We start from the raw sequence: 133,812 nt of genomic DNA on the forward strand, positions 1-133,812 counted from the left end.
CTCCCTCTGTTTTATCCCCCTCTCTCCCTCTGTTCTATACCCCCTCTCTCCCTCTGTTCTACCCCTCTCTCTCCCTCTCTTCTACCCCCTCTCTCCTTCTGTTCTATCCCCCCTCTCTCTCCCTCTGTTCTATCCCCCTCTCTCTCCCTCTGTTCTACCCCTCTCTCTCCCCCACTCTTCTATCCCCCCTCTCTCCCTCTGTTCTATCCCCCCTCTATCTCCCTCTGTTCTATCCGCCCTCTCTCTCCCTCTGTCCTATCCCCCCTCTCTCTCCCACTGTTATATCCCCTCTCTCTCACCCCCTGTTCTATCCCCTCTCTCTCACCCTCTGTTTAATCCCCCTCTCCCTCTGCTCTGTCCCACTCTTTGCCTCTGTTCTTTCCCCTCTCTCTCCCTTTGTTGTCTCCCCTCTCTCTCTCTCTTTGTTGTCTCCCCCCTCTCTCTCCCTTTGTTGTTTCCTCCCTTCTCTCTCTTTATTATCTTCCCTTTCTCTGTCTATCCCTTTTTTTATCTCCATCTGTTTTTGCCCCTTCTCTCTGCCTCTGGTGTTTGTGTGTGTGCGAGAGAGAGAATTTAAAAGAATTAGAGGGAACATTGCTTACTGATATGTTAAGCTAGCTCCCAGTAGTGAATTTCTGTTCCTTCAATAAAGGATACCAAGATAATTAAGCAAAATTGATAATAGAAATAAAATGGAAAGTTGTCTAAAATTATATGGTCTATCTAAATCATGAAATAATTTTTTTCAATTTCAAGTCCCCTTTAAGGAAGATCACATCAGATTAATTTAAATGGCTTTGAGTATGTAATTACAGCAGTGGTCTCAAAGTACCGGCCCCAGAGCCAAAGGCAGCCCTCAATATGGTTTAATCTGGCCCAGGAATCAGACTGAGACAAGAAGTGCAAAAATAATCACACCTTTATTAATAGCAAAAAATAATAAAAAGTCCACAAGTCAAATAACAAGCCAGGAATCAAAACCATAACTGGTAGTCAGACGAGCCGAGTCAGGAGCCAAAGCAAATAGTGAGACGAGCCGGAATAAGGAACAAGGAGAACAGCAGAGTCAGGAACAAGCCAGGGATCAGGAACAAGGAGGGACGTCAAACAGCCAGGTAATAAGAGGGCACTTACTCCAATCTCAGACGCATCGACCTCAAGAACGAAAGGCAGGACAGGGTTAGGATGAGCCAGAACTGGAGCGGAAGCAAAGGCAATCTTAAGACTATCAAAGGCCTTAATGTCAAAGGCCTCTTATTTATTAATAGCAAAATATAATAAAAAGTCCACAAGTCAAATAACAAGCCAGGAATCAAAACCAGAAATGGTAGTCAGACGAGCCGAGTCAGGAGCCAAAGCGAATAGTCAGATGAGCCGGCATCAGGAACAAGGAGAACAGCAGAGTCAGGAACAAGCCAGGGATCAGGAACCAGGAGGGACGTCAGACAGCCAGGTAATTCACAGGAGCTCTCATAAACAGGTCTGAGACAACGCAAGGGCAAAGCATACTGAACAAAGGTCCTTTAAATAATGAGTGATGACAACACAATTCTGAGACTGCATCCTGTCTCACACGAATTATGTACACCAGTCTGGCCATAAAAGGAAGTGCAGGAAATGAGCAGCATCACACAGTATGCACCAGAGTCAGCAAGAGAGGTGAGTAAAATGGCTGCCAGCAGCACATGGCAAACAGATCAGGAAAAAAAACTCTGACAATGACTTGGCTAAATGTCACTTTCATTTCCTAGTATATCCAGTTCCGGAGCACTTACTTAGTTCAAGTGGCCCCCATGGGAGAAGAAAACTTGGCCAGTGGCCCCCAGATACTTTGAGTTTGATACCCCTGATAGACCAGGATGTAGCAGTAGATATAGCTTATCTAGATTTTAGCAAAGCATTTGACACTGTCTCACCCATCAAAATAATGAATAAACTTTATTACCTTGGTCTAGATTAAAAAATTGTGAAGAGTCTGTTGAACATATCAGGGATATCAGCAAATTGCTGCAGGTGAAGGTAAGTTTTTTTGCAGCTGATACAGACATTTGTAATAGAGTTGATGCTCCAAGGGGTTGATGGATCAATTGGGAAGTGATATAAACAAATAGGGGATTAGAGAAATTGCAGGCATCTAAAGGTCAACTTCACAAAGTGCAAAATTAGGTATTTACAAAAGAAACATCCAAACATTAATTTCAGTGACACTTTACTGACTTTTACAAAAGAGGAACAGGACTTGAGAATTATTATTTCAAATTTTGTAAACAATGTAGTATTGCAGCGAGTAAGGCCAGAAGAATGCTTGGTTGTATTGGTAGAGGTATTTTCAGCAGAAGTAGTAAGTTTCTTGTGCCCCTTTTGTGTACAGTTCTGGAGGCCATGGGTTAAATTTAACAAGAGGCGAGCGTACATGATTCGCTGTAGTGAATAATGTCTGTTCGACCTTGCTAAATGCCGACAGCATACGTTGTCGGCATTTAACATTGCACAAGCTTTTCTGGTGAAATGCTTGTTCAAAGCCACCCTCTGCACATTTGCCGCTAGCAGGGGCCGTCAATCATCCCGATCAGATGGGATGATTTCCGTCCGCCACCTAACTTCCATTTTTGGCGGACCAGAAACGATTGGGCTCCGAAGCAGCATCCGCTGCTTAATAAATGTTTTCAGAAGAATATGAATAAACTAGAATTTGATCAAAGAAGGACTGCTAAATTGGTACATGTTTTGAAAAAAAAGTAATCCGAAGAAAGACTTAATAACTTAAATATGTATAGCTTAGAGGAGACAAAGGAGAGAAGGGACATGGCAGAAACTTTCAAGCATTTTAAGGCACTTAAATGACCATTAATTACAGAATAATTGCATAATCAACAACTGCATAATAAAAAAAAAAGAATTTTGAATGAACAGTAGATTCTTTTTCTCATAAATATTACATTTCTTCAATTTGTCGCCACCCTGTATCATGTGATAGCCATCAGCCAATCACAGACTCATATACATATGTATAATTAAAAAGAGAAAAGTGCTCAATCTGGGAACGAACAATAGCATAATAGCTTGTTCTATGGCTAGTTAACACCCAAGAAGCAGCTTCTTTTTGCTCAACATGTGCCTTTCACAGAGAACTTTCCTGTAGCATATCAGTCTGATCCTGACTTAACAGTACAGTGCAGTTCAGTCCCTAAATATCAGGTAATCCCTCTCTGAACGAGAGAAATGTCAAAACCCCAGATGTACATTTTGGCCTATTGTGGGCCTCATCAGTGAGGTGCAGCCATATCCCTCTAGGCACACTAAGCAAGGGGTCCACGTCTGGCTTCCCACATCACCCTTAGGGAGACTTCCCTCAGGGTCATATTTTGCATAAAAAAAAGAGAGAAGCGCTCAACCTGATAACGAACAATAGCATAATAGCTTGTTCTATGGCTAGTTACCACCCAAGAAGCAGCCTCTTTTTGCTCAACATGTGCCTTTCACAGAGAAGAACTTTCCTGTAGCATATTAGTCTGATTTGACTTAACAGTGCAGTCCAGTCCCGAAATACCAGGCAATCCCTCTCTGAACGAGAGAAAGGGCAAAACCCCAGACAGGTTGTTCATTCCCAGGTTGAGCACTTCTCTGTTTTTATTTATGCACATTATGACCCTGAGGGAAGTCTCCCTTGGGGGGATGTGAAAGCAAGACGTGGACCCATTACTCAGTATGCCTAGAGGGCCAAAATGCACGTCTGGGGTTTTGCTGTTTCTCTCGTTCAGAGAGGGATAGCCTAGTATTTTGGGGCTGGACTTTACTGTTAAGTCAGGATCAGACTGATATACTATAGGAAAGTTCTTATCTGCGAAATGCACATATTGAGCAAAAAGAGGATGCTTAAAGGGTGATAACTAGCCATAGAACAAGCTATTATGCTATTGTTCATTCCCAGGTTGAGCACTTCTCTGTTTTTATTCATATACATATGTACTGTGAATTCTTGTACATACTCAGTAGGAGCAGGTGCCTCAGGAGTTGTGCATATAAAAATAATGTGCAATTTGATACTATGGGGTATTTTTATCATAGTGCAAGCGTATCATGTCCGCTGCACATTAGCTGTCGGCATTTATCATTGCACCAGAAGTTCTTGTGAACTGCTGTTGCAATGCCGCCCCCAGCAGATTTGCGGCCAGTCGGCCGCTAGCAGGGTGTGTCAATCAACCCGATCGTATTCGATCGGGTCGATTTCTGTCTGCGGCCTCAGAGCAGGCGGACAAATTATTTCACTTGAAATGCTTGTGAAATATTAAATGCTGACAGCATTTCACCAGCGATGCAGCAAATCATGTCTGCCCGGCATTTGATAAATCTACCCCTTATACTTTATAGGAAATATGGGCAAACTTGTTGGGCCTATGGTTCGTATCTGCCATCAAAATCTATGAATCTATGTCATTTGTGTGCTTTCCACTGCCCATTGAAACTGGTGATTTGCTGCCTGATGAACTGTAGCATATGCACAACTGCTCATGAAAATGCTCACAATATATAAGTTATCATTTTATACATGCACAGTTCCAAGGATAAGCAGAACAGGTGGATGTATTGTAGGCAATTTCTCTGAATATTTACAAGATGACACAATCTGTATATGCAGCCCATATCCTTGCAGACTTGCCAGCAATAGATTTTTGTCTTCTGACTGCAGCACTTTTTGATTTTTTTCCTTTTTTCAAAACAAATTTAAAGCAGCTGCTGTGCAAAGCCGAAACAATTACTAAACAAAGGATCATGTGCAATTTTGCAGACACATTTAATCCTCTTTGCAGATGTTTACATAGGCAAGCATAACGTTAATAAAAAAATAAAATGCAGCACTCAGAAGAAGCTGTCTGAAAAGATATAAGTTGCAGCTACACCTTGCTTCTTACAAACACAGGGTGAAGGTTTGCGCTGTGGAATTATGAGATCCTTAGTTAATACACAAGTTTAGAGTTTGGCAGCTGCATGTATAACATACCAGGGTCACTTGTAATCTGACTAATATGCGCATGGTAAGCTCACTGCCAAAGAACCAGCAGGAATTTAACCCCCCCACCCCACCCCCAATATTAGAGGCGGTTTGTCCTGATGACGAATTGGACTATTTTTTTATTACAGAATTCATGTATTTATATATTTTGAATGGTTTTTTTTACAAATAAAATTTATTCTCATACTTTATGTGCTGATAAATAAACGTATGTTTAAATAAACACTTTATTATGTCCCTTTAATAATAATAATGAATTGATGATAAACGATAACACTGAAATAAGGTCTCACCCCTAGGTGGTGACCAAACTAAAAAAATCATTTCTGCACAAAGTGATGCAAGATGCAGACAATACGGATTATAGTAATTTTACTCTTAAATTTCCTCGCTGCAAACTTTGGTTTAGAAGATGGCCCAATTCCATCTGATCTCTCGAAGCAAAATGGGAACCAGGTATGATTTAGGAAATGTAATGTTGGTACTTATATTATTGATTTATTCACACTTTTTGAGACAATAAATGTGGATTACAGTAAAATGTCCAAAAATTATATCTGTGTAACTATTTTGTCCTAAATTAGTAAGTCAGCATGTGTTTGTTAAAGGGATAGTAAAGTCCAAATTAAGCTTGATTCAGATAGGGCATGTCATTTTAAACAACTTTCTAATTTACTTTTATCATCATATTTGCTTTATTCTCTTGGCATTTTTAGTTGAAAGCTAAACCTAGGTAGGCTCATATGCTAATTTCTAAGCCCTTGAAGGCTGCCTCTATCTGAATGCATTTGACAGTTTTTCACAGCTAAAGGGTGTTAAATCACATGTTTCATATACCTAACATTGTGCTCATACACATTGAGTTATTTAAGAGTCAGCACAAATTGCCTGAAATAAAAGTCTGTCAAAAGATCTGAGATAAGGAGGCAGTCTGCAGAAGCTTAGATACAAGGTAATCACAGAGGTAAAAAGTATATTTCTATAACAGTGTTGGTTATGCAAAACTGGGGAATGCTAAATAAAGGGATTATCTATCATTTTAAACATTATTTTTGGGGTTTACTATCCCTTTTAAATGTAACAAATTGCATTGTTTATTTCAGATTTTCATGGGTTGGTGGTTGATAAAAGCAATTTTAGAATATAGTTTCTCTTCTCATAATGGGGCTGATTTTAAAAATTAGTTTGTCTAGACATGGTTTTCCACTCCAACACTTGCAGGGGCAGCACTCATGGAATTCGTACCCTGCAAGTGGCACTATATCTCCCATAGAAATAATGAGAACTCTCTGCTATGTAAAAGTTTGCAATGCAGGACGAAGTACACAGGGAGAACACAGCGTATGTTTAAACATGAATATCACACATAATACAGATCAAATTATGCTGTTTTCAGTGCACTGTACCTTAAAATCACTGTTATTTCCATATGCATAGGTTTTTAATTCTGAGTATTATATTTTGATAAAAGCTTGCCACCTTTTAATATGCAAGAAAAAACTGTGAGATCGGTAGGGTGAAGATGTTTAGATAATTACCCTGTAATTTGAGAGAGAATTTCATATACACCCATGGAAGGTTCATTTCAGCCTATTTTGTACTTATAAGAGCAAAGTTTTGTGTTTTTGCACATACAGTGCACTTAAATTACAATTTATGCTGTGCATATTTAATACAATTATTCCTGTGTAATTTGCTTACAAATTTTAGTTTTTGATAAAATACAATTTTTGGTGAACAATTTTATTATATTTTCTGATGCACCTTAACAGTACATTTTTTCCTGAGTATTTTTGTGTGAATGGTTTAATTATTTTTTTTTATGATTTTTAAATTATATAGTTGCCACCAGTCCCTGATTTCCAGAGACAGTTCCTGGATTTTTTTGTCCCTGGAAATGTCCCCTCCAAACAATTTGGAGGCTGAAGCTGAGCTGGGGCATGTGTGACACAAATTAATGGGGAGCAGCTGCCGGTGAGGTTGTGCGTGCAGCAAGTACTCTGCTTGATCACTCAGATGAGGTCTAGGCAGGGACTCCTTGGTCACCTTCTGCCAAAAATCAAAAGAAAACACACTTACAAAACACACTTACAAACAGCTACTTCCCTCAAGATAAGGAGCTGTGCTGTGATAATTTATTTGTAACATGTTTGCATTATTTTGTCAGACAGTAATCTTCATATTTTAGCACTCTGTATCATCTGCAGCTTACTGATTTTAGCATGAGTTTTAAACATACACCACGTCCTACACAAAGTGCAAAATAGCTGTCCGACTAAATAATATAAAAATCAATTTGCCCCCAACAGCTCACCCAGTCCGGTGCTGTGCATAATCACACAGTAAGATCAGCTACACTGATTGTGTGTTGTGTCTCTCCTCCTGTTTATAGTAATTTGACACAGTGCAGCCTAGCCCCTACCCTGCACCTCTGCCCTCAGTGTGTCAATAGGGGTTCTGGGTAACTTTGTTATGCATTGCTGCTGTCATTTCAGTTTTGTGTGTCATACTGCGCCCTGTAATAGTGTAATATATAGGGAAGTATATAAGAGCTGAATAATTGATTATGAGATTGTTTGTGTTTCATTATAACTTTACTGCAATAGTTCAAGAATGCTTTTATTTTTATGGTCTTTTAGAAGAATTATTGACTGTTAAAAGTAAAAGTTTTGTAAATATATGTGCACATGTATAATTTATTTAAATTAGATACTTTAATTCACTTCGACTAGTGATAAAGACTGTTTTCCATTTACTGGTAGATATTCTAAAGTAATGGAATTACTTTTATTCTTTAGCATATATATATATATATATATATATATATATATATATATATATATATATATATATATATATATATATATATATACAGTGCCCTCCACTAATATTGGCACCCCTGGTAAATATGTGAAAAATTATCTTTATTGTTTATCCTTTTGATCTTTAGTTAAAAAAATACCCCAAAATGCTCTGCTCTCTTGGATACCAAACAATTGCAAACACAACACAGGTTTACCCCCCCAAAAAAATCTTTGTTAAAAATAAATGTGTGGTACAATTATTTACACCCTTTTAGTCAATAATTTGTGCTGCCTCCCTTTGCCAGGATAACAGCTCTGAGTTGTCTCCGATAATGCCTGATGAGGTTGGAGAATACATGGCAAGGGATCTGAGACCATTCCATATAGAATCTCTCCAGATCCTTCAAATTCTGAGGATGATGCTGGTGGACTCTCCTCTTTAGTTCACCCTGTAGGTTTTCTATGGGGTTCAAATCAGGGGAATGAGATGTCCATGGCAGGACCTTGATTTTGTGGTCAGTAAATCATTTGTGTGTTGATTTTGATGTATATTTTGGATCATTGTCCTGCTGGAAGATCCAAACATGGCCCATTTTAAGCTTTCTGAAAGAGGCAGTCAGGTGTTGATTTAATATCTGTTGGTATGGCTTTATGGTTAGAATCCATAAAGCCATGTATCCTAACAAAATGTCCAGGTCCTCTGGCAGAAAAACAGCCCCAAACATTAAAGAGCCACCACCATATTTAACCGTGGGTATGAGGTACTTTTCCATATGGCTACCTCTCTGTGTGTACCAAACCCACCTCTGGTGTTTATTGCCAAAAAAATCTATTCTGGTTTCATCTGACCATAGAACCCGATCCCATTTGAAGTTTCAATAGTGTCTGGCAAACTGAAGTTTCTCTAGTTTGTTTTTGGATGTGAGTAGAGGCTTTTTTCTTGATATTTTGGCCACTCTAACCATCCTCTTCACAGTGCGTTCAGACAATATAGACACACGTCCTCTTCCAGGTTGAGTCATAACATTTCCAGTTGACTGGTATTTCCTAATTATTGCCCTGATAGTGGAAATGGACATTTTCAATGCTTTTGCTATTTTATTATATCCACTTCCCATTTTGTGAAGCTCAACGACCTTTTGCCGCACATCATAGCTATATTCCTTGGTCTTACCCATTGTGAAAAGACTAAGGGAATTTAGGCCTGTTTGTTACCCCATACTTATACCTCTGTTCCTAGTCTCCCAGGTGTACTACAAAATGTAAATATCAATGGGAATATATATTTTTTTTCTTTTTCCAAAAGGTTTATTAATAGATAAAAGGGAAAAAAAAGCGATACAGACAAAAGGAAAAAAAGTGATACATAATGGGAATATACTTTAAATATATTTTTCACATATAAATTCATAGGGGTGCCAATAATTTTGCCACACATATATTTAACAAAGATTTTTTTTTTTTAAAGAAACCTGTGTTATGTTTGCAACTATCTATCTATCTATCTATCTATCTATCTATCTATCTAAAATTTGTTATTATTATTGAATGGGTTTACATATTATTTGTCTGCCTAATTTTGATGCTGTGTTGTAACAATAACCATAATACCAGAGGCTGGTATTGTCAATATTATGGGGTAGGTGGAAGAGTTTTGTGCTGCAATCTGTATAATTAACTATGGATAAATCTAAATTATACTATTGCTATCAAATGGGTGTGTTTTGATTGCAGAACTGAGTGGTCGGAGCAGTTGAACAGTAGCTTACCAGTAACCTGCTCGCTTGCTCTGATGCAAAGTGTCTGGAATTTTTTTTTTGTAATGTCGGCAAATATGAATTTATGATTTTCATCTCCTTCCTATACGAAAATGTAGTACACGTTTTATAGAATTCCACCAGGGAAATAGAATACTGGAGACCACTCTTAAATAATCTATCTAGCCCTGAGACCTATATAGAAAAGGGCCCATTGTGTTTGGTTAAAAACTAGTATTTTTCCAGATTTCACTCAGGGCTTTTTGATTAAGGAGGACTTTTTGTGCTGGGATAGAAAAATATAATTTATGATGCAGTGGGATTTATATTGTTTTGGGGGTGATGCGATTAAAGGGACAGTCAACACCAGATTTTTTGTTGTTTAAAAAGAAAGATAATCCCTAGGGGAGGTTCCGGTGGAGGAGGAGCTGTACAGGTGCTGCACAGGTGCTGCACAGGCCGCACAGGTGCTGCTCAGCTCACATCTCCAGCCCTTGGATTTTGGCGGTGGACTCCTGCGTCAGCCTCAGACTTGGGGCTATCTCCCTGGTAGCTAACACAGAACTGCTCCGGAACCCTACAGTGGCATGTCAGCCCACTGTTGTGACCCTGGATACTAACTCCCTATTCCTGGGAAGTATAAACCTGAAGGCACCGCTTATTAAAGTTCGGAACTTTATTCAAACGCTGTCTCTACCTCATCTCACCATCTTAATTCTACTCCGAGCTTTGCTACCCCAGAGGAAAGGAATTCTTCCCCCCTCCTGGCGTCTCACACCTTCGCACAGACCATCTCCAACTTTGGGCTGCAGCACTCCAAAACTTACCTCCCGTCTGCTTGCCGACCTGCACACGGACCTTGCTGGCCGGACCTCGCCCCCCCCCTCCCCCACCGGTGCTGCGTGGGAGGGAGCTGGGCTGGAGGAGCTGGTCGAGTCGGGTGTGCGCTCTTCCTGTGACGCCTCGGTCGCCGGTGCAGCGTTGCCCTCTCCCCCCCCACCGGTGCTGCGTGGGGGGAGCCGGTTGTGGACCTTGGCTGGGACACATCTCTAAAAGCACATGCAGCAGCTCTAATGAACAAAATCAGCCCATAACAACTGGAGCCAGACGGTCAGACTCTGCAGACGACAAACGCCTGAAAAACGCAGGAGGGGGTGAGTGAATTTTCTCAGAGATTACCTTATTGTCTGCCATAACCACAGTCAAGCCCTGGCCAGACAATAGGGGAACCTATAGACCTAGACCTGTCATTGCAAAGCTTTTAAATTTCCAGGATAAAATTTTACTATTGCAATTCTTTCGCAAGAACCAGCCTATTCTCCTGGGGGATATTAAAATCCTCTTATTTCAAGACTTCTCAGTGGAGACTTCATCCAAGAGAAGGGCTCTTGCCCCAATTTGCACCAAATTAATTCAGCTAGGACATCAGGCCACCATCATTTATCCTGCAAAATTGAAAATTATAGATGGTGAAAGAACCCGGGTCTTTAATTCTATGTCAGAGGTAGAACTCTTCCTAAAAGACTCTAATATTTCAATTAAATAACTTTTAAGTTAAAAATAGGCTGTTAGTATCTTCTTTCTTCTTTCTCTCTTTCTTCCTATGCTACCCAAATTTTCTTATTTTATGTCTGTGGACACAAGCTATTTTCCCCCCTTCTTTCCCACCTTCTTCCCTCCCCCTTCCCCCCCCCCCCCCTTTTTTTTTTCTCCCGCCCACCCTTCCCCTCCCCTCCCTCTCCCCTCCTCCCCCCTCTCTTGCCCTTCCCTGGAAAGTGGATTCCCCTCTCTTCTAGATGGCAAATCTTAAAATAGTTTCGTGGAACGTGGGGGGAATCTCCACTCCTATCAAAAGAAAATCCATTCTTACTCATCTAAGGAAACTCGGCACTAACATAGCATTTATTCAAGAGACTCATCTGACAGCAGAAGAGTCTTTAAAACTTAAATTTACTTGGGTGAAGGAAATCTTTTTCTCTCCAGGGTTGGGTAGGAAGAGAGGGGTAGCCATATTACTAGGAAAAAAAAACAATGTAGAGGTTATCCATAGCGAAGCAGACCCTGAAGGCAGATTTGTCCTGGTAAAAATAAAAACATTTAAAGAAATGTTCACCCTATGTAACATCTATGCTCCCAACAGGTTGGACCCAGGTTTCTGGAGTAAGATAGAGGCTAAGATTCTCTTGGTTCAGGAGGGTCATCTGGTTCTTGGGGGTGACTTTAACATGTCCCCCCATTGCCCATTGGATAGACTTAGACAATCAACAAAAATGGCCAAACAAAAAAGAGACAACCTAGAAGAAAAATTAATGAAGTCAATTATGCAGAATCTCGCAATTAAGGACATATGGAGACTTCAGAACCCAGACGTTAGGGATTTTACCTGCCTATCTAGGGCTCATAAATCCTTGTCCAGGATCGATCTATTTCTTATTAAAAATAATATTTCCAACTCTCTTGTAAAATCAGACATTCTTCCCATCTTCCTATCAGATCATGCCCCGATCTATGTTGATTTCCAACTGAATCATTTTAAAAATAAATCATTACGTTTTATTTTTCCGTCATTTCTTGCCTCTGACCTCAAATTCAAAAATTGGCTGAAGCTAAAATTTGTTGATTACCTCCAACATAATCATCAACATATAAATTCTCCTCTGATTTTTTGGGAGACTGCAAAGGCAGTTCTCCGAGGTGAAATAATAGCTTACACTGCCCTGAGACTTAGGAAAATAAGGTTAAGAGAAAAAGAAATTACCAAATCAATAATTAACGCTTATAACTCTTTTCTCTTAGAAAAATCGCCCAGCAATTGGGCGAAATATATCAGAGCCAAGAATGCCAGAGATGCCTTTGCGATATATCAAGAAACCCAAAGAGATTTAAAGCTTCAAGCCAGATTATACAGATTTGGGAACAAATCTGGTAAACTCCTGGCTTACCTGGCTAAAAAGGAGAAAAACTCGTCTTTAATAGAGAACATCCAGCGGGACGGTATCTTCCTTAAGAAATCTGAGGAGATTGCGGAAACATTTGTAACCTATTATCAGAACCTCTACTCTTATAAGATCTCGGACCTTGATCAAGCGAGGCAATTCTGGAGCGAAATCTCCTACCCTAAAATTTCATCCGATATGATTGATACGCTTAACGCCCCAATAAGGGAAACGGAGATTGTAAAGCTCATCACGAATCTCCCCTCGAACAAAACACCCGGTCCAGATTCATTACCGAACGAATTTTATAAAATTATGTCGGCTGAGATTGTTCCTTATCTCACCAATCTCTACAATAGTATGTATATCAAGGGAGACCCAGTAGCTACCTCTTTCTCTGCCTCTAATACTGTCTTGATCCTGAAGCCTGGGAAGGATCCCTCCCTTAAAGAATCTTACAGACCCATAGCCCTATTAAACGTAGATTATAAAATTTTAACCTCCATAATTGCTCAGCGCTTACAGTTATCATTGGCCCACATAATCCACCCAGATCAGGCAGGGTTTTTACACAAAAGAAACTCCTCTGCAAAAATCAGAGAGGCACTCACCATAACCGAATATTTCAGGACTGCTGGGACGTCGGAGAGCCGGGGGGAGGAGGATGCCCCTGACCTTGCCATTGTCTCAATAGATGCAGAAAAAGCATTCGACTCAATCCATTTTGACCATCTCTTCGATACATTAACTAAATTTGGCTTTAAGGGAGAGTTCCTGAGATTTGTCATCAATCTATATAAAGAACCATATACAAGATTGATTGTAAACAATATTCTTTCTCCGCAGATAACCCTTGGGAGGGGAACTCGACAGGGATGCCCTCTTTCCCCCCTGCTCTTCGACGTATCAATTGAACCCCTGGCAATTATGGTCAGACATCAGTTAGCGGGAATCAAAATAGGTAATCTAACTATAAAAATTGCTTTATACGCAGACGACGTATTACTCTATCTTTCTGATATTCAAACTAGCATACCAAAATTTCTGGACATAGCTGCCCGTTTTGGATCATTCTCAGGTTATAAGATCAACGAAGCAAAATCAGAGCTGTTATGGCTCAGGAAGAACAATAATTCTCCCCCCAACATTCCTTTCAATGCGGTGAAGGATTCTCTTAAATACTTAGGAATCTTTATTCCTTATATACCAGGTGAACTATACGACCGTAACATCACTCCAATCCTAACAAGTGTAAGGGAGAAAATGAAATCCTGGCAGTCCCTCCCATTGTCTATTTCTGGACGGATAGCTCTGTTTAAAATGGTTTTACTGCCTAAGCTTTTATATATACTTCAGAACACCCCATTAACACTTATGGAAAAGGATGTTAGATCACTTAACAGCGCAATTAGCAAATTTATATGGCAGGGGAAAAGACCAAGGATATCCCTGAACAGGCTATCCCTCCCGAAAGAGAAAGGTGGCCTTGCACTTCCCAATATTCGCTTCTATAACTATGCCTTCCTAGTGCGAGTAGTGGCGGATTGGATTTTTCATAGCAACTATGTAGCAAACAATTTACTAGAAGAATCCATATGTTTCCCGTATCTCCCTTTAGCACTAATCCACTGCCCACCAAAAGAACTACCAAGAGAAATCAAACTACTCAAAACAATTTCCAACCCACTTAAGGCTTGGTGGAAGACGGGAAATCTCTTGTCTTTAAACTGTAAAGTTTCACAGCATTTAACACTACTTGGAAACCCGAAATTCCCAGCTGCCCTGAACTCCACTTTGTTTAAGACATGGCATAATCAAGGCCTTAATAGGATCTCATATTTTATAGATACAGAGAGAAAATGTGTCAAATCTTTTGAAGAATTAAAAAGAGAATATAAGATTAATAATAAGGAATTTTATGCATACTTACAAATTAGACATTTTCTAATAGACCTCATGAACGAATCAGATTGGCCCTGGTCCTTCGGTACATTAGAAAACTGGTTAGCACTTTTCAAAAATGGACACAGATCTATCTCTCTGTGCTACCAACTGATCAATATCAGTAAATCCGAATTAGAATTAGAAAAAGTTATCTCTTTTTGGAACCAGATGACACCCCAGCTGAACATTAATACTGAATCTATCCAACTATCAATCCAGAAAGTGGCCCAGGTCACTCTATCAGCAACCTGGCGGGAGATGCATGTTAGACTTATTCATAACTCATATTTCACCCCCAAAAAGGGTTCTAGAATTTACAATCTTGATTTCAAAAACTGCCCAAAATGCTCGCTTCCAGCAGCTGACTTAATGCATATGATCTGGGATTGCCCTAAGATAAGGCGTCTTTGGCTGAGGTTGGAATTCTGGCTCAGCAGAACGTTGAAAATTCCGCTTGAAAGCCTAACACAGTTACAAATTATATTTGGTCTAATACAACATACAGATGAAAAACTAATTCTCCTGTCCATACTTGCAACCAGATACCTTATTCTCAAAAAATGGAAGTTGAAAGCAACACCATCTATCCCAGAGATCAAAAACTGCTTAAAAAAACAATGTTTACTAGAACAAAGAGACACCAATTTAGATAATGAATTAGACATTAGACAATTCTTTGGTAAATGGTCAACATTTATTAAGTCATTTCCCGATACGGAGATATCTGACCTAATTTTTCCATTTAGAAATTCTGAGCTGGTACTCCTGGGAGTCTGGTAATAAAAGGATGAGCAATGTTGGGATGACCACGCCTTCTTGAGCATAATTCACGACTTTCTGCTGGGCATGAATTCAGGGGGAGTGGACGGGAGGGGGGGAGATTTCCCCTCCCCCCCCCCTTTTTTTTTTTTTTTTTTTTTTTTCTTTTCCTCTTTCTCCCCTACCTCTTTTTTCTTTTTTTCTTTTCCTTTTTCTTCTTCCTTCTCCAGCTTGCCTGGGGCTCTCTATAAAGTAAAAATTCAGCCGAATGTAATCATATACTCCGTTTGTCCCCCCTAATCCTACGTTGCATGCCTTTCCTACACTAGAACTAAATAATTTGGACAGGGGAACTCAGAAATCTCAAAGAAATAAATAGGTCCATATTCGATAACCATTGTACCTGGTATAGCCAGGACTTATTTTTTTTTTTCTTTTATTCTTTTGCCAACTGATCTTTATATAACCATCTGTCAATTAAATTGTGACTAACTTAGGTAAAATTATGAGGTCAGTCAAGTCCTGGCTTAATTCTTTGTTGATGTTAAAACGGGGCCTTGCACGGTCTAAATAAAATGTTGGAAATTATCTTGCTGAACAATAAAAAATTAAAATAAAAAAAAAAAAAGAAAGATAATCCCTTTACTATCCATTCTCCAGTTTTGCATAACCAATACAGTTATAGAAATACACTTTTTACCTCTGTGATTACATTGTATCTATTTCAGTTTTTTTTGACAAACTTGCATTTTAGCCAATCAGTTCTCACTCAGGGTAACTTCACATTCATGAGCTCAATATTATCTATATGAAACACATGAACTAATGCCCTCTAGTGGTCAAAATGCATTCAGATTAGAGGCAGTATTCAAGGTCTAAGAAATTAGCATATGAACCTCTTAGAATTAGCTTTCAACTAAGAATATGAAGAGAATAAAGCAAAATTGGTGATAAAAGTAAATTGGAAAGTTGTTTAAAATTACATTCTCTTTTTAAATCATGAAAGGTGTCTTTGGACTTGACTGTCCCTTTAACTCATTATCAGACACGCAATAGTTAGACTCCTTACTACACAAGGATAAGGTAGGAAGTTCTGGGTCCAAATTTTATTTTCAGATTTTTTTTCTTATTTTAAGTTTGCAGTATGAATTACATTATTATTACAAACATAATTTTGTGGTGTGCTTTGTAATCGTTATGCAACTTTACTTAAGTCAATGTATAATAACACATAATCTATGTGCACTTCCTGCTTTAGACACAACCCACAACCCAAGGTCCAGAAGCAGATGATGATAACAAGACTCTGGGGCTCCAAGGTCACCTTGAAAAAAATCTCCACCATGAGCTCTCCGTCTCCAGACCCGCAGAGTCTATGGCTTCCCGGAGGCCTGCGGTGCTGATCATTGGCTCAGGAATATCCGGCCTCGGGGCAGCCCAGAAACTACACAAACACGGCTTCAGGAATCTGATAGTATTAGAGGCGACAGGAAGAACTGGAGGTCGGATACGCAGCGAGAAATTCGGTAACAGTCTTGGATTGTATAATGAAGCAGACTGTGGAAAAGAAATATGTAGCTGACCAAACAACTAAAATTAGTGATCTTCTTTAGAAAATGATTGCCTCTCCGTATTCAGCATTGCACCAGCAGCTCTGGTGCAACGCTGCCCCCTGCAGACTCGTGGCCAATAGGCCGCCAGCAGGGGGTGTCAATGAACCCGATCGTACTCGATCGGGTTGAATTGTGGTGATTCCTGTCCGCCTGCTCAGAGCAGGCGGACAGGGTTATGAAGCAGCGGTCTTTGTGACCGTTGCTCCATAACTTGTGTTTCTGGCGAGCCTGAAGACTCGCCAGAAACACGGGCTGTCAAGCTCCATACGGAGCTTGATAGATAGGCCCCATAGTCTCCACAACTTAACACAATGGGGCCGATTTATCAAAGACTTCGGCAGGCTTCGCCCCCCTATGACTGCAGATTCCCTTGTGAGAACCTGCAGTCTGTATTTTAACAAGCAGCGGTTATCAGGCTGCTGCTTTCCTAACCTTTCACCACCTCTTAGGTGGTGAACTTCATTCTCCCCGGTCTCGTCCGCGCACAGCCAATCATGGGCGGGCAGGGGGAAGGATTGCACACGAGTGCAAAATATTGCTCATGTGCAATGCTGAACTCTGGCAGCGGAATTCAGCAGACCAGAGGCGAGCTGCGGCAGACAGGGGTGCATATGTGCGACCCTGTCCACCGCAGCTTGATAAATTGACCCCAGTATTAAAGATGAAACTAATACCCTATAAAGAAAGATAAGACTCTCAGTTTTTCTGCTGCAAATACCTCTTTCTACACAACCAAGCAATCTACCCATCCATATTTGGAATTACTGGATAAATATTGGATATGACAACAATGAATAATAATGTGTTTCAAATTAAAATAGAAAGCATGCATGCACAAGTCAAGAAGCAGTGGTCTGTTTGTTTGTTTTTAGTTTGTTCGCCACATCAGAGCTGGCAAGATTAAATCATCCCTCCCTCTTGTGTGACTCATCCGGATGATTGACAAGCCCAGAATAAGCTCAAGAGTAAAGGTATCACAAATAAACTTAAAGATCAGAGCAGGATGCAGATGCCACCTTGCTAACCATAAATACTGGTAAAAAGGTTTCCCTTTCTAGCAACCTTGATTTCCATCATAACGCTTAATGTAGCCTATTGAATAGATTTTCAGTATAGGGGGTAAAGACATAGGGCCCCATTTATCATATGACAAATGGACTAGTTTCCTAACTAGGGAACCTGTCCACCCATCTTCGAACAGTGTCTACAGCCCACATATATCTTTGCACAAGGAGATCATTTACAGTGCCGCCCTGCTCTTGCACAACCAATCACACAAGAGAAGAGCTGTCAGTCACTAGTTCAGGGTGATTTCACTATGCCACTTCTGAGGTTTTGGGGAGCCGTACGATCACTGCTTCTTAAGTTGCAGTAAACAGGAGTGTTTCAGTCAGTCTCTACTGCATGGGTAGCCTTCTGCTGCTTTATAAGTGGAGTCCATTATAAGATTATAAAAATGTATTAATCCTACAAAAAAATATAGACAGACTTTTGGTTTTATATTATTATAGATGGTATTAAAGCTATTGGGGCATGGGGAAATAGGTAGAGAGACTGAAGGGAAAGTAAGTGAGAAGTGAAAAGGGGATCATATATTCAAAACATGCCCTATGTAGACTGAGAAACATGAGGCAGAGATGGGGTGGGGCAAGGGTTGCCACCTCAGCCATGTTTTCCTGGACACTTATGAGTTATGCATGGTGCAGGGTGTGCAGGGAGGAACATGTATAGTGTTGTCACTATTTGTGTGCTGTCCAGGGTTGATATTCCTCTTCCTTCCTGCAAACCCTGCTGCATGCATAACATATAAGTGTCCAGGAAGACATGGCTGAGGAAAAAGGGTTAAGAAAAAAGAAGGGAGGATAGGGAGAGAAATAAAAGATGGGAATACAGACAGTTAGAGAGTTAGAATGGGAGAGGGTTGATAGAATTTAAGATCATATAATAAGGGGGAGAGATGAACATGAAATTAAACAACAGTGCAGCTCTGTGTCATATATTTCAGAAGTAGAGTGCGCTAGAAGTACACTTTTTGCGCGCTTCAGGTTACTATATTACTAGTTGAAAGTAAACTGTTTTCGCTTGCACACTAACTTGACAAGCATACAAAGACGAACTTACAATATTGCATGCGATATTCCCCCATAGAACTCGACATATAAATATTTCAGATTCCAATGTTCTTCACATAGAAGAATATGTTTTTTTATTCAAAAATAAATATTTCTACATATATCTTATGTTTTTTCTGCACAAATATATATTTATACCTATATATATATATATATACATGATTATATATAGATATAAATATATACAGATATATATATATATATATATATATATATATATGAATATCTCTAGATAAATACATAGAACATATTCTGCTATGTGCAGAACATTGAAATGTGAAATATTTAAAGTTTATAAACCTTTATTAAATATGAATATTGCATAAATATGCTTTAACATGTTTTCATCTACTTAACTGCAAAGGGTTTCAGTACTGTTGTAAAATGTCCGTTGATACTGAAAAAAGAGCATCTAGACCGGAGTGTGACGTGCAAAGAAACAGACACTGGCTACCGATGACAGAACTAGAGGACCCTCCTACTTCTGGGACAGAAACGGTACACTGGAATGGAGTTCGCTCACAGTTTTAAACTTTATACGCTCAAAATGCATTTTTATCTTGTGAGTGTCTGCCTATTATAGGTGCTATTTAATAAAGTTTACACTGATAATGTGAGTCGTAGGTGCACTTCTGTTTTTAGATATTTTAGTGGTTTTACAAGTCTGTCGTGCTTTTCTGAAGAAGAAGCTCACCTACTTTTTAAAAAAAAATAAACATAATAATCGTTACAGAATCGAAAAGGTTCACAATCACAAATAATCAATACAGAATCAAAAAAAGTTTACAATCTTATACACAAAGACTTCACATTGTTTGAACTATATAAACATTTCTTTACAAAATATAAAAAGGCAATCCAACTTTATCTCTTATACAGATTCTACCACAACTTTCTTCATCACAGATTAATCCAAATACTATAAAAAAGAAAGAAATACCCCTGCCTTAAAAACTCAGTAAGCTGAATTTTGCATCAGCTAGGTTAACTAATACTATCCAAATCTGAGCTGTGGACGCTACCAGCTCACGAGCAGAGCAAGCCCATGCTAAACCTCCTTACAACACCCCAGACAAACAAACAGACAGAACAAACAAACAAACGAGAAGAAAACAAAAAAGAATTATACTATTATAATATTATAAATTGCCCCCTTCTCTCTCCCAATCCTCAAAACATCCCAGCTCTCATTCTTCCTCACTAACAAGATCTACTACAGGGATAATTTGATTAATTCTTAACTGGAAGTCCTTCCCTAAATACTCAATACAATTCCCCCAAACCCTCTTGTAATTCTTATTCCCGGTGGGTTTATAAAATTTAGTATCAAGTGCCTCCATTAAGGCCTGTCTAGCTAACCGATCTTTTATTAAGTTGATTGATGGGATATCCTTCTTTATCCACTTCTTAAAGATCAAAGATCTAATTAATACTATTACCCATTGAATAAATTTATACTTAGGCTACATTCCGGTATTCTATTTACTAATAATATACTTTCTACTGTTATTTTAATTCTTTCCTTTAAAGTTAAAGCGAGAAGATATTCAACCTTTCTCCACAGTTGTCGTCATTTTGGACATGTCGCTAATAAATGCACAATATTCGGGTCTGGTTCTCTACATTTCCTACATACATTCTCGATTTGCCGATTCCATTTTTGTTCTCTTCTCGGAGTAATATAATCGAATTGTATCAATCTGAAATTAAACTCTCTAATGTTAGCCGAACCTGTAAGACCCTGTATAACCCCAAAACTCTTTTCAATCTTGGCTCCCAAACTAAATGAGGGAGAGATTTTATCCCATCCATTCTTATATGTTTAAATTAATTTATCCTCCACCTTACTTTGTAGCATAACATATATATATATATATATATATATATATATATATATATACACGCTATTAGGCCTTTTTTAGTTATAGGACAGTCTAGTAATTGGTGACTGTATCCTAACTCCGGTACGATTCTAATCATCAGGCATAAATAATGATTTGCCTGTTTAAAATGTAACCAATCCTTTTTATGAATCTTATATATCCTTTGGAAGTCACTAAAATTATATGGTCTCATTGTTAAAGGATCAATTATATGTTTAAGTAAGGCAATACCCTTATTTTTCCAGACCTGAAATACCCCACTTTGTATCCCAGGTTTAAATCTCGAATTCTCCACAAAAGCCTACTTCTTTAATTGCATACTATCGGTTGAACATTTTGAAGATACAAAGTAACTTTTTCATTTTCCATTTATCACTGACCTATTCAACTTTTACACCACTGGTGCCCTTATAAAACTATAGCACTTTGGGACTTTTAAGGACATCTAGGGCTGGTGTGTATTTTCTTCTACATATGTATACATATGTATTTATGTGTTTATATGTGTATATATGTTTTTAAATACATATATACACATATAAATACATGTGTACACACACACACACACACATATATATATATATATATATATATATATATTCATAAATACATACAGTCATGGCCACTAATATGGGCACCCCTGCATTTCTGTCAGATAATGCACCACTTCGCCCAGAAAATTATTGTGATTACAAACGTTTAGGCATTTTCATGTTTATTTATTTTGTTTGTATTGGTATGACATTGGTATTCTCCGAAAAAGTGGACCCCCCCCCCCAAATCTGACACATTCCATGCAAAACTCCAAAAATGGACTGGACAAAATTATTGGCACCCTCAATTTAATATTTGGTAGCACACCCCTTGGAAGAAATAACTGTAATCAATTGCTTCCTGTAAACATCAATGAGTTGCTTGCACCTCTCTACTGGAATTGTGGACCTCTCTTCTTTCGCCACCTGCTCCAGGTCTCTCAGATTGGAAGGGTTTCTTTTCCCAACTGCTGTTTTGAGATGTCTACACAGGTGCTCTATGGGATTGAGATCTGGACTCATTGCTGGACAGTTCAGCCCTACATTGCACCACATAATTATTTGGTAGTCTTCAGATTTTATAATGCCATGCACACAGTCAAGACATCCAGTGCCTGAGGCAGCAAAGCAACCCCACAACATCAGTGGACCTCTGCAATGTTTGACTGTAGGGACAGTATTCTTTTCTTTAAAAGCCTCATTTCTTTTTCTGAAAACAGTAGAATGATGGGCTTTACCAAAAAGCTGTAATTTTGTTTTGTCTGTCAACAACACATTCTCCCAAAAGGATTTTGGCTTTCTCAGGTAGGTTTTGGCAACTCCCATCTGGCTTTTTTATGTTTCCGTGTCAACAGTGGGGTCCTCCTGGGCCTCCTACCATAGCGTCCCTTTTCATTCAGATGGCGACATATAGTGCAAGCTGACACATTTGTACCCTGTGCTTGAAGGTCAGCTTGAATTTGTCTGGAAGTTGATTGAGGTTCTTTATCCACCATTCAAAGAATCCTTTGCTGCAATCTTTGATCAATTTTTCTTTTTCGTCCATGTCCAGGGAGATTAGCTACAGTGCCATGGGCTGTACATTTCTTGACATTGTTGCTCACAGTGGCCACAGGAACATTAAGCTCTCTGGAGATGGACTTGTAACCTTGAGATTGTCCATGCTTTTCCACAATGTTTGTTCTCAAATCCTCGGACAATTCTTTGCTGCTCTTTCTCTTCTCCATGCTCAGTGTGGCACATAGAGACACACAACAGAAAGGTTGAGAAATTTATTTACCATTTTAACTGGTTGCCGGTGTGATTACTATATTGACAGCACCTGTTAATTGATACAGGTGAGTTTAATAACAAATTACAGGAGGATCACAAACTTGGGATGCAATTATTTCTTGCCAATAATTTTGTCTAGCCCATTTTTGGAGTTTTGCGGGGAATGGGTCAGATTTGGCTTTTTTTTCTCCATATTTTTATGTCATACCAATACAAAAAAAAGAAATAAAAATGTGAATGCCTAAAAATTTAAAATAGCAACAATTTTTAGGGCAAAGTGGTGCATTATCTGACAGAAATGCAGGGGTGTCAATATTTTTGGCCATGACTGTATACATCTTTAGATATATGTATATGTGTCTATGTTAAAGGCCTTTACCTGCCTTTTTTGTTACACCTGAGACCTCATATATTTGAGCCCATTTTTGTGCAATATTTTGTTTTTTAATAATTTTCATTAGGTGGTGTTATTATGAGTGTAACCCCCGATAAACCCCTTTTGCTTGCAAGTAACTGTTAGCGCTTCAATCGTAATCTAGCCCTAAACAAATGCTAGATAGAATGATGTATTCAGAGCAAAAATTTGCCTGATGATAATACTTAGATATATGTTTGAAATTATATCAGTAGCTTAAATATTGAACAAAAGAAGTGTAAAGTTTTAGGGGCACATTTATCAAGCAGTGAATGCTGCTGTTTCAGCGCAAGCCTTTAGACTCTCTGGAAACATAAGGTGCTTCTTAACTCGTCCGCCAATGCGAGAAATGCTTGTGCAATGATAAATGCCAACAGTGTATGCTATCGGCATTTATCAATGTCGGAAAGACATGATCCACTACAGCGGATTATGTTCATCCGACAAATGATAAATTGGCCCCTTAGGGGCCGAATTCTCAAGCTCCAAATGGAGCTTGATGCCCCTTGTTTCTGGCGAGCCTTCAGGCTCACCAGAAACACAAGTTATGAAGCAGCGGTCTAAAGAACGCTGCTCCATAACCTGCCCATCTGCTCTGAGGCGGCGGACAGACATAGCCGGAAATCAACCCAATCGAATATGATCAGGTTGATTGACACCCCCTGCTAGATAGAGCATGCAATGTTAAGCAACTTTCTAATTTATCCTTATTATTATGTTTTTCTTTGTTCTCTTTATTTCCTTTTTCAAATAAACATACCAAGAGAACAAAGAAAAATGAATAGGAGTAAATTTGAAAGTTTGTAAGAAAAATAAATTGGGTTCAGTATCCCTTTAAGCAACTTTCTAATTTTCATCCTATTATTAATTTTCTTTGTTCTCTTGGTATCTTTATTTGAAAAGCAAGAATGAAAGCTTAGGAGCTGGCCCATATTAGATTTAGCACTTGTGTACCGCTTGCTGATTGGTGTCTAAATGTAGCCACCAATCTGGAAGCGCTATCCAGAGTGCTGAACCAAAAATGGGCAGGCTCCTATTCTTTTATTCCTGCTTTTTCATATAAAGATACCAAGAGACACTGATCCCATTTTTTTTCTTTCATGATTCAGATAGAACATGCAATCCTAAACAACTTATAAAGTTGCTTAATATTGCACGCTCTATCCGAATTATAAAAGAAAACAAATGAGTTTAGTATCTGTTTATTAATAAAAATAATTGGAAAGTTGTTTAAAATTCTATGTTCTGTCTGAAATGTGACAGAAAAATGTTGGGTTTAATGTCCCTTTAAGGGCAGCCTGCACTTTCACTTTAAACATGAACTGAAAAGCACTCAGTACTCATATTGGACTCCACCATCTTGAATTCCTGACCCTATGACAGAACAGACATTCACTACTGTATTATGCATGTTGGTTTGGCACAACCAATACTGAGTAGGAGATTTACATTTTTGCAGTTTTATACACAGTTTAAAAGTTACGTAGGAAATATAAAAAGGCCACATGAATAATATAGATAAAAATATAAAGCTTCTGCTCTGTTTCACAAATGCTAACCCGAGTGTCAAAATGTCAGTAACGTTACGTCGCTGATCTATGAATACACGCCACTTCTGTCACAGCATACAAGAATTCCTAAGCTCTAAGATGGATGTGTTCAGTATTAAGATGGGGTGCTTGAACAAAAACAATAACATGGTGAGTAGTTATAAATGTAGCTTTTTTCTTGATGTTCATATAATGTCTTCAATGTTTTACATCATTTTAATTAAAACTGTTATTAGATAAAAAAATGTAAAGAAGTTGACTGGCTATTGTTTCTTCCACACTTATACCATATATATGTGTTAATACAAATGTTATGTTTCTGTTGCAGCAAAAGGTCTGGTTGAGATTGGTGCTCAGTGGATTCATGGACCATCTCCTGAAAATCCTGTGTTCCAGCTCTCCGCCCAATACAACTTACTTGAACCAGAAGCTCTCCTTGAAGAGAATCAGAAAATGGAGGCAGGGGGTAACCACAGTGGCATTATTTTCTACAGCAGCTCTGGCAAACAGATCAGCCCAGAGCTGGCTGTAAGTGTTGAGGAGATGTATACATCTTTTTTAAACAGGAGCAGAAACCACCTGACGCCAGACGTATCTCATGCAAATTCCAGTGTAGGAGGCTTCATAAAACAGGAGATTGCTCTGAGTTCTAAGGAATGGGATGGAGACTCAGTTGATTTGAAGATGGCTTTATTAAAAACACTATTTAAACATGAGTGCCTTGTTATTGGGACACACAGTATGGACAATGTGGCACTTGAATCCTTTGGAGAATATAAATTGCTACCAGGGAGTGACTGCACCTTCCCGGGGTAAGTAGAATAATGGTAAGGCTAATGCTTACTGTGTCTATCTATTTTTCTATCTATCATCTATGTATCTGTATATCTATCTGTCTATCTATATATTATCTATGTATCTGTCTTTCTGTCTACCTATCATCTATCTATCTATCTATCTATCTATCTATCTATCTATCTATCTATCTATCATCTATGTATCTGTCTATCAATCTATATATCATCTTTGTATCTATCTATCTATCTATCTATCTATCTATATATCTTTCTATCTATCTATCTATCTATCTATCTATCTATCTATCTATTTATAGCAATCCCTTGAATTCATGTTTACTGTTGCTCCTTTCATTACTAGTATCGGGGAGTACAATGAGCCAGATTGCATATTGCTCATCTCATGGACGATAGGCATTAGGCAGAGATGACATTTCAAAAGTCTGCATTTGTTAATTTGTGTGTTGTACTAATTTCTGATATACAGGTATACCTCACTTTACAACGATCCACTACAGTGCTTTGCTAATACAGCGCTTTGTGGAGCTGAAGTTCAACCTCCAAGAATTTTGAAACAGTGCTGTACTCATTGTGAGATTGTGAGAAAAGTGATTGGCACCATTTTATTGAATACTAATTGAATAATGTAATCTGCTAGTATTAAACTAACCATAGCACTATTGTACCCCTAATATATGTTAGTTCAAACATGTTTTCAAGTTTTTAAACACACTCGCAAGTGAAAAGAAAGCTTAAACGGCCTTATTTCACTTTAAGGCGGTTTAAACTTTACAGCGGGACTTCGGTCCCTAACCCGCTGTATATAGCGCAGAAATTAGCGGAATTCCACTGTCTACTGCCATATGCGGCATTCGTTTGCTATGCATAATATGTCTCCACTGTTTTGAATTAGGTTATGTAAAAAAGGTAAATAAACTCTTCTGCTGGTGCTAAAATGTACAGAGTTCTCAACTCTGTACAGACAAGCAATAGTATGAATTAACAACAAAATACATGGCAGAAATATTTGCACTTAGCTGTTCCTTTAAGGGCCTCTTTAAAAAAAAAAAGAAAGTAAATAAATGTTTTGGTTTTTTTTAAGCATTAGATTAGCCTCTTATTTCACTACAAAGTTATAGCAGATCATAAAAGCCTAGATTACAAGTGGAGCGCAAAAATATAGTGCTATTGTGTATTAACATTGCTCAAGTGAAATCTATAGCACTTATATTTCCTGAGTTCATATTGCAAATGTAAAGTTATTTTTTTTATCATTCAAGCGATAGTCTAGTCTAGAAGGTGTTGCTATCTTTGAATGTTGCATAGCTTAGATGCGCTAAATCGCTCATGTAGTAGATTTCTATAGGGGGCATAGAGTAAAATTCATGTAAGATATAAAGTTTGAGTGTTAAAGGGACATTGTACACTAGATTTGTCTTCATAAATGTTTTGTAGGTGATCTATTTATATAGCCCATCTGGCAGTGTCTTAAGACCGCTGCTTCATAACTGCTGTTTCCGGCAAGCCTGAAGGTTCGCACAGAAACAGGGGCATCAAGCTCCATTCAGAGCTTGATAATTCAGCCCCAAGATACTCACAAAGGTAAAAAGTGTATTACTATAACTGTATTGGTAATGCATAATTTGGGAATGGGTTATAATTGGATTATCTATCTTTTTAAACAATACCATTTCTGGAGTAGACTGTCCCTTTAAGTTTCAAGCAGTGCCTGCAATAATATGCTTGGGCACATTAGTAGATTATACTCATAATAGCTAAGGGCACATTAGATAATACTCATAATAGCTAAGGGCACATTAGTAGATTATACTCATAATAGAAAAGGGCACATTAGTAAATTATACTCATAATAGCTAAGGGCACATTAGTAGATTATACTCATAATAGCTAAGGGCACATTAGTAGATTATACTCATAATAGCTAAGGGCACATTAGTAGATTATACTCATAATAGCTATGGGCACATTAGATAATACTCATAATAGCTAAGGGCACATTAGTGTGTTATACTCATAATAGCTAAGGACACATTAGTAGATTATACTCATAATAGCTAAGGGCACATTAGTGTGTTATACTCATAATAGCTAAGGACACATTAGTAGATTATACTCATAATAGCTAAGGACACATTAGTAGATTATACTCATAATAGCTAAGGACACATTAGTAGATTATACTCATTATAGCTAAGGGCACATTAGTAGATTATACTCATTATAGCTAAGGGCACATTAGTAGATTATACTCATTATAGCTAAGGGCACATTAGTAGATTATACTCATAATAGCTAAGGGCACATTAGTAGATTATACTCATAATAGCTAAGGGCACATTAGTAGATTATACTCATAATAGCTAAGGGCACATTAGTAGATTATACTCATTATATCTAAGGGCACATTAGTAGATTATACTCATAATAGCTAAAGGCACATTAGTGGGTTATACTCATTATAGCTAAGGGCACATTAGAGGGTTATACTGATAATAGCTAAGGGCACATTAGTGGGTTATACTCATAATAGCTAAAGACACATTAGTAGATTATACTCATTATAGCTAAGGGCACATTAGTAGATTATACTCATTATAGCTAAGGGTGCATTAGTGTGTTATACTCATAGCTAAGGGCACATTAGTGGGTTATACTAATAATAGCTACGGGTAAATTAGTGGGTTATACTAATAATATCTACGGGTAAATTAGTGTGTTATACTCATAGCTAAGGGCACATTAGTGTGTTATTCTCATAATAGCTAAGGGCACATTAGTGTGTTATACTCATAATAGCTAAAGGCACATTAGTGGGTTATACTCATAATAGCTAAGGGCACATTAGTGGGTTATACTCATAATAGCTAAGGGCACATTAGTGTGTTATACTCATAGCTAAGTGCACATTAGTGTGTTATACTCATAATAGCTAAGTGCACATTAGTGTGTTATACTCATAATAGCTAAGGGTACATTAGTGTGTTATACTCATTATAGCTAAGGGCACATTAGTGTGTTATACTCATAATAGCTAAGGGCACATTAGTGTGTTATACTCATAATAGCTAAGGGCACATTAGTGTGTTATACTCATTATAGCTAAGGGTACATTAGTGTGTTATACTCATAATAGCTAAGGGCACATTAGTGTGTTATACTCATAATAGCTAAGGGCACATTAGTGGGTTATACTCATAATAGCTAAGGGCACATTAGTGTGTTATACTCATAATAGCTAAGGGCACATTAGTGTGTTATACTCATAATAGCTAAGGGCACATTAGTGGGTTATACTCATAATAGCTAAGGGCACATTAGTGTGTTATACTCATAGCTAAGGGCACATTAGTGTGTTATACTCATAGCTAAGGGCACATTAGTGTGTTATACTCATAGCTAAGGGCACATTAGTGTGTTATACTCATAATAGCTAAGGGCACATTAGTGTGTTATACTCATAATAGCTACGGGCACATTAGTGTGTTATACTCATAGCTAAGGGCACATTAGTGTGTTATACTCATAGCTAAGGGCACATTAGTGTGTTATACTCATAATAGCTAAAGGCACATTAGTGTGTTATACTCATTATAGCTAAAGGCACATTAGTGTGTTATACTCATAATAGCTAAGGGCACATTAGTGTGTTATACTCATAATAGCTAAAGGCACATTAGTGTGTTATACTCATTATAGCTAAGGGTACATTAGTGTGTTATACTCATAATAGCTAAGGGCACATTAGTGTGTTATACTCATTATAGCTAAGGGTACATTAGTGTGTTATACTCATAATAGCTAAGGACACATTAGTGGGTTATACTCATTATAGCTAAGGGCACATTAGTGTGTTATACTCATTATAGCTAAGGGCACATTAGTGGGTAATACTCATAGCTAAGTGCACATTAGTGGGTAATACTCATAGCTAAAGGCACATTAGTGTGTTATACTCATAGCTAAGGGCACATTAGTGTGTTATACTCATAGCTAAGGGCACATTAGTGTGTTATACTCATAGCTAAAGGCACATTAGTGTGTTATACTCATAGCTAAGGGCACATTAGTGTGTTATACTCATAGCTAAAGGCACATTAGTGGGTTATACTCATAGCTAAAGGCACATTAGTGTGTTATACTCATAGCTAAGGGCACATTAGTGTGTTATACTCATAATCGCTAAGGGCACATTAGTGAGTTATACTCATTATAGCTAAGGGCACATTAGTGTGTTATACTCATAATCGCTAAGGGCACATTAGTGAGTTATACTCATTATAGCTAAGGGCACATTAGTGGGTTATACTCATAATAGCTAAGGGCACATTAGTGGGTTATACTCATAATAGCTAAAGGCACATTAGTGTGTTATACTCATAATAGCTAAGGGCACATTAGTGTGTTATACTCATAATAGCTAAGTGCACATTAGTGTGTTATACTCATAATAGCTAAAGGCACATTAGTGTGTTATACTCATAATAGCTAAGTGCACATTAGTGTGTTATACTCATAATAGCTAAAGGCACATTAGTGTGTTATACTCATAATAGCTAAGGACACATTAGTGGGTTATACTCATAATAGCTAAGGGCACATTAGTGTGTTATACTCATAATAGCTAAGGGCACATTAGTGTGTTATACTCATTATAGCTAAGGGCACATTAGTGGGTTATACTCATTATAGCTAAGGGCACATTAGTGTGTTATACTCATAATCGCTAAGGGCACATTAGTGTGTTATACTCATAATAGCTAAGGGCACATTAGTGGGTTATACTCATAGCTAAGTGCACATTAGTGTGTTATACTCATAATAGCTAAGGGCACATTAGTGTGTTATACTCATAATCGCTAAGGGCACATTAGTGTGTTATACTCATAATCGCTAAGGGCACATTAGTAGATTATACTAATAATAGCTAAGGGCACATTAGTGTGTTATACTCATAGCTAAAGGCACATTAGTGTGTTATACTCATAATAGCTAAGGGCACATTAGTGGGTTATACTCATAGCTAAGGGCACATTAGTGTGTTATACTCATAATCGCTAAGGGCACATTAGTGTGTTATACTCATAATCGCTAAGGGCACATTAGTGTGTTATACTCATAGCTAAGGGCACATTAGTGTGTTATACTCATAGCTAAGGGCACATTAGTGTGTTATACTCATAATCGCTAAGGGCACATTAGTGTGTTATACTCATAGCTAAGGGCACATTAGTGTGTTATACTCATAATCGCTAAGGGCACATTAGTGTGTTATACTCATAGCTAAGGGCACATTAGTGTGTTATACTCATAATCGCTAAGGGCACATTAGTGTGTTATACTCATAATCGCTAAGGGCACATTAGTAGATTATACTAATAATAGCTAAGGGCACATTAGTAGATTATACTCATTATAGCTAAGGGTACATTAGTGGGTTATACTCATTATAGCTAAGGGTACATTAGTGTGTTATACTCATAGCTAAGGGCACATTAGTGTGTTATACTCATAGCTAAGGGCACATTAGTGTGTTATACTCATAGTAGCTAAGGGTACATTAGTGGGTTATACTCATAGCTAAGGGCACATTAGTGTGTTATACTCATAGCTAAGGGCACATTAGTGGGTTATACTCATAATAGCTAAGGGCACATTAGTGTGTTATACTCATAATAGCTAAGGGCACATTTGTGTGTTATACTCATAATAGCTAAGGGCACATTAGTGTGTTATACTCATAATAGCTAAGGGCACATTAGTGTGTTATACTCATTATAGCTAAGGGCACATTAGTGGGTTATACTCATAGCTAAAGGCACATTAGTGTGTTATACTCATAATAGCTAAGGGTACATTAGTGTGTTATACTCATTATAGCTAAGGGCACATTAGTGTGTTATACTCATTATAGCTAAGGGCACATTAGTGGGTTATACTCATAGCTAAAGGCACATTAGTGTGTTATACTCATAATAGCTAAGGGTACATTAGTGTGTTATACTCATTATAGCTAAGGGCACATTAGTGTGTTATACTCATAGCTAAGTGCGCATTAGTGTGTTATACTCATAGCTAAGGGCACATTAGTGTGTTATACTCATAATAGCTAAGGGCACATTAGTGTGTTATACTCATAATAGCTAAGGGTACATTAGTGTGTTATACTCATAATAGCTAAGGACACATTAGTGGGTTATACTCATAATAGCTAAGGGCACATTAGTGGGTTATACTCATAATAGCTAAGGGCACATTAGTAGATTATACTCATAATAGCTAAGGGCACATTAGTGGGTTATACTCATAATAGCTAAGGGCACATTAGTGGGTTATACTCATTATAGCTAAGGACACATTAGTGGGTTATACTCATTATAGCTAAGGACACATTAGTGGGTTATACTCATAATAGCTAAGGGCACATTAGTGGGTTATACTCATAATAGCTAAGGGCACATTAGTGTGTTATACTCATAATAGCTAAGGGCACATTAGTGGGTTATACTCATAATAGCTAAGGGCACATTAGTGGGTTATACTCATAATAGCTAAGGGCACATTAGTGGGTTATACTCATAATAGCTAAGGGCACATTAGTGTGTTATACTCATAATAGCTAATGGCACATTAGTGTGTTATACTCATAGCTAAGGGCACATTAGTGTGTTATACTCATAGCTAAGGGCACATTAGTGTGTTATACTCATAATAGCTAAAGGCACATTAGTGTGTTATACTCATAATAGCTAAGGGCACATTAGTGTGTTATACTCATAGCTAAGGGCACATTAGTGTGTTATACTCATAGCTAAGGGCACATTAGTGTGTTATACTCATAGTAGCTAAGGGCACATTAGTGGGTTATACTCATAATAGCTAAGGGCACATTATTGGGTTATACTCATAATAGCTAAGAGCACATTAGTGGGTTATACTCATAGTAGCTAAGGGCACATTAGTGGGTTATGCTCATAATAGCTAAGGGCGCATTAGTGGGTTATGCTCATAATAGCTAAGGGCACATTATTGGGTTATACTCATAATAGCTAAGGGCAAATTATTGGGTTATACTCATAATAGCTAAGGGCACATTAGTGGGTTATACTCATAATAGCTAAGGGCACATTATTGGGTTATACTCATAATAGCTAAGGGCAAATTATTGGGTTATACTCATAATAGCTAAGGGCACATTAGTGAGTTATACTCATAATAGCTAAGGGCACATTAGTGTGTTATACTCATAGTAGCTAAGGGCACATTAGTGGGTTATGCTCATAATAGCTAAGGGCGCATTAGTGGGTTATGCTCATAGCTATGTGCACATTAGTGGGTTATACTCATAATAGCTAAGTGCACATTAGTGTGTTATACTCATAATAGCTAAGGGTACATTAGTGTGTTATACTCATAATAGCTAAGGGCACATTAGTGTGTTATACTCATAATAGCTAAGGGCACATTAGTGTGTTATACTCATAATAGCTAAGGGCACATTAGTGGGTTATACTCATAATAGCTAAGGGCACATTAGTAGATTATACTCATAATAGCTAAGGGCACATTAGTGGGTTATACTCATAATAGCTAAGGGCACATTAGTGGGTTATACTCATAATAGCTAAGGGCACATTAGTGGGTTCTACTCATAATAGCTAAGGGCACATTAGTGGGTTATACTCATAATAGCTAAGGGCACATTAGTGTGTTATACTCATAATAGCTAAAGGCACATTAGTGTGTTATACTCATAATAGCTAAGGGCACATTAGTGGGTTATACTCATAATAGCTAAAGGCACATTAGTGTGTTATACTCATAATAGCTAAGGGCTCATTAGTGTGTTATACTCATAATAGCTAAGGGCACATTAGTGTGTTATACTCATAATAGCTAAGGGCACATTAGTGTGTTATACTCATTATAGCTAAGGGCACATTAGTGGGTTATACTCATTATAGCTAAGGGCACATTAGTGGGTTATACTCATTATAGCTAAGGGCACATTAGTGTGTTATACTCATAATCGCTAAGGGCACATTAGTGTGTTATACTCATAATAGCTAAGGGCACATTAGTGGGTTATACTCATAGCTAAGTGCACATTAGTGTGTTATACTCATAATAGCTAAGGGCACATTAGTGTGTTATACTCATAATCGCTAAGGGCACATTAGTGTGTTATACTCATAATCGCTAAGGGCACATTAGTAGATTATACTAATAATAGCTAAGGGCACATTAGTGTGTTATACTCATAGCTAAAGGCACATTAGTGTGTTATACTCATAATAGCTAAGGGCACATTAGTGGGTTATACTCATAGCTAAGGGCACATTAGTGTGTTATACTCATAATCGCTAAGGGCACATTAGTGTGTTATACTCATAATCGCTAAGGGCACATTAGTGTGTTATACTCATAGCTAAGGGCACATTAGTGTGTTATACTCATAGCTAAGGGCACATTAGTGTGTTATACTCATAATCGCTAAGGGCACATTAGTGTGTTATACTCATAGCTAAGGGCACATTAGTGTGTTATACTCATAATCGCTAAGGGCACATTAGTGTGTTATACTCATAGCTAAGGGCACATTAGTGTGTTATACTCATAATCGCTAAGGGCACATTAGTGTGTTATACTCATAATCGCTAAGGGCACATTAGTAGATTATACTAATAATAGCTAAGGGCACATTAGTAGATTATACTCATTATAGCTAAGGGTACATTAGTGGGTTATACTCATTATAGCTAAGGGTACATTAGTGTGTTATACTCATAGCTAAGGGCACATTAGTGTGTTATACTCATAGCTAAGGGCACATTAGTGTGTTATACTCATAGTAGCTAAGGGTACATTAGTGGGTTATACTCATAGCTAAGGGCACATTAGTGTGTTATACTCATAGCTAAGGGCACATTAGTGGGTTATACTCATAATAGCTAAGGGCACATTAGTGTGTTATACTCATTATAGCTAAGGGCACATTAGTGGGTTATACTCATAATAGCTAAGGGCACATTAGTGTGTTATACTCATAATAGCTAAGGGCACATTAGTGTGTTATACTCATTATAGCTAAGGGCACATTAGTGGGTTATACTCATAGCTAAAGGCACATTAGTGTGTTATACTCATAATAGCTAAGGGTACATTAGTGTGTTATACTCATTATAGCTAAGGGCACATTAGTGTGTTATACTCATTATAGCTAAGGGCACATTAGTGGGTTATACTCATAGCTAAAGGCACATTAGTGTGTTATACTCATAATAGCTAAGGGTACATTAGTGTGTTATACTCATTATAGCTAAGGGCACATTAGTGTGTTATACTCATAGCTAAGTGCGCATTAGTGTGTTATACTCATAGCTAAGGGCACATTAGTGTGTTATACTCATAATAGCTAAGGGCACATTAGTGTGTTATACTCATAATAGCTAAGGGTACATTAGTGTGTTATACTCATTATAGCTAAGGACACATTAGTGGGTTATACTCATAATAGCTAAGGGCACATTAGTGGGTTATACTCATAATAGCTAAGGGCACATTAGTAGATTATACTCATAATAGCTAAGGGCACATTAGTGGGTTATACTCATAATAGCTAAGGGCACATTAGTGGGTTATACTCATTATAGCTAAGGACACATTAGTGGGTTATACTCATTATAGCTAAGGACACATTAGTGGGTTATACTCATAATAGCTAAGGGCACATTAGTGGGTTATACTCATAATAGCTAAGGGCACATTAGTGGGTTATACTCATAATAGCTAAGGGCACATTAGTGGGTTATACTCATAATAGCTAAGGGCACATTAGTGGGTTATACTCATAATAGCTAAGGGCACATTAGTGGGTTATACTCATAATAGCTAAGGGCACATTAGTGTGTTATACTCATAATAGCTAATGGCACATTAGTGTGTTATACTCATAGCTAAGGGCACATTAGTGTGTTATACTCATAGCTAAGGGCACATTAGTGTGTTATACTCATAATAGCTAAAGGCACATTAGTGTGTTATACTCATAATAGCTAAGGGCACATTAGTGTGTTATACTCATAGCTAAGGGCACATTAGTGTGTTATACTCATAGCTAAGGGCACATTAGTGTGTTATACTCATAGTAGCTAAGGGCACATTAGTGGGTTATACTCATAATAGCTAAGGGCACATTATTGGGTTATACTCATAATAGCTAAGAGCACATTAGTGGGTTATACTCATAGTAGCTAAGGGCACATTAGTGGGTTATGCTCATAATAGCTAAGGGCGCATTAGTGGGTTATGCTCATAATAGCTAAGGGCACATTATTGGGTTATACTCATAATAGCTAAGGGCAAATTATTGGGTTATACTCATAATAGCTAAGGGCACATTAGTGGGTTATACTCATAATAGCTAAGGGCACATTATTGGGTTATACTCATAATAGCTAAGGGCAAATTATTGGGTTATACTCATAATAGCTAAGGGCACATTAGTGAGTTATACTCATAATAGCTAAGGGCACATTAGTGTGTTATACTCATAGTAGCTAAGGGCACATTAGTGGGTTATGCTCATAATAGCTAAGGGCGCATTAGTGGGTTATGCTCATAGCTATGTGCACATTAGTGGGTTATACTCATAATAGCTAAGTGCACATTAGTGTGTTATACTCATAATAGCTAAGGGTACATTAGTGTGTTATACTCATAATAGCTAAGGGCACATTAGTGTGTTATACTCATAATAGCTAAGGGCACATTAGTGTGTTATACTCATAATAGCTAAGGGCACATTAGTGGGTTATACTCATAATAGCTAAGGGCACATTAGTAGATTATACTCATAATAGCTAAGGGCACATTAGTGGGTTATACTCATAATAGCTAAGGGCACATTAGTGGGTTATACTCATAATAGCTAAGGGCACATTAGTGGGTTCTACTCATAATAGCTAAGGGCACATTAGTGGGTTATACTCATAATAGCTAAGGGCACATTAGTGTGTTATACTCATAATAGCTAAGGGCACATTAGTGGGTTATACTCATAATAGCTAAGGGCACATTAGTGTGTTATACTCATAATAGCTAAGGGCACATTAGTGGGTTATACTCATAATAGCTAAGGGCACATTAGTGGGTTATACTCATAATAGCTAAGGGCACATTAGTGTGTTATACTCATAATAGCTAATGGCACATTAGTGGGTTATACTCATAGCTAAGGGCACATTAGTGTGTTATACTCATAGCTAAGGGCACATTAGTGTGTTATACTCATAGCTAAGGGCACATTAGTGTGTTATACTCATAGCTAAGGGCACATTAGTGGGTTATACTCATAATAGCTAAGTGCACATTAGTGTGTTATACTCATAGCTAAGGGCACATTAGTGTGTTATACTCATAGCTAAGGGCACATTAGTGTGTTATACTCATAGCTAAGGGCACATTAGTGTGTTATACTCATAGCTAAGGGCACATTAGTGTGTTATACTCATAGCTAAGGGCACATTAGTGTGTTATACTCATAGCTAAGGGCACATTAGTGTGTTATACTCATAGCTAATGGCACATTAGTGTGTTATACTCATAGCTAAGGGCACATTAGTGGGTTATACTCATAGCTAATGGCACATTAGTGTGTTATACTCATAGCTAAGGGCACATTAGTGTGTTATACTCATAGCTAAGGGCACATTAGTGTGTTATACTCATAATAGCTAAGGGCACATTAGTGTGTTATACTCATAATAGCTAAGGGCACATTAGTGTGTTATACTCATAATAGCTAAGGGCACATTAGTGTGTTATACTCATAATAGCTAAGGGCACATTAGTGTGTTATACTCATAATAGCTAAGGGCACATTAGTGTGTTATACTCATAATAGCTAAGGGTACATTAATGTGTTATACTCATAATAGCTAAGGGTACATTAGTGTGTTATACTCATAATAGCTAAGGGCACATTAGTGTGTTATACTCATAATAGCTAAGGGTACATTAGTGTGTTATACTCATAATAGCTAAGGGCACATTAGTGTGTTATACTCATAATAGCTAAGGGTACATTAGTGTGTTATACTCATAATAGCTAAGGGCACATTAGTGGGTTATACTCATAATAGCTAAGGGCACATTAGTAGATTATACTCATAATAGCTAAGGGCACATTATTGGGTTATACTCATAATAGCTAAGGGCACATTAGTGGGTTATACTCATAATAGCTAAGGGCACATTAGTGGGTTATACTCATAATAGCTAAGGGCACATTAGTGGGTTATACTCATAATAGCTAAGGGCACATTAGTGGGTTATACTCATAATAGCTAATGGCACATTAGTGTGTTATACTCATAGCTAAGGGCACATTAGTGTGTTATACTCATAGCTAAGGGCACATTAGTGTGTTATACTCATAGCTAAGGGCACATTAGTGGGTTATACTCATAATAGCTAAGTGCACATTAGTGTGTTATACTCATAGCTAAGGGCACATTAGTGTGTTATACTCATAGCTAAGGGCACATTAGTGTGTTATACTCATAGCTAAGGGCACATTAGTGTGTTATACTCATAGCTAAGGGCACATTAGTGTGTTATACTCATAATCGCTAAGGGCACATTAGTGAGTTATACTCATTATAGCTAAGGGCACATTAGTGTGTTATACTCATAATCGCTAAGGGCACATTAGTGTGTTATACTCATAATCGCTAAGGGCACATTAGTGAGTTATACTCATTATAGCTAAGGGCACATTAGTGTATTATACTCATAATAGCTAAGGGCACATTAGTGTGTTATACTCATAATAGCTAAGGGCACATTAGTGTGTTATACTCATAATAGCTAAGGGCACATTAGTGTGTTATACTCATAATCGCTAAGGGCACATTAGTGTGTTATACTCATTATAGCTAAGGGCTCATTAGTGTGTTATACTCATAATCGCTAAGGGCACATTAGTGTGTTATACTCATAGCTAAGGGCACATTAGTGTGTTATACTCATAATCGCTAAGGGCACATTAGTAGATTATACTAATAATAGCTAAGGGCACATTAGTGTGTTATACTCATAATCGCTAAGGGCACATTAGTAGATTATACTAATAATCGCTAAGGGCACATTAGTGGGTTATACTCATTATAGCTAAGGGTACATTAGTGGGTTGTACTCATAATAGCTAAGGGCACATTAGTGGGTTATACTCATAGCTAAAGGCACATTAGTGTGTTATACTCATAGCTAAGGGCACATTAGTGTGTTATACTCATAATCGCTAAGGGCACATTAGTGTGTTATACTCATAATCGCTAAGGGCACATTAGTGTGTTATACTCATAATCGCTAAGGGCACATTAGTGTGTTATACTCATAGCTAAGGGCACATTAGTGTGTTATACTCATAATCGCTAAGGGCACATTAGTAGATTATACTAATAATAGCTAAGGGCACATTAGTGTGTTATACTCATTATAGCTAAGGGTACATTAGTGGGTTATACTCATTATAGCTAAGGGTGCATTAGTGTGTTATACTCATAGTAGCTAAGGGCACATTAGTGGGTTATGCTCATAATAGCTAAGGGCGCATTAGTGGGTTATACTCATAATAGCTAAGGGCACATTATTGGGTTATACTCATAATAGCTAAGGGCACATTAGTGTGTTATACTCATAGTAGCTAAGGGCACATTAGTGGGTTATGCTCATAATAGCTAAGGGCGCATTAGTGGGTTATGCTCATAATAGCTAAGGGCGCATTAGTGGGTTATGCTCATAATAGCTAAGTGCACATTAGTGGGTTATACTCATAATAGCTAAGGGCACATTAGTGTGTTATACTCATGATAGCTAAGGGCACATTAGTGTGTAATACTCATAATAGCTAAGGGCACATTAGTGTGTTATACTCATAATAGCTATGGGCACATTAGTGTGTTATACTCATAATAGCTAAGGGCACATTAGTGTGTAATACTCATAGCTAAGTGCACATTAGTGTGTTATACTCATAATAGCTAAGGGCACATTAGTGTGTTATACTCATAATAGCTAAGGGCACATTAGTGGGTTATACTCATAATAGCTAAGGGCACATTAGTGGGTTATACTCATAATAGCTAAGGGCACATTAGTGGGTTATACTCATAATAGCTAAGGGCACATTAGTGTGTTATACTCATAATAGCTAAGGGCACATTAGTGGGTTATACTCATAATAGCTAAGGGCACATTAGTGGGTTATACTCATAATAGCTAAGGGCACATTAGTGGGTTATACTCATAATAGCTAAGGGCACATTAGTGGGTTATACTCATAATAGCTAAGGGCACATTAGTAAATTATACTCATAATAGCTAAGGGCACATTAGTGTGTTATACTCATAATAGCTAAGGGCACATTAGTGGGTTATACTCATAATAGCTAAGGGCACATTAGTGGGTTATACTCATAATAGCTAAGGGCACATTAGTGGGTTATACTCATAATAGCTAAGGGCACATTAGTAAATTATACTCATAATAGCTAAGGGCACATTAGTGTGTTATACTCATAATAGCTAAGGGCACATTAGTGTGTTATACTCATTATTGCTAAGGGCACATTAGTGTGTTATACTCATAATAGCTAAGGGCACATTAGTGGGTTATACTCATAATAGCTAAGGGCACATTAGTGGGTTATACTCATAATAGCTAAGGGCACATTAGTGGGTTATACTCATAATAGCTAAGGGCACATTAGTGTGTTAAACTCATAATAGCTAATGGCACATTAGTGTGTTATACTCATAGCTAAGGGCACATTAGTGTGTTATACTCATAGCTAAGGGCACATTAGTGTGTTATACTCATAGCTAAGGGCACATTAGTGGGTTATACTCATAATAGTTAAGTGCACATTAGTGTGTTATACTCATAGCTAAGGGCAAATTAGTGTGTTATACTCATAGCTAAGGGCACATTAGTGTGTTATACTCATAGCTAAGGGCACATTAGTGTGTTATACTCATAGCTAAGGGCACATTAGTGTGTTATACTCATAGCTAAGGGCACATTAGTGTGTTATACTCATAATAGCTAAGGGCACATTAGTGTGTTATACTCATAGCTAAGGGCACATTAGTGTGTTATACTCATAGCTAAGGGCACATTAGTGTGTTATACTCATAATAGCTAAGGGTACATTAGAGGGTTATACTCATTATAGCTAAGGGCACATTAGTGTGTTATACTCATTATAGCTAAGGGTACATTAGAGGGTTATACTCATTATAGCTAAGGGCACATTAGTGTGTTATACTCATAGCTAAGGGCACATTAGTGTGTTATACTCATAGCTAAGGGCACATTAGTGTGTTATACTCATAATAGCTAAGGGCACATTAGTGTGTTATACTCATAGCTAAGGGCACATTAGTGGGTTATACTCATAGCTAATGGCACATTAGTGTGTTATACTCATAGCTAAGGGCACATTAGTGTGTTATACTCATAGCTAAGGGCACATTAGTGTGTTATACTCATAATAGCTAAGGGCACATTAGTGTGTTATACTCATAATAGCTAAGGGCACATTAGTGTGTTATACTCATAATAGCTAAGGGCACATTAGTGGGTTATACTCATAATAGCTAAGGGCACATTAGTGTGTTATACTCATAATAGCTAAGGGCACATTAGTGTGTTATACTCATAATAGCTAAGGGCACATTAGTGGGTTATACTCATAGCTAAAGGCACATTAGTGTGTTATACTCATAATAGCTAAGGGTACATTAGTGTGTTATACTCATAATAGCTAAGGGCACATTAGTGTGTTATACTCATAATAGCTAAGGGTACATTAGTGTGTTATACTCATAATAGCTAAGGGCACATTAGTGTGTTATACTCATAATAGCTAAGGGCACATTAGTGGGTTATACTCATAATAGCTAAGGGCACATTAGTAGATTATACTCATAATAGCTAAGGGCACATTATTGGGTTATACTCATAATAGCTAAGGGCACATTAGTGGGTTATACTCATAATAGCTAAGGGCACATTAGTGGGTTATACTCATAATAGCTAAGGGCACATTAGTGGGTTATACTCATAATAGCTAAGGGCACATTAGTGGGTTATACTCATAATAGCTAATGGCACATTAGTGTGTTATACTCATAGCTAAGGGCACATTAGTGTGTTATACTCATAGCTAAGGGCACATTAGTGTGTTATACTCATAGTAGCTAAGGGCACATTAGTGGGTTATACTCATAATAGCTAAGGGCACATTATTGGGTTATACTCATAATAGCTAAGAGCACATTAGTGGGTTATACTCATAATAGCTAAGGGCACATTAGTGGGTTATACTCATAGTAGCTAAGGGCACATTAGTGGGTTATGCTCATAATAGCTAAGGGCGCATTAGTGGGTTATGCTCATAGCTATGTGCACATTAGTGGGTTATACTCATAATAGCTAAGGGCACATTATTGGGTTATACTCATAATAGCTAAGGGCAAATTATTGGGTTATACTCATAATAGCTAAGGGCACATTAGTGAGTTATAGTCATAATAGCTAAGGGCACATTATTGGGTTATACTCATAATAGCTAAGGGCACATTAGTGAGTTATACTCATAATAGCTAAGGGCACATTAGTGTGTTATACTCATAGTAGCTAAGGGCACATTAGTGGGTTATGCTCATAATAGCTAAGGGCGCATTAGTGGGTTATGCTCATAGCTATGTGCACATTAGTGGGTTATACTCATAATAGCTAAGTGCACATTAGTGTGTTATACTCATAATAGCTAAGGGTACATTAGTGTGTTATACTCATAATAGCTAAGGGCACATTAGTGTGTTATACTCATAATAGCTAAGGGCACATTAGTGTGTTATACTCATAATAGCTAAGGGCACATTAGTGGGTTATACTCATAATAGCTAAGGGCACATTAGTAGATTATACTCATAATAGCTAAGGGCACATTAGTGGGTTATACTCATAATAGCTAAGGGCACATTAGTGGGTTATACTCATAATAGCTAAGGGCACATTAGTGGGTTATACTCATAATAGCTAAGGGCACATTAGTGGGTTATACTCATAATAGCTAAGGGCACATTAGTGTGTTATACTCATAATAGCTAAGGGCACATTAGTGGGTTATACTCATAATAGCTAAGGGCACATTAGTGTGTTATACTCATAATAGCTAAGGGCACATTAGTGGGTTATACTCATAATAGCTAAGGGCACATTAGTGGGTTATACTCATAATAGCTAAGGGCACATTAGTGTGTTATACTCATAATAGCTAATGGCACATTAGTGTGTTATACTCATAGCTAAGGGCACATTAGTGTGTTATACTCATAGCTAAGGGCACATTAGTGTGTTATACTCATAGCTAAGGGCACATTAGTGTGTTATACTCATAGCTAAGGGCACATTAGTGTGTTATACTCATAGCTAAGGGCACATTAGTGTGTTATACTCATAGGTAAGGGCACATTAGTGTGTTATACTCATAGCTAATGGCACATTAGTGTGTTATACTCATAGCTAAGGGCACATTAGTGGGTTATACTCATAGCTAATGGCACATTAGTGTGTTATACTCATAGCTAAGGGCACATTAGTGTGTTATACTCATAGCTAAGGGCACATTAGTGTGTTATACTCATAATAGCTAAGGGCACATTAGTGTGTTATACTCATAATAGCTAAGGGCACATTAGTGTGTTATACTCATAATAGCTAAGGGCACATTAGTGTGTTATACTCATAATAGCTAAGGGCACATTAGTGTGTTATACTCATAATAGCTAAGGGCACATTAGTGTGTTATACTCATAATAGCTAAGGGTACATTAATGTGTTATACTCATAATAGCTAAGGGTACATTAGTGTGTTATACTCATAATAGCTAAGGGCACATTAGTGTGTTATACTCATAATAGCTAAGGGTACATTAGTGTGTTATACTCATAATAGCTAAGGGCACATTAGTGTGTTATACTCATAATAGCTAAGGGCACATTAGTGGGTTATACTCATAATAGCTAAGGGCACATTAGTGTGTTATACTCATAATAGCTAAGGGCACATTAGTGGGTTATACTCATAATAGCTAAGGGCACATTATTGGGTTATACTCATAATAGCTAAGGGCACATTAGTGGGTTATACTCATAATAGCTAAGGGCACATTAGTGGGTTATACTCATAATAGCTAAGGGCACATTAGTGGGTTATACTCATAATAGCTAAGGGCACATTAGTGGGTTATACTCATAATAGCTAATGGCACATTAGTGTGTTATACTCATAGCTAAGGGCACATTAGTGTGTTATACTCATAGCTAAGGGCACATTAGTGTGTTATACTCATAGCTAAGGGCACATTAGTGGGTTATACTCATAATAGCTAAGTGCACATTAGTGTGTTATACTCATAGCTAAGGGCACATTAGTGTGTTATACTCATAGCTAAGGGCACATTAGTGTGTTATACTCATAGCTAAGGGCACATTAGTGTGTTATACTCATAGCTAAGGGCACATTAGTGTGTTATACTCATAGCTAAGGGCACATTAGTGTGTTATACTCATAGCTAAGGGCACATTAGTGTGTTATACTCATAGCTAAGGGCACATTAGTGTGTTATACTCATAGCTAAGGGCACATTAGTGTGTTATACTCATTATAGCTAAGGGCACATTAGTGGGTTATACTCATAGCTAATGGCACATTAGTGTGTTATACTCATAGCTAAGTGCACATTAGTGAGTTATACTCATTATAGCTAAGGGCACATTAGTGTGTTATACTCATAGCTAAGTGCGCATTAGTGTGTTATACTCATAGCTAAGGGCACATTAGTGTGTTATACTCATAATAGCTAAGGGCACATTAGTGTGTTATACTCATAATAGCTAAGGGCACATTAGTGTGTTATACTCATAATAGCTAAGGGCACATTAGTGTGTTATACTCATAATAGCTAAGGGCAGATTAGTGTGTTATACTCATAATAGCTAAGGGCACATTAGTGTGTTATACTCATAATAGCTAAGGGCACATTAGTGTGTTATACTCATAATAGCTAAGGGTGCATTAGTGTGTTATACTCATAATAGCTAAGGGTACATTAGTGTGTTATACTCATAATAGCTAAGGGCACATTAGTGTGTTATACTCATAATAGCTAAGGGTACATTAGTGTGTTATACTCATAATAGCTAAGGGCACATTAGTGTGTTATACTCATAGCTAAGTGCACATTAGTGTGTTATACTCATAATAGCTAAGGGCACATTAGTGTGTTATACTCATAGCTAAGGGCACATTAGTGGGTTATACTCATAATAGCTAAGGGCACATTAGTGTGTTATACTCATAGCTAAGGGCACATTAGTGTGTTATACTCATAGCTAAAGGCACATTAGTGTGTTATACTCATAATAGCTAAGGGCACATTAGTGGGTTATACTCATAATAGCTAAGTGCACATTAGTGTGTAATACTCATAGCTAAGTGCACATTAGTGTGTTATACTCATAGCTAAGGGCACATTAGTGTGTTATACTCATAGCTAAGTGCACATTAGTGTGTAATACTCATAGCTAAGTGCACATTAGTGTGTTATACTCATAGCTAAGGGCACATTAGTGTGTTATACTCATAGCTAAGGGCACATTAGTGTGTTATACTCATAGCTAAGGGCACATTAGTGTGTTATACTCATAATAGCTAAGGGCACATTAGTGTGTTATACTCATAGCTAAAGGCACATTAGTGTGTTATACTCATAATAGCTAAGGGCACATTAGTGGGTTATACTCATAATAGCTAAGGGCACATTAGTGTGTTATACTCATAGCTAAGTGCACATTAGTGTGTAATACTCATAGCTAAGTGCACATTAGTGTGTTATACTCATAGCTAAGGGCACATTAGTGTGTTATACTCATAATAGCTAAGGGTACATTAATGTGTTATACTCATAATAGCTAAGGGCACATTAGTGTGTTATACTCATAATAGCTAAGGGCACATTAGTGTGTTATACTCATAATAGCTAAGGGCACATTAGTGTGTTATACTCATAATAGCTAAGGGCACATTAGTGTGTTATACTCATAATAGCTAAGGGCACATTAGTGTGTTATACTCATAATAGCTAAGGGTACATTAGTGTGTTATACTCATAATAGCTAAGGGCACATTAGTGTGTTATACTCATAATAGCTAAGGGCACATTAGTGTGTTATACTCATAATAGCTAAGGGCACATTAGTGTGTTATACTCATAATAGCTAAGGGCACATTAGTGTGTTGTACTCATTATAGCGAAGGGCACATTAGTGTGTTATACTCATAGCTAAGGGCACATTAGTGTGTTATACTCATTATAGCGAAGGGCACATTAGTGTGTTATACTCATAATAGCTAAAGGCACATTAGTGGGTTATACTCATAATAGCTAAGGGCACATTAGTGGGTTATACTCATAATAGCTAAGGGCACATTAGTGTGTTATACTCATTATAGCTAAGGGCACATTAGTGTGTTATACTCATAATAGCTAAGGGCACATTAGTTTGTTATACTCATTATAGCTAAGGGCACATTAGTGGGTTATACTCATTATAGCTAAGGGCACATTAGTGTGTTATACTCATAATAGCTAAGGGTGCATTAGTGTGTTATACTCATAATAGCTAAGGGCACATTAGTGTGTTATACTCATAATAGCTAAGGGTACATTAGTGTGTTATACTCATAATAGCTAAGGGCACATTAGTGTGTTATACTCATAGCTAAGTGCACATTAGTGTGTTATACTCATAATAGCTAAGGGCACATTAGTGTGTTATACTCATAGCTAAGGGCACATTAGTTGGTTATACTCATAATAGCTAAGGGCACATTAGTGTGTTATACTCATAGCTAAGGGCACATTAGTGTGTTATACTCATAGCTAAAGGCACATTAGTGTGTTATACTCATAATAGCTAAGGGCACATTAGTGGGTTATACTCATAATAGCTAAGTGCACATTAGTGTGTAATACTCATAGCTAAGTGCACATTAGTGTGTTATACTCATAGCTAAGGGCACATTAGTGTGTTATACTCATAGCTAAGTGCACATTAGTGTGTAATACTCATAGCTAAGTGCACATTAGTGTGTTATACTCATAGCTAAGGGCACATTAGTGTGTTATACTCATAGCTAAGGGCACATTAGTGTGTTATACTCATAGCTAAGGGCACATTAGTGTGTTATACTCATTATAGCTAAGGGCACATTAGTGTGTTATACTCATAATAGCTAAGGGCACATTAGTGTGTTATACTCATAGCTAAAGGCACATTAGTGTGTTATACTCATAATAGCTAAGGGCACATTAGTGGGTTATACTCATAATAGCTAAGGGCACATTAGTGTGTTATACTCATAGCTAAGTGCACATTAGTGTGTAATACTCATAGCTAAGTGCACATTAGTGTGTTATACTCATAGCTAAGGGCACATTAGTGTGTTATACTCATAGCTAAGTGCACATTAGTGTGTAATACTCATAGCTAAGTGCACATTAGTGTGTTATACTCATAGCTAAGGGCACATTAGTGTGTTATACTCATAGCTAAGGGCACATTAGTGTGTTATACTCATAGCTAAGGGCACATTAGTAGATTATACTCATAATAGCTAAGGGCACATTAGTGGGTTATACTCATAGCTAAAGGCACATTAGTGTGTTATACTCATAATAGCTAAGGGCACATTAGTGTGTTATACTCATAATAGCTAAGGGCACATCAGTGTGTTATACTCATAATAGCTAAGGGCACATTAGTGTGTTATACTCATAGCTAAGTGCACATTAGTGTGTAATACTCATAGCTAAGTGCACATTAGTGTGTTATACTCATAGCTAAGGGCACATTAGTGTGTTATACTCATAATAGCTAAGGGCACATTAGTGTGTTATACTCATAATAGCTAAGGGCACATTAGTGTGTTATACTCATAATAGCTAAGGGCACATTAGTGTGTTATACTCATAATAGCTAAGGGCACATTAGTGTGTTATACTCATAATAGCTAAGGGCACATTAGTGGGTTATACTCATAATAGCTAAAGGCACATTAGTGTGTTATACTCATAATAGCTAAGGGCACATTAGTGGGTTATACTCATAGCTAAAGGCACATTAGTGTGTTATACTCATAATAGTTAAGGGCACATTAGTGTGTTATACTCATAATAGCTAAGGGCACATTAGTGTGTTATACTCATAATAGCTAAGGGTGCATTAGTGTGTTATACTCATTATAGCTAAGGGCACATTAGTGTGTTATACTCATTATAGCTAAGGGCACATTAGTGTGTTATACTCATAATAGCTAAGGGCACATTAGTGTGTTATACTCATAGCTAAGTGCACATTAGTGAGTTATACTCATAATAGCTAAGGGCGCATTAGTGTGTTATACTCATTATAGCTAAGGGCACATTAGTGTGTTATACTCATAGCTAAAGGCACATTAGTGTGTTATACTCATTATAGCTAAGGGCACATTAGAGGGTTATACTCATAGCTAAGTGACAATTAGTGTGTTATACTCATAATAGCTAAGGGCGTATTAGTGTGTTATACTCATTATAGCTAAGGGCGCATTAGTGTGTTATACTCATAGCTAAGTGCGCATTAGTGTGTTATACTCACAGCTAAGGGCACATTAGTGTGTTATACTCATAGCTAAGGGCACATTAGTGGGTTATACTCATAATAGCTATGGGCACATTAGTGTGTTATACTCATAATAGCTAAGGGCACATTAGTGTGTTATACTCATAATAGCTAAGGGCACATTAGTGGGTTATACTCATAATAGCTAAGGGCACATTAGTGGGTTATACTCATAATAGCTAAGGGCACATTAGTGGGTTATACTCATAATAGCTAAGGGCACATTAGTGGGTTATGCTCATAATAGCTAAGGGTGCATTAGTGGGTTATGCTCATAGCTAAGGGCACATTAGTGGGTTATACTCATAATAGCTAAGGGCGCATTAGTGAGTTATACTCATAGCTAAGTGCACATTAGTGTGTTATACTCATTATAGCTAAAGCACATTAGTGTGTTATACTCATTATAGCTAAGGGCACATTAGTGTGTTATACTCATAATAGCTAAGGGCACATTAGTGTGTTATACTCATTATAGCTAAGGGCACATTAGTGTGTTATACTCATTATAGCTAAGGGCACATTAGTGTGTTATACTCATAATAGCTAAGGGCACATTAGTGTGTTATACTCATTATAGCTAAGGGCACATTAGTGTGTTATACTCATAGCTAAGGGCACATTATTGGGTTATACTCATAGCTAAGGGCACATTAGTGGGTTATACTCATAATAGCTAAGGGCACATTAGTGTGTTATACTCATAGCTAAGGGTACATTAGTGGGTTATACTCATTATAGCTAAGGACACATTAGTGTGTTATACTCATAATAGCTAAGGGCACATTAGTAGATTATACTCATAATAGCTAAGGGCGCATTAGTGTGTTATACTCATAATAGCTAAGGGCACATTAGTAGATTATACTCATAATAGCTAAGGGCGCATTAGTGTGTTATACTCATAATAGCTAAGGGCACATTAGTGTGTTATACTCATTATAGCTAAGGGCACATTAGTGTGTTATACTCATTATAGCTAAGGGCACATTAGTGTGTTATACTCATTATAGCTAAGGGCACATTAGTGTGTTATACTCATTATAGCTAAGGGCACATTAGTGTGTTATACTCATTATAGCTAAGGGCACATTAGTGTGTTATACTCATTATAGCTAAGGGCACATTAGTGGGTTATACTCATTATAGCTAAGGGTGCATTAGTGTGTTATACTCATAGCTAAAGGCACATTAGTGTGTTATACTCATTATAGCTAAGGGCACATTAGTGTGTTATACTCATTATAGCTAAGGGCACATTAGTGGGTTATACTCATAATAGCTAAGGGCACATTAGTGTGTTATACTCATAGCTAAGTGCACATTAGTGGGTTATACTCATAATAGCTAAGGGCACATTAGTGAGTTATACTCATTATAGCTAAGGGCACATTAGTGGGTTATACTCATAATAGCTAAGGGCACATTAGTGGGTTATACTCATTATAGCTAAGGGTGCATTAGTGTGTTATACTCATAGCTAAGTGCGCATTAGTGTGTTATACTCATAGCTAAGGGCACATTAGTGTGTTATACTCATAGCTAAGGGCACATTAGTGTGTTATACTCATAATAGCTAAGGGCACATTAGTGTGTTATACTCATAGCTAAGGGCACATTAGTGTGTTATACTCATTATAGCTAAGGGCACATTAGTGTGTTATACTCATAATAGCTAAAGGCACATTAGTGTGTTATACTCATAGCTAAAGGCACATTAGTGTGTTATACTCATAATAGCTAAGGGTACATTAGTGGGTTATACTCATAATAGCTAAAGGCACATTAGTGTGTTATACTCATAGCTAAAGGCACATTAGTGTGTTATACTCATTATAGCTAAGGGTACATTAGTGGGTTATACTCATAATAGCTAAAGGCACATTAGTGTGTTATACTCATAGCTAAAGGCACATTAGTGTGTTATACTCATAGCTAAGGGCACATTAGTGGGTTATACTCATAATAGCTAAGGGTACATTAGTGGGTTATACTCATAATAGCTAAAGGCACATTAGTGTGTTATACTCATTATAGCTAAGGGTACATTAGTGGGTTATACTCATAATAGCTAAAGGCACATTAGTGTGTTATACTCATAGCTAAAGGCACATTAGTGTGTTATACTCATAATAGCTAAGGGCACATTAGTGGGTTATGCTCATTATAGCTAAGGGTACATTAGTGGGTTATACTCATAATAGCTAAGGGCACATTAGTGTGTTATACTCATTATAGCTAAGGGTACATTAGTGGGTTATACTCATAATAGCTAAGGGCACATTAGTGTGTTATACTCATAATAGCTAAGGGCACATTAGTGGGTTATACTCATAATAGCTAAGGGCACATTAGTGGGTTATGCTCATAATAGCTAAGAGCACATTAGTGGGTTATACTCATAATAGCTAAGGGCACATTAGTGGGTTATACTCATAATAGCTAAGGGCACATTAGTGGGTTATGCTCATAATAGCTAAGAGCACATTAGTGGGTTATACTCATTATAGCTAAGGGCACATTAGTGGGTTGTACTCATAATAGCTAAGGGCACATTAGTGGGTTATACTCATAATAGCTAAGGGCACATTAGTGGGTTATACTCATAATAGCTAAGGGCACATTAGTGTGTTATACTCATAGCTAAGTGCACATTAGTGTGTTATACTCATAATAGCTAAGGGCACATTAGTGTGTTATACTCATTATAGCTAAGGGTACATTAGTGTGTTATACTCATAATAGCTAAGGGCACATTAGTGTGTTATACTCATAATAGCTAAGGGCACATTAGTGGGTTATACTCATAATAGCTAAGGGCACATTAGTGTGTTATACTCATAATAGCTAAGGGCACATTAGTGTGTTATACTCATAATAGCTAAGGGCACATTAGTGGGTTATACTCATAATAGCTAAGGGCACATTAGTGTGTTATACTCATAGCTAAGTGCACATTAGTGTGTAATACTCATAGCTAAGTGCACATTAGTGTGTTATACTCATAATAGCTAAGGGTACATTAGTGTGTTATACTCATTATAGCTAAGGGCACATTAGTGTGTTATACTCATAATAGCTAAGGGCACATTAGTGTGTTATACTCATAATAGCTAAGGGCACATTAGTGTGTTATACTCATAATAGCTAAGGGCACATTAGTGTGTTATACTCATAATAGCTAAGGGCACATTAGTGTGTTATACTCATAATAGCTAAGGGTGCATTAGTGTGTTATACTCATAATAGCTAAGGGCACATTAGTGGGTTATACTCATAATAGCTAAGGGCACATTAGTGTGTTATACTCATAATAGCTAACAGCACATTAGTGTGTTATACTCATAGCTAAGTGCACATTAGTGTGTTATACTCATAATAGCTAAGGGCACATTAGTGTGTTATACTCATAGCTAAGGGCACATTAGTGGGTTATACTCATAATAGCTAAGGGCACATTAGTGTGTTATACTCATAGCTAAGTGCACATTTGTGTGTAATACTCATAGCTAAGGGCACATTAGTGTGTTATACTCATAGCTAAGGGCACATTAGTGTGTTATACTCATAGCTAAAGGCACATTAGTGTGTTATACTCATAATAGCTAAGGGCACATTAGTGGGTTATACTCATAATAGCTAAGGGCACATTAGTGGGTTATACTCATAATAGCTAAGGGCACATTAGTGTGTTATACTCATAGCTAAGTGCACATTAGTGTGTAATACTCATAGCTAAGGGCACATTAGTGTGTTATACTCATAGCTAAGGGCACATTAGTGTGTTATACTCATAGCTAAAGGCACATTAGTGTGTTATACTCATAATAGCTAAGGGCACATTAGTGGGTTATACTCATAATAGCTAAGTGCACATTAGTGTGTAATACTCATAGCTAAGTGCACATTAGTGTGTTATACTCATAGCTAAGGGCACATTAGTGTGTTATACTCATAGCTAAGGGCACATTAGTGTGTAATACTCAGAGCTAAGTGCACATTAGTGTGTTATACTCATAGCTAAGGGCACATTAGTGTGTTATACTCATAGCTAAGGGCACATTAGTGTGTTATACTCATAGCTAAGGGCACATTAGTGTGTTATACTCATTATAGCTAAGGGCACATTAGTGTGTTATACTCATAATAGCTAAGGGCACATTAGTGTGTTATACTCATAGCTAAAGGCACATTAGTGTGTTATACTCATAATAGCTAAGGGCACATTAGTGGGTTATACTCATAATAGCTAAGGGCACATTAGTGTGTTATACTCATAGCTAAGTGCACATTAGTGTGTAATACTCATAGCTAAGTGCACATTAGTGTGTTATACTCATAGCTAAGGGCACATTAGTGTGTTATACTCATAGCTAAGTGCACATTAGTGTGTAATACTCATAGCTAAGTGCACATTAGTGTGTTATACTCATAGCTAAGGGCACATTAGTGTGTTATACTCATAGCTAAGGGCACATTAGTGTGTTATACTCATAGCTAAGGGCACATTAGTAGATTATACTCATAATAGCTAAGGGCACATTAGTGGGTTATACTCATAGCTAAAGGCACATTAGTGTGTTATACTCATAATAGCTAAGGGTACATTAGTGTGTTATACTCATAATAGCTAAGGGCACATTAGTGTGTTATACTCATAATAGCTAAGGGTACATTAGTGTGTTATACTCATAATAGCTAAGGGCACATTAGTGTGTTATACTCATAATAGCTAAGGGTACATTAGTGTGTTATACTCATAATAGCTAAGGGCACATTAGTGTGTTATACTCATAATAGCTAAGGGCACATCAGTGTGTTATACTCATAATAGCTAAGGGCACATTAGTGGGTTATACTCATAATAGCTAAAGGCACATTAGTGTGTTATACTCATAATAGCTAAGGGCACATTAGTGGGTTATACTCATAGCTAAAGGCACATTAGTGTGTTATACTCATAATAGTTAAGGGCACATTAGTGTGTTATACTCATAATAGCTAAGGGCACATTAGTGTGTTATACTCATAATAGCTAAGAGTGCATTAGTGTGTTATACTCATTATAGCTAAGGGCACATTAGTGTGTTATACTCATTATAGCTAAGGGCACATTAGTGTGTTATACTCATAATAGCTAAGGGCACATTAGTGTGTTATACTCATAGCTAAGTGCACATTAGTGAGTTATACTCATAATAGCTAAGGGCGCATTAGTGTGTTATACTCATTATAGCTAAGGGCACATTAGTGTGTTATACTCATAGCTAAAGGCACATTAGTGTGTTATACTCATTATAGCTAAGGGCACATTAGAGGGTTATACTCATAATAGCTAAGGGTACATTAGTGGGTTATACTCATAATAGCTAAGGGCACATTAGTGTGTTATACTCATTATAGCTAAGGGTACATTAGTGGGTTATACTCATAATAGCTAAAGGCACATTAGTGTGTTATACTCATAGCTAAAGGCACATTAGTGTGTTATACTCATAGCTAAGGGCACATTAGTGGGTTATACTCATAATAGCTAAGGGTACATTAGTGGGTTATACTCATAATAGCTAAAGGCACATTAGTGGGTTATACTCATAATAGCTAAGGGCACATTAGTGTGTTATACTCATAGCTAAAGGCACATTAGAGGGTTATACTCATTATAGCTAAGGGTACATTAGTGGGTTATACTCATAATAGCTAAAGGCACATTAGTGGGTTATACTCATAATAGCTAAGGGCACATTAGTGTGTTATACTCATAGCTAAAGGCACATTAGAGGGTTATACTCATTATAGCTAAGGGTACATTAGTGGGTTATACTCATAATAGCTAAAGGCACATTAGTGGGTTATACTCATAATAGCTAAGGGCACATTAGTGTGTTATACTCATAGCTAAAGGCACATTAGAGGGTTATACTCATAATAGCTAAAGGCACATTAGTGTGTTATACTCATAATAGCTAAGGGCACATTAGTGGGTTATGCTCATAATAGCTAAGGGCACATTAGTGTGTTATACTCATAATAGCTAAGGACACATTAGTGTGTTATACTCATTATAGCTAAGGGTACATTAGTGTGTTATACTCATAATAGCTAAAGGCACATTAGAGGGTTATACTCATTATAGCTAAGGGCACATTAGTGTGTTATACTCATTATAGCTAATGGCACATTATTGGGTTATACTCATAATAGCTAAGGGCACATTAGTGGGTTATGCTCATAATAGCTAAGGGCACATTAGTGGGTTATACTCATAATAGCTAAGGGCACATTAGTGTGTTATACTCATAATAGCTAAAGGCACATTAGAGGGTTATACTCATTATAGCTAAGGGCACATTAGTGTGTTATACTCATTATAGCTAAGGGCACATTAGTGTGTTATACTCATAATAGCTAAGGGCACATTAGTGTGTTATACTCATAATAGCTAAGGGCACATTAGTGTGTTATACTCATAATAGCTAAGGGCACATTAGTGTGTTATACTCATAATAGCTAAGGGCACATTAGTGTGTTATACTCATAGCTAAGGGCACATTAGTGTGTTATACTCATAATAGCTAAGGGCACATTAGTGTGTTATACTCATAGCTAAGGGCACATTAGTGTGTTATACTCATAGCTAAGGGCACATTAGTGTGTTATACTCATAATAGCTAAGGACACATTAGTGTGTTATACTCATAATAGCTAAGTGCACATTAGTGTGTTATACTCATAGCTAAGTGCACATTAGTGTGTTATACTCATAGCTAAGGGCACATTAGTGTGTTATACTCATAGCTAAGGGCACATTAGTGTGTTATACTCATAGCTAAGGGCACATTAGTGTGTTATACTCATAGCTAAGGGCACATTAGTGTGTTATACTCATAATAGCTAAGGGTACATTAGTGTGTTATACTCATTATAGCTAAGGGCACATTAGTGTGTTATACTCATAAAAGCTAAGGGCACATTAGTGTGTTATACTCATAAAAGCTAAGGGCACATTAGTGTGTTATACTCATAATAGCTAAGGGCACATTAGTGTGTTATACTCATAATAGCTAAGGGCACATTAGTGGGTTATACTCATAGCTAAGGGCACATTAGTGGGTTATACTCATAGCTAAGGGCACATTAGTGTGTTATACTCATAATAGCTAAGGGCACATTAGTGTGTTATACTCATAATAGCTAAGGGCACATTAGTGTGTTATACTCATAATAGCTAAGGGCACATTAGTGTGTTATACTCATAATAGCTAAGGGCACATTAGTGTGTTATACTCATAATAGCTAAAGGCACATTAGTGTGTTATACTCATAATAGCTAACAGCACATTAGTGTGTTATACTCATAGCTAAGGGCACATTAGTGGGTTATACTCATAGCTAAAGGCACATTAGTGTGTTATACTCATAATAGCTAAGGGCACATTAGTGTGTTATACTCATAATAGCTAAGGGCACATTAGTGGGTTATACTCATTATAGCTAAGGACACATTAGTGTGTTATACTCATAATAGCTAAGGGCACATTAGTGTGTTATACTCATAATAGCTAAGGGCACATTAGTGTGTTATACTCATAATAGCTAAGGACACATTAGTGTGTTATACTCATAATAGCTAAGGGCACATTAGTGGGTTATACTCATTATAGCTAAGGACACATTAGTGTGTTATACTCATAATAGCTAAGGGCACATTAGTGTGTTATACTCATAATAGCTAAGGGCACATTAGTGGGTTATACTCATTATAGCTAAGGCACATTAGTGTGTTATACTCATAATAGCTAAGGGCACATTAGTGTGTTATACTCATAATAGCTAAGGGCACATTAGTGTGTTATACTCATAATAGCTAAGGGCACATTAGTGTGTTATACTCATAATAGCTAAGGGTGCATTAGTGTGTTATACTCATTATAGCTAAGGGCACATTAGTGTGTTATACTCATAATAGCTAAGGGCACATTAGTGGGTTATACTCATTATAGCTAAGGGCACATTAGTGTGTTATACTCATTATAGCTAAGGGCACATTAGTGTGTTATACTCATAATAGCTAAGGGCACATTAGTGTGTTATACTCATAGCTAAGTGCACATTAGTGAGTTATACTCATAATAGCTAAGGGCGCATTAGTGTGTTATACTCATTATAGCTAAGGGCACATTAGTGTGTTAAACTCATAGCTAAAGGCACATTAGTGTGTTATACTCATTATAGCTAAGGGCACATTAGAGGGTTATACTCATAGCTAAGTGCGCATTAGTGTGTTATACTCACAGCTAAGGGCACATTAGTGGGTTATACTCATAATAGCTAAGGGCACATTAGTGTGTTATACTCATAGCTAAGGGCACATTAGTGGGTTATACTCATAATAGCTAAGGGCTCATTAGTGTGTTATACTCATAGCTAAAGGCACATTAGTGTGTTATACTCATAATAGCTAAGGGCACATTAGTGGGTTATACTCATAATAGCTAAGGGTGCATTAGTGGGTTATGCTCATAGCTAAGGGCACATTAGTGGGTTATACTCATAATAGCTAAGGGCGCATTAGTGAGTTATACTCATAGCTAAGTGCACATTAGTGTGTTATACTCATTATAGCTAAGGACACATTAGTGGGTTATACTCATTATAGCTAAGGGCACATTAGTGGGTTATACTCATAATAGCTAAGGGTACATTAGTGGGTTATACTCATTATAGCTAAGGGCACATTAGTGTGTTATACTCATTATAGCTAAGGGCACATTAGTGTGTTATACTCATAATAGCTAAGGGCACATTAGTGTGTTATACTCATAATAGCTAAGGGCACATTAGTGGGTTATACTCATTATAGCTAAGGGTGCATTAGTGGGTTATACTCATAATAGCTAAGGGCGCATTAGTGTGTTATACTCATAGCTAAGGGCACATTAGTGGGTTTTACTCATAATAGCTAAGGGCACATTAGTGTGTTATACTCATAGCTAAGGGCACATTAGTGGGTTATACTCATAGCTAAGGGCACATTAGTGTGTTATACTCATAATAGCTAAAGGCACATTAGTGTGTTATACTCATAATAGCTAAGGGCACATTAGTGGGTTATACTCATAATAGCTAAGGGCACATTAGTGTGTTATACTCATAATAGCTAAGGGCACATTAGTGGGTTATACTCATAATAGCTAAGGGCACATTAGTGGGTGTGGTTAGGACATAAATAAAAAGAGAGAGAGAGAGATGCACTCAGCTGAGACAGAACAAAAGCTGGAAAAACTTCCGTGCCTGTTCATTTTATTATAGGGTGCCACTCAGGGTGCATACTCTTTTAGCACACTATGCCCCTTCACAGAGAAAAAATATCCTGTAGCATATCAGTCTGACCCTGCCCAATGACAGTCCAGCGCCGAAATACCAGGCAATTCTTCTCTGAACAAGAGAAAACAACAACCCCAGACCATCGTTTCGGCCTTTTGTGGGCCTCGTCAGTGAGGTGCAGTCACATCTCTCTAAGGGCATGTGTGCAAGGAGTCCACGTCTAGTTTCCCCTTTTACTCTTAGGGAGACCCAAGAGCAATTTGCATAAATAAAGAGTACTATAAGAGTATGCACCCTGAGTGGCACCCAAAAATGAACAGGCACGGAAGTTTTTCTAGCTTTTGTTCTGTCTCAGCTGAGTGCATCTCTCTCTCTTTTTATATTTATGCAAATTGCTCTTGGGTCTCCCTAAGAGTAAAAGGGGAAACCAGACGTGGACTCCTTGCACACATGCCCTTAGAGGGATGTGACTGCACCTCACTGACGAGGCCCACAAAAGGCCGAAACGATCGTCTGGGGTTGTTGTTTTCTCTTGTTCAGAGAAGAATTGCCTGGTATTTCGGCGCTGGACTGTCATTGGGCAGGGTCAGACTGATATGCTACAGGATATTTTTTCTCTGTGAAGGAGCATAGTGTGCTAAAAGAGTATGCACCCTGAGTGGCACCCAAAAATGAACAGGCACGGAAGTTTTTCTAGCTTTTGTTCTGTCTCAGCTGAGTGCATCTCTCTCTCTTTTTATATGTGGTTAGGACATGCCATAATTGTGGAGTGGCTGGATGTTTTGAAGGAGTCTTGTAAAAATTAAAAAGTAAAAAGGCAGCAAATGGATACAGCTCCAAAACACACAAAGTACTGTGGTGTATAATATACTCAGAGGATACTCCAAATAGCCTCAAGGTTCAGATAGAAAATCTTACTAAACAAGTAGACCTGATGCAGAATAAATTAAACAATATGGGAAACAGATCTAGGAGAAACAATTTGAGAACTGTTGGTTTACCAGAGAAAAGAGAATATAAAGATTTAATATATTTCTCGGCAGTACAGCTACCTAAATACTTAGGCTTTGAGGAAGTTATTTCTATTCAAATTGAAAGAGCACATAGAATTTAGAATATAGAAGAAAAAAAGAGGGGTCCTTAGATTGTAGACCTGTGATTGTCAGATTTTTAATTTTTCAGGATAAATATAAGATTTTTAGAGCATAAAGAAGTTTGCAGAAGGAGCTACAACATGATGGAAAAAGAGTGTTGATCTTTTCTATAGAAACCTCTAAAAAATATATATACATATATACAGTATATATATATATATATATATATATATATATTCAGAGGAATGCCCAACCAGTAATATATGCTAGAGTACAACATGCATACTAGGTCCCTACTTGTTAATCATGCAGCTACGGTCCCATATTCAGCCACTCACTTTCCTCCCATGTGACCGACCTCCTTGGGAAACACATGGTTCACTTGTTGGGTACTTATCTTCGCTACACTTTCCTTAGGATTTCTGGTAGGTAACCTTGTTCAACCGGCATGACAAAATACTCTGCTTGCTCTAACTTCAGGATTGAGAGCTCTGGGTTCTGATCCTGAACCCCCCTACACCATGTGACCACCGTTACTCTAATAGGATGAATGGCTGTTCTGCTGTGTAAATTGAAGGTGCCTGGCTTGCAGGGATAGTTCACAAGAAAATGAAAAATTGTTTGCACTGCTCCAGATAAAAACAGTTGCCTAGATTACGAGTTTTGCGTTATGAGCTTTGCGGTGCTAGCGTGCAGTTTTTTTCTCACGCTCACTTCCCTACAGCGCTGGTATTGCGGGTTTTTACAAACTCGGCGTTAAAAGGCAAGAAGTGAGCGTGGAGCAAAATTGCGCTCCACACTGCACTCCAATACCAGTGCTGCTTAAGTCAGCGGTGAGCTGGTTGTACATGCTCCTGCATGATTTCCCCATAGACATCAATGGGGAGAGCCGGCTGAGAAAAAGTCTAACACCTGCAAAAAAGCAACGTAAAACTCAGTAACGCAGCCCCATTGGTTCCTATGGGGAAACAAAATTTATGTTTACACCTAACACCCTAACATGAACCCCGAGTCTGAATACCCCTAATCTTACACTTATTAGCCGGACATCGCCGACACCTACATTATACTTATTAACCCCTAATCTGCTGCCCCAACATCGCCGACACCTACATTATATTTATTAACTCCTCATCTCCCTCCCCAAATGTCGCCGCAGCCTACTTACATTTATTAACCCCTAATGTGCCGCCCCCAACATTGCCGCCACTATATTGAATATATTAACCCCTAAATCTAAGTCTAACCCTAACCCTAACACCCCCTAACTTAAATATAATTTAAATAAATCTAAATAAAAATTACTATTAATAACTAAATAATTCCTATTTAAAACTAAATACTTACCTATAAAATAAACCCTAAGCTAGCTACAATATAACTAATAGTTACATTGTAGCTAGCTAAGGGTTTATTTTAATTTTACAGGCAAGTTTGTATTTATTTTAACTAGGTAGACTAGTTACTAAATAGTTATTAACTATTTAATAACTACCTAGCTAAAATAAATACAAATTTACCTGTAAAATAAAACATAACCTATGTTACAATAACACCTAACACTACACTACAATTAAATAAATTACCTACATTAAATACAATTAAATAAATTAAATTAAATTTACTAAATCACAAAACCCCCCCACTAAATTACAGAAAATAAAAAACTAATTACAAGATCTTTAAACTAATTACACCTAATCTAAGAGCCCTATCAAAATGAAAAAGCCCCCCCAAGATAAAAAAAAATCCCTAGCCTAAACTAAACTGCCAATAGCCCTTAAAAAGGGCTTTTGCGGGGCATTGCCCCCAAAAAATCAGCTCTTTTACCTGTAAAAAAATAACACACAACCCCCCCAACAGTAAAACCCACCACCCACACAACCAACCCCCCAAATAAAAACATAACTAAAAAAACCTAAGCTTCCCATTGCCCTGAAAAGGGCATTTGGGTGGGCATTGCCCTTAAAAGGGCATTTAGCTCTATTGCTGCCCAAAGCCCTAACCTAAAAAATAAACCCACCCAATACACCCTTAAAAAATCCTAACACTAACCCCCAAAGATTCACTTACCGGGAGAAGTCTTCATCCAAGAGGCATGATGTCCTCAACGAAGCCGGCAGAAGTGGTCCTCCAGACGAGCAGAAGTGGCCCTCCAGACCGGCAGAAGTCTTCATCCAGACGGCATTGTCTATCTTCATACTTCCGACGCGGAGCAGCTCCATCTTAAAGACATCCGGCACGGAGCATCCTCTTCAAACAATGTCTTATTCGGAATCAATATTACTTTTAGTGACGTCATCCAAGATGCCGTCCCTTAGATTCTGATTGGCTGATCAAATTCAATCAGCCAATCGGAATTAAGGTAGAAAAAAATCATATTGGCTGATGCAATCAGCCAATAGGGTTGAACAGGCATTCTATTGGCTGTTCCAATCAGCCGATAGAATGCAAGCTCAATCCTATTGGCTGATCCAATCAGCCAATAGGATTGAGCTTGCATTCTATTGGCTGATTGGAACAGCCAATAGAATGCCAGCTCAATCCTATTGGCTGCATCAGCCAATAGGATTTTTTCTACCTTAATTCCGATTGGGACTCCATCTTGGATGACATCACTTAGTGTGTAAGATTAGGGGTGTTTAGACTCGGGTTCATGTTAGGGTGTTAGGTGTAAACATAAATGTTGTTTCCCCATAGGAATCAATGGGGCTGCGTTGCTGAGTTTTACACTGCTTTTTTACAGGTGTTAGACTTTTTCTCAGCCGGCTCTCCCCATTAATGAGCACGTACAACCAGCTCACCGCTGACGTAGCAGCAGATTAGGGGTTAATAAGTATAATGTAGGTGGTGGCGATGTTAGGGGCAGCAGATTAGGGGTTAATAATATTTAACTAGTGTTTGTTAGGCAGTAGTGCAGCGGTTTAGGGGTTAATATGTTTATTATAGTGGCGGCGATGTCCGGAGCGGCAGATTAGGGGTTAGAAATTTCATTATAGTGTTTGCGATGCGGGAGGTCCTCGGTTTAGGGGTTAATAGGTAGTTTATGGGTGTTAGTGTACTTTTTAGCACTTTAGTTATGAGTTTTATGCTACGGCTTTGTAGTGTAAAACTCATAACTACTGACTTTAAAATGCGTTAGGAATCTTGACGGGGTAGGGTATACCTCTCACTTTTTGGCCTCCCAGGACAGACTCATAATACCGGCGCTACGGAAGTCCCATAGAAAAAAGGGTTTAGAAAATGTACGTAAGTCGATTTGCGGTAAGGTCAAACAAGTGTGCGGTAAACCTATACCTGCAAGACTCGTTATACCAGCGGTCGTAAAAAAACAGCGTTAGGACCTGTTAACGCTGCTTTTTTACCTTACCGCACAACTCGTAATCTATCTGATTGATTTCTAACACAGTAACAGGGAGGGTAGATTCTACAATATATATAAAGCTCATCTCAGATAGTATGTTACTACATGGAAAACGTAATCACCTGAAACAGGTCCCATATTCCATAGCAAAAGGACATTTTATTAGGACTAAACATAATTGATCTGATCAGGGTGAATATGAAAAACAAAGTGATGATCTGGTTGTCAGATTAATTGACAGAGGTTATAAAAAAGATATAATTAGCAGGGCCATAATGGATGTAGATTTATTGGAAAAAGATACATTGTTGAAATATAGTAAGATACCAGTTAATAAACTAAGGTTCCCTAAAAAAGATAATGTTACACACAATATTCCTCAGATTACTATGATGTGGGTTAAACTATCCATAGACATCTTCCAATGTTGTCTGCTGATGATAAATTGCAGCATGTGATGAAACAAGGTTGCCAGTTTTCTAACAGATGAGGCACCACATTGGGCAATATTCTATCACCTAGTGAATTGAGGACCCAGAAACTAATAAGTTCATGGTTGGAGGTAAAGGGAATGTATATATATATATATGTATATGGATATAGCTCATGTATACCCTGTGGTTTTATCCACAGAAGCAGATGTGATACTTTTGAGACTAGGATGACAGGGAAACAGCATGACATACAGGCATGTGTAAATTGCAGAATAAAAATATCAATATTTGAATTTGGCAATAAGTGTTACATGTATTGTGAATAATCCACCTTTAGACTATATTTGAATATGTCACATGATTATTTGTGAACCAATAGAAATGCAGTGAGCTTTATAAATGGTGTGTATTTTTAAGAGGCACTAGCGGCAAACCCAAGGCATTATCCGATTGGTTGTGCATCGTTATCTCACAGAGACACGGGCCAATCAGATAGGCACTGTAATACACCCATATTCACTATTTGTTTTTGCCTCTGCCTGGGGGTTAGGATGGTACCCGGCAGATCCTTTGGCATCCACCCCAATTGAACCCTGGGGAATGAGGTTTACAAGGGGGAGGCAAAAATATATAGTGAGAATGGATGCACTACAGTACCCATCATATATATGTTGTAACATGTATGTGTGGTTTATAATGCCTCACAGGTTAGATGTATGTGTACTGGTGTAAGGGACTCCTACAAGGCGTAAGCGCTCATCCCAAATGGACCAAATGCCTGATCTGTTTGGCCTGTGTCTCTGTGAGGCCACCAAATGCACAACCAATCGGATAATGCCTTGGGTTTGCCACTAGCCCCTAGTGTATTTTTATTATAGGTCACGTCTATGATTAAAGGTATCAACCGAAACATGTAAGGCGTGACCTTAACACTTTTGTTTTAAATTGTGACAATAAAGTCTTGTTTTTTATCTGGAGCAGTGACAGCAATTTTAAATTTTATTTTTTGGAGGAATGGACAGATTTTTCTGGACAGGTTTTAGGTATTCGGGGAAAGTAGTAGAATGGAATGAAGGATAGAGGTTCCAGAACAGGACAATCCTGCAAAATGCGGGGCAGTTGGAAGCACTGCTGGGAAGCCACATTGTTTCTTCCAGCCTTAGGTTGAGCATTCCCAATATAACCCCACAACAGCCTCTTGATATAACTTAACCCTTTGAGTGCTAAGTCATTTCCCACCTGGGTGCTAAGCTGGATTTAAGTTTTTTTTTTTTTACTATTTTTAAATATATATATATTTTTTTCCTTTTTAATATTTTTTCCAGATCCCCAAGACTTATACGTCACCACACGAAACGGGAAGCCCTGGCGATGTCTGTCACTATACAGGCCCGATCACCGGGGTCAGAGTCAATGGGAGCCCCCAGATTGCCCTCAAGATGGGTGAGTGCTAGCGACGACTCCAAGCCATCGTTAGCACTCAAGGGGTTAATCAATCATTCCATGTGCAGCTGTGAGCAAAAGTTGGGGCAGCCCATACCAAACAATGTTTTTGTTTTTTTTTAAGTTATGACCTTGTGCAGTCATAGCAGAAATGGTTGTAAAAGCTTCTCTGAAATCCCTTTTGTTAAAAAAATAACAGACACGTATGGCTTTACCATTGCTTTTTGGTAATTAGAAATCCACTAATTGAAGCTGTGCACCATACTTCTAATATTCCTGGCAGTGAAGGGGTAAATTAGTTAGCAAGTAAGAGTAATAATATTGAGACCTCCCTCCAGACTGATCCCTACCTGATCCTTCCAAAACAGCCCTCTTTCCTCGGCGAGCCCCCCCCCCACACACACACACTGGTCACTAGCATCTTAGGTACTGGAAGACAGTCTGCCATTATGGAATTTTATGTCTCTTTTTTTTTTTTTTTTTTTAATTATTATCTTTTCAGTGTAGAGATCCCTTCACAACCCTCCCACCTCCCTCCCAAACAGCTCCCATCTCTCACTAGTAGTAGCCAAATTAGGTACTGCCAGTTGTCTGCCAGTACCCAGTTTATAGTAATTGTATTATTTTTCAAATGCATGTATTGATAAAATGGTTTTCTGTAGTGTAGGGATTCCCCTCCCCTCCATGCAATCATTCATAGGGACCCTCTCTCCCTGTATTGGGAATATCACTCCTGCCCAGCAGGAGACGGCAAAGAGCACCACAGCAAAGCTGTTAAATATCACCTCCCTTCCCTCCAACCCCAGTCATTCTCTTTGCCTACGTTAGTGTAAGGAAGTGGTAAAGTTAGGTGTCTGGAAAGATTCTTCAATCAAGAGTTTATTATTTTATTTGTAGTACTAGTATGTGCTGTTTGTACTCCAGGGTGTAACTGTAGTCCATTTCAGTCTCTTCAGTAGAGCATTGGTGGCTTTTAAGCAAAGGGAACTTGTGGGACATAATTCTCACTGCGCCTCCCTCATATTTAAATAAAAGTTGCTGCCCTTATTATTTTCCACAGGTCCATGTGAGGGATAGGACCTCTCAAACCTAGTAAGCTGCCTTACTGCCAGGCAGATTATTGAGGTAAGTGCTAATTTATTTTCTTAAGCTGCTTTAAGGAAAAAACATGGCACTTTACTATTTCCCTGACAGGGATATTTAATACATTACTCCTAGTGTTGTAAGGGGGATTATCTATGGCAATATTGCAGGCACTGTGGACTTGAGGAGTACTTGGCTCAATTTGGTGTTATCGTATTCATTAAACATGCCTGCTGAGACGTTATTTTGACACGCCCACGATGGGTGGGCCTTGTGTGGAGGTAAAAGTTATCTAAATTGTGCACTTGTTATTCTCTCACTTCCTGTATATGGAGGAGACATATCTGCATCTTAACGTTTTTCAAATTTAACGGTTATTTGCTATCCTGTCATTACTGAAACAGCTCCAGTCTCAACGAAGCCGGGAGAAGTCTTCATCCAAGCGGCAAGATGTCCTCAACTAAGCCGGAAGAAGTGGTCCTCCGGACGGGCAGAAGTCTTCACCCAGACGGCATCTTCTATCTTCATTCATCTGGCGTGGAGCGGGTCCATCTTCAAGACATCCGATGCGGAGCATCCTCTTCTTCCGACGACTACCCGACAAATGAAGGTTCCTTTAAGTGACGTCATCCAAGATGGCGTCCCTTAGATTCCGATTGGCTGATAGAATTCTATCAGCCAATCGGAATTAAGATTGAAAAAATCCTATTGGATGATGCAATCAGCCAATAGGATTGAGCTCACATTCTATTGGCTGTTCCAATCATGTCTTGAAGATGGACCCGCGCCGGATGGATGAAGATAGAAGATGCCGTCTGGGTGAAGACTTCTGCCCGTCTGGGGGACCACTTCTTTCGGCTTCGTTGAGGACATCTTGCCGCTTGGATGAAGACTTCTCCGGGCTTCATTGAGGATGGATGTCGGATCTTCAAAACTGTAAGTGGATCTTCAGGGGTTAGTGTTAGGTTTTTTTAAGGGTTTATTGGGTGGGTTTTATTTTTAGGTTAGGGCTTTGGGCCGCAATAGAGATAAATGCCCTTTTAAGGGCAATGCCCATCCAAATGCCCTTTTCAGGGCAATGGGGAGCTTAGGTTTTTTTTAGTTAGGGTTTTATTTGGGGGGTTGGTTGTGTGGGTGGTGGGTTTTACTGTTAGGGTTAGGGGGGTTGTTTGTATTTTTTTCAGGTAAAAGAGCTGATTTCTTTGGGGCAATGCCCCGCAAAAGGCCATTTTAAGGGCAATTGGTAGTTTAGTTTAGGCTAGGGTTTTTTTATTTTGGGGGGGGGGCTTTTTATTTTGATAGGGCTATTAGATTAGGTGTAATTAATTTAAATATCTTGTAATTTGTTTTTTATTTTCTGTAATTTAGTGTTTTTTTGTATTTGTATTTAATTTAGGTAATTTATTTAATTGTAGTGTAGTGTTAGGTGTTAATGTAACTTAGGTTAGGTTTTATTTTACAGGTAAATTTGTATTTATTTTAGCTAGGTAGTTATTAAATAGTTAATAACTATTTAGTAACTATTCTACCCAGTTAAAATAATTACAAACTTGCCTTTAAAGTAAAAATAAACCCTAAGCTAGCTACAATGTAACTATTAGTATTAGGTATTTATTTTTAAATAGGAATTATTTAGTTATTAATAATATTTTTTATTTAGATTTATTTTAATTATATTTAAGTTAGGGGGTGTTAGGGTTAGGGTTAGACTTAGATTTAGGGGTTAATAAATTTATTATAGTGGCGGCGACATTGGGGGCGGCAGATTAGGGGTTACTAAATGTAGGTAGGTGGCGGTGATGTTAGGGGCAGCAGATTAGGTGTTAATACTATTTAACTAGTGTTTGGGAGGAGGGAGTACGGCAGTTTAGGGGTTAATATATTTATTATAGTGGCGGCGATGTCCGGAGCGGCAGATTAGGGGTTAATAAGTATAATGTAGGTGTCATGATGTCGGGGGTGGCAGTTTAGGGGTTAATAAGTGTAAGATTAGGGGTGTTTAGACTTGGGGTTCATGTTAGGGTGTTAGGTGTAAACATAAATTTAGTTTCCCCATAGGAATCAATGGGGCTGCGTTACGGAGCTTTACGCTGCTTTTTTGCAGGTGTTAGACTTTTTCTCAGCCGGCTCTCCCCATTGATGTCTATGGGGAAATCGTGCAGGAGCACGTACAACCAGCTCACCGCTGACTTAAGCAGCGCTGGTATTGGAGTACGGTATGGAGCACAATTTTGCTTTACGCTCACTTCTTGCCTTTTAATGCCTGGTTTATAAAAACCTGTAATACCAGCACTGTAGGAAAGTGAGCGGTGACAATAACGTGCAAGTTATTACCGCACCCCTCATAACACAAAACTCGTAATCTGGCCGTTAATTATTTATTTTTATTCTGTTAAAATGGACCAAGACTCTGTTACAGATTACAGATGTCCTTTATGTTTAAATGCTAATATTGAACCAACAATTCCTTTTTGTTCCTCATGTGTTGAGAGAACATTAAATCTTAAGGATAGATTTTTTGAGCCTATATTGTCAAAGACGGATGCTGTCCAGGAGTCTTCTGACAATGTGCAAGATATACAAATACAAAATTTGTTTTTTTAGCACACCTTACAAAAAAGTTTAAATCCACATCTGGGAGTGCTGCCAATATGACCCAGTAATTACACAAACAAAAAGGTATCAGCGCACATCCATTTTCAAAAGCACAACATATTTTTTGAATTGCTGCAAAAAATTGCCTGCAAATACATCAAGAGACAACTATTCATTTTAAATAATATTGGGAACTTAGTCACACAATATGGCCATATTTTGCTTAGCCAGTCACCACTTACAAGGTGCCCCAATTCGACTGGTCCTACACTACAGTCCTTTTGCCACAGAGGGCTGAATCATTCCTGCTTTTACTCTTCATAATAGAATGAGACTCCCTGGCTTTTTATTCACAACTCTATTACACTGTTATGAGCACACCTGAACTTTGTTTGTGTAATGTGCAAGATATGCCGCAGCTTTCTCCTCAAGCGTCCCAAAATGTAGTGTCCATACAGCCATTGCCCTGTGCTTCCTCTATTACTCCATCTGGAGGGAAAGTGCAAGAGGAAATGTAATCAATCATTGAATAAGGTTGCTGACACAGTAGTGGCTATTCTGAATGTTTTTTCCCAGAAACCTGAAGAGGAAGATACTTTGGTAGCATCTGAGGGTGAAATCTCAGACTCAGACATTGTAATACCTTTAACTGATACTGAAGTTGTTTCCTTCAGGTTTAAGCTTGAACACCTCCGTTTGTTGCTTAAGGATGTTTTAGCTACCCTGGACAACTCCGACACTACCGTCGTAGTCAATCCTAAGAAGTCTAGTAAACTAAACAAGTATTTTGACATGCCCTCCATGGTGGAGGTATTTCCTGTACCAGATAGGGCTACAGAGATTATTGCTAAGGAATGGGAGAGACTGGGTATCCCTTTTTCTCCATCCCCAATATTTAAAAAGATGTTTCCTATAGCAGACTCTATTAAGGAGTCTTGGCAGACAGTACCCAAAGTGGAAGGGGCAATTTCCACGCTAGCCAAGAGAACAACTATTCCCATAGAGGATAGTTGTTCCTTTAAGGATCCTATGGATAAGAAGTTAGAGGGGTTGCTCAAGAAAATATATGTACTCCAGGGTTTACAATGGCAACCTGCGGTTTGTATTGCTACTGTCACTAGTGCGGCAGCATACTGGTTTGATGCGTTGTCTGATTCTATTCGGACAGACACTCCCCTAGAAGAAATCCAGGATAGGATAAAGGCCCTTAAGTTGGCCAACTCCTTTATCACTGATGCTTCCCTTCAAGTTATTAAGCTGGGAGCTAAGATTTCTGGTTTTGCCGTACTGGCCCGCAAAGCTTTATGGTTAAAATCTTGGTCTGCGGATGTGTCATCTAAGTCTACACTTTTGGCGATTCCTTACAAGGGAAAGACCTTGTTTGGGTTGGGTTTGACGGAAATAATTTCTGACATTACGGGAGGAAAAGGCCATTTCCTCCCTCAGGATAATAGAAATAAACAAAAGGGATGTCAGAGTAATTTTCATTCCTTTTGAAATTTCAAAGGAAAGCCTTCCTCTCCCTCTTCCAAGCCGGAGCAGTCCAAGCCTTCCTGGAGTTCCAATCAGTCTAGGAACAAGGGAAAACAATCCAAAAAGCCTGCTATTGAAAATTCCTCAGAGTGCCGTCCTTCAAGATGGAAACTATTCGTTCCATTCTTCCTTTGGTCCAAGAGGGTCAATTTATGAGAATGGTAGATTTAAAGGACGCGTACCTGCATGTTCCCATCCACAGGGACCATCACAAGTTTCTAAGGTTTGCATTTCAAGACAAACACTTCCAGTTCATGGCTCTTCCATTCGGCCTTATCACAGCTCCCAGAATTTTCTCAAAGGTTATGGGATCCCTGTTGGCAGTGCTCCGGTTGCGGGGCATTGCAGTGACGCCTTATCTGGATGACATTCTGGTTCAGGTACCATCCTTTTAACAAGCAAGATCCCACACGGAAATGTTGTTATATTTCCTGCGATCTCACGGTTGGAATGTAAATTTGGAAAAGAGTTCCTTAGTTCCAAATACAAGGGTAATTTTCTTGGGAATCATAATAGATTCCTTATCAATTAAAATTTTTCTGACAGAAGTCAGGAAATCAAAGATTTTTGATTCTTGCCTAGCGCTTCAGTCCTCTCCTCGGCCATCAGTGGCTCAGTGCATGGAGGTAATCGGTCTACTGGTAGCGGCAATGGACATCATCCCGTTTGCCTGTTTCCACCTCAGACCTCTGCAGTTAAGCATGCTCAGTCAGAGGAACAGAGATTATGCAGATCTTTCTCCGCGATTACAGCTGGAGCAGGAGACAAGGGATTCTATTCTTTGGTGGTTGTCTCAGGATTATTTCTCCCAGAGAACCTGCTTTTGCAGACCCTCTTGGGTGATTGTGACAACAGACGCCGCCTTCTGGGATGTGGAGCAGTCTGGGGCTCTCTAAAGGCTCAGGGAACATGGACTCGGTCAGAAGTCTGTTCTACCCATAAACATTCTGGAGCTGAGAGCGATCTTCAATGCTCTTCTGGCCTGGCCTCAGTTAGCCTTGGCCCGGTTCATCAGGTTCCAGTCAGACAACATAACTTCAGTGGCTTACATCAACCATCAGGGAGGAACTCGGAGTTCCTTGGCCATGACAGAGGTAGCCAAGATAATTCAGTAGGCGGAGACCTATAATTGCTGTCTGTTGGCGATCCACATCCCAGGAGTGGACAACTAGGAGGCAGACATCCTGAGAAGGCAGACCTTTCATCCGCAGGAGTGGGAACTCCATCTGGAAGTGTTTTCCAACCTGATTCTCAAATGGGGTCAGCCGGAATTGTATCTCATGGCATCTCGGCAGAATGCCAAGCTTCCGACGTATGGGTCGAGGTCAAGGGACCCTCAGGCTGTACTGATAGACACTCTGGCGGTACCTTGCAATTTTAGTCTTGCATACTTATTTCCTCTGTTCGATCTTCTACCTCAGGTCATTGCTCAAATCAAGCAGGAGAGGGCGTCAGTGATCCTCATTGCACCTGCGTGGCCTCACAGGATTTGGTATGCAGACCTGGTGGGCATGTCATCTCTTCCACCTTGGAGACTTCCGTTGAGGAAGGACCTTCTACTTCAAGGGCCCTTCCTTCATCCAAATCTAGTTTCTCTGAAGCTGACTGCTTGGAGATTGAACGCTTTATTTTATCCAAGCGTGGATTTTCGGAATCGGTCACTGAGACCATGATTCAGGCTCGTAAACCTTTGACTAGAAAGATTTACCATAAGATATGGCGTACATATCTATTTTAGTGTGAATTCAAGAGCTACTCTTGGAGTAGAGTTAGGATTCCTAGAATTCTGTCCTTTCTACAAGATGGTTTGGAGAAGGGTTTATTTGCAAGTTCCCTAAAGGGTCAAATATCTGCCTTGTCTATTTTGTTACATAAACGTCTGGAGGACGTCCCAGACGTGCAATCGTTTTGTCAGGCCTTGGTCAGGATCAGGCCTGTGTTCAAGCCAGTTACTCCTCCCTGGAGTCTTAATTTAGTTCTTAAGGTTCTTCAAGGGACTCCGTTTGAGCCTATGCATTCCTTAGATATTAAGTTGTTATCTTGGAAAGTTTTGTTTCTTGTTGCTATTTCATCTGCTCCTAGAGTGTCAGAGCTCTCGGCATTACAGTATGAGTCTCCTTACCTTATTTTTCATTCGGATAAGGTGGTTTTGCATACTTAGTTAGGGTTTCTCCCTAAAGTAGTTTCAGACCGGAACATTAATCAGGAGATTGTTATTCCTTCCTTGTGTCATAATCCTTCTTCTCAAAAGAAATGGCTTTTGCACAATCTGTATGTGGTGCGGGCATTAAAATTCTATTTACAGGCGACTAAGGATTTTCGTCAGTCTTTTGCGCTTTTTGTGGTTTTCTCTGGGAAACGTAAGTTGCAGAAAGCTACGGCTACTTCTATTTCTTTGTGGCTGAAGAGTATCATTTGCTTTGCCTATGAAACTGCTGGACAGCAGTCTCCTGAGAGAGTTACGGCTCATTCTACGAGGGCTGTTTCCTCTTCCTGGGCATTAAAAAATGAAGCTTCTGTGGAACAGATTTGCAAGGCTGCAACTTGGTCCTCTCTTCACACTTTTTCAAAATTCTATAAATTTGACACTTTTGCCTCGGCTGAGGCCTCTTTTGGGAGAAAGGTTCTTCAAGCAGTGGTGCCTTCCGTTTAGATTCCCTGTCTTGTCCCTCCCTTATCATCTGTGTACTCTAGCTTGGGTATTTATTCCCAATAGTAATTAGATGATCCGTTGACTCATCGTGTCATTAGAAAGAAAACAAAAAGTATGCTTACCTGATAAATTTCTTTCTTTCTTGACACAATGAGTCCACGTCCCGCCATGTTCTATGGACAGGTTGTTGGTATTTTATAAACTTCAGACACCACTGCACCTTGTTGCTTCCTTTCTCTCCTTTGCTTCGGTTGAATTACTGGGGTTGAAGGGAAAATAGGTGATATTTAACAGCTTTGCTGTGGTGCTCTTTGCCGCCTCCTGCTGGTCACGAGTGATATTCCCAATAGTAATTAGATGATCCGTGGACTCATCTTGTCAAGAAAGAAATACATTTATCAGGTAAGCATACATTTTGTTTTTCTGTAGTGTAGGGACCCACCCCTCCAACTCTCTCAACAAATCTAATTAATGTAGTGTAGGGAACCCTCTCCTTCCTCCCCTCCCTCGATGCACCGCCCACTCGCCTCCCTCTTACATCACCCACAGCTTCACTGCAAGCCGATACAGATAGTGACACAGAAGGCCATATTTATTAAGGAATCAGAGCGCTTTCGGCTTCAGGTTCACATAAGCAAACCTGTAGCTGAGATTTCTTAACCTGTTATTTGGCATAATCAATCCTCCTGGATCTTTCCGACTGGGGAGATTGACAGTCCTTGCTCACCCACCATTGGCTACTGGACCTGAAGCCGGGTGGACAAGGGAAGATGCCCCTGTCAGCCTTATGTTGTTAAATCAGGCCCAGAGAGTCACTGTCTGTATTGGGGATCTGCCTTCATATGGTAAAGGGAGAGCTATCAGTGCTTCCCTACCACATGAAGACAGATGCCTTCTGCTACAGGCTGCAGTTTCCACCATCAAAGCTGACAGCATGGACCGCAGCATGTGTCAGATTGTTTTACGTAGGTACTACGTCAACACAGTATGCTGGACAAAGCACTATCAGCTAGATTACGAGTTTTGCGTTATGATTGAAAAAGCATTGTTATGGCCCACAACGCTGCTTTTTTTCTAACGTTACTATTACAAGTCTTGTTGGTATAGGTATACCACACACCTTTTAGACTGTCATACAACGTTGGTACCACACTTTTAAAAAAGTCCTTTTTCAATGGGATTCCCATAGCGCCAATATTACGAGTTTGCCTGGGAGGTCAAAAAGTGAGCTTTACACTCTATAACCACAAGATCCGTAACGCCATTTAAAGTCAGTATCTATGAGTTTTATGCTACAAAGCTGTAACATAAAACTCATAACTAAACTGCTACAAAGTACACTAACACCCATGAACTACCTATAAACCGAAGCCCTCCCGCATCGCAAACACTATAATAAATTTATTAACCCCTAATCTGCCGCTCTGGACATCGCCACCACTATTAAAATGTATTAACCCCATATTCTGCCACTCTCCGACATCGTCGCCACTTTCATAAAATTATTAACCCCTAAAATGACGCCCCCCTGTATCGCAAATAATATTTAAATATTATTAATCCCTAATCTGCATTCCGTCCACACTGCCGCTATAATAAACCTATTAACCCCTAAACCGAAAGCCCCCCACAACGAAATATGCTAAAATAAACAATTAACCCCTAAACCTAATGACCCCCTAACTTTATATTAAAATTACGATTTCCCTACCTTAAATTAAATTAAAACTTACCTTTCAAATTGAATAAATTAATTTTAAACTAACAATTAAACTATTATAATTACTAAACTAAAATTAATCTAACTACCAATTAAATTTAACTAAACTACACATTAAAGAAGTCCTAACACTACTCTAGGGCATTTAGCTCTTTTACATTGCCCAGACCCTTATCTAAAAATAAAACCCACCTAAAAAACCCTTAAATAAACCTAACACTAACCCCCGATGATCCACTTACAGTTATTGAAGTCCCGCTTGAAGGATTCATCAGGGCGTACTCTTCCATCTTCATCCAGCCTGCGAAGTCCTCAGTCAGGTGGCAAGAAGTCTTCATCCAGACGGCATCTTCTATCTTCATCCATCCGGCGTGGAGCTGGTCCATCCTGAAGACATCCGGTGCGGATCTCCTCTTCAATACGGTCTCCGTCATAAACTGGAACTTGAATGCAAGTGACGTCATCCAATATGGCGTCCCTTGCATTCCAATTGGCTAAAAGATGTCAATTAGCCAATAGGATTAGAGCTGCTAAAATCCTATTGGCTGTTCCAAACAGCCAATAGGATTTGAGCAGCTCTCATCCTATTGGCTGTTCCAATCAACCAATATGATTGAGCTCTCATCCTATTGGCTGATATGAACAGCCAATAGAATGAGAGCTGCTCAGAGATGTTGGGGGCAGCAGATAAAGGTTAATTAGACATAGGATTTATGTTTGGGTGTTAGGTTTAAACGTAACTTTTTATTTCCCCATAGACATCAATGGGGCTGCGTTACAGAGCTTTTCTTTCGCAGGTGTTAGACTTTTTTTGCCGGCTCTCCCCATTGATGTCTATGGGGAAATCGTGCACGAGCACGCCAAAGCAGCGCTTGTATTTGGGTGCGGTAGGGAGCTCAACGCAACCATATCGCCCACACAAGCCTGCTTTTTAAAACTTATAATACCAGCGCTAGCGTAATCTAGCTGTAAGTGACATAGTAATACGTCCATAAAAAGCATTTAATTATATTTCTTATCCTTGCAGGGGGTTTGAAAGCCTTATAAACAGCATGAAATCAACACTCCCTGATGATATTTTCAAACTGAACAAAGCTGTGAAAAATATCCACTGGAATGGGTCCTTCGAAGACAGCAGCTCTCGCTCATATCCTGTACAAGTGCAGTGCGAAGATGGTGACACTTTTGTAGCAGATCATGTCATTGTCACTGTCCCTCTAGGTAACTAATAACTGTAATTTTAGTGATTCAACAGCTGATATTAACAAACTAATGATATAATTAGACAAATATACTTATTTATATTTTATTATAATGTACTGCAAGTGATAATAGCATGTCATTTTAGTCTATGAGCCTGATGATCGAAATCTCGCTGGCACAGAAAGAAATCACACTATGGCCCCAATTTATCAAAGGTCTTGCAGACCTGATCCGACACTGTGGATCAGGTCCGCAAGACCTCGCTAAATGCGGAGAGCAATACGCTCTCCGCATTTAACATTGCACCAGCAGCTCACAAGAGCTGCTGGTGCCACGCCGCCCCCTGCTGACTTGCGGCCGCCAGCAGGGAGGTGTCAATCAACTCAATCGTATTCGATCGGGTTGATTTCCGTCGATTCCTATCCGCCTGCTCAGAGCAGGTGGACAGGGTTATGGAGCAGCGGTCTTTAGACCACTGCTTCATAAGTTGTGTTTCTGGCGAGTTTTCAGACTCGCCAGAAACACGGCCCTTCAAGCTCCATACGGAGCTTGATAAATGGGCCTGAAAATCTTTGGAGCCTTCTTAAAAAAAAAAATTTGCAAGGCATGTGCCTCCCCTTCACATTCAGAACTCTACATAGCTAGATAAAAAGTTTTCAATCTCAAATTTGCTTTTCTAAATTCTTTAAGGGACAGCTTAGTTCTGACAAGACTTCTTAGATAATCTCACCGGAGAAGAGAGTTTTAGATCATTGGGCCCTTTGTGTTTAACTCTCACAAATGTGTTAAAATGTAGTAAAAGTACAGCTGGGGGCTACAGCCTTACAGATAACTTCTGGTCCTGAGCTGACGCAGCTGATGATTGGTGGGGTTGTGTGACTGATGCTACTGATTGGCTCCCTGGATGTGTCTGCTGGGGACTAGCAGCTCTCTGTGGCTTCAGAGCGGTACAGTATCTATGTATTTAAACGCATTGCTCAGTAGTGCTAAAATTCTATGCCTTAACAAATTAGAGAAAAATGCAATTGAAACAACATTTCTGTTTTTACTAAAAACAAATGGAAACTAACCTCAGTAACCCATTGGTTCCTCTCCATCAGAATTTTGTTTTGAAGCTTTAATAAGTGCAGCTTTACATCAAGTTCATGAATAATTTCTGTGTCCCTTTAACTTTTATCAAATTAAATAAAATGACTGTTAATATATTTAGTAGAAGGAATACGGCAAATCAAAATGTGTGAGAATTTTTGTTTAACGTCAGAACTGCCCTGTTGTTTTAGGATTCCTGAAAGAACAAAATGCAAGTTTCATGAACCCTCCTCTACCACCCCGGAAGGTTCAGGCAATTCAGAACTTGGGATTTGGAACAGTTAACAAGATCATTATGGAGTTTGAGGAACCATTTTGGGACCCCACACATAAATACTTAGTGCTGGTGTGGGAGGGGGAGTCCCCGCTAGTAGAGCCACAACGGGATATGCGTCGTGATTGGGTGAAGAAACTTTCTGGATTTGTGGTACTGCAGCCACCTGCACAGTATGTGTAACATTTTATATAAAATAACTACAACAAATAATTATAGAATTCACATATTTACAATGCAGGTTGTCTCTGCACTAGGAAAATATTAATTGTACTTTAGCTGTGAACGTGTAAGAGTTTAGTTGCACCAATGTGCTGCATAAAGGCTGAGAATTTTGTTTATTTTCACTATTTTTTTTTTCAAAAAGTTATATGATTTTACGGTTTTATTCAAAATCACTTTATAAGAGCTGGAATATGCTGGAACATTTTTGATTGCAGATTGTGGGCGCATTTGTTCCCAATATTTAAAATTGCACAGACGAACACTTGTGCAAGCCAGCCTCTACCCTGACGCAACCAATTGCGTTAAAGTAGGGCTTGTCAATCACCCCTGTCGCATAAATACGGGGTGATTTTCAAATTGGCGAGAGAGATTATGAACAGCAATTTAAATCACCATGCTGTAACCTAAGTTTCCTTTGCTGCATAGGTCAATTAGGAACAGTTTTTTAAATGGGTCAGTAGCATTTGTTAACCAATGACCGTGTGGCATAAAGCGGTGTTCAGTCTGAGTCCGCACTTCCATTTTTTACAGGCATTGGAAAACCCACCATTTTCAAAATTAAATTACAGGTAGAGGGGACAGAATAATTAATGAAAGCATATTGAATATATAAAGTATATTACAAACTCAGAGGGCAAGATTACAAGTCATGCACGAAATCAGTTGAGAAAGCGCACAGAACGTTATGCCTTTATCGCATTTGGGGTTGTACAGCTATTACAAGTGCAAAATAACTTTTTCATGTGCGTTAAGCCGCATAATCTAAACAGCCCAATCGTGTGCACATTCACTTATTCCCCATATAAGTCAATGGAGAAGTCAAATGGAAAAGAAAACAGACAAAAACCCTAATATGTTGCACAAATGACATATTCTCCTTGAAAAGTGAACATGAAAATGCTAATATTTCATATTGTGAAATTTTTTTCGTAACGGAATATTTTCTATTTATTTCTAAACACATATTTCTCTATATATGTAATGATTTTTGGACAGATATATCTATTTATAGTGAGATATCTATATGAATATATATATATATGTCTAGATATCTCGAGATCTATATGCGAATATCGCTTTGAAAATACATCTGAGATATTGTTTAATGTGCCTAAGATTGTAATGTAAAATATTTTCATTATCTCCATTGGTAAAAATATGTCTATACATATAAATCCATGTTTTTCTATGTATGTGTATGTATGTCAATTTAAAATGCCTGTGGCAGCTTTTTTTCTTATATTTAATGTTTGTTTCTTTTTTGCATACTCCAAAGCTGGTGTTAAAGCCTTAAGACATAGAAATCCCTTTCCAGGATGAAAAAACTATCGGACAGATTACAAGTTTTGCGGTAATAGGGGTGCGGTGCTAACGAGCAGTTTTCTCTCACCGCTCACTTTCCTACAGCGCTGGTATTACTGGTTTTTCTAAACCCGGCGTTAAAAGGCAAGAAGTGAGTGTAGAGCAAAATTGTGCTCCTTACCGCACTTCAATACCAGAGCTGCTTAAGTCAGAGGTGAACTGGTCGTACGTGCTAGTGCATGATTTCCCTATAGGAATCAATGGGGAGAGCCGGCTGAGAAAAAGTCTAACGCCTGCAAAAAAGCAGCGTAAAGCTCAGTAACACAGCCCCATTGATTCCTATGGGGAAATAAAATGTATGTTTACACCTAACACCCTAACATGAACCCCGAGTCTAAACACCGCTAATCTTACACTTATTAAGACCTAACCTGCCGCCCCTGACATCATCGCCACCTACATTATACTTATTAACCCCTAATCTGCCGCTCCGGACATTGCCACCACTATAATAAACATATTAACCCCTAAACCGCTGCACTCCCGCCTCGCAAACATTAGTTAAATATTATTAATCCCCTAATCTGCCGCCCCTAACATCGCCGCCACCTACATTATACTTATTAACCCCTAATCTGCTGCTCCGGACATCGCCGCCACCTACATTATACTTATTAACCCCTAATCTGCTGACCCCAACATCGCCGACACCTACATTATTTTTATTAACCCCTAATCTGCCACCCCCAATGTCGCCGCAACCTACCTACACTTATTAACCGCTAATCTGCCACCCCACTATTCTAAATTTATTAACCCCTAAACCTAAGTCTAACCCTAACCCTAACACCCCCTAACTTAAATATAATTTAAATAAATCTAAATAAAATTACTATCATTACCTAAATTATTCCTATTTAAAACTAAATACTTACCTATAAAAAAAAATAAAAAATAAACCCTAAGCTAGATACAATGTAACTATTAGTTATATTGTAGCTAGCTTAGGGTTTATTTTTATTTTACAGGCAAGTTTGTATTTATTTTAACTAGGTAGAATAGTTATTAAATAGTTATTAACTATTTACTAACTACCTAGCTAAAATAAATACAAATGTACCTGTAAAATAAAACCTAACCTAAGTTACACTAACACCTAACCTAACCCTACAATTAAATAAATTAACTAAATTAAAAACAATTAATTAAATTAAATTAGCTAAAGCACAAAAACCCCCACAAAATTACAGAAAATAAAAAACAAATTTACAGATCTTTTAATTTATTACACCTAATCTAATAGCCCTATCAAAATAAAAAAGCCCCCCCAAAATAAAAAATCCTAGCCTAAACTAAACTATCAATAGCCCTTAAAAGAGCCTTTTGCGGGGCATTGCCACAAAGTAATCAGCTCTTTTATCTGTAAAAAAAAATACAAACACCCCCCAACAGTAAAACCCACCACCCACACAACAAACCCCCAAATAAAACCTTAACTAAAAAAAAACTAAGCTCCCCATTGCCCTGAAAAAGGCATTTGGATGGGCATTGCCCTTAAAAGGGCATTTAGGTCTTTTGCAGCCCAAACCCTAATCTAAAAAATAAAACCCACCAATACACCCTTAAAAAACCTAACACTAACCCCCTGAAGATCGACTTACTGTTCTGAAGACCGGACATCCATCCTCAACGAAGCCGGGAGAAGTCTTAATCCAAGCCGGACTAAGTGGTCCTCCAGACGGGCAGAAGTCTTCATCCAGACAGCATCTTCTATCTTCATCCATCCGACGCGGAGTGGCTCCATCTTCAAGACATTCGAAATGGAGCATCCTCTTCATCCGGAGTCTTCTTACTGAGTGACGGTTCCTTTAAAAGACATCATCCAATATGGCGTCCGTTAGATTCTGATTGGCTGATAGAATTTTATCAGCCAATCGGAATTAAGGTAGAAAAAATCCTATTGGCTGATGCAATCAGCCAATAGGATTGAAGTTCAATCCTATTGGCTGATCCAATCAGCTTAATCCTATTGGCTGATTGCATCAGCCAATTGGATTTTTCTACCTTAATTTCAATTGGCTGATAGAATTCTAGGGGTTAATAAAAATAATGTAGGTATCAGCGATGTTGGGGGCAGCAGATTAGGGGTTAATAAGCGTAATGTAGGTAGCGGCGATGTTAGGGGCAGCAGATTAGGGGTTAATAATATTTAACTAGTGTTTGCGAGGCGGGAGTGCAGCAGTTTAGGGGTTAATATGTTTATTATAGTTGTGGTGATGTCCGGAGAGGCAGATTAGGGGTTAAAATTTTTATTATAGTGTTTGCGATGTGGGAGGGCCTCGGTTTAGGGGTTAATAGGTAGTTTATGGGTGTTAGTGTACTTTTTAGCACTTTAGTTATGCGTTTTATGCTACAGCGTTGTATCATAAAACTCATAACTACTGACTTTAAAATGCGTTAGGGATCTTGGAGGTAGAGGGTGTACCGCTCACTTTTTGGCCTCCCAGGACAGACTCGTAATACCAGCTGTATGGAAGTCCCATAGAAAAAAGGGTTTACGAAAGTCATTTTGCGGTAAGGCCAAAGAAGTGTGCGGCGCCCCTAAACCTGCAAGACTCATAATACCAGCGGTAGTGAAAAGCAGTGTTAGGACCTGTTAACGCTGCTTTTTCAGCCTAACGCACAACTAGTAATCTAGCCGAATATTTGTTGTGGAAGTTCACCTTTCTCTTTTGGTTTAAAAAAGCAGATCTAATAGCTAATTAAAATATTTTTTGAATGCTAAAATAAATGTTCAGTAACGACACTGACTGATATAGACCATCTGATCTTATAGTGACTTTGATATCAATCCAAATATGTATATAGTTAGAAGCATGTGGTATAATGTTGTCACTGCTAAAAAGTGACACAGGCTGCACAAAAAGCTTAATCAATTTATTGCACCCTCCAAAGCATTATAAATATATATATATATATATATATATATATATATATATATATATATATATATACTGTACATATATATATATATATATATATATATATATATATGACCACACAAGAAAGTCAGCACTTGGCCTGGATCATACACTATCACCTGGAAATGAATGGGAAATCAGTCTAACACCTATTCTGTTTATTAGAAGATGCACAATACTTCTTATAAGCAATAATTACAGCATATGGGGTTAAACAATGATGCGTTTATAACTACATCATCTCACACCATATTTCATGAACAAAAGAAGCTTATTAAAATAATTGGGTAAAAGAGGAATCTTAAGGAGTATTTCTATAACAATAATAAAAGGACATCTAGGTGCACAACTCAGCCCAAAGCAAGGCCGTTTGGGCATCTTACATAGATAACGGGCTTCCAGGCGCATTGCCAGGAACATTCACAAGACCATTCTAGCTATGCAAGTCTCACTAACATCAGCATATTTCTACATAATAAACTGTTATAATAAACTATTCTTAGACAAAATGGATGCCCAAGACAAAATGGCAACTAAGACAAGATGGCGTTGGTAATGTTAACATATCCTAACAAAGGGTATGTTTCCAAAAAATGAAAAAGAACCAGCTATATAATGTGTTAAATTCCTCTGGGTACTTAGTGCATAACACTTTTTCAATTTGTTGATACATACCCTTGGTACTCAGGTTTTAATCTTGTCTGGTCAAATATATATATCTCCTATATTATAAAAGGCCAGGTATGTTTGTCCGATGCAGTCATGTGCATTAGAGACTGCTACGTGAGACAAACATACCTGGTCTTAACCCCTTAACGACTAGCGCTGATGCGCATTAGAGACTTCGCAAGACAAGCACAAGGATGACAATGGTCATTAAGCCCACTGCTGTCCTGGGCCTCTCTCTGCCGCAATCTAGCTAAAATTAGCGAGATTGCGCTATTTCTGCATGCTCCACGAGTGGGACAGTGCATAAATAGTCTTTCAGAGGTACCGAAAAAGAGATCAGGCAATAGTGGTGCCGATCGTTGGTGACGTGGGAGGGTTAGGAGGGTGGCGGGTAGGCAGCCCATCGCTGAAGGGGGGCGGGAACAGGTGGGAATGCTACAATACAGAAAAAAATGTATGCTTAGAGCGGCAGGAAGGTGGAAGGAGGGAGGAGGTAGAAAGAGGTAGAGGGGGACATTTTTGGCCCATATACATGGCTTTTAACACTAGTATATATATTTATATAAAATTTATGATGCTTTGGCGGTTGCAATGCAGCCTGTATGAAATATTTATATCACATGCTTCTTGCTATATACACATATTTGCATTATTATCTTAGTGACTGCTAGCACACTGCCTCAAGATAGTAAGTAATAACTGAGTGAGACAATTTACATTTTTGTTTTTTGTGTTTGTCTTTAATATCAAGTTCATCGGTTCTGAGATGAATTGCATATTGTGGATTTGGAACCAATTGCACAAAAAGGAATCACATTTCTCATGGAACACGTGGGTTTCTATCAAATTAAATGGATCCATACATCAGAGGCAAACATTTTTTCTGGAGGAATTCTGCTTTGTCAAACACTTTTGTGTTTGGCTACGATCTGTTGAGCAAAATTATTTCAAATTTTCTTCTTTTTTTTTGTCACTATTTTAGACAAAAATATATGTAAATTTGCTTTTGTAATGTACTTAGAAAATAGTTTGTTATTAAATTAGAATTATTTTTCTTTGCTCTCTTATAAAATCATTTACCAGAAACTCCTTATTTTAATTGATATATATTATGTATTTAACTTATATACCTTTGGTTTTCTAAGAGCAAAATAATGAAACAAGAGTTCTCATATGTTCTTGTCCTTCAGACTTATTCCATGAAAATCTTAAAGCATATAACTATTTGATAATTGCCAATTTAATTCTAGAAATTGGGCAATTGTTTTCCCTATCCCTTTAAATTTGTTTTTACAAACACACATATTAGATTTATGATGGTCTAAGGTTTGAGATCAGTAGATAAGAATATTCCACACTGTGTCCTTTCATCTTCAGGCTCGGCCACGTTCTTTGTGGTTTTATTTCTGGTGAGGAGGCTAAGTTCATTGAAACATTGACAGACGAAGAAGTCCTCACCGCAATGACTTCTGTGCTGAGACAGTTCACAGGTAACAAAAAGGGATGACTTTTTGGCATATTTGTTAAAAACAATGAAGGTTGACCATATTTGTTCTATACAAATGATAAGCGTTTTTGAAACATTGAACATTCATTTTGATTCTTATATATAATTATATATCTATTATAAATACATAGAACTTATTCCCTTATGAAGTACATTGGAATGTTAAATATTTAAATGCATAGTTCAACACTTTATTAAATATCAATATTGCATAAAAATGATTTTACATGTTTTCAGCTATTTAACAAAGGACTCCAATGCACATATACTGTACGTATGTCTATTTATGTATACATATGTATTAATGTACTGTATATGTATTTTACTATGTATTTACTGTACAAATTTAACATTCCAATGTTCACTTACAGGATAATTTTTTTTTTCTTAAAGGGTCATTAAACCCAAAAAAATTATTTAATGATTTAGATAGAAAATATAATTTTAAACAACATTCCAATTTACTTCTATTATCTAATTTGCTTCATTCTCTTGATATACTTTTCTGAAAAGCATATCTAGATAGGCTCAGTAGCTGATTGGTGGCTGCACATAGATGCCTTGTGTGATTGGCTCACCCATGTAAAAAATAAATAAATATATATATATATATATATATATATATATATATACCTATACTTGCATATCTATTCCAATAGACATAAAGGTATAGATATGTATTTTACATGAGCAGTATCTGATATATAGAATATATATATTTAATAATAGAGTACATCATTTTAGCATAGGAATTTAAATTATGCATTTTGTACATTTCATTTCTCAATTTAGATCTTAAGAAGTTCGAGTTTAAGGCACGTCATTAAAATATTACATATAAAATATTTTAAGAAATTATCTGCTAGATTACGAGTCTTGCGTTAGGCTTAAAAAGCAGCATTGAGAGGTCCCAACGCTGCTTTTTAACGTCCGCTGGTATTACGATTCTTGAATTTACAGGCTCACCGCTCACTTTTTCGGCCAGACTCGAAAATACAGCAAATCCATTTACGTCAATTGCGTATCCTCTTTTTTTCAATGTGACTTGCATAGCGCCGGTATTACGAGTCTGACCAAAAGTGAGCGGTAGACCCTCTCCTGTCAAGCCTGGTACCGCATTTTAAAGTCAGTAGTTAAGAGCTTTACACTACAACACCGTAGCATAAAACGCTTAACTAAAGTGCTAAGAAGTACACTAACACACATAAACTACCTATTAACCCCTAAACTTAGGTCCCCACACATCGCAAACACTATAATACATTTTTTAACCCCTAATCTGCAGAACCGGACATCGCTGCCACTATAATAAATATATTATCCCCTAAACCACCACACTCCCGCCTCGCAAACACTAGTTAAATGTTATTAACCCCTAATCTGCCGTCCCTAACATCGCCGACACCTACCTACATTCATTAACCCCTAATCTGCCACCCCCAACGTCGCCGACACTATATTAAATGTATTAACCCCTAAATCTAAGTCTAACCTTAACCCTAACACCCCCCTAACTTAAATATAATTTAAATAAATATAAATAAAATAACTACAATTAACTAAATTATTTCTATTTAAAACTAAATAGTTACCTGTAAAATAAACCCTAAAATAGCTACAATATAAATAATAGTTACATTGTAGCTAGCTTAGGGTTTATTTTTAGTTTACAGGCAACTCTGTATTTATTTTAACTAGGTAGAATAGTTACTAAATAGTTATTAACTATTTAATAACTACCTAGCTAAAATACATACAAAGTTACCTGTAAAATAAAACCAAACCTTAGTTACAATTACACCTAATACTACACTATAATTAAATAATTTCCCTAAATTAACTACAATTAAATACAATTAAATACAATTATAAGTACGGAAAACCCCCCCACTAAATTACAGAAAATAATAAAATAATCCAAGATGGCGTCCCTTCAATTCCGATTGGCTGATAGAAATCAGCCAATCAGAATTAAGGTAGAAAAAATTCTGTTTGGAACAGCCAATGGAATGCGAGCTCAATCCTATTGGCTGTTCCAATCAGCCAATAGGATTGAAGTTCAATCCTATTGGCTGATTGCATCATCCAATAGGATTTTTTCTACCTTCATTCCGATTGGCTGATAGAATTCAGCCAATCGAAATTGAAGGGACGCCATCTTGGATGACATCATTTAAAGGAACCTTCAATCAGTTGTCAGCCGTCGGATGAAGAGGATGCTCCGTGTCGGATGTCTTGAAGATGGACCCGCTCCGCGCCGGTTGGATGAAGATAGAAGATGCCGTCTGGATGAAGACTTCTGCCCGTCTGGAGGACCACTTCTGACAGGTTGGATGAAGACTTCTCCCGGTTTCATTGAGGACTACGGCCCGGTTGGGTGAAGATGTCTCCCGGTAAGGTGATCTTCAAGGGGTTAGTGTTAGGTTTTATTAAGGGGGTATTGGGTGGGTTTTAGAGTAGGGTTGGGTGTGTGGGTGGTGGGTTTTAATGTTGGGGGGGATATTGTACTTTTTTCAGGTAAAAGAGCTGATTACTTTCTGGCAATGCCCCGCAAAAAGCCCTTTTAAGGGCTATTTGTAATTTAGTATAGGGTAGGGCTTTTTATTATTTTGGGGGGCTTTTTTATTTTATTATGGGGATTAGATTAGGTGTAATTAGTTTAAAAATCTTGTAATTATTTTATTATTTTCTGTAATTTAGTGGGGGGTTTTTTTGTACTTTAAATAATTGTATTTAATTGTAGTTAATTTAGGGAATTTATTTAATTATAGTATAGTGTTAGGTGTAATTGTAACTTAGGTTAGGTTTTATTTTACAGGTAAATGTGTCTTTATTTTAACTAGGTAGCTATTAAATAGTTAATAACTATTTAATAACTATTCTACCTAGTTAAAATAAATACAAAGTTGCCTGTAAACTAAAAATAAACCCTAAGCTAGCTACAATGTAACTATTAGTTATATTGTAGCTATCTTATGGTTTATTTTATAGGTAAGTATTTAGTTTTAAATAGGAATTATTTAGTTAATTGTAGCAATTTTATTTAGATTTATTTAAATTATATTTAAGTTAGTGGGTGTTAGGGTTAGGGTTAGACTTAGGTTTAGGGGTTAATAACTTTAATATAGTGGCGGCGACGTTGTGGGCGGCAGATTAGGGGTTAATAAATGTTGGTAGGTTGCGGCGATATTGAGGGTGGCAGATTAGGGGTTAATAAATATAATGTAGGTGTCAGTGATGTTGGGGGCAGCAGATTAGAGGTTCATACATGTAATGTAGGTGGCGGCGGTGTCCGGAGCGGCAGATTAGGGGTTAATAAATATAATGTAGGTATCGGCGATGTTGGGGGCAGCAGATTAGGGGTTCATAACTATAATGTAGGTGTCGGCGGTGTTGGGGGCGGCAGATTAGGGGTTAATAATATAATGCAGGTGTCGGCGATGTCGGGGACGGCAGATTAGGGGTTAATAAGTGTAAGATTAGGGGTGTTTAGACTCAGGGTTCATGTTAGGGTGTAGACATAAATGTATTTTCCCCATAGGAATCAATGGGGCTGCGTTAGGAGCTTTACGCTGCTTTTTTGCAGGTGTTAGTTTTTTTTTCAGACGTCTCTTCCCCCATTGATCCCTATGGGGAAATCGTGCACGAGCACGTTTTACCAGCTCACCGCTAACATAAGCAGCCCTGGTATTGAGGTGAGATGTGGAGCAAAATTTTGCTCTCCGCTCACTTTTCTGCTTCTAACGCCGGGTTTGTAAAAACCCGTAATACCATCGCTGTCTGTAAGTCTGTAAGCGGTAAGCATAAACTGCTCGTTAGCACCACACACCATTACCGAAAAAACTCGTAATCTAGCCGAAAATTAATTATTCAGAATTAAAATAAAATATATAGATATAGTCTATGGATTATTTACAATATTTTACAGTATGTTTAATGATTTTGGAATATTAAATATATACAGTAGATATACAGTAAAACATGTACACGTATATAAACATATATACGGTATATATATATATATATATATATATATATATATATAATTATATATAGAGAGGAAAGAGGTACTCAAGCGCTATCTTACTGGATGGCTATAGAAATAAACACATATATGCTACATGAAAATTAGTATTGGTTAATACATACAGAATAGTTACAATCTGGAAATGTATGTACCATAAAGATAATAATACGAGCAATGTCCAGGTATGTATATTCTCCAGATAATATGTCAGATGAAACAATCCCAAAGTGTCTGATAGATGTAAACTTACTAGAGATGACCTCAGTCAATTATGAGGTAAGTGCCGTTTATAATCAAAGGAACTATATTTTGCTACTTTGCTTACTCGAAACCACTCATGACTCTTCCATAAGGAATATAGCTAGGCTCGTTCAATTCAAGGAGAGAGGACCTCGTCCTCAAGGAATTTGGTTGAACTTGTTTATCAACATCAGATGGGTGTCATGTAAAACAAACATAGACACAACATAGAGTAATAAAATTTTAATTAAAAAATAAATAAAAAAATAAAAAAAACACTCCTCAGTGGCATTATACTCACACAGTATAATCTCAAAATGCTATGAGGTATTTTAGTAGCATGGCAAAAATATATATTGCAATTGACGTCCGTGTTTGTGGTCTAAGTAAAAACTAAGTCCGTTTAAATATATGATAAATAAACCCTTACGCGTTTCAAAGGTTATGATAATCCTTCATCAGAAAACCAAGTCCATTTAAATATATGATAAAACATGATAAATTCTATTTTCTATATATATTTAGCTAGGAACCTTTGTATAGGATGTATGTGGGCAGTCCTTCTTGTCCCAAGTTATTCCATAAAGGGACATGCAACCCATTTTTTTTGATGATTCAGACACAGCATACACTTAAAAAAAATAAAAATCCAGTTCACTTCTATTATCAACTGTGCTTCATTCTTTTTGAAAAGCATACCTAAGTAGGCAGCGTGAGCATGTCTGGAACACTACATGGCAGCAATCACTGCTGCCACCTAGTGCCCTTGCAAATGTATAACATTGTTAAAAGATATTCTTGCAAACACTGCTGCTATATAGTTCCCCAGACGTGCTGCTACTGAACCTACCTGCCTGCTTTACAACAAAGGATACCAAAAGAACAAAGTACATTTGATAACAGAAGTAAATTGAAACTTTTTTCTTTTAATTGATACTTTTTCTGAATAACAAAGTCAATTGTGTTCCACATCCGTTTAAGTATTTTTCTAATTATATTTGTAAGTGGTTAAGCATGTCCTGCACAAGCTAAAATTAAAGTATTGGTTTTAGAAGAGGTTATCATTTTTCTCCCTCTGCAGGAGATCCTAATCTCGGCCCCCCTGTACGCATCCGGCGCACACGCTGGCGCAGTGAGACATTCACCCGAGGCTCCTACAGTTATGTGGCAGTTGGCAGTTCTGGGAAGGATGTAGATATTCTGGCACAGCCACTACCAGAGGAGGGAGACACAGCCAAGGTAACAAAATAGATTATATATAGCTATAGATATATACAGACATGTATAGGAATATCTATTAAGAAATACATAGAATATATTCCCCTATGTGCAGAACATTGGAATGTGAAATATTTACAGTACATACACAGTATAACACTTTCTGAAATGTGAATATTGCATAAATATTTTCTTTCATGTTTTTATTATACTTGACTGCAAAGGGCTCCAGTGCACTTATATATATGTCTATATATGTGTACATATGTATTTATGTGTTTATATGTGTATCTATATCTGTAACACACACACACACACATATATATATATATATATATTTACACAGTATCTCACAAAAGTGAGTACACCCCTCACATTTTTGTAAATATTTTATTATATCTTTTCATGTGACAACACTGAAAAAATGACACTTTGCTACAATGTAAAGTAGTGAGTGTACAGCCTGTATAACAGTGTAAATTTGCTGTCCCCTCAAAATAACTCAACACACAGCCATTAATGTCTAAACCATTGGCAACAAAAGTGAGTACACCCCTAAGTGGAAATGGGCCCAAAGTGTCAATATTTTGTGTGGCCACCATTATTTTCCAGCACTGCCTTAACCCTCTTGGGCATGGAGTTCACCAGAGCTTCACAGGTTGCCACTGGAGTCCTCTTCCACTCCTCCATGATGACATCATGGAGCTGGTGAATGTTAGAGACATTGCGCTCCCCTACCTTCCATTTGAGGATGTCCCACAGATGCTCAATAGGGTTTAGGTCTGGAGACATGCTTGGCCAGTCCATCACCTTTACCCTCAGCTTCTTTAGCAAGGCAGTGGTTGTCTTGGAGGTGTGTTTGGGGTTGTTGTGTTGGAATACTGCCCTGAGCCTAGTCTCCAAAGGGAGGGGATCATGCTCTGCTTCAGTATGTCACAGTACATGTTGGCATTCATGGTTCCCTCAATGAACTGTAGCTCCCCAGTGCCGGCAGCACTCATGCAGGCCCAGACCATGACACTCCCACCACCATGCTTGACTGTAGGCAAAAAACAACCAAAGAAGTTGCCGGGTGAGGAAGGGGTTAATGCAGTGACTGTAGGCAAGACACACTTTTCTTTGTATTTCTCACCTGGGTACTGCCACACACGCTTGACACCATCTGAACTAAATAAGTTTATCTTGGTCTCATCAGACCACAGGACATGGTTCCAGTAATCCATGTCCTTAGTCTGCTTGTCTTCAGCAAACTGTTTGCGGGCTTTCTTGCACATCATCTTTAGAAGAGGCTTCCTTCTGGGACGACAGCCATGCAGACCAATTTGATGCTGTATGCAGCGTATGGTCTGAGCACTGACAGGCTGACCCCCCACCCCTTCAACCTCTGCAGCAATGCTGGCAGCACTCATACGTCTATTTCCCAAAGACAACTTCTGGATATGACGCTGAGCACGTGCACTCAACTTCTTTGGTTGACCATGGCGAGGCCTGTCCTGAGTGGAACCTGTCCTGTGAAACAGCTGTATGGTCTTGCCCACCGTGCTGCAGCTCAGATTCAGGGTCTTGGCAATCTTCTTATAGCCTAGGCCATCTTTATGTTGAGCACCAATTCTTTTTTTCAGATCCTCAAAGAGTTCTTTGCCATGAGGTGCCATGTTGAACTTCCAGTGACCAGTATGAGTGAGTGTGAGAGTGATAACACCAAATTTAACACACCTGCTCCCCATTCACACCTAAGACCTTATGACACTAACCAGGGAGGGAAAATGGCTAATTGGGCCCAATTTGGACATTTCCACTTAGGGGTGTACTCACTTTTGTTGCCAACGGTTTAGACATTAATGGCTGTGTGATAAGTTATTTTGAGGGGACAGCAAATTTACAGGCTGTACACTCACTAATTTACATTGTAGCAAAGTGTCATTTCTTGAGTTTTTGCACATGAAAAAATATAATAAAGGGACTGTTGTTGTCCCGAAACGTCACAAACTACATTAAATTTCTGGTCACTTTTTGATGAAAATCCAGTGAGTGCTTCTTTTTTTGCTTTTCTATATATATATATATATATACAATTTGTTGCACAGGAAATTAGCCCATCTAGGCAAGTATCCCCACTTTCTTTTACCCAGTAAAACTCCATATAGATTGCTACCAATGCACAGGAGGATTATGGGTAAGATATGCAAATTGTATATGCAACATCTCAAACTCTTTGCTTCAAATACTGTGTTAACACACAACGATCCCCTAATGGGGTGAATGCAGCAAATACAGACATCACTACTAGACAACCTGTTTTGTTCTTATTAGAACTCATCAGTAGTTGATAGATTTCTGATTGCTGCTTAGGTAAAGCTCATTCCAACCAAAACTCATTAAAATTATGGTGGAGATAAAAGTTTGAGAATAAAATCCTCCATGTCTCAAAAGTAAATCAATAAAATGTGTTGCACAGGAAATTAGCACATCTAGGCAAGTACTTGAGACCTCATTTCTTTCAGCCTTTATAACTTTTTTGAGCAATATTTTTTTAAATAATTGTTATCAGTGTTATCAGTGTAACTGTACTTTTTAATGTATTTTGTGACACTTTTTTGTTTTGCAAACAGTTAACAAGAGCTCTGAGGTCGCGCTAACCTGATGTAACTTCAATTGCACTCAAGCGATCGCGTTTACTTTCAACTTGTAATACAAGCGCTACTTCCGATGCGTGCAAGCAGCCTTGATAAACCCCTTTTCGCTTGTGCGCAACTGTTAGAGCGCCACTTGTTATTTAGCCCTTAATGTTTTGGCCATAATTGCTTTGTCTATTTTTCCTGTAATTCAAATCTCAAAATTGTAGATTTTTCTTTCATGATTCAGATGGAGCCATTTTATACAACTTTAAATTTACTTCTATTATCACATTTTCTTTGTTCCCTTGATATCTTTTATTGAAAATATCTGCTCAGCAGTGTGTACGTGTATGGAGCAGTAAATGGCAGCAGTTTTGTAAGAATGTTATGCATTTACAAGAACACTAGATGGCAGCACTATTTCCTGCCATGTAGTGCTACAGATGTCTACCTAGATATATCTTCAACAAAGAATACCATGGGAACAAAGCAAATTTGATAAAAGTAAATTGGAAATTTTTTATAAAATTGTATGCTCTGTCTGAATCACAAAATAACATTTTTGGGTTTCATATCTCTTTAAGCGGCATTTGCATGATAAACCTGCAGCCATACATTTATGTATCAGGGTGATTGACATGCAGCTTCGCCAGTGGCGATCACTGGAAGACAGGTTCTCTATAAAATCTGTCCACCTGCAATCATGATAACGTTTGTGAAGTTTGTTTTATTTAGTCTCTTTTTTTACCTTCTTTCCCTGTCTCAGCCCCTGCAGGTTCTCTTTGCTGGAGAAGCAACACACAGAACCTTCTATTCTACAACTCATGGTGCTTTGTCATCTGGCTGGAGAGAAGCTGATCGTCTGATTGGGCAGTATCCTGGGCTGGAACCTTCACTCAGCAAAGCCAAGCCCTGATGATAAATCCTCACTTATTGTTCAGTCCATTCTTATTGTTTAAAGTATTCTAACAGCCAGATTAAAGAAAAATGTAACAAACTACATCAAAATAGTTAAAATACTGAGGTGCAGGATAAACAAGACAATAAGATGATGACTTGCATATTGCAGCACAGTATAATGTAGGCGCATTGAAAAGCACTATAGAAAATGTATCTCTGAAAGTTTTACAATACACTTGATAAGACAAAAATGCTCTGTGTATCTCTCTATTGATGTTTAAAAGGCCATAGTAATAAAAATAATTACATGCTCTAATTCGTTATCAATCCTGCACTCCAATCAGCAGCCCTAGTCGCATGACTCAGATGTAGAACTAGTGCTGCTGATTGGATCAGTGGGGGTTTCCACTGAGGACCAGTAGTGCTCTAGGAGTCCTGAGTGATACTTCTACTGTGTCTTTAACCTCTTCTTCTTCCTTCTCCTTCAGACTGATCTTATCTTAGGTCACCTCACTCAGAAGCTTATCAAGACAATGAGGCCCATTTATCAAGCTCCGTATGGAGCATGAAGGGCGTGTTTCTGGCGAGTCTTCAGGCTCGCCAGAAACAGCAGTTATGAAGCAGTCGTCTAAAGACCGCTGCTCCATAACCCTGTCTGCCTGCTCTGATGAGGTGGACAGGAATCGCCGCAATTCAACCCGATTGAATATGATCGGGTTGATTGACACCTCCGCGAGTCATCAGGGGGTGGTGTTGCACAAGCAGCTCTTGTGAGCTGCTAATACAATGCTGAATACGGAGAGCGTATTGCTCTCAGCAATTCAGCGAGGTCTTGCGGACCTGATCCGCACTGTCGGATCAGGTCCACAAGACCTTTCATAATTCGGCCTCTATGTCACTCATCTCAGCTCACAAGTGCACCCAATCACAACACAGGGTCTGTGATATACTAGTGAAAACACTTGTGATTGGCTGCATTTGTGAAAAGCCAGGACAAAAAAGTTATAGCACATAAAAAAGAGTTAATGGTTGACCTGTACATATACCATAAGTTACATTTCAGTAGTGATGAGAAGCTTAACCCCTTTATAGCTAACAGGAAACATCACATCTTACTGTAAAGCTTTATGCCCACAACTATGATTATCTGAGCAACATTTGAAATACATGATGTGACTGTAATACTTTAATCTCAGAGACACTGCTATAGAAAAAAACTCTATGCTAGATGGAACATCAGATTATCGTGTGCTATGCAAGTAATGACACGTGTACCAATAACTACACTTGTTATATCATACAATGTATTATAAAAATAAATTGTAATTCATTATTAAAAATACATTTCTTTGAAGATGTGTGTAGGTCATTATTTTGTATTATACATAAAGGCCAGATTTTTGCGCTCAGCTGAGAAATACCAGTGCACGCTAATGTGTGCTGGTATTACAAGTGAGGTGCAATGGGAGTCTCGTTCTAATGCCGTGTAAAGTTTCTTTCTTCTATAAGGTACGACGAGTCCACTGAGTCATCCTTTACTTGTGGGATATTATCCTCCTGCTAACAGGAAGTGGCAAAGAGCAACACAGCAGAGCTGTCTATATAGCTCCTCCCTTAGCTCTACCCCCCAGTCATTCTCTTTGCCTACTCTAAGTACTAGGAAGGGTAAAGTGAAAGAGGTGATAAAATATTAGTTTTTATTTTCTTCAAGCAAGAGTTTTTTGTTTTAAATGGTACCGGTGTGTACTATTTACTCTCAGGCAGCAGATGGATGAAGACTTCTGCCTGGAGGATGATGATCTTAGCATTTGTCACTAAGATCCAGACCAGTTCTCACAGAGGCTGAGGGGTGCAGGAATATTCAGTGTGAGTAAGGTTTTCATGCTATATAGCAGTGAGGTATGTTCAGTCATGTTTTCTGTAGAGACTGTGTATTTCAGAAAGGCTGACAGTGTCCCCATGAGGGTCAGGGTAAGCAGTAATCCTAAGAGCTATATAAGGGCATTACTAAGCTTGCATAAGGGGCTAATTAAAAAATGGTTGACACTGAGTTTTTGAATGTTTGTGGGCAAACATTTTGTGAACTGGGAGTGCTGTTATCGTTTTTTGGGACAATAATGTTTTTGGCAACTTTTATTGAGGGTACACTTTTTTTGGGTCTCAGAACCCACATGGCTAGTTTAAAACCACTCTGGTGGGGTTCTTTGAGGCTGTAGAGACATTGAGTGTGATGGGCGGGGCCTATTTTCACGCCTCAGATGTGCAGTTGTTTTCACTTAGCAAGCAGCAAGCTCCAACTTCTGATGGCCCTGGTGGAAGTTTTGGGCCCAATCGAAGCTTTAACCCCATTTTTCTAATCCCTGAGGGCAGGTAGGCACCACAGCAGGGCTGTGGCAAGGTGCTGGGGGTGTTTTTTCCGGATTTAGACCTTATTATCAATCCGGGTTGCACAATAAAGGGTTAAATGTTTTATTTTCTTGTGGGGCAAACTTAACTACACAAATTGAGTCTGATATCAAAAATTTGGAAAGTTTGGTGTATTTTAAAGCAGTTTTGCAGAACGTTTATGCTTTTTTTCTCTTAAAGATTGTTATTTTTTCACTAAATAAAGTGTTTTCAAGCTTGTTTGTGGTCATTACTAGCCTGTTCAACATGTCTGACATTGAGGAAAGTCAATGTTGAATATGTTCAGAAGCCATTGTGGAACCCCCACTTAGAATGTGTCCCTCATGCACTGAAAGGTCAATAAATTGCAAAGAACATATTTTAGCTACTAAAAGTATGTCGCAGGATGATTCTCAGTTAGAAGGGAATCAGGTTATGCCATCTAATTCTCCCCAAGTGTCACAACCATTAACGCCCACACAAGCGACACCAAGTACTTCTAGTACGTCTAATTCTTTCACCCTGCAAGATATGGCTGCAGTTATGAATAGTACCCTCACAGAGGTTTTATCTAAGCTGCCTGGGTTGCAGGGGAAGTGCAGTAGGTCTGGTGTGAGAGTAAATGCTGAGCCCTCTGACGCTTTATTAGCCATATCCGATGTAACAATATCAGGATTTGAGGAAAGAAACGTGGTAGGTGAAAAATCAGTCCAGTAGGAGGTGACAGGTTTTCATATGATGACTAACACTAACAATAACAGTGAAGACGACTCAAATGTCAATCCAGTGTAGACTGCCACAACCCCTGGTGAACGGATGTTAGTGTCAAGCGACAGTGAGGATACCTCAATCCCCCTATCAGGCAGTGGGTTTAGAAAACAGACCTTCCAGTTACAAAACTAAATACTGGCAAACTACACAGCAAATGTGAAAAGTGTAACACAGTTCTCCAGTCACGGTTATGCACATACCTTACGATGCATACAATCTTCCATAGACAAATGTCATTCAGTATCAGATTTGTAGTCGTAGCTGTGCCAACAGCCGTCCAAACATCCCGGAGAACAACGGTCTTCAGTCTAAAAAAGCGATCAGTTAGTAAGGAAGCCAACCCTGCAGCCCTTTGCTAAAAACTCCGTGCTCACTCAGGCCAGAAGTACAAATGGAGCATGAAAGGATGTGAGAAGCACTCGAGTAGCAGCAAGTAAAACAATTTATTGGACAAATGCAGAATACAGGTACATAATGCAACGTAGGGAGTGAATACCCCCGGGTAAAAAAAGCAGAGCAAAGTGGAAAAAAGGGTGAGTGCTAGAGCACTAGAACAAACGGCTTACGCGTTTCAGCCTAAGCCTTACTCATAGCCATACTTAAAAAAGTGCACCAAACAAACGTGCTTTAAAACTTAGCCCTTGCACCAATTGGCCGCCAGATAAACACCCCTCTAATAGCTGGCCAATCCAAAGTGTGTAAACAAACACCCCCCCAACATACACACCCACCCCCTCCCCATCTATCACAACACCTTGCGTGCACTCAGAGCAGCGCAAACGCCAAAAGGGTAAGTGACGGTGGGGTGTTCGTCTTCTCCAATCAGCGTGTGTCTAGTGGTGCCGTCAGTAAATACCATATGAATAGAGCAGCGAAAAAACAAACTGCCCGATGGTGTCGGCGTAAGTCACACCCCTTAGAAATACACACGTGATGAGAACATAGAGCCACCTATCATAATACAATACAAGCTAAATAAAAGCCAGTGCTGCACAGGCGAATATGCCAAAATATAAATAAATAAACAAACAGTGCAGCCCCTTGATTATGAAGTGGCCCCGGGCGGAGACCCCAACGCACAAATGTCAGAGATTACACAATGCTAACAGAAAGATATATACATACATACTATCCACTCGCAGTCAAAAATTGGTACATACAAAAAATAGTGGCAAGGATGATTATAAGGTAAAAATGATTACAATACTGGCCACACTGTGTATTAATGAAGTATGATCTGTGGGGAAAGGAGAAACAATGGACTTGAATAAACAAAAATTAAAAATTAGATAAACAAGAATTTGGTGATCTCAAATGAACAAAGGGAAACCACACCTGGAATAAGGAGATCAGGGCACTAAACCCATTCACAGCAGTACAGGCCAACAGTGACCAGGTAACAAATGCGACCCAACATAAGCCTGATAGAATCTACTAAACTGTGGGACTGGTAACTGCTGGAGAATAAACCCACACTCACTAGAAAACTGGGCCAGGAAGGTAGCGCTAAACTTGTTCTCTCAAATAAAGCCCCAGTCAGCCATATAAATACATACATAAATAAATAAAGAGACCAGGGGAATGACCCTAGACTGACCAAAAGTTAATCAAATCGAACTCGGAGTTGAGGCCCCCTGTAAACCTGGTTTTTAATCTGAAGATCCAGAAGGCCTCTCTCTCCCCCAGTTTCGATGTGCGGTCAGCCAAACCCCTCCTAGATAGCACCCTGTTGATAATAGTCCAAACAAAAGATCTGGACGACTTCTGATGCTCATCCACAAAATACCTTATAAGAGGGGTTGTCAGTGTACCCATCCTAATGTCGGACAGGTGTTCTTTAATACGTGTTCTGGCCTCCCTTGTGGTGAGACCTACGTACTGTAAAGAGCAAATGTTGCATGTGATAAGGTATATGACAAACGTATGTCTGCAATTCAAGCAGTATTTTATTTCAAACATCTCTCCTGTTGCTGAGGAGACAAACAAATCTCCCACTGTCAACCTTTCACATGCAACACACACACGATAGTGACATCTAAAAGTACCCAAACAGGTTAGCCAAGAAGAAGGAGTGGGGCCAATAAGCCTAATTCTGGTCGGTGCAACAGAATTCCCAATCGTTCTGTTCCTTTTATATGCAAACCTGACCCCCCGGTCAATCACATCAGTTAGACCGTCATCTGCCGTCAAAAGCTTAAGATGTTACCCCACAATCTGACAGATCTCATGATACTGTCTGGAGTATTCTGTGATGAATGTGACCTTGGGGTCAGGTCTGCCCAACGAAAGAGCCTCCTTCCGTTTGCTACTGTTAGGGTCCAATAGATTGACCCGGGGAATTTTCTCCACAGATTGTCTCGCTTTCACTATGGTCCGCATATTATAGCCTCTCTCACTAAGTTTCAGAGCCATCTCATCCGCACTTGCCTCATAAACTGATGGTACAGAACAATTCCTCTTAAGGCGGATGAATTGGCTCTTAGCCACACCCCCGAAGACCCTTCGGGGTGACAGCTAGAGGCGTGGAGAAGGGAGTTGCCCGCAATGGGTTTGCGGTACACCTCAGTTACAATTTCCTTGCCTGGGATACCAATCAGAGTGATGTCCAAAAAGTTCACTTGAGAAGTCTGTGTTTCTGTGGTGAACTCAATACCGACAGTATTCCTATTTAGATAACTTGTAAATTCCTCTATACGGGAATCAGAGCCCCTCCAGATGAAGAGGAGGTCATCTATGTAGCGTCCAAACCACATGATCTCCCCTCTGTGGGGATTCCCATCCCCAAAGACGTGGGACAGCTCCCACCAACCCATAAAAAGGTTGGCATAGGAAGGGGCAAATTTGGCCCCCATAGTCGTCCCACGTCTCTGGAGATAGAAATCCCCACCGAACTCAAAATAGTTGTGGGTTAAGAGGAACCTAGTTACCTCTACCACATAATCAACAAAATCAGAATCCCCAGAACACCTGGTCATGGAAAATCGAATAGCTTCTAGACCCCTGTTGTGTGGGATAGAGGTGTACAGAGATTTTACGTCCACGGTGAGCCATCTGTAGTTCTCCTGCCACACGACTTCCTCCAGGAGATTGATTACATGCCTAGTGTCCGCCAAATGGCTCCACAGAGTGCTCACTATGGGCTGCAAAATATCGTACAGCCACTCTGACATGTGCTCCAATAAAGATCCAATGCTGCTAACAATTGGCCTCCCCTGTACATTAGTAAGCGTTTTATGTACTTTAGGTAGATGGTTAAAAGTCGCAACAACGGGGTTCGACACCAGCAAATAATTTCTGGTGTTTGGATCAATAAAACCAAACTCCACCCCATCATCTACAAGGGAGGCCAATTGTTTCTGGAAGGTTTTAGTGGGATCACTCAATAACTGGGTGTAGTCATCCTTATTGTGTAGCTGTCTTTCAGCCTCTGCCACAAAATCCTTCCTGTTCATGATGACCACAGTCCCACCCTTATCTGCGGCCCTAACAATAATGTTCTCATTTTTGTTGAGACTCTCTATTGCTTTTTTCTGTCTATTGGTCAGATTACTACTTTTTCCTCTGACTGATTTATAGTGCAATCTAGACAAATCCTCTTCCACTCTCCTCTGGAATTTTTCGAGAAGGTTACCCCTGCACTGTAGGGGATAGAATGTGGACTTCTCCCGAAATTACGGAAATTTTACACAATCTTGGCCATTAAGCCCCCGTACCCTCTCCCAAAGATTCCAGAGTGCCCACATCACACATTTCTTGAAAATCAAGAGTATTGTCTCTTAACTTAACCTTCTCAATCTCCCATCCCAGACTGGAATGTGATCATGACTCTCATCACCCACTACCGGGTGCATATTGAAAAACTTCCTTAGGGTCAGATCCCTTATCAGTTTATTCACATTAAAGGGACAGTCTACACCAGAATTTTTATTGTTTTAAAGATAGATAATCCCTTTATTACCCATTTCCCAGTTTTGCATAACCAACACAGTTATAATAATATACTTTTAACCTCTGTGATTATCTTGTATCTAAGCCTCTGCAAACTGCCCCTTTTTTCAGTTCTTTTGACAGACTTGCAGTCTAGCCAATCAGTGCCTGCTCCCAGTTAACTTCACGTGCACGAGCACAGTGTTATCTATATGAAATACATGAACTAACACCCTCTAGTGGTGAAAAACTGTTAAAAAACAATCTGAAAGAGGTGGGCTTCAAGGTCTAAGAAATTAGCATATAAATCTCCTAGGTTAAGCTTTCAACTAAGAATACCAAGAGAACAAAGCAAAATTGGTGATAAAAGTAAATTGGAAAATTGTTTAAAATGACGTGCTCTATCTGAATCATGAAAGTTTATTTTGGCCTAGACTGTCCCTTTAAGTAAAGTTTTAAAAAGGTTAAAGTCAGCTGTTGGTACGAATGTTAGTCCCAGGCTCAGAACTTTCATCTCATGGGGGTCCGGGGAGTAATCGGACAAATTGATTATGTTCCGTATCAGTAATTCCCTCTCCTCCTTCCTCTCCTCTGTGGGTACCTCCGTTGTTCCTGGTATTGGTACCCTGGGTCCTGGTTTTGTTTTCCTCCTCCCCCCCCTTCTGGTTTTTTGTGGGGGATGGAAAAAACCTGTTCCAATTGGGCCTGGTCACGTTCCTCTGTTACACTTCGTGTTCCTGTCCCAGGAGTGGTATCATCCCTATAATTGGAATTTGTATTGAATTGAGGGGTTGGTGTTTTCAGGATCGGTGCACTTGCTTTTGGTCTCACAGCTTGTTCATGAGCGACTTCTTCACCTCCGGAACCTGAAACTGAGCCTTCGTCCCAAGACTCACCCTCGCTCTCATAAAAGTTCACTCTCCTGCCCCTGTTACGCCTCTGTCTATTGGGGCCTCGACGTTGGTTGGGTTGAAAGGAATTTCTATTTTGTTCTATTCTGAAGAGTGTCTTTTCCCTTCTATTCCAAATATAGACTCTGTTTAGGTAATAGTCCTGCTGGTCTCTCAGATATTTATTGTGTTTCACCTGTAGAAGCAGGGCTTTTGCTTCTGCCGCAACCTGCTGAAGGGTGCTGTTGAACTTCAGGAAATGAGATTCCTCACTTCTCATGCCCAGTTCTTTTTGTACCTCCTTAATCTTGCCAGCAATCTCCTCGAGCTCCTTCTGTTTGTATTCACAGATGAGTTTCATCAATTTGAAAGAGCAATCTGATAAATTGCTGTTCCATAGTTCCATAAAGGTTTTATCATCCGTCAAAAAAAAGTGGGGTATTTATTCAGTCTTAAACCCCTTGGAATAATACCCAATTCCAAATATTTTTTGAGGGTATTAATATCCCAAATCAGTTTGTCCTCCTTGAGGAGAAAAATTTCCAATTCCTCAAACAGAGTGATCAAATTGTAATTGGACTTGTTAGTGGAATTTTTTTTACTGTAATCCCAAGTGTTAATGTCCCTTTCTTTCTCTGACCTTAGTGCAAATAGGGTAGGGGTGGTCTCTGTAATTCCCCCAGTGCCCTGATCTCCTTATTCCAGGTGTGGTTTCCCTTTGTTCATTTGAGATCACCAAATTCTTGTTTATCTAATTTTTAATTTTTGTTTATTCAAGTCCATTGTTTCTCCTTTCCCCACAGATCATACTTCATTAATACACAGTGTGGCCAGTATTGTAATCATTTTTACCTTATAATCATCCTTGCCACTATTTTTTGTATGTACCAATTTTTGACTGCGAGTGGATAGTATGTATGTATATATCTTTCTGTTAGCATTGTGTAATCTCTGACATTTGTGCGTTGGGGTCTCCGCCCGGGGCCACTTCATAATCAAGAGGCTGCACTGTTTGTTTATTTATTTATTTATATTTTGGCATATTTGCCTGTGCAGCACTGGCTTTTATTTAGCTTGTATTGTATTATGATAGGTGGCTCTACGTTCTCATCACGTGTGTATTTCTAGGGGGTGTGACTTACGCCGACATCATTGGGCAGTTTGGTTTTTCGCTGCTCTATTCATATGGTATTTACTGGCGGCACCACTAGACACACGCTGATTGGAGAGAACGGACACCCCACCGTCACTTACCCTTTTGGCGTTTGCGCTGCTCTGAGTGCACGCATGGTGTTGTGATAGATGGGGAGGGGGTGGGTGTGTATGTTGGGGGTGTGTTTGTTTACACACTTTGGATTGGCCAGCTATTAGAGGGGTTTTTACCTGGCGGCCAATCGGTGCAAGGGCTAAGTTTTAAAGCACGTTTGTTTGGTGCACTTTTTTTAAGTATGGCTATGAGTAAGGCTTAGGCTGAAACGTGTAAGCTGTTTGTTGTAGTGCTCTAGCACTCACCCTTTTTTCCACTTTGCTCTGCTTTTTTTACCCGGGGGTATTCACTCCCTACTTTGCGTTATGTACCTGTATTCTGGATCTGTCCAATAAATTGTTTTACTTGCTGCTACTCGAGTACTTCTCACATCCTTTCATGCTCCATATCAGATGTACCCTCACAATGTTCTGAGTTGGGGGTGAGGGATTTGCTGTCTGAGGGAGAGATTTCTGATTCAGGAAAGATGTTCCCTCAGACAGACTCAGATATGGCGGCTTTTAAATTTAAACTAGAACACCTCCACTTGTTGCTCAGGGAGGTTTTAGTGACTCTGGATGATTGTGACCCTATTGTAGTTCCAGAGAAATTGTGTAAAATGGACAGATTTCTAGAGGTTCCTGCCTACACTGATGTTTTTCCGGTCCCTAAGAGGATTTCGGACTACTACTGTTACTAAGGAGTGGGATAAACCAGGTATTCTGTTCGCTCCCCCTCCTACTTTTAAGAAAATGTTTCCCATATCAGACACCATGCGGAACTTGTGGCAGACGGTCCCTAAGGTGGAGGGAGCTATTTCTACCCTGGCTAAGCATACAACTATACCTATTGAGGACAGTTGTGCTTTCAAAGATCCTATGGATAAAAATTATAGGGTCTCCTAAAGAAAATATTTGTTCATCAGGGTTTTCTTCTCCAACCTATAGCGTGCATTGTTCCTGTAACTAATGCAGCTGCTTTTTGGTTCGAGGCTCTGGAGGAGGCTCTTCAGGCTGAGATCCCATTAGATGATATTCTGGATAGAATTAAGGCTCTCAAGCTAGCTAATTCTTTCATTACAGATGCCGCTTTTCAACTGGCTAAATTAGCGGCAAAGAATTCAGGTTTTGCCATTGTAGCGTGTAGAGCGTTATGGCTTAAGTCCTGGTCTGCTGATGTGTCATCAAAATCTAAGCTTTTAGCCATCCCCTTCAAAGGTAAGACCCTATTCGGGCCTGAACTGAAAGAGATCATTTCAGACATCACTGGAGGGAAAGGCCATGCCCTTCCTCAGGATAAGACAAATAAGATGAAGACCAAAAAAATAATTTTCGTTCCTTTCGAAACTTCAAAGGTGGTCTCTCTACCTCTTCCCCTGCTGCAAAACAAGAGAGGAATTTTGCTCAATCCAAGACAGTCTGGACACCTAACCAGACTTGGAACAAAGGTAAACAGGCCAAGAAGCCCGCTACAGCTATCAAGACAGCATGAAGGGGTAGCCCCCAATCCGGGACCGGATCTAGTAGGGGGCAGACTTTCTCTCTTTGCTCAGGCTTGGGCAAGAGACGTTCAGGACTCCTGGGGTTTAGAAATTGTAACCCAGGGGAATCTTCTAGATTTCAAAGATTCTCCTCCAAGGGGGAGATTCCATCTTTCTCAATTGTCTGCAAACCAGACAAAAAGAGAGGCGTTCTTACGCTGCGTAGAAGACCTATATACCATGGGAGTGATCCGCCCAGTTCCTAAAGCAGAACAGGGCAGGGGTTTTACTCCAATCTGTTTGTGGTTCCCAAAAAAGAGGGAACCTTCAGACCAATTTTAGATCTCAAGATCCTAAGCAAATTCCCCAGAGTCCCATCTTTCAAGATGGAGACCATTCGGACTATTCTGCCAATGATCCAGGAGGGTCAATATATGACCACTGTGAACTTAAAGGATGCGTATCTACACATCCCTATCCACAAAGATCATCACCAGTTCCTCAGGTTCACCTTTCTGGACAAGCATTACCAGTTTTTGGCTCTTCCCTTCGGGTTGGCCACAGCTCCCAGAATTTTCACAAAGGTGCTAGGGTCCCTAAGGCTGCGGGGCATAGTAGTGGCGCCTTATCTGGACGATATCTTAATTCAGGCGTCGACATACCAACTAGCCAAGTCTCACACGGACATCGTGTTGGCATTTCTAAGATCTCACGCGTGGAAGGAAAACGTAAAAAAGAGTTCACTTATCCCTCTCACAAGAGTTCCATTCCTGGGAACTCTGATAGATTTGGTGGACATGAAAATTTTTCTGACCGAGGTCAGGAAATCAAAGATTTTGACCATCTGCAAAGCTCTTCATTCCACTCCTCGGCCGTCAGTGGCTCAGTGTATGGAGGTAATCGGACTAATGGTAGCGGCAATGGACATAGTTCCGTTTGCTCGCTTGCATCTCAGACCACTGCAACTATGCATGCTCAAACAGTGGAATGGGGATTATGCAGATTTATCTCCTTAGATAAATCTGGATCAAGAGACCAGAGACTTTCTTCTTTGGTGGTTGTCACAGGATTATCTGTCCCAGGTAATGTGTTTCCGCAGGCCAGCGTGGGTCATAGTGATGACGGACTCCAGCCTATTGGGCTGGGGGGCAGTCTGGAATTCCCTGAAAGCACAGGGTTTGTGGACTCAGGAGGAGGCTCTCCTCCCGATAAATATTCTAGAACTGAGAGCGATATTCAATGCACTTCAGGCGTGGCCTCAGCTGGCTTCGGCCAGATTCATAAGATTCCAGTCGGACAATATCACGACTGTAGCATATATCATTCATCAGGGGGGAACAAAGAGTTCTCTAGCGATGATAGAGGTTACCAAAATAATTTGATGGGCAGAAACTCACTCTTGCCATCTATCAGCAATCTATATCCCAGGAGTGGAGAACTGGGAAGCGGATTTTCTAAGTCGTCAGACTTTTCATCCGGGGGTGTGGGAACTCCATCCGGAGGTGTTTGCACAATTGATTCAGCAATGGGCCACCCCAGAATTGGATTTGATGGCGTCTTGTCAGAACGCCAAACTTCCTTGTTACGGGTCCATGTCAAGGGATCCTCAGGCAGTACTGATAGATGCTCTAGCAGTACCCTGGTCGTTCAACCTGGCTTATGTGTTTCCACCATTTCCTCTCCTTCCTCGTTTGATTGCCAGAATCAAACAGGAGAGAGCTTCTGTGATTTTGATAGCACCTGCGTGGCCACGCAGGACTTGGTATGCAGACCTGGTGGACATGTCATCTCTTCCACCATGGACTCTGCCACTGAGACAGGACCTTCTGATTCAAGGTCCGTTCCAGCATCCAAATCTAGTTTCTCTGCGGCTGACTGCTTGGAGATTGAACGCTTGATTTTATTCAAGCGGGGTTTCTCTGAGTCGGTCATAGATACCTTGATTCAGGCTCAAAAGCCTGTCACTAGGAAAGTTTATCATAAGATATGGCGTAAATATCTTTATTGGTGCGAATCCAAAGGCTACTCATGGAGTAAGATCAGGATTCCTAGGATTTTGTCTTTTCCCCAAGAAGGATTGGAGAAGGGGTTATCAGCTAGTTCCTTAAAGGGACAGATATCTACTTTATCAATTCTACTGCACAAACGTCTGGCAGATGTTCCAGACGTTCAGTTGTTCTGTCAGGCTTTAGTTAGAATCAAGCCTGTGTTTAAACCTGTTGCTCCACCATGGAGTTTGAATTTAGTTCTTAAAGTTCTTCAAGGGGTTCCGTTTGAACCTATGCATTCCATAGATATTAAGTTTCTATCTTGGAAAGTTCTGTTTTTAGTTGCTATCTCTTCGGCTTGAAGAGTTTCTGAACTATCTGCATTGCAATGCGACTCACCTTATCTTCTTTTCCATGCTGATAAGGTGGTTTTGCGTACCAAACCTGGATTTCTTTCTAAGGTTGTTGCTAATAGGAATATCAATCAGGAAATTGTTATTCCTTCTCTGTGTCCTAATCCTTCTTCTAAGAAGGAGCGTCTGTTGCACAACTTGGACGAGGTTCGTGCTTTGAAGTTTTACTTGCAAGCGACCAAAGATTTCCGTCAAACATCTTCTTTGTTTGTTGTCTATTTTGGAAAACATAGAGGTCAAAAAGCTACGGCTACCTCTCTTGCTTTTTGGCTGAAAAGCATCATCCGTTTGGCATACGAGACTGCTGGACAGCAGCCTCCTGAAAGAATTACAACTCACTCTACTAGAGCAGTGGCTTCCACATGGGCTTTTAAAAATGATGCTTCTGTTGAACAGATTTGTAAGGCTGCGACTTGGTCTTCGCTTCATACCTTTTCCAAATTTTACAAATTTGATACCTTTGCTTCTTTGGAGGCTATTTTTGGGAGAAAAGTTCTTCAAGCAGTGGTGCCTTCTCTTTAACCATCTGTCTTGTCCCTCCCGTTCATCCATGTCCTGTAGCTTTGGTATTGTATCCCACAAGTAAAGGATGACTCAGTGGACTTGTTGTACCTTATAGAAGAAAAGTAAATTTATGCTTACCTGATAAATTAATTTCTTCTATGGTACGACGAGTCCAAGGCCCGCCCTGTCATTTTAAGACAAATTATATTTTTTGGATTTATACTTCAGTGACCTCTGCACCTTGTAGTTTCTCCTTTTTCCTGTACCTTCGGTCGAATGACTGGGGAGTGGAGCTAAGGGAGGAGCTATATAGACAGCTCTGCTGTGGTGCTCTTTGTCACTTCCTGTTAGCAGGAGGATAATATCCCACAAGTAAAGGATGACTCCGTGGACTCGTCATATCATAGAAGAAATTAATTTATCAGGTAAATTTACTTCTTTTTTAAACCCTGAGATCTCATATCTTTGAGCCTTTATAACTTTTGTGTGCAATTTTTTTAATAATTTTTATCTGACGGTGTTATTATTAGTGTAACTGTACTTTGTAATACATTTTTGATGTGTTTTGTGAGACTATTTTTGTTTTGCAAAACAGTCAGCCAGAGCTCTGAGGTTGTGGTAATCATTCATACGGGTGCAATTTAACTGCAAACGATAGTGCTCCACTCGTAATATGGCCCAAAATTGCTTAAAGGGACAGTCTACACCTTAGTCATCTTACAGTCTTACCTTAGATTAAGCTGCAATAGCCTCCTGCATCCCTTTCTATATCATGCAGCAGTAACAGTAAAACAGTTATTTTAAATTTAAAGGGACAGTCTAGTCAAAATTAAACTTTCATGATTCAGATAGAGCATGCAATTTTAAACAACTTTCCAATTTACTTTTATCATCAAATTTGCTTTGTTCCCTTGGTGGTATTTTTTAAAAGCTAAACCTAAGAAGGCTCAAACTGATTTCTAAATCATTGAAAACCGCCTCCTATCTCAGAGCATTTTGAACGTTTTTCACAGTTAGACAGTACTAGTTCATGTGTTTTATATAGATAACATTGTGCTCACTCCCGTGGAGTTATTTAGGAGTCTGCACTGAATGACTAAGCTGCATGTCTGTCAAAAGCACTGAGATAGGGGGGCAGTCTGCAGAGGCTTAGATACAAGGTAATCACAGAAGTAATATGTGTATTAATATAACAGTGTTGGTTATGCAAAACTGGTGAATGGGTAATAAAGGGATTATCTATCTTTTTAAATAATAAAAATTCTGGTGTAAACTGTCCTTTTAATATTGTTTCTTGCCACTTTGAAATGTCTGCCAAGCTCAGTCCACTGAGGACATCACTATATGGGCTGCATCTAGACACTCTGCTTAATAGCATTGTCAGTCTGTTGAATTGGAATTATTTTTGTCCTCAATTCATTCATTAACTAAGCAAACTAATGAATGAGTACAAATTGTCGGTTTCCCTTATCTATAAAATGGAGGAACTAAGGCCTAGATTGAAGTTCAATCCTATTGGCTGATCTAATCAGCCAATAGGATTGAGGTCGCATTCTATTGGCTGATTGGAACAGGATACCACGAGAATGAAGTAAATTAAATATATACTCTCCTCTTTTTTGTGGTCCCCTTGAACCCCTTATTATCCTGATACAGGTAATATATGTACATGAATATATACTATAAACTTTGTTCAATCACATTCGACCAGATTACGAGTTTTTCGTTATGAGCTGTGCGGTGCTAACAAGCAGTTTTTTCTCACCACTCACTTACCTACAGCAGTGGTATTACAGGTTTTTACAAACCCGGCGTTAAAAGGCAAGTAGTGAGCATAGAGCAAAATTGAGCACCATACCGCACTCCAATACCAGTGCTGCTTAAGTCAGCGGTGAGCTGGTCGTACGTGCTTGTGCACGATTTCCCCATAGACATCAATGGGGAGAGCCGGCTGAGAAAAGTCTAACACCTGCAATAAAGCAGTGTAAAGCTCAGTAATGCAGCCCCATTGATTCCTATGGGGAAACAAATTTTATGCTTACACCTAACACCCTAACATGAACCCCGAGTTTAAACACCCCTAATTTTACACATATTAACCCCTAATCTGCCACCCCCGACATCGCCAACACCTACATTACTCTTATTGACCCCTAATCTGCCGCTCCTGACACCGCCGCCACCTACATTATACTTATTAACCCCTAATCTGCTGCCCCCAACATCGCCGACACCTACATTATATTTATTATATTAACCCCTAATCTCCCACCTCAAATGTCGCCGCAACCTACCTACACTTTTTAACCCCTAATCTGCTGCCCCCAACGCCGCCGCCACTATATTAAATGTATTAACCCCTAAATCTAAGTCTAACCCTAACACCCCTTAACTTAAATATAATTTAAATAATTCTGAATAAAATTCATATCATTACCTAAATTATTCCTATTTAAAACTAAATACTTACCTATAAAATAAACCCTAAGCTAGCTACAATATAACTAATAGTTACATTGTATCTATCTTAGGGTTTATTTTTATTTTACATGCAAGTTTGTATTTATTTAACTAGGTAGACTAGTTACTAAATAGTTATTAACTATTTAATAGCTACCTATCTAAAATAAATACAAATTTACCTGTAAAATAAAACCTAACCTATGTTACAATAACACCTAACCTTACACTATAATTAAATACATTCCCTACATTAAATACAATTAAATAAATTAAATTAAATTAGCTAAATCACAAAAAACCCCCACTAAATTACAGAAAATAAAAAACAAATTACAGATCTTTAAACTAATTACACCTAATCTAAGAGCCCTATCAAAATATAAAAGCCCCCCCAAAATAAAAAAAACCCTAGCCTAAACTAAACTACCAATAGCTCTTAAAAGGGCCTTTTGCGGGGCATTGCCCCAAAGAAATCAGCTCTTTTACCTGTAAAAAAAATACAAACAACCCCCCCAACAGTAAAACCCACCACCCACACAACCAACCCCCCAAATAAAAGCCTAACTAAAAAAACCTAAGCTCCTCATTGCCCTGAAAAGGGCATTTGGATGGGCATTGCCCTTAAAAGGGCATTTAGCTCTATTGCTGCTCAAAGCCCTAATCTAAAAAATAAACCCACTCAATACACCCTTAAAAAAATCCTAACACTAACCCCCGAAGATTCACTTACCGGGAGAAGATTTCATCCAAGCGGCAAGATGTCCTCAACGAAGCCGGCAGAAGTGGTCCTCCAGACGGGCAGAAGTCTTCATCCAGACAACATCTTCGATTTTCATCCTTCAGACGCGGGGCGGCTCCATCTTCAAGACATCCGGCACGGAGCATCCTCTTCAAACGACGTCTTCTTCGGAATGAATATCACTTTAAGTGACGTCATCCAAGATGGCGTCCCTTAGATTCCGATTTGCTGATAGAATTCTATCAGCCAATCGGAATTAAGGTAGAAGCAATCAGACAATAGGATTGAGCTGGCATTCTATTGTCTGTTCCAAACAGCCAATAGAATGCAAAGCCAATCCTATTGGCTGATTGCATCAGCCAATAGGATTTTTTCTACCTTAATTCCGATTGGCTGATAGAATTCTATAAGCCAATCGGAATCTAAGGGACACCATCTTGGATGACATCACTTAAAGGTACCTTCATTCGTCGTTAGTCTGTCGGCAGAAGAGGATGCTCCGCGTTGGATGTCTTAAAGATGAACCCGCTCCGCGCCGGATGGATGAAGATAGAAGATGCCGTCTGGATGAAGGCTTCTGCCCGTCTGGAGGACCACTTTGCCCCGCTTGGATGAAGACTTCTCCCGGCTTCGTTGAGGACTTCGGCCTGGCTTGGATGAAGACGTCTCCTGGTAAGTCGATCTTCAGGGGGTTAGTGTTAGTTTTTTTTTAAGGGTGTATTGGGTGGGTTTTATTTTTAGGTTAGGGACTTTGGGCGGCAAAAGAGCTAACTGCCCTTTTAAGGGCAATGCCCATCCAAATGCCCTTTTTAGGGCAATGGGGAGCTTAGTTTTTTTTAGATAGTATTTTATTTGGGGGGTTGGTTGTGTTGGTGGTGAGTTTTACTGTTGGGTTTTTTTGTTTGTTTTTTTTACAGGTAAAATAGCTGATTACTTTGGGGCAATGCCCCGCAAAAGGCCCTTTTAAGGGCTATTGGTAGTTTAGTTTAGGCTAGGGGTTTTTTATTTTGGGGGGGGGCTTTTCTTATTTTAATAGGGCTATTAGATTAGGTGTAATTAGTTTAAACATCTGTAATTTGTTTATTATTTTCTGTAATTATAGTGTAGTGTTAGGTGTTATTGTAACTTAGGTTAGGTTTTATTTTACAGGTACTTTTGTATTTATTTTAGCTAGGTAGTTATTAAATAGTTAATAACTATTTGGTAACTACTCTACCTAGTTAAAATAAATACAAACTTGCCTGTAAAATAAAAATAAACCCTAAGCTTGCTACAATGTAACTATTAGTTATATTGTAGCTAGCTTAGGGTCTATTTTATAGGTAAGTATTTAGTTTTAAATAGGAATAATTTAGTTAATGATAGGAATATTTATTTAGATTTATTGTAATTATATTTAAGTTAGTGGGTGTTAGGTTTAGGGTTAGACTTAGGTTTAGGGGTTAATAACTTTAATATAGTGGCGGCGAACTTGGTGGCGACAGATTAGGGGTTAATAATATAATGTAGGTGTTGGCGACATTGGGGAAGGCAGATTAGAAGTTAATAAATAGTATGTAGTTTTCGGCGATGTTGGGGGCAGATTAGGGGTTCATAAGTATAATGTAGGTGGCGGCGGTGTCCGGAGCGGCAGATTAGGGGTTAATAAGTGTAAGATTAGGGGTGTTTAAACTCGGGGTTCATGTTAGGGTGTTAGGTGTAGACATAAATTGTATTTCCCCATAGGAATCAATGGGGCTGCGTTAAGGAGTTTTACGCTGCTTTTTTGCAGGTGTTAGACTTTTTCTCAGCCGGCTCTCCTTGTTGATCCCTATGGGGAAATCATGCATGAGCACGTACACCAGCTCACCACTGACTTAAGCAGCGCTGGTATTGCAGTGCGGTAATGAGCAAAATTTTGCTCAACGCTCACTTCTTGTCTTTTAAAGACGGGCTTCTAAAAACTCGTAATACCAGCGCTGCATGTCAGTGAGCGGTGAGGGAAAACTGCTCGCTAGCACCGCACAGCCTCTAACGCAAAACTCGTAATCTAGGTGAGAGTTTTTTCTTTTTTCTCTGGTCAAATATTATCTGTGATGTAACAGATAAGACGTTGTAATTATAATACTGTGAATGGCATGAACTTCTGTTCATTCCTCTGCAGACATAAGTCATTTGAAATATTGTATTTCTGTAACATTGGAGCATAAACCTCAATAAAAATTCATTAAGGAAAAAAAAGGCAAATACAGCCAATATTTTTTTTTAAACGGCAATTATATTAATTTAACATTGGGCTATATAAAACCATTACAATTATAAAACCATTACAATTATATTATGCACTAATTATAGTTTCCTACTTTAATGCTTGACAAGTAATAATAATAATCATTATAATAATCATAATAATACTAATAATAATATAACATATGTCAACACTTAAACTGTGATCATTATTATTGTTTTCAACAGACAGAATGAAACAACATTCATAGCTGTTCTAATTTAAAGTGAAGGTAAACTTTCCACTTTGTATAAACAGACCTGGAATGTTAGCGATATTTTAGATGAGTTTAATTTATTACTTGTAATGAAGATGGCTTTAACTTAATGTGTAATGTAAGAACTGGAATTCTAATGATAAAATTCTGAATTCTAAAATCATATTATTTAGTTTTTTATTATTGTGTTTTTATTTATGTTTGAATTATTCAGTGTATTATATATATATATATATATATATATATATATATATATATATTGCCATTTGGTACCTGCAGTCCCTATACAGGTTGCCTTTAATAATTAATGTTGGCCATTTGGAGTTGTCCAGCCCTTTAAGGTTATTGGTCACTGTAGGTATTAATTGACAATTAGGAGAGATACCTGTCACCTATGATTAAGCGCTATTGCAGCGTGAAACGCGTCAGGGTAGTCAGTTCTAGTAACCCTGCACATCTGACATGTTTAGTCTTGTAAGATTTCTTCAATAAAATGATATGCTTTTAAGTACTTGATATCCTCCTGAGTGCCAGGTCTTTTCTCTTCATTCTGGAATTCTAATACTCTACCCTCCGGCTGTTTTTAACGATTTTAAGTGCTCTCGTTGTTCTAGCTAAAAAAAATGTGTGAGTGCCGTATGGCTAGAGCCCTGATTGAAGAACAGTTCAAACCGTTAGCTCATAAAAAAAAATACTTTTAAAGTGGGTGGCTGAAGAGCGGGGTATACTATTTGAATTTCAAAGCTATGATTTATCAAGCCCTGTATTGTGCTGAATGCATCTGTTTCTGCGTGAGCCTACTTAAGACCGCTGCTCCTTAACTTGTCCGCCACCTCTGAGGCGGTGGACAGCAATCCGCACAATCTCATACGATCGGGTGGATTGACACCACCTGCTAGCCGCGAATGTGCAGGGGGCGGCATTGCACAAGCATTTCTAGTGAAATGCTTGTGCAATGATAAATGGCGACAGCGTATACTGTGTGCATTTATCGATCTGCGACAGGCATGACCCGGTACAGCAGATCATGTCCCTCCGCACATTGATAATTCGGCCCCTATAAGTTAAAGCCTATTTTCATTACAACTAATGAATTAAACTCCATCTGAAATAACACTAACATTCGAGATCTGATTATGCAAAGGTAAAAGTTTACCATAACTTTAATATTTTCTGTTTTGTTGTAGGCTTCAGTATCTAAGTTTCATTTCTTTTCTTCACCTCCCCTAATCTAACTTACGCAGGTTGTTTTATTGCTTTCCAGAGCATAAATATTGTGCTGCAGCCTCAGTAATCAGACGATCATCTTTACATTGAGACATAGAATAACCAGCATTGTCACTATGAGGTAACTATAACATTTTACTGATTGTACCTACAATAATTTCATTTTACACTGTTTTGTTTTTCATAGAGTAGTACTGTATATTACAATTATTTCAATAACTGTAAAGGTTAGATCATTATTTTATTTAAAATGATTTTATATTATAAAATTATTTTAGTAATTCGTAATTACTGTTTTAAAAGTATTAATGATATACAAACACCATGAAAGCAAATATATTGTTGAAGTCATGATTTATATAGTTAAAAAACCTTTTATATATATATATATATATATATATATATATATATATATATATATATATATATATATATATATATATATATATATATATATACTGTATATATACAAATGCAAACAGATTAATATGTGAAAAGAAATGGCTACATAAACTTGCAAACATATATAAAAAGTATATATATCTCGTAACGTAACAGCCAGAAACAGAAGTATTACAAATTTAAAGATAGATCCACACTTACTGGACTTTTCAAAGACAGGTGCTAATTTATTGTGACATTTCAGAGATCAAACCAGAGACCCACCCAAAAAAAGGTGAATTTGATACATATTTTTTTTTTATTATTTTTTTTAACCTTTAATACAGAAAAAAAATGTGAATCAGATTACATGTCTGCAAAAAGAGGTACCCTGTGCCCACAGTCTGTGAGATGGTCTGACCTCCTATTACTGTATATAGTGACACTGTTTAACCCACCAGTACTGTATATAGTGAGTTAGTGACACAATCTGTAATCTGCAGGTGAGGTGGCTGGCCTGACCCTACCCTCCCCAGTACTTTATAAAGTGACCACAGTAGTCTGTGACATGGTCCAGCCCCCCCGTACTGTATATAGTGGTACTGTATAGACTGACACTGTTTACCCCCCCCCCATGCTGTAGTAACAAGGTCCGTAATTTGCTGGTTCCACAAACAGACACACACACACACATACATAAATACACACAGTCACATACATACATACTCACATACACACATACATGCATAAATACACACGCAGTCACATACATACACATACACACACATACATGCATAAATACACACACAGTCACATACATACACACACAGTCACATACATACACACACACACATACACACACACACACACACACATACATGCATAAATACACACACAGTCACATACATACATAAACACATACATACACACACACACATACATGCATAAATACACACACAGTCACACACATACACACACATAAACACCAATGGGTAAAGCAGAAACACTAACCCCTGTAGTCAGAGACAAAGACACTAGTGAAGCATCACATCACACTCACATGATATCAGTGCAGGCAGTGGCAGGTCAACATTTTTTTTTTTTTTTAAGCTGCCCCCCCTCTGCACCCCCTGTAGTTTCACCCCTGGATCAAACCATCCCCTTCATCAGATATATATAACACACACAGTATCCTATAATATAAAAGGCCAAGTGTTTTTGTCCGAAGCTGTCATGCGCAGTAGAGACAGCACAAGGACAAACACACCTGGCCTTACCTGATCTGCTGTTTGCGGCACGGTGCGGCACAAGTTGGTGTGGCCAGACATGGGCAGGGGCATGGCCGGACGTGGTGGGGCATGACCAGGTGTGACAGGGGCGGGGCCGGGCGCAGTCTGCGCAAGAGAGAGGGGAGAGAGATAGAAAGAGAGGGGGAGAGACAAAAAGAAATGGGAAAGAGCTAAAGAGAGGGGAAGAGAGAGCAAAAGAGAGGGGAAAGAGCAAAAGAGAGGAGGGAGAGAAAGCAAAGTAGAGGGGAAAGAGCAAAAGAGCGGGGAAAGAGCACAAGAGAGGGTAGAGAGAGAAAAAGAGAGGGGGAGAGAGAAAACAAGAGGGGGAAAGAGAGACAGCAAAAGAGAGGAGAAAAGAAAGGGGAGAGAGCAAAAGAAGAGAGGGGGAGAGAGAAAGGGGTGAGAGAGAGGGGGGAGAGAGAGCAAAAGAGAGGGGGTAGAGAGCAATATAGAGAGGGAGAGAGAGAAAAAAAAGGGAAGGAGAGAGATCAAAAGAGAGGTGGGAGAGAGCAAAAGAGAGGGGGAGAAAGCAAAAGAGAGGGATGGAGATAGAGAGCAAAAGAGAGGGATGGAGAGAGAGCAAAAGAGAGGGGAGAGAGAGAGCAAAAGAGAGGGGGGAGAGAGAGCAAAAGAGAGGGGAGGAAAGATCAAAAGAGAGAGAGAGAGCAAAAGAGAGGGATGGAGAGAAAGAGCAAAAGAGAGGGATGGAGAGAGAGAGCAGAAGAGAGGGGGGAGAGAGCGCAAAAGAGAGGGGGGGAGAGCACAAAAGAGAGGGATGGAGAGAGAGCGCAAAAGAGAGGGGGGAGAGAGAGCACAAAAGAGAGGGGGAGAAAGAAAGCGCAAAAGAGAAGGGGGAGAGAGAGAGAGCACAAAAGAGAGGGCGAGAGAGAGCGCAAAAGAGAGGGGAGAGAGAGCGCAAAAGAGAGGGGAGAGAGAGCACAAAAGAGAGGTGGAAGAGAGAGAGCACAAAAGAGAGGGGGGAGAGAGAGAGTGCAAAAGAGAGGGGGAGAGAGAGCGCAAAAGAGAGGGGAGAGAGCACAAAAGAGAGGGGGGAGAGAGAGCGCAAAAGAGAGGAGGGAGAGAGAGATCGCAATAGAGAAGGGGAGAGAGCACAAAAGAGAGGGGGAGAGAAAGTGCAAAAGAGAGCGGGGATAGAGAGAGCAAAAGAGAGGGGGGAGAGAGAGCAAAAGAGAGAGGGTAGAGAGAGCAAAAGAGAGGTGGAGCGAGAGAGAGTGCAAAATAAAGGGCGAGAAAGAGGGCAAAAGAGAGGGGGGAGAGAGAGCAAAAGAGAGGGGGGAGAGAGGGAGCAAAAGAGAGGGGAAAGAGCAAAAGGAAGGGTAGAGAGAGCAAAAGAGAGGGGGGAGAGAGAGAGCATAAGGGAGAGGGTAGAGAGAGCAAAAGAGAGGTGGAGCGAGAGAGAGCACAAAAGAAAGGGGGAGAGAGAGCAAAAGAGAGGGGCAGAGAGAAAGCAAAAGAGAGGGGGAGGGAGAGAGAGCAAGGGGTGGGACCGCTGTACTGCAAAAAATGGCCAGTGTAAACGGGCTTTAGGACTAGTTCATATAAAAAAAAACACATAAAACCCGGCACTCACTAGCAAGCACACAACAATATTTAAAAGCAAAAGTGGGAGAGTCAGTTGCATTTGAATATTACTGTGGGCTTGCTAGTGAGTGCCAGGTTTTATTAATTAATTAGTTAATAATTTTTGTTGGTTAATAGTTTTAGTTTTTCTTGTATATATATATATATATATATATATATATATATATATATATATATATATATATATATATATATATATATATAGCTCTATCTGTCTATAATTCAAATCAATATGATATAATTAATAAGAAACCTTATGCCAATATTTAAGAAGTGCTCTCTAAATAACCTCTAAAGGTACATGAAACCTTAATTTTTTTATTTCATGGTTCTGATAGATCAGACAATTGTAAACAACTTTCCATTTTACTTATATTATCAATTTTGCTTCATTCTCTTTTCATCCTTTATTGAAGGAGCAGCAATGCACTACTGCCCAGAAATCAACTTCACCCAGCAGTGATTCAAACCTTCTCCCAGCTGATGATTGGCAAACACCACGAAACAGTCTGTCCTGGGATGGTTCTGAATCACTGCACTAACCTTAGCTAAGCTTAAAAGCTGTGTGAACAGCGATGCTTTGGCGTAAAGGGAATCTGCGTAAAAGCAGACTTGAAGTAAAAAGGTGTGTCATTGTGAACCTCATTTGCATATCTTACCCAGAATCCTTTGCTGCACTGATAACAATGTAATTCAGAGGTTTTCTGTGGGAAAACAAGCCTTCTGGCCGGTCTATATATATATATATATATATATATATATATATATATATATATATATATATATATATATATATATATAAAATAAATGTATTAAAGTAATTTAAAATTGTTACTTTAACATTGATTTAAAGACCAGGAACACACCCTTTGAAACGTCTTTTGTTTATATTTATCTCCTATGTTGTCATGAGTCACATATCAGACAATTACTGTGAAGCATAAAGGAGGGTCAGAGTCTTGCATGCTGCTAATTCTTCTCCAGCCTTACTGTTAGAGCCTGAAGAACTGCAATTTTCAGATTTAAATGACAAGAAAACAAGACAAAATGAATAATAAATGAAAAAGTTTTTTCTCACTATGTATAATTTTACATTTTAGGGAGGATGACATTTTGAGTTTTTTAATGTGCTTGTCCAAGCTAAAGACGGACCTATTTGGCCCCATTTGGCAGCCCCCCCCCCCTCTTTTTTCCCTCCTTGATATAATGCACTAGACTAGACCATATATCCAGTGTTATATTAATACTGGAGAAACGTCTACTAGAAAGTACTGACAGGTACTATGATAGTTACAAATAATATATAAAAATACTAACATGTAGCAATAACAATTAATTATTTGATTGAGCATTTATAAGAATATTGTACTGCAGAACTTAAAATAACATAACTAGTTTAAAAATCGCTCAATATATTGGTATTGCACTTGGGGGACTATAAATTATCTTAAACTGGAAAGATCAGATTATAGATAACCCTAGTATATGAATTACAAAAATAGCGTACGGCAGTATTTAAAATAATATGATAAATAGTTCACAAATTGCTCAATATATTGGTATTGTACTTGGGGGACTGGAAATATCAGATTATAGATAACCCAAGTATATGAACTACAAGATTAGCGTACAGCAGTACTTAGAATAATATGATAACCTGTTTACAAACCGTTCAATATATTGGTATTGCACTTGGGGGACGATAAATTACCTTAAACTGGAAAGATTAGATTATAGATAACCCTAATATATGAATTACAAGAATAGCATATAGCATTAATCACACGAAATTTCATAATATCTGATAAAGGATGGAGCTATGCGCAATAACACGCATAATTTCAACACGAATATGGCTATCATAATAGATTAACAGTATTGGGAACGTAATTGGAAAGATAGTAGAATATGTAATCAAATTCAAAAGACCTGTGATAAAATATTCCATCAGAATATATCCAATAGTCAGAGGTATACACCACCTTTAAAACCGTAGAGTCCATTTTGAGTGACAGTTCTCAAAACCAATCAACAAAGGCGGAGCTTCCGGGTAATGGAATACATAAATACTTTGAAACCGGGCAGCTCACTGCCTTTGAAAAAGTCTGTGATGGGCAAAACGTGCAAGAGCGGTGTATAGGACATTTTTAAACGCACTTGTTGAGTTAGAACCCTATTATATGCTGTAATTACCTAGCCGTAACAGTGTAATCCTACATAGCGCAATGTATTGCATGTTATGGGGTTTGTAATAGTTGACAGTGAGAGCGGGCTGAATAGCAGCATCTGATAAAATTGAGCATACGCTGAAGCCCCAACGCTCAGATCAATTATTTAAATCCAAGTGGAGGTATATGTGCTAACTACTCGGTGGAGTAGCGGCACCTATTTGACACAATTTTAAATTTAAATATTATAAAGGTAGCAGATTCTGTCTATAACAATAGATCTCGATTATATTTAAAACTACGCTATAGGCTAAAGGGATCAACTGATCAAACCCTATTGACCAGTTTGAATCTTACTTGAGTTACAAAACGATTACGTTTAACTATCAATGCTTTGCAAGTGTATTTCCCACCTCAAGGAGGATAATAGTGATTGAGCATCAGTTACAAGTGAATATTATTAGTATAACACACAGTGCTAATAATACGGTTTGGTAATTCTAGTTGCTAATAATATGGTTTGGTAATTTTGGTAGCACAATATATAGAAGCCGTCTACACCACATGGTACACACATACTTATGTACTAATATGCAGTGACGGCTACAATTTAGGTGAATACTAGTTACTTTGTATTTTTATATCTGTATCTATTTGAGACATAGTGGTATTATGCAATAAGACAGAACTAAAGAACTATCTCTATCAGGTCAACAAGTGCTAATCTGTCACCACTATTACATATTTAGACTAACTGGAAAATCCTTAGAACCCTATAGAAAGGGACACTTTATACAGTATAAATACCTTATTTAGAAATATCTCTTAATTTGGCTAAATAACCACTCAGCGGCTATTTATGAATTAATACAACTGTGAAATACAGATGGTTAAAGTATTTAACCAAATCTCAACTAACTGTGACTATTTTATACAGCTGGATAGTCAGTAAACAAGTTGTAATCACCATCTCAATATAACGTACATTGTAGGCACACCCCAGTAAAGCACCTAAGAAGATTCAAACTGATAACTATATAGATAGAATAAACAACCTTTGACATGTGGCAGTTTGACAATAAGTTTAACATGAATTATTATTTAATGCAACCCTAGTGGGCGCATAATTACAATATATTCACCAACTATTGGTATCTTTCCTTGCTAGGAATACATATACAGGGTAATTGACCAGGATATTTACATATGCTGTACTACTTTATAATAAAGGCAAGAGTAATACATATATAGTACAGCAAGATTAATTACCAGGTTCTAAGGCCTCTATCCATCAAGCTCCGAATGTAGCTTGATGGCCCCTGTTTATGGCGAGTCTTCAGACTCGCCAGAAACAGCAGTTATGAAGCAGCGGTCATAAAGATCGCTGCTCCATAACGCTGTCCGCCTGCTCTGAGCAAGCGGACAGACATCGCCGGAAATCAACCCGATCGAGTACGATCGGGTTGATTGACACCCCCTGCTAGCGGATTGGCCGCGAGTCTGCAGGGGGCGGCGTCACAAGAGCTGCTGGTGCAATGCTGAATACGGAGAGCATATTGCTCTCCGTATTCAGCGAGGTCTTGCGGACCTGATCCGCACTGTCAGATCAGGTCCGCAAGACCTTTGATAAATATAGGCCTATCTCTCGGTGTTGATTTTTATTAATAGAATGTATTTGTTATTGTGTGTTATATGTTGTTAAACCCATTTTAATGTATACAATAAAGGTTATATTTTAACCAATCCTGTCAAGCACCACCCTGTGAATCTGGGCATTAGAGAGCTATATGTGCATTCTGTCCTGTGGAACACTTCTAGTTCCACAACTTTGCAGTTTATAAAGACGAACCTCAGCTAACATAACCTCAGAAACCTGTAGTGAATGGAGCAATGCTGAATTACTTAAATAATGTGCAAGGCTTGGTCCTTTCCACCAATGGAATTCTGGAAGTTATCCCTATCAGCCAGTCATCATTTATATATGCAAAATGCACTTTCTATTACTACAACTTAAACAGTTTCTATTTAACCCTTTTCAAGCACAATACAATGCAATCTCCTCAGTCATTGCTGTTTCCTCCATGGTAACATAGATACATTTTTTTCTGTACAATGACTCTAATATGGATTTATGATAACTATAGAATTTGGCTGAATGCTGTAATCACTACTTTCCTTATCTATCATATATTGCTTAACACTGTCATTTTCCTCTATTGAGCATATGGGGAGATAAACTCTCCAAAGAGATTTAACATATTTATCCTTTTATTAGCTTCTCTTTTTATGTGAAGGGACATTCTAATCTAATAATAATGAACTAGATTACAAGAGGAGAGCAATCAATAGCACAGGGTGTGTTATTTTTTTACACAACATAAAGAATAACACACAATATGGTATTACAAGTGTATTGTTAAATATTTTTACCTAAACATATTAGCGACCTTTAGACTTTTTTTTAGCATGCCTGATACATTTAATGGATCATGCAAAGAACACTATTATCCCACTCTATAACATTTTATTACAATAGGTTAGTTAAAGGGACATAAACCCCCAAATTATTATTTCATGATTCAAGTAGGGCATACATTTATACACAACTTTCCAATATTTTTCTATTATCAAATTAGTTTTATTCTCTTGGTATCCTTTGTTAAAGGAGCAGCAAAGTACTAATGAGAGCTAGCAAATGACATAGAGAGCCATATATGTGCAGCCACCAATCAGCATCTAGCTCTCAGCAGTACACCGGAGCCTACCTAGTTATTTTTTTGAGGATACCATGAGAACAAAGTATATTAAATAATGGATGTAAATTGAAATATTTTTTAAAATGCTATACAATATCTGAATTATAAAAGTTTAAATTTGACTTTACCGACTCTAAGTTACTGTTTGAAAACGTAGCACTTTTTAAGACCTTAAGTAAATCATTATTATTAATATGGCACACAACTACATAAAGAACTCCATAATTTGTGCACCACTTGCTTAGAGCACCTTCTGTTTAGCAAATCATTGGCTTTGCGCTCATGCGATATCCAACATGAATGTTATACTGTGCACCTCCATAGAAGTCTATTATGTGAGGGATTCTGTGCGGATGTTAACACACCCTAGATTATCTCTCGAGCAATAATAAAAGCTTTGGACTTGTAATATGAGCGCAAATATTAAGCTCAGGCAATGTTAACAACAACAATAAATGCCATAGCATTGCTGAGTTTGATCAGAGATTGCAGTTACAACTTATTTTGGAGCTTCATAATCTAGGGGTTTCTACTAAAAGCGGTTTCATTTCCCCCCCGCTATATAGTTGACTGTAATCTAAACTTACCTGTAGCTGCGCAGATTCAGGTGATTCACCCATTTCAAAGATCTGCAGTTTCTATCACAGCTGTTGAGAATGGGATCTTTCTCTCATATTTGTTAACTAATAATCGGTGTCTTAATTATATGATAAGATTGGTTAAGTAGAGGGAATAGGTTTTTCCACCCCTCTTTTCTTTTTTTTTTTTTAATATGAACTATGTTATATAAAAACTCATTCTATCATTATATGTTAAATATATGTCAAGTATATTGTTTGGGTATGTCAATTGGGCTGAGTTGGCAGCTCATTTGCTATGCATTTTTTTTTCTTTTTGTGTGTATTTATATGTATATTATATGTGAAATATCCTATGTTTGTGTTGTTTTGACAACTATAATAAAAAGATAAAACAAAGAAAAGGTGATAAAGTAATACTGACTATCTTAGAATTTTTTTTGTGCAGTTGTAAAATGGAAAAGGATGTAAACTGGGTGCAGAACAGAAGCCAATATCACTTTTAGCTCAGTGTTAATACCAGCAATAAACTTTGGGGGAGGGGTTAAACACATAGGGGATCCCTGCTTGAAAGAAACAACCATTGTATCTCCTGAGCAGAACAAAGTTAAAGGGACAGTCAACACCGGAATTTTTGTTGTTTTAAAAGATAGATAATCCCTTAATTACCAATTCCCCAGTTTTGCATAACCAACACATTTATAATTATACACGTTTTACCTCTAATTACCTTGTATCTAAGCCTTAGCAGACTGCCCCCTTATATCAGTTCTTTTGACAGACTTGCATTTTAGCCAATCAGAGCTGTCTGCATGGTAAATTCACGTGCATAAGCTCAATGTTATCTATATGAAACATGCCCTCTAGTGGTGAAAAACTATCAAAATGCATTAAGATTAGAGGCGGCCTTCAAGGTTTAAGAAATTAGCGTATGAACCTCCTAGGTTTAGCTTTCAACTAAGGATACCAAGAGAACAAAGCAAAATTGGTGATAAAAGTAAATTGGAAAGTTTTTTAAAATTACATGCCCTATTTGAAACATGAAAGTTTTTATTGGACTTGACTGTCCCTTTAATGAGTCAATCAGTAGCTGCGGTCGTACAACTTGCCAACAATTCTCTGTGTTCTGCTACAGAGATGCAATGTAGGGGTTAACTTATCTATAGTCAGCGATAAAAATTAATATTTTGTAAGAAATTAGAGATTTAGATTTTTACTTTAGAATCTCAATTTAAAACTTTTTATTAATTAAAAAAAGTGTTATCATTTTGTATATTTAATTTTTTAAGAGCTTTGTTAAATTATTTAAAGAGACATGAAACCTAAAATGTATTTTGTGAGCATGACGTTTTTAATAACTTTACAATTTACTTCTGTTATCTTATTTGTTTAATTCTCTAGGTATCCTTAGTTTAAAAGAATACCTAGGTATGCTAAGGAAAAGCAATGCATTACTGGGAGCTAACTGCTGATTGGTGGCTGCACATAAATGCCTCTTTTTCATTGGTTCACCAGATGTGTTCAGTTAGCTACCAGTAGTGCATAGTTGTTTCTTCAACAAAGGATACCAAGAGAATTGAGCAAATTGATAATAGGAGTAAATTGGAAAGATGCTTAAAATCAGATCTAAATTATGAAAGAAAACTATTTGGGTTTCATGTTCCTCTAATAAGTATGAAAGTTCCTAACATACAAATTTTTGGAGACCTATCCTTTCAATTTCTGAATACAATGGTACTTACACACTAAGGGGCCTATTTAAGAAAGTGTGAGCGGACATGATCCGATTTATTGTGGATCATGTCCGCTGCACATCGATAAATGCCGACAGCATACGCTGTCAGCATTTATCATTGCACCAGCAGTTCCTGTGAACTGCTGGTGCAATGCCGCCCCCTGCAGATTTGCGGCCAATTGTATTGGATCGGGTTGATTTCCGGCGATGTCTGTCCGCCGCCTCAGAGCAGGCGGACAGGTTATGAAGGCTCGCCAGAAACACGGGGCATCAAGCTCCATACGGAGCTTGATAAATATGCACCTAATACAGTGTTTTACAATTCCAGTACATTATCGTGCGCTGGTATTACAAAGTGGAGCGCTAATATTTAAAGCTCCACTTGTAATCTAGCCCACTGTGTCAAGCGCATGATCTAAAGTTCCCTGCTCTGGTGAGATTATCTAAGAAGTCCTGTCAGTACTATGAGGTACCTCAAGCAATTTTACGAAGTCAAACTTTAGTTTGAGAGCTGTTTACCTTGCTATATAAAAGAGAAGCACTTGCAGTGCAAAATAATGATAAAAAAATATATTAAAAGGAAACATTTTGAAAAATGTCTCTCCATGCCAGCAAGTTTTTGGTCATCATGTCTTAAGCGTTTGACTGCATCTTTGATCTTTAAGAAACTATTTAAATTACATAAAAAAATCTTAGTAGGAAACATATTAACTGCAGTTTCAGATAACTAATTCCTTTTTGTTTTGTTTCCTTTTATAGTGAATTGTCAAAAAATACTTTACAACCTCAACTCTTACAGCTGAAGTGCCATTTTACTTGGACATTAAATGAAGAGATCTGTGAAATTGATGAGATAGAAGAGAGACAGTACGATCAGCTGGATTTTTTTACTTCTAAGAATAAATATATGGTTCACAATTTATTAAGTTATATAAAACATCTGAATGGTGATTACCCAGAAGCCATTTCTCTTTTAGAAAAAGCTGAAGAGATGATTCGTGAGGCATATGGGGATAAAGTAAACAGTAAATACCTTGTGACCTATGCTAACTATGCTTGGGTCTACTTTATGATGGAAGACTATGAAAAATCTAACATCTACTTAGAGAAGGTGAAAAGTATTTACAAAGAATATAAATTGTCATTGCACGATAACATTGAGTTATCTGATCTATATGGTGAACAGGGATGGTCTCTGCTGAAATTTTCTTCAAGGTTCTTTGACAAATCAAAAGAATGCTTTAAGAAAGCTCTTGAGACTGATCCAGATGACCCTGAGTGGAACGGAGGCTATGCAACCGCAGTGTATCGTATGGAAAGAACAAATCTGAACACCAGCCATGAATCTTTACCATTGTTGAAACGAGCTGTAGAACTAAATCCCAAGGATTCTGTGGTGAAGGCCCTTCTTGGCTTGAAACTTCAAAAGTTAAAGCAAAACAAAGAGGCAAGAAAGTGCATTGAAGAAGCTCTTGAGCAAACGCCTGACCTCCCATATTCACTTCGTTATGTTGCTCAATTTTACCGGAAGGAAGGAATGATTGATGAAGCTCTTCGTGTTTTGGAGAGAGCTGTAAACTTATTACCTAATTCTGGATTTCTTCATCATCAAATAGGATTGTGCTACAGGCAAAAAAAGACCCAATTGGTAACTGCAAGGGGATGGAGACAATATGATGTTTCCAATGATGAGGAAATAAACAGACTTATACAAAATGCCATATTTCATTTTGAAAAAGTCTTAGAACATAAAAAAGCTTTTGCATTTGCATTCAATGATTTAGCAAATATGTATAAAGAAGCAAAGGAATATGACAAAGCAGAAGAGACATTCCAAAAAGCTTTCAGCATTACATATCTTACAGCAAAAGAAAAGCAGCAACTCCATTTCAGTTATGGGCAGTTTCAACAATATTGCAGAAAATCAGAAGCTGATGCTATAAAACATTATAAAGAAGCGCTAAAAATACCAGAAAATATATTTGTGCGACAGAAATGTGAAAATGCTTTGAAAAAGTTAGCAAATAAAATGGTGAAAAGAAATGCTACTAGTGCCTATGGATATAGTTTGCTCGCGTTCATTTATAAGCTTAATCAGAAAAAAATGGATGCAATTCAATGTTATGAGAAAGCCTTAAAGCTTGATCCATATAATAAAGAATATCAGAGTGAGCTCCGTGACCTGAAATTGAATGTAGGTTAGAAATACCTAGATTATGACAGAAGACAAGAACAATTTGGAACATCAGTAATTTTTTTTAGATATATTTCCAAATATAGATGTTTCTGCTTATTATGCTAAAACGATTTATTTACCTATAAACTATACCAGGCTCCTAAAAAAACTTTTTATTTAGAGTATTTCTTCATATTGGATCTGCATTTGGGCCAATGATTTAATTCAGTAAATTTGAGGCAAAACAATGTTGCTTCATTTCTCATTTAATTTATTTACTGATTAAAATAGAGACTGCTAAAGTACAATCGGCTAGATTATGAGTTTTGCGGTATAAGTGAAAAAGCAGCGTTAAGGCTCTTTTTCACTACCGCTGGTATTACGAGTCTTGCAGGTTTAGCTGCACCACACACTTTTTTGGCCATAACGCAATGTAACTACTGCAGCTTTCCAAAAATGCTTTTTCAATGGGACTTCCTTTGCGCCGGTATTATGAGTTTGCCTGGGGGGCCAAAAAGTGAGCGGTACTCCCTATACCGTCAAAATCCATACCGTAAACTGAAAGTCAGTAGTTATGGGTTTTATGCTACAACGCCGTAACATAAAACTAATAACTAAAGTGCTAAAAAGTACACTTATAAACTACCTATTAACCCCTAAACCGAGGCCCTTCCGCATCACAAACACTAAAATAAATTTATTTACCCCTAATCTGCCTCTCCGGACATCGCCACCACTATAATAAACATATTAACCCCTAAACCGCCGTCCTCCAGCATTGCAAACACTAGTTAAATATTATTAACCCCTAATCTGCTATCCCTAACATCGCTGCAACCTACATTGCTGTTATTAACCCCAATCTGCTGCCCCCAAAATCGCCGCCACTATACTAAAGTTATTAACCCCTATACCTAACCCTAAGTCTAACCCTAAAACCCACTAACTTTAATATAATTAAAATAAATCTAAATAAAAATGACAAGCATTAACTAAATAATTCCTATTTAAAACTAAATACTTACCTGTAAAATAAACCCTAAGTAACTAATAGTTACATTGTAGCTATCTTAGGTTTTATTTTTATTCCACAGGTAAGTTTCTATTTATTTTAACTAGGTAGAATAGTTAGTAAAAAGTTATTAACTATTTACAAACTACCTAGCTAAAATAAATACACATTTACCTGTAAAATAAAACCTAACCTGAGTTACACTAAAACCTAACCTTACACTACAATTAAATAAATTACATTTATTAAATACAATAACTAAATTACAAAAACAAACAAACACTAAATTACACAAAATAAAAAAGAAAATATCAAATATTTAACTAATTACACCTAATCTAATAGCCCTATCAAAATAAAAAAGCCCCCCCAAAATAAAAAAAACCCTAGCCTAAACTAAACTGCCAATAGCCTTTAAAAGGGCCTTTTGCAGGGCATTGCCCCAAAGAAATCAGCTCTTTTACCTGTAAAAAAAAATACAACCCCCCCAACAGTAAAACCCACCACCCACACAACCAACCCCCCCAAATAAAAAAAAAACTAAGCTCCCTATTGCCCTGAAAATGGCATTTGTATGGGCATTGCCCTTAAAATGGCATTTAACTCTTTTTCAGCCCAAACCCTAAGCTAAAAATAAAACCCACCCAATAAACACTTAAAAAAAAAAACTAACACTAACCCCCGAAGATCCACTTACAGTTTTTGAAGACCCGACATCCATCCTTAACGAAGCAGCAGAAGTCCTCAGCAAAGCCGGCAGAAGTCTTCATCCAAGCGGGCCGAAGTCTTCATCCAAGCCGGCAGAAGTCTCCATCCAGATGGCATCTTCTATCTTCATCCATCCGGCGCGGAGCGGCTCCATCTTCAAGACATCCGGCGCGGAGCGTCCTCTTCTTCCGATGGCTCTTCTCGAATGAAGGTTCCTTTAAGTGACGTCATCCAAGATGGCGTCCCTTGAATTTCCAATTGGCTGATAGAATTCTATCAGCCAATCAGAATTAAAGGTGAAAAAATCCTATTGGCTGATGCAATCAGCCAATAGGATTGAAGTTCAATCCTATTGGCTGATCCAATCAGCCAATAGGATTGAGCTTGCATTCTATTGGCTGATTGGAAAAGCCAATAGAATGCAAGCTCACTCCTATTGGCTGATTGCATCAGCCAATAGGATTTTTTCACCTTTAATTCTGATTGGCTGATAGAATTCTATCAACCAATCAGAATTCAAGGGATGCCATCTTGGATGATGTCACTTAAAGGAACCTTCATTCGAGAAGAGCCGTCGGAAGAAGAGGACGCTCCGCGCCGGATGTCTTGAAGATGGAGCCGCTCCGCGCCGGATGGATGAAGATAGAAGATGCCGTCTGGATGAAGACTTTTGCCGGCTTGGATGAAGACTTCGGCCCGCTTGGATGTCTTGAAGATGGAGCCGCTCTGCGCCGGATGGATGAAGATAGAAGATGCCGTCTGGATGAAGACTTCTGCTGGCTTGGATGAAGACTTCGGCCCGCTTGGATGAAGACTTCTGCCGGCTTTGCTGAGGACTTCTGCCGCTTCGTTGAGGATGGATGTCGTGTCTTCAAAAACTGTAAGTGGATCTTCGGGGGTTAGTGTTAGGTTTTTTTAAGTGTTTATTGGGTGGGTTTTATTTTTAGCTTAGGGTTTGGGCTGAAAAAGAGCTAAATGCCCCTTTAAGGGCAATGCCCATACAAATGCCATTTTCAGGGCAATAGGGAGCTTAAGTTTTTTTAGATAGGTTTTTATTTGGGGGGGTTTGTTGTGTGGGTGGTGGGTTTTACTGTTGGGGGGGTGTTTGTATTTTTTTTTACAGGTAAAAGAGCTGATTTATTTGGGGCAATGCCCCGCAAAAGGCCCTTTTAAGGGCTATTGGTAGTTTAGGCTAGGGTTTTTTTATTTTGGGGGGGCTTTTTTATTTCGATAGGGCTATTAGAGTAGGTGTACTTAGTTTAAATATTTCTTTTTTATTTTGTGTAATTTAGTTTTTTTTTGTAATTTAGTTAATTGTATTTAATAAATGTAATTTATTTGATTGTAGTGTAAGGTTAGGTTTTAGTGTAACTTAGGTTAGGTTTTATTTTACAGGTAAATTTGTATTTATTTTAGCTAGGTAGTTAGTAAATAGTTAATAACTATTTACTAACTATTCTACCTAGTTAAAATAAATACAAACTTGCCTGTGAAATAAAAATAAAACATAAGATAGATACAATGTAACTATTAGTTATATTGTAGCTAGCTTAGGGTTTATTTTATAGGTAAGTATTTAGTTTTAAATAGGAATAATTTAGTTATTAATAGTAGGTTTTATTTAGATTTATTTTAATTACATTAAAGTTAGTGGGTGTTAGGGTTAGGTTTACTTTAGGGTTAGACCTAGAGTTAGGGGTTAATAAATGTAGGTAGGTTGCGGCGATGTTAGGGGCGGCAGATTAGGGGTGTTTAGACTCAGGGTTTATGTTAGGGTGTTAGGTGTAAACATAAATTTTGTTTCCCCATAGGAATCAATGGGGCTGCGTTACGGAGCTTTACGATCCTTTATTGCAGGTCTTAGGCTTTTTTTTAGCCGGCTCTCCCCATTGATGTGTATGGAGAAATCGTGCACAAGCACGTAAAACCAGCTCAAAGCAGGGCTTGTATTGGAGTGCGGTATGGAGCTCAATTTTGTTCTACGCTCACTTATTGCCTGCTAACACCAGGTTTATGAAAACCTGTAATAGCAGCGATATAGGCGGTGGCAATAACTTGCAAGTTAGCACCGAGCAGCTCTTACAGCAAAACTCGTAATCTAGCCGATTGTTTTTTATAAAACAAGAAAATGGTAAATAAATTCAATAACATGTAATTTTACAGGTTTAATAACATAAATTGCATATGGACTCAGTATATGCCGTTGTTCATATCCCTAATAAAGAATAAAATGTAACTAAACCACAGCGTATTGTTTTCTTATTTATATATTAAAGGTCCATTTGTACATTGTAATATAAAATGTTCAAATACATAAAGGAAATAACTATGCAATATAGTTATTTATTTTTTTCAAATAATATTTTATTGAGGTTTAACATCAAGGTTACAATAAGAAATAGACAAGGGCATTTCCACAAATACTGCAGATAAGTACAGAGGTTTGCTCTAGGTAAACAAAAACAAAACAAAACAAAAAACTAATGATATTAAAGATCCTGAAGTTAACAAATAGCATGTCATTGTTCTTGGTGTCATATCATATGAGCAACAGGGCAATCAGGCTGCAAAGAGTTTTAACATAGAGACACATACATATACATGTCTAAATATGCATATGTATGTGTATATATATATATATATATATATATATATATACATATATACAGTATATATGTTTATATGCGGGGACAGATTTATTTATGTGTTTTACTGTATATGTACAGTACATATTTACAATTAAAAAAAATGTTAAACATATTGTAAAATATTATAAATAATCCATAGACAATATCTATATATTTTACAGTATGTTTGATAATTTTGAATAATTTATATATATTTTTTTAATATTTTATAAATAATATTTCAATAACGCGCCTTAAACTTGACTGCAATAATATCTAAATTGAGAAATACAATGTGCAAAACGCATATTTTACATTCCTATGCTCCTCATGTAGAAAATAATGTACTTTTTATTATTAAATATATATATATATATATATTCTATATGTATCTGATACTGTTCAAGTAAAATATATATCTATACCTATATGTAATTGACAATATTGCATTAGGTCACATGCCTGCACTAACATATAGTTAAACACAAAAACATAATTTCAATTATTTTATAGTTTAGAATTAAACCCATCTACCAGTACCCACCCCTTTTATTAACAAAACTCTCTGCTACTTTCCTCCTGTAACAGAGGAAGAAGTCTCTGTACTCTTATCTTCGGCTCATCTCACTACTTGCCCATTTGACCCTATTCCTTCACAACTTCTTCCTTCTCCCTCTGCTTCACTAACCCGTGCCCTAGCTCATCTATTAAACCAGTCTCTCACCACTGGCACATTTCCGGATACATTCAAGCATGTGTCAATCACACCAACCCTAGAAAAGTTGCTTGACCCCTTTACCCCTTCTAACTACCAGCCAAATTACCTCCCTTTGCTTTAAAATTATTGGAGCTAACTCAATTTCTCTCAACTAAATTCTTATTTAATCCACTGCAATCTGATTTACACCCCAAACACTTAAGAGAAACCGCACTCACTAAAGTAACTAATGATCTGTTATCAGCTAAAGCAAAGGGACACTTCTTCCTAATTCTTCTGGACTTATCTGCTGCTTTCAACACAGTTGAGCATCCTCTCCTATTAAAAATCTTACATTCATATGTCATCTGAGACACAGTCCTCTCCTGGTTTGCTTCATATTTTTCAAACCTCTCGTTTTCAGTTTCCTTTAACAGCATATCCTCTGATATTTTGCCTCTCACAGTTGGAGTAACACAAGGCCCTGTCTTGAGTCACTTGCTTTTGTCTCTTTATACATCCTGCCTTGGAATACGTATATCCTCCTTTGGGTTCCAGGACCACTTATATGCTGATGATATCCAAATATTTATTTCCTTTCCTGGTATCTCTACCTCTTTACTCAACCAGATTGCCAACTGTATCTCTGCAATTTCCTCTTGGATGTCCTCACACTACCTGCAACTTAACCCCTTAATGACAACTGATGTACCAGGTACGTCATGCAAAAACAACCAGTTAATGACAGTAGACGTACCTGGTACGTCAGTTGTCTAACAGAGTGCTGGAAGCGATCACAATTGATTCCAGCATCTCTCAGGGTATTGCAGTGATGCCTCCATATGGAGGCATCCTGCAATACCTTTTTAGAAGACTCTGATGTGGAGAGAGCCACTCTGTGGCCCTCTCTGCACCGGTAGCGATGGTGCCGTTTATTGGTGGGTGGGAGCGTAACAGGGAGGCGGGTGGGCGGCCCATCGCTACCCGGCATCCGGTTCCTGTAAGTGCAATGTGCACGCCGGGTGCCGGGAGCGTGCGGGGGGGGGGCGCACGCGCGTGTGTGCGCGTGCGCACGCACATTAGCTGGCCACTGACACCAATGAGGAGGGAAGAGGGGGGAAAAAAGATTAAAAAAAATTAATATAAAAGGATCTGGGAGGGGGATGGGGGTATTGTGGGGGGCTGCTACACTACAGAAAACATTAAGAATTGCAAAAGAGAAAAAAAAAAATTTGTTTTTGGGGCAAATTGGGTACTGGCAGACAGCTGCCAGTACCCAAGATGGCGGCAATTAGGTAGGGGAGAGGGTTAGAGAGCTGGGGGGGATCATGGAGGTTGGGGCTAAGGCAGCTAAAATATATTTTTTTTTTTTATTAAAAAAAAAAAATAACTCCTTTTATTTAGTACTGGCAGACTTTCTGCCAGTACTTAAGATGGCGGGGACAATTGTGGGGTGGGGGAGGGAAGAGAGCTGTTTGGGAGGGATCAGGGGGTGGGATGTGTTAGGTGGGAGGCTGATCTCTACCCTAAAGCTAAAATTAACCCTGCAAGCTCCCTACAACCTACCTAATTAAATTAGCATTTAGCGGCCTTCTAATTACCAAAAAGCAATGCCAAAGCCATATAAATCTGCTATTTCTGAACAAAGGGGATCCCAAAGAAGCTTTTACAACAATTTGTGCCATAATAGCACAAGCTGTTTGTAAATACTTTCAGTGAGAAGCCTAAAATTGTGAAAAATGATTTTTTTTTTAATTTGCTCGCATTTGGCGGTGAAATGGTGGCATGAAATATATCAAAATGGGCCTAGATCAATACTTGGGGTTGTCTACTACACTACACTAAAGCTAAAATTAACCCTACAAGCTCCCTAATTAACCCCTTCACTGCTGGGCATAAAACACGTGTGGTGCACAGCGCCATTTAGCGGCCTTCTAATTACCAAAAAGCAACCTCAAAGCCATATAAGTCTGCTATTTCTGAACAAAGGGGATCCCAAAGAAGCATTTACAACCATTTGTGCCTTAATTGCAGAAGCTGTTTGTAAATAATTTCAGTGGGAAACCTAAAGTTTGTGAAAAAATTTGTGAAAAAGTGAACTTTTTTTTTTATTTGATCACATTTGGCGGTGAAATGGTGGCATTAAATATACCAAAATGGACCTAGATCAATACTTTGGGATGTCTTCTAAAAAAAAATATATACATGTCAATGGATATTCAGGTATGAATGATAAAGAAAGAAGGCGCCACCATAGTGCACAATCAGATGTGTATAACACGCCAGTAAAAAAGTAAGACCGTACTTACAAGCTGTAAGACACTTGAGAAGTGTCACAAACGCCTTCTGGACTATTGATAGAGTCGTCCAGCTAACTCCCACTGGTAAATCTCAGAAGTCCTCTGATGTCCTCTGGAGGGTGAGGGTCGTGATGACAGACAAATACCAGCATCCAGCAATGGCAATTACCACAGAGCCGGCTTAAACCTATACTATCCACTATTGGTGTAGATACAATGTATCAGGTGGATAGATATAATGAATAAATAAAAGATACTTCGTGGCAAAAGTCTTGTAAAAGCATACAGACTTTATTTGGGGTACATAAGCACAACGTTTCTCGGTCTCTCCTGACCGTTTCCTCAGGTGCAATATACATAATAATAAAAACCACGAACTTTTATTGCCGTATTCTCGGCGTCCTCTAAAGTGAGCAGCGCATGCGTGTGGGTGTGACCACTAGTAGAGCTTCCATTGGTGGTTGGGTATCCAATGATAAGCGCAACATTCATGCCTCTATGTAAGATCAAACAATAGCATGACTGAAAAACTACTATTGATAGTAAACAACCTTAATAAGGCCGTACTCCGCTCAAACATCTGAGCATATCAAAAAAGGTTATCTATATATATCTTGATGTATATTGTATCAAGAATATGAAAAGAGTATTACTATATTAATTCTGTAAATATATGTATATATCGGGTAAGTTGAATAAAAGTTTTAGCCATATTAGTGGTGACACCCGCATCGCTCCTCCAAATCTAAAACTAAACAGATAGAACTAAAAAGTCTCTATATCAGAACACATGTAGTATAAATAAAACAGTATAAAACTCATAATATAGAGCTATAAATTTCATATAAAGTGCAGTGTTTTGATACATATGTTCGTATTCTTAAAATAATTACAAAGTTCAAAATCAAATAAAAATCAAATAAAAACACACAAATGTATCCTATCCTATTATATGTATCGGACTAAATGAATATAAGTATGGCTCATCCAAAAAACATATATAGATAAATGTGTATAATAGGCCTGCATATATACACAAAAGGACAATTGTATAAGTGTACACACCACTAATAATATATCCGTACATGCATATATGTATATACACACTTGACATACCTCTTGAGCATAAAAGAATTGATAATACACATTGCATCAGCAGTGAAAATACAATATGCCCGTCATATAATAATACTATAATGCAACTGTGTGATTAACTGTTAATGTAATCAACGTCCTAAGGGGCCAATGGTGATGGAGAGAATTTCAACAGAACCCTATAACGTATAGTCAGCATATATAGAAATGTGATAAAGTGTAATTTAAGATATATAAATGTTAAAAAATGATATGTAATAAAAGTATATATATAAAAAATATATATAAAAAAGACCATAAAGTTTAAAATTAGTTAAAAGCTGCCATATCAATGTTGGCATTGAGTCCACCGGGGGACAGACTTTGGAGTTTCCATATCCAAAAAGTCTCTCTTTGTCTCAGATGCAGAAACCTATTTCTGCCCCATTTTGGTAGGATCTGTTCTATT

At 38.3% G+C, this 133,812-nt stretch overlaps 2 protein-coding genes across 2 annotated transcripts; both read left to right on the forward strand.

Annotated features, from left to right (window-relative positions):
• Positions 1 to 5,328: 5,328 nt before the first annotated feature.
• On the forward strand, positions 5,329 to 93,078 carry LOC128639933 (peroxisomal N(1)-acetyl-spermine/spermidine oxidase-like). The gene is made up of 8 exons (XM_053692199.1): positions 5,329 to 5,470; positions 16,473 to 16,740; positions 24,941 to 25,424; positions 74,499 to 74,692; positions 75,955 to 76,210; positions 82,592 to 82,704; positions 88,070 to 88,227; positions 91,591 to 93,078. The coding sequence occupies exons 1-8, from the start codon at positions 5,360 to 5,362 to the stop codon at positions 91,738 to 91,740; spliced, it is 1,734 nt and encodes a 577-aa protein (XP_053548174.1). The 5' UTR covers positions 5,329 to 5,359; the 3' UTR covers positions 91,741 to 93,078.
• A 30,135-nt stretch (positions 93,079 to 123,213) lies between these two features.
• Positions 123,214 to 124,952, forward strand: LOC128640410 (interferon-induced protein with tetratricopeptide repeats 5-like). Its single transcript, XM_053692898.1, has 2 exons — positions 123,214 to 123,218; positions 123,509 to 124,952. Exons 1-2 carry the CDS (start codon positions 123,214 to 123,216, stop codon positions 124,950 to 124,952), a joined length of 1,449 nt encoding a protein of 482 aa, XP_053548873.1.
• The last annotated feature ends 8,860 nt before the right edge of the window (positions 124,953 to 133,812 follow it).

Source organism: Bombina bombina, chromosome 9 (assembly GCF_027579735.1).
Source record: "Bombina bombina isolate aBomBom1 chromosome 9, aBomBom1.pri, whole genome shotgun sequence".
Taxonomy (NCBI): domain Eukaryota; kingdom Metazoa; phylum Chordata; class Amphibia; order Anura; family Bombinatoridae; genus Bombina; species Bombina bombina.

Bases quoted from the DNA above. Each gene is read 5' to 3' on its own strand.
- LOC128639933 (XM_053692199.1), top strand. From the start codon at position 5,360: ATGCAGACAATACGGATTATAGTAATTTTACTCTTAAATTTCCTCGCT. The intron at 5,471-16,472 runs GTATGATTTAGG...TTCCTGCTTTAG, and splicing joins CGAAGCAAAATGGGAACCAG to ACACAACCCACAACCCAAGG. The intron at 76,211-82,591 runs GTATGTGTAACA...TTTCATCTTCAG, and splicing joins GTACTGCAGCCACCTGCACA to GCTCGGCCACGTTCTTTGTG.